The sequence below is a fragment of the Watersipora subatra genome, chromosome 4 (assembly GCF_963576615.1).
Source record: "Watersipora subatra chromosome 4, tzWatSuba1.1, whole genome shotgun sequence".
Lineage (NCBI taxonomy): Eukaryota > Metazoa > Bryozoa > Gymnolaemata > Cheilostomatida > Watersiporidae > Watersipora > Watersipora subatra.
Window position 1 is genome coordinate 36,177,784 of NC_088711.1, and position 143,118 is coordinate 36,320,901.

Sequence of the window (143,118 nt, forward strand, 5' to 3'; positions counted from 1 at the left end):
TAATTTAGTTTTGTATATATAGCATTTTAAATAGTTTTATCTCTATATATTTCTCAGAGTTGGTGTGTTCGTATGTGTGTCTCTCTGGCTATAGCTATTAAAATCTTGGAATAAAGAATCCTTACCAAAGAAGGTTTGATCGCAGACCCTCCCATTCGCCAGTCCAACGCCGTACCAATAAGGCCACAGAGATTTATTTGTTCGCTAGCCGATATAATGTATGTCGCTATATGAGAGCATATACCCAACGGCTTTGCGTATTATGCAGGGTGATTGCATAACGTCATGGAGGCGAATAGCTCTCATTAGTAAAGTTCCTCAAATTTTCCATTGGCAATGTGCCAGGCTAATAGTAAGTGGCAAGCAACTTTCATTACTTCTCATTGTTTATAAGCTGATTTTTAATACCCGGGCAATGTCGGAAAGCACAGCTAGTATAATATAAATCTCAGTGTTTGTCTGTCATTTGTCTGTCCAGTTACAGCTACAATTAAAGTTTTCAAGTACAAAAAATCTGCTTTGCATAGGATTTGAACATGTAACCTGCAGGTCTGCAGACAGGCAAGCCAACCCATCACACTATGGGTCCAACTGCCCATAGTGATTAATAATAGTGCACATATTCATTACATCGGTTAAAATACTCGTGCTTGAAGCGCTTGAGAAAATACGATTGGTTATTAACTAGCACACTTGATCATTATGTGTAACGCAACGGTTTTTTAGCTGGCTTCTATCACAGCTTTTACTACAGTAAAGGTTTAGACTAGCTTAAGTTACTAGCTTACCAGTTAAGTTGCTCAAATTCATTAAGTAATTATTTTATTGCTCATGCACCACTAGGCATTCACTGGTAGTTTGATATAATGCGTTCGTATTAATGCTGAATGTTGAATATTCAATTTTTATCATTTGTGTATTAAATGAAGCACAATGTATTTTCATTAGAGTATTTAGTCCATCATATGATAATTTTGGCATCTGATTCAAACCTTGGAACAGATTAGCTTGGTAGGTCAGTCTGGCTGTATAGTTGAATGTTTTAGATTTAGGACTTATCATCTCTTGTTTATTCTCAACTCGTATAAGGGAGACCTTCTAAAAATTCTAATTTTTTTCAAGTTCCAGTTTTTTACCAGTTGCATGTCACGTATGCTGTTTTTACTATTAGTAATATTCTTCTTATAGTGGCCTGTTTGCTCAATAATTTCAAAGTTTTTTTATATCGTATGTTGGCAGATGATTTTCACGCAGACCTTAAAGAGCTATTGTCTTCCATAATAGCTAAAAGGTTTTCAGATTGGAAAGTAACGCTTGCAAACTCTAACAGTAAGTGATTCTGTCGAATGGGTTTATCTCTATACACATCCTGTTCGTTATGGCACTGCTTTCTTGTCTACCTCTATCTCCCAGTTTCGTTCCCGATTACCTTTTCCACTTTACTGGGTCTTAATTCCCTTCTACTAATAATCCTTCGTAACTTTCAGTTTTTCTTATTCAGCCTCTCAATTTTCAGCAACATTAGTACTTAGGCAGCCTGGTCCGCCTTGAGATTCCAAAATGTGGCAGAGTGGTTGAGTGACTTGGATGGTATCGAGACAGACTGCTATGCTGCATGTGTGAGTTTGATTCCTGTGCCATACAATCTTTTTCCTAACCTTCAAGCATGGCGACGGACGTCACTCTTATTATAGTAAAGATGCTTTTCTCTTCTCACTTTCAAATCTCTGTTAAACCCTTCATTTTTCCTTCCTTGTCTCCTACCAAAAACTGTTTTACCGTCTCAATTAACTCTCATACCTTTTTCTATCTCGCTATAATTTCTTTTTCTCTCTAGTTTCTATTATTCTAATCGTATTGCACTTTTGAACATTTGCTTTTCTGTATCCTGATCCTCTTTTCTCTCTTAAACCTCTCTTTCTACTTGGAGAGTAACACTATTGTGTGAACTATGTCTGAACTAGCCGTCTGCTGGCCTGTTATCTTACCATCAGTTCAACGGTTGTAGGAACCCTTCCAATGCTGATCGATGTTCAGTGCAAGGTGAACAGCACTTCAGACAGCGCTACACTCGATGCTTTACTACCCAATAAGCCTAGCTGCGTTCTGCAGTTAAAGGTATGTTATACAAAATGTAATAATTGTCATATTAGTGCATATACTATCAATACGGCAGATCGTTGCAAGTGGTGCAGGTGCTCTAACATTGTTAGTGGGTGATGTACTATTTACTGTTTTAAACAATGTTAATATGCTAGTGCAGTCCAACCTCAGTTTTTAGCAACATTCTATGCTAGAATCATGTGAATTCTGTAACAAATTTTTCCATTAACATTATCTATAGCATAAGTAATTTTATCTGTTTCAAGATTACAAAACAACTTTTGTAAGCGTGTTTGTATTATTTCACACCATATAATGTATATACGAGAGCTTGTAAAACTTAACATAGAAGGGTAAACTGTGAAAGTATTGTCGTAGCAGCTTGCATCCCAACCTTGTTTTTTTATTAGTAAATTTAGTGAAGAAAAGCTTCCGTTGTATGCTAACAGCAAATAAAAACAAAATAATGCACTAGTATACCATGCCACACACCATATACAGTCAGTATTTTGTGAACCAAAATGGTTGAACGCTAAAGATAACCAGAGAGGTAGAAAGAGGATCAGTAGCGGAGACATTGTGCTCTGCTTATCTTGATCTCAAAGTCTAGGGTTGGACTGTAACTGCAAGATGTTGAGCTCGCACTTCTCTTATTGCAGCTAGTTTGTTGTATCGAGTTGAGTGTGAATAGACATGGATATTTGAATGCTAAATCTTTCTTGTATGGCAGATCGAGGGTGTCGGTAATACCAACAAAACGGAACTCGTCGACGTGGAGTTGAGCCGAGAGAAGGTGGATACTATGCTAGATGGATTGAGTAAAATCAGAGATCAATTGACTTCAGCTATGCAACGATAGAGCTATGGTGCTGCCTTCAGAGTGGCACTATGCAATATTCAACTATAATTAACCAAGGTCAGCTCACAATTTTTTTACATCAACACACAAAGCTGGTGAAGTAGCTTCCTTTGCTACAAAGAAACTTAAAGCAGCACAACCTACGAAGATGCTGTGGTTGAACAAACCTACATGCTGCGGTTGCTGCCGTAGCAGCCTACGGCAGCAACCGCAGCATGCTCATCTATAAAATTTACCTGATTCGCAATACGAGCATCACTACTTACATACCTCTTGCTCAACTTTCATGGTATTGAATTATAGCAATTTCTGCCCATCAATACTTGATTTGGACAGCATGTGAAGCCAACTCCAGTCTACACCCATGAAATCTTGAGGTGACTTGCTTATATATAACATTTCCATAAAGTGATTGCAAAGCCTGCCAATGGTACTTACGTATCTGCTGCGGGTCATATTTGGAATGTTTTATTTATTAGATATGAATTCGGAATATATTCTCTCAAATATATTGTTAATTACAAAAATATTGCTAAAGTAGAACTCCTTGTACAATCACTGGAGCTTGTAGCAATGATTTGCTGTGGGTAGAGTACAACTTGCCAAAGTAATATGATATTGGACTCACTAAAACTTGTGTAAAATACCCGAGCATCTGTTTGGGTGAATTTGTGACATCGTTATGAATCAAGGCAACTAGTGAAATACATTTCACTAGAAATGACTACAATTAACCGTATTCGAATACAGTTAATTGCTAAATTCTACAATAGAGAATACCGGTGAGAATAGCCCTTGATAGCATGTTCATAGGGTGTGACCAGGTATTTATAATGATCTGCCAAGTATATAAGTGAGGTCACGGGTTCACTTTTGAAATGTTTAAAAATAATATAAAAACATAAATATACAAACTACTGACTGTTGCCTAGAAGTTAAACAATGACCATAACAATCGATCCTTTCAGTACAGTCATCGCTCCTCACCACACTTCTATGAATAATCGATGTCTCCAATCAAGCTGTGTCTTGGATAATCGCCAACTGGTGCAGACGTTCTACATTTCTATCACCAGCTTTCCAACGACTTTTCTTGACGAAATCAAACCGAACGCTTCGTTTACCTGTTCAAAACATATTAGTTAGTAGAATAAGTTATTCTGATGTATTCAATTGATTGATAGATATGGGCAGAAGTTCAATAATATACAACAACACTGATATACGCTAAAATATGTATTAGTACTATCAGCTTTCTCACTACCACCCTGACACTGTGACATGTTGTGCATCAGTGTTTCATTTGTATTATAGTCAATTTGTTTTGTTGAATCAACGCATATGCCTGTTACTTCTGAGCTGAGAATCTCCCAGCTGCAAGTTTCACTCAAATATAAACTTAAATTATACAAGTTATCAACATTTCATACTGTTAACTGGAAATACAAAACGAGGTTCATCAACGATATGACAAAGATGAAGGGGTAAGTTTTGAGAGAAGCTAAAGAAACTGCTATACCATCTCCAGCAATACACTGAAGTCGTTACTCTAATAATGAATAGCAGACAGAGATGTATAAAAATCAGTGGTAATTTTGATACTTCAGGGTACTCAAAGATTTGAAGCGCGTCTCCTTCACAGTGATTTGGGCTAATTTGTATTTCACATGGCTTAAAAAAGTAGGGATTATTTAAATTTAATTTGGAAAACAAATAGAATTATTAACATGTAAGTTTTACATTATTAAGTGACTTGTTCACATGTAATAAATGAATACAATTTGGGAAAAAAATAGAATTATTTGCATGTAGGTTTTATATTATTAAGTCATTCAAGTGGCGTGTTCTCATATTTGTGGTAATGGATAATTTATCAGTTATATACCGAAAGTAAATGTTAGACCAGCTGTTTGGCCTTATTATGGTTCAGCGGCATATTGAATACCATGCTCTGTCAATCGTATCCTCAGATAGTAGATGAGGAAATTCAATTACAAACTCAACAATGCTAGGGAGACTAAGACAATGTTGTCACAAAGTTTCACTAATACTGCCATTTTTATATGATGGGAGTTTTTGTTATTTATAGCTACACTAGAAATTTCACTGTCATACAGCCCACGACCAAAGAGATATTGGAAAAAAAAAGGGTACTGACGATTGAGAAATGCAATATTAGCAGTCAAATGGCACTGCAGTGCAATAGGATAACTGCAATGATAGCTGTAATGTACTGGGTGTGGGTGTTATTATATACAACAAATAGCAATAATGAAAGGAAAAGATTATATGTTTATATCTCTCCCCCTACAATAGGAGAAATGCAATACTGGCCAATATTAGAAGTAAAATGCACTGATATTATTAGAAAAACCAATATTATTAATATAGTAATAATATAAAACCAATACACAATTTTGTTTACATTTAAAAACGTCATAGTTTTTATAATCTCATAAGTATAATCTCATAATCTTAAAATCTCATAAGAATCGTTAGAAAAAAATATCATTGCCATTTCCTTTACTTACACTGCGTTGTACATCAGTTAGAATGCCGAAGTACTCAAGAGTCTAAAATGTCAGGTACTTTGAAATCGGCAAAAATAAAACGATTTCAGTACTCTTACGTTAATTACAGAAACCTTCGACAATGCTATAGACTGGTGAAATATGCACGTTATTTTTTCGTGAAATGCGCACGACTTTATCGTTCTATTCTCTGTCGCTCGGCGTTTCAATTTCCAGTCTTAACTTTTATTAAACCAAGCTTTTCAAGCGTTTTGTGGCGATTTTCGTCCAAATTAATCTGTCTATTTGTGTATATTCCGATCAGATGGGTTAGTTTTAGGAATTTGCGGTAACCTTTCAAAGGCTTGGTAACATATTTAAATAGGTTTATATGCGTTTTGTATCATTTTTATACTTAAACGACTTTACTGAAAAATACTTAAATTTGTTGATAGAATTTCGTTGCAAGGGTTTGGTGACGTCCGTTAACGGATAATTTTTCGGGAGTTGTGTGCACATGTGCATTTATCATAAATCTCCCAATCAATCGCTTCGCTCTTGTTTGGTCGTGGGATAATTTAATAATAATAGTTGAAATCGTCTTTAAAATATACATGTAGCTTCATCTTGTAAAATAGCCCACGAATTATTGTAACACCATTTTACAATTGATTAATGAAGAGGAAACTGGTGTTGACCTAACTTATATTGTTGAACATCTGTTTCACTTTCATAGATGTTCTTGTAAACAATTTCTCTAATATTTCTAAATTATTAATTGGGATCTTAATAGTGATCTAATTATCTTAAGCTAAAACCTAAAACTTATTTTGCTATTTCTCCTTTCATTAACTCTCCCTTCACTTTCATTAAATCTCCCTACTCTTTGATTAAACACCACTCCACTGTCATTTCCCTCCCTTTTATTCACATTTTAAGCCTACTGAGTTAGTTTGTGTGAGCATTACCCTTGTCAAGGCTAATTTCAATAACTCAATGAGCAATGTGGAATTTTTCTTGCCTTTAGAAGCTGCTATATAGACCATTTGTTTGTGAAGGACATGACTGAAATCCGCGAAGGAACATGATCACACATGTGTAAAAAACATGTAAAAAAAATGAAGGCATGTTATTTTTAAATCTTATAACTAGAGCCATCAGCTCAAAAATGAGCTCGTATTGTGTATACAAGCCCTAGACGTGGCGGCTCTTAAAGCCTGGTTCCCATATACATGTACGTCGCAAAGCACCGGCGACAGCACAGCAGGCTATTAGCGTTGAAATGGGAACCTACGCACCGGGTATCGCCGGTAGTTGCCAGCCTCGACAGAAGAGTTTAGTGCTGTTCAAATTTTGCGGAGAGCCGCAGGCAAAACCTTCTCGAAATGCACTGTGCAGGTGAAAGTCAGCATTATCGAAACAGCGTGGCGAGCAAACATTTTTATGCCATTATTAGCGATGAAGCTTCATGTGAAGATAAGCCACCTAGCGTCGCAAGCGTTTTGCTGCACAATATTACCGCCTAAGTCTCGCAATCGATATGGGAACCAGGCTTTAGAGGTTGATTGCAACAAAATTCCCATTACAGTTATTTCGTATCAAAAGGTTTGAACACCATGTTTTAATCTGCTGTGTTGTAGGTGCAAAATATGTGGAAGTGTGATTACAAGCTCTTAAAAGCTCAAAAACGAACAGTTAATCACGAAAACGCCGTAGGTTGGAATCCCACTCCAAAACCGCTCAAATGGGACGCAGTTGAAAACGATGTGCTTCTGTTTTTTTTCATGCAACCTCAATCGTTGAAATATTTTCACAAATAGGCTATACTTTACGCATTCAATAAAACCATGTCTATTGTAATTACGCGTTTATTTCATCATCATTGTACTGCTATCACTTTGAGCACTGATATCTCAAAACCTAGCCTATAAATTAGTTAATTTTTTAACCTTAGCTCGAAGGAGTGCATATAATCCTCTGATAAACTTGAGGAGTCTGTTGGTCACCTGTGATAGTCGGAAAATGCTGCAGAAATTGTTCACGCCATTTGGCAGGAAGTATGGGTTACATGATCGGATTACGACTAGATGATTAGACCAAGCCGAAACAAAACTGTAAAGTAGTGAGCATCTATATTTGATAGGGACTTTCCGGTAGAACCCAAAGTGTTTGTCATAAACTAGTGTTTCGAGACGTTTTATATTGAGCCTTTGATTGGCCTTTCGATTCACGTGACAACATCACGTGTCAAAATAATAATCCCGTCGAGTTGAGTACGTCATCAAAATGGAGGGATTCCAACCTTCAGCGTTTTCGTGATGACTGTGATTAACTGTTAGTTTTTGAGCTTCTAAGAGCTTGTAATCACATTTCCACATATATTGCACCTACAACACAGCAAAGTAAGACATGGTGAATCTTTTGATACCAAATAACTGTAATGTGAATTTTGTTGCAAGTTAACCTTTGAATTTTGAAAGCTCCGTTCGCTTAAACTGCATCCCATTCTAGCACTATCATTGGTTTACAGTAGAAAACACTAGACAATGTCCGCCTGACCTTTTCAAGAGGAAATGACTGTTGAATATAGGGGTTAATCTTGCCATCCAAATACATCTTAGTCACCGTTTCCACTGACTCTCTGAAGGCATCGGGCACTGTCTGCATGGTATTGCCCCACCAAAGACCAACAGCACTGGCTGATTTCAGAAGAAGAATATTAGCTGGAATTTTTGGGATTCCAGCCGTGTAGCCAATAGTAATAAATCTTCCCTCAATTGCTAGACTACAACAATGTAAAGCAGTGAGAAGTTTATTGTATGGTGACATTCATTCGCAGCTTCTAGTACTGATACTTGTGTACTGTATATGATGACTGAACACCCTTACTCAAAAGGTAGTCAAAGATAACCAAATACTCCTACTTATGGGTAGTCAAAGATAACTAAATACTCCTTTTTAAAGCTAGTCAAAGATAACCAAATACTCCTACTTATGGGTAGTCAAAGATAACCAAATACTCCTACTAAGGCTAGTCAAAGATAACCAAATACTCTTACTTAAGGGTAGTCAAAGATAACCAAATACTCTTACTTAAGGGTAGTCAAAGATAACCAAATACTCCTACTTATGGGTAGTCAAAGATAACTAAATACTCCTTTTTAAAGGTAGTCAAAGATAACCAAATACCTTCTGAAGGTCAGTCAGAGACAAGTAATTACCTTCACACAGCAGGAAATACTGTATTATATCATCTTACTTAAACAACCACAGTGAGTAGCGGTTAAAAACTTGCTGAGGGAACTTTGTAAAAAATTTATAATTGGGACGTTGACCAATCATCATCTCTGTGTGTGAGAGCCACGAATCACTTAGGAATGTACTTAGGATGACTTACTACCTTTAATCTATAAGCAACTACCAACTTTAAGAACTGGCATTGTTGTGGACTGGGCAAAAAATTGGAAAATAAAAACCAACTACAAGAAGTAAAAAGACCTCAGCTCATTGTCTGTCCTTGAACTTACATCCTTGTAGCTAAAAGCAGCGCACTCAACTGCCAACACAACAGTTCAACAAATAGTCTTCAACAGATTTGCAGTCTGTCCCTATTGTTAAGGCTTCCCATTGTATCATTGGTTAAGGACATAGACCAACCTTTTGACAAGGTCTACAGCACCGTCTCCACCAACGGCATCAAAGACTATATTGACACCAGAGGGAGCCAACTCTTTTAATTCCTTTCGAATATTCTGTCTGGTGTAGTCTATGGTATTATGAGCACCATACTGCTTGACCATCTTAGACTTTTCATCTCTGCATACTGCTATCACCTGACCAATTGGAATAGCGAGCAATGATAGATTATATTGATGAATAATGGTGTTTACTGAGGGACCACAACTAAGAAATATCGATGTTACAGACGCCTTAAGTCAGTCATCTTATCAATTTCAACTCAAGACATTTCTGTGTTAATTCACTTAAAATTAAGCAAATTAACTTTTAATCTTAAATATACAAAAAACCTGAGCATCAAAGCCTTACCCTTAAACCTAAAGCTTCAACTTTACCAGGTTGAAGCCTTAGAGATGCCAAATCTCGAGTCAATCAAGTCAGATGTCAATCTCAAGCCTTAGGTGCAAGTCTCAAAGTACTTCACTAAACTTAACTCTAACCAAAACTATGGCCATAGAGGTAATCCCATTGAAAGTGTGTATAACTTCTGAATGTGTTTTGAAGGAGAAACTCTCATGATGGAGTAAAATAAAAGAAGCCTAAAATGTATTATTATATCATTTGCTGTCTTCACAAACCCTACTTCATTATTCATTACTCATGTATTATATGGTCACATTTGAAAAAAGCTCAAGATCCTAAAAGACAATATGGTAAACTCTCGCTACTTCGTGGTTCAGCTGTCGTGTCTCCACACTTCGCGAGTAACAATTATTCCTTAATACATTAAAAATTTAAGAAAATTAAAAAATACTCTGGCCCAGTAAGATCTCTCCGCGAGCGTCATTGCATCATCGTGATAGGAGTAGTTGCAGTTTGCTATTTTTCTATCAAGTTTTGCGAAGTGTAAAAATGCAAAGTGCTGACACCCTTCATTATGCCTCTTGAATGCGCTCGACCCTCAAAATTGTAACAAGAATACAAAAAAAAAAGAAAATCCCTAAAATACAATAAAAATGACTTAATTAGATACGAGTTTTTATTTCGTGGACTTTGATTTTTCACTTTGACGCTAGTATTAACCGCGCACAGTGAGGGATTGCTGCAGTTTACACTTACATTTACACTTATAGACTTACATATTTTATAATAGTAATATTTAGACTGCCAACTACATCATTTTGTTGTAATTTTGTGTAGTGATTACAAGAATTAATGTTACAAATAACTTGCCATTACAGAAAATTGGATCAAAAATGCACAATTTAAAACAAGAGGTCTTCTAAAATGATCTATTGAACAATATTTTTCAGATCTTTAAAATTAGCCTTGAATTCAGGGTCATGAATTAGTCAATTATAGACTGAGAGCAAAATAGTAAGGTGATGACGTGACGTAAAAAATTGTACTTGAAAAAGACTTTAAGAGATGGTAAAACAGCAACGATGTATGAAACGATGTGGAACAGCTTCAGTCATAATCAGTTTAGAGACATACAGCATAAGCTCATTTTGATTGGACAACTTATTATTAGCGACTCTAATATTCACTTTATTTCTTTACACTAAGTTAATTCAATTTTGACTCTGCAAATAACAGGAGTTAGCTAGAACCACAGCTACTTCCATAGTTATGCTTTTACAAATTTCAGCTGCTCCCATTGAGCTATGTGCGCTTGGGAGAATTAGGTTTGAATGACATGTGGCCACCCTTAACCAGGTCTCTGATTGGATGACCCTAAAAGACATCCCAAGCGCAACTTTTCTCTGTAACCTATGAAGACCGATGACTATTTCAGTTCATAATTAGTGAAATCAAAATTGAAGGCAGACGTACAAAAATTCAAGGATTAGCTTTACAATGTACACTTGGTAATATTCTAGCAGCAAAATAGGCAGCCTTCTGACATACCTGACAGTTGAATATCCTGGCTGCTAACTCGACTGCAGCTAAACCGACTCCTCCTGACGCGCCAGTTACAAGGACCGTCTCTCTGAGCACAGTAACAAGTCATAGAAACAATCAGACGGCAATAAACCACTACGAGCAGATTAAACTATGATCTAAAATAAAGAGGTTTCTAGAAGAAGAGACTTGAAGCAAAATGGCCGCCATCGTCTTTGATTGAACAAACAAAACATATATTCTGGGTGTGAACAAGATGACCGAAGTGTCAAATTTCTTTATCACAACGTCTCACATTGGTTAGCATATAACATACACATGGCTATGGTTACTGCAGCTTGTAAGCATTCAGATGTAATCCTCCAAATTAGACTTTAACAAAATTTAAAAGCTTTCTAAGCCAAAATTAATATGATGGTTTAAGTAATTGTGCCAATTTCAGCTCATGAAGAATGCATGAGTAATTGGGCCAGCAGGCTGTCTAGCAACATCAAAAAAAGACCCGAGTCTTTACATAAACGAAACCAAAATAGTATCTTACAGTGTGTGGAAGTAAATTAGAATGGACAAAACTGCTTAGGTTAAATATTACGAGTTACCATTAGCAACCGATGCTGTTACTGTTACCATTATCAAAAATGCTGTTGATTAGCAACCGATCAACACACTTTTGATTGTAAGAAAATCCTCTAGTTAGGCTCGGCTAATCTGTTAAAACTATAACTGTTATAGATATGTTGCAAAAACATGTAGATTCTGACAATAAAATCATTAATGGGCAAGACAGTACAACCACCGGAACTGAGCTCTCAATCTTCAGAATGTTCCGCCATATCGCCATGGAAATGACATATATGTACTTGAGAAAAATCACAGAAAAATTCTTCAAGCGACTGCCCTTACTTGCTTAAAGGTTGACTTGCAACAAAATTCACATTACAGTTATTTGGTATCAAAAGATTCACCATGTCTTACTCTTTCGTATTGTAGGTGCCAAATATGTGGAAAAGTGATTACAAGCTCTTAAAAGCTAAAAAACGAAAAGCTGCCATAGATTGGAATCTCTTTATATCTCTGACGTATTCATTACAGTTTGGTTATCGTCTTGTCACGTGATGTTCTCACGTGAATTGAAAAGCCAGTAAAAAGCTCAATATGAAACGTTTCGTAGCACTAGTTTATGACAAACACTTCAGGTTTTACCGAAGACCCCGTATCAAATATAGATGCTCGCTACTTTACAGTTTTGTTTCGGTTTGGTCTAATCATCAAGTCGTAATCTGATAATGTGACCCAATACTTCGAAAATAATTTTTGCAGCACTTTTCGATTATCACAGGTGACCAACAGGCTCGTCATGATTATCAGACAATGATATGTACTCTTTCAAGCTAAGGTTAAAAAGTTAAACGATTTTTTAGGGTAAGTTATAAGATATCAGTGCTAAAAGTTACAGCATTACGGTGACGATAAAACAGACTTGTAAGAACAATAGACATGGTTTTATTGAATGTGTGAAGTATATTTGTGAAAATATTTCGACGAATGAGGTTGCATGAAAGTGTAAACAGAAACCATCCTGTAACAACTACGTCCCATTTGAGCCGTTTTGGAAAGCGAATCCAAACTACAGCGGTCTCGTGTGGCTGCGTTTAAATGTTCGTTTTTTTGCTTTTAAGAGCTTGTAATCACATTCCCATATATTTTGCACCTACAACACAACAGAGTAAGACATGGTGAATCTTTTAATACCAAATAACTGTAATGTGAATTTTGTTGCAAGTCAACTTTTAAGTAAAGAAGGCAACTCCACATAACCAAATGTTGTTTAACGGAACAAGATTATATTAGTGTCTTTCCAGAAGCAATCTTGTCTGTAAACCAAGTCCTGCACACATCAATGTAAAAACAGATTCAAGAGTTCAGATGCAATACTTGCCATAAATGTACAAAACAATAATGGACAAAACATTAAAGTTTAAAAAGTTGATGTTAATCTCATGACATTTTATGCTACTATAAATGTATTAGGAAGCAACAGATGCTGTCTGTTATGTAACTCTGTCACTTATACTCTATACAGAGGTATCAGCTACAGTTAAATTACAGTATCATTGAAAGTTGTTAGCTACAACCAATGACCCAGAGAAGAGCAAAAAAGCGGTAAAAAATGACTCACCCTTCCTTTATTAATCCTTTTCTTGTTAAAGCCATCCAAGCTGTGCCATAATTGACAATCAAACTGGCCAACTTACAATAATCTACGTCACGCTTGGCCTTCAACTCTACCTTGGTTAATGCTCCCTAAAATCATAGCTTTCCTTTAGAGTAAATGTCATCTGTTATGTGTACTTCATAAAGAGAGTATGTTTCCATCTATAATCACTCACTATGTCTAACATGAAGCCAGGCACCGTTACTACCTCCTGCAAACCTCCCGTCTCCAATAGACCAATCACTACATCGCCTGGAGAGAGACTTGCTACGTCCTTTCCTACCTCCAGCACTTCACCTGCTACCTCAGTACCTACACATGTGTAAAACTTCACAAATGTTGATTATCAAATTATTTGATATTTAAAAAGTGATAGCAGTACATGTCTAAACATTATCTTTGAGAATAATGTGCGTGAAGCCATCTTCTGTGAGGGCGCCACAAGTGAAGACATCATGTGGGTAAACATCAAGTGTGAGGACACCATGTGTAAGGACAGTATGTAAGAAAAAAGCATGTTTAAGGACATCATATGTGAGAACACCATGTGAGTGGACATCACACTGAGGACATCATGTGGGTGAATATCACATGTGAGGAAACCATGGATCAGGACAGTATGTAAGATGACAGCATGTATGAAGACACCATGCGAGTGGACATCACACTGAGAACACCATGTGGGTGAATATCACATGTGAATACACCATGGGTGAGGACAGCATGTAAGAGGACATCAAGTGTGAAGACACTATGGATAAGGCTATCGGTGTTATATTTTGAACCTTTTCAGTCAAGTTGCCAATATTCCAGGAAAAAGCTATAATTTTTCATGAAACATAACTTATTTTTTATAAAACATAAAAAATCCTTTGAATTAAACTCGTCATATTTTTAAAAACTTTCCATTATTAGGGTGAAGCTAGATGCTTTAGAAGACTGCCTATGAGTACCTGGAACAAATGGAGGCTCGAGTTTAACCTGATACTCTCCTCTAGTAGTAAGATAAGTAGCAAAATTGAGACCACATGCCCTGTTCCTGATCCGTACCTTAACAGAAATGTAATACATAACAATGTTAAGATCAAACAACATATAATAAGAATAGCAACAGTTAAACGCTGTTTCCTGTGTGAATGAATGGGCTTGGTAGTCGCTATCCAGACTGACTTTACCTGAGGCTTTGAACATCTAAATCTAGGCATAAAAGATTACTTTAAATCAACTCGTGCCCAAGTCGTGTTCCGACAAGAACAGTAGGTTATATTTGATCATAAAAACAAAGTAAAAGTGTAAACAAACAACTTAATTATTTAGAGCAAATACAATCAGAATGAAAATTTCAAGCACATCTACATGAGTAGACCTAACAGACACCTGTTGAGGACTGTCAGCTACTAGTAGATTTAACAGGAGTTTGTTGAGGACTGTAAACTTGTAAACCTGACAGGTACCTATTTATGACTGTCAGCAACTAGTGGATCTAACAGGTGCCTGTTAAGGACTGTCTGCAACTATCAGATCTAACAAGTACCTGTTGAGGAATGTTGGCAAAGATATTCTATGGATGACGAGCGTAACAAACTCATGATAGTGTTGAGGGTATAAAGAAAACTCATGTCAAAATCATAATGCTGAGACTATGAACAGAATTTTGCTGTTGTGATTCATTCGTATAATAAAAGATAATCGTCAAAAACGCCATTATTGACAATTTTGGAAAATCAATAAAGGGTTAGAAATTAGAGGTTGGAATAGAAATAACATGGTATCAAATATGAAGAGTAGAGGTAACTTAAAAATGCATACAAAATTTGTTATTTCTCTGAAACCATATTAGACAAAGTCGAGCTGTATAAAATTGCAGTTTTTTTACATTTTCTCAGCACTCTAAGAGAAAAATTAAAACAAGCATCTGGCCTGTTTTATACTTTAGTTTTTTATCAGAATGTATACAGCAAAGTTTGCTAAAGTGAAGGTAACGCTTCTTCACCGCAAACTTCACAATTCGAAAAAAAGTTTGAATTCAGGCAAGTAACAGGTAAAAAATAACTTCTTTAATATAAGTGTTTTAAACCACTTGTGAACTTACCTGTAATACAAATGACCTGATCTATGATATATAATTGTTGTCTTTACATACCATACAATATAGTTATTGAAAAAGCAAATGCACCTAAATCCATATCAAAACTAATCAAAAGTAGCAATAATATTACAAAGAAACAGACAGATGTAATTTTATTTTGAATGCATACATAATACTACACACATTAAAACAAATTTTATGCAATACAATACTGGTTGCACAGTATACCTCATGATCTTCAAGTGGTCTGGACGTTTTGCTAAGCAGCACTAAGGGCTGTTTCAACTGCTGACACTCTGCTGCCTTGTAGGCAGACACACCTTTACTTGCAGAACAAAAATGTTTCCTGCAAAAATTGAAAATGCTCAAGCATTACTTCGTAATTTTTATTACTATTGCAATCACTAGTCAACTCAATTTTAACACAATATAGAAAAAACGACGAATGAATGATGAATTTTACACGCAAAGTACAGTCTGCGTCGGGGTAAGGCTTATATTGGAGCATCGCAAATATTTCTCCTATTTCAATCATAGATTAGCAAACAAAGGAAAATGTGTATTGATACTAAAATATCACTCTCTGCAAACCATTACATAGTTAAAATTGATCTGACCAGTTCATCAGAGACGTTTACCTCAACACGCCTAATCTAGCGTTGCAAGCCATTTTGCCAAGCGAATGCAGCTTGATCCTCCTCTAATTCAGAGAAAGGCTACAGCTTCAATCGCTAAAAAGAATTGTTCCTTGACATCAGCCGCAATTTCAACTCGTACAGACTTAATGTAACGTGATTTTATTATACCACCCCCTCTCTGTATTCTTTCGATCAATTCTACGCACAGTACAGTTTAAACCTGAGTGGAAGAGTGGAAGTGGATGCATCGGTCGACTTCCATTATAGGTCCATTATACCATTATTATGGGTAGCCAATACGGGGCCAATACGAATTGTTGTAATTTTGGCCTCTGAAATATCAAACTCCTTAGAAGCAAATGCTCTAACAGATGTAACCAACGAAAAGCCTAGAATGTGCCCTATTCAGTCATATACCTTTCCCTAGAAAATTACTCACCAGAATGTATACATGAGTGCACAATTCCCCTCATATTATGTTATACAATAAACAGGTTACAAGGTATAATGTACATGGTACATGATACCATTTTATCATGTATGCAACTAATGTGTTATTGTATATGTAAATATGTACATAAAAAAAAGTTCTTTATTCCAAATGTGTAGCCAGAAGGGATCTCAAAATAACAAACCTGCATGTATAGTAGTAAATGGAAGTTTAATCAAATAACATAATATATTTTGTGATTGACTAGAAGTAGAATACTTTTTTGATGATTATTAAATATAATTGCAGTCAGAGATAAGATTGCAAAATATAATTGATTTCATAGGCTATCTCTCTGTAACATTTAGTATTAATGTTCAACTAAAGTCGCTATAACAAGTTTAGCATTTAGAAATTTTATATAAACCTTCAAGCAGAAAAGTATTGATTAAATGCAATATGAAAGAATTATGAATATTTAGAGAAAAGAGTTAAAAGTAAAACATAAACTTAAAACGTACATGTAATATAAACACCTGAAAACCAAATGAATGTCGTGCAGATATTTTTCAATTTGAATATTGCTTATATAATTAATTTTATTGTGACATTTTATAGAACACTAGTGCAACAAATAAACCTAGTATGTACATGCGTGTAAACTACATAAATACACATTTTGGATCACCGCTGTTTCAATTAATTTATAGTCTTTTGATGACATCTCGCATGGCCATTGAGCTCCTCTGCTTTGGTAAATTGGTGATAGTGATAGGTTACTATTACTACTTCTATTTGAGCAACCTGGAGCAGAGGAGCTACTAGGCACTGCAATATTAGACATAAAATAACCAACAATACTGTGACAGCATTTCATTTACCAATCAATATGATTTATAAAGTTATATCAAATAATTAAATTATCAATATTGATACCAGTAGTATTTCAATTAGAAATTTTAAAATTAATATTTTGCATGTTGCATACTTTTATAAACTATAAAGATGTATTATTTTTATATGATTTATTGTTATTATAAAATATTTAATTTTAATATCATAGTCTTACATATACTTAAGTTTAATATTTATTAATTTAATAATATAATACACATTTTACAATAAAATATAGTTTAATATAAATATAGTAAATCAAAATGTAATTAAATAAATAATTATAACTATTACACTGTGACTAACGCTAACTAATAAAATAAGACATGATAAAATATTATAATAGTTATATATTTATCACTCATGTATTGTATGTAGTTCGCAGTAGTATAATTGTTAATTGTATCTAATATTATATAAAAATATAGATCAACTATGATAACGGTATAAAATTATGTGTAATTTAAAATTGGTCATAAATCAATAAATATATTTATAGTATATAATTATATAATACATAAATTTATATAAATAATGTTTATATTTATTTTATAATATTATTTTTAATATACATCGCCTGATACTCACTCAGTCATTAGTAACTGTTCCTCTATCTATTGAACTACATTGAACTATTACTATTAAACTATTGTACGTTTGGAGTTTCAATTAAGGTATTAAGCATAAGATTTACTTGCTATATTGACTATTGTTATGGCAATAGAATCCACATGTATTGAATTTTTGCCTCAATGTACCTCAAATTATGACTAGCCTGTGAGTAGCATAGTGAAGAAAACTCCCAAGAGTGGGGTGGGGACAACCCCTACCTCTAGTCAATGCGCTGTAACCCAACAGGAGAGAGATGAAACCAACTCATTTATGCTCTGCTGACCCCAACAGAATGCGCTGAACCCAACACTGTTGACAGTACAACCTGCTGAAACCAACAGGCGGTAGCAGAACCCGACTCACTTATGCTCTGCTGAAACCAACGCTACAACCTGCTGAACCTAACAGGAAAGAACACAACTCTTGTAAGAACAATAACTTTTTAGTCATCCTTTTATTTGTAGTAATTTTGTTTGAGCTGTTAGTCGGTTAGTGACGATTATAAATGATATTTCTACAACAATAACGATTTTATTATAGTAATATTAATCATGCTCGATTTCAAAAGCCAAATACAAGCTGAACTGCCAAAAATTGTATGGCAGTATTTATATTACATAAGCAGTTGGCCTAGAGATTGACGGTTATCGTTCAAACCGACCAATCATATCGTCTTGTTGACTGCCGACTTTCTAAGAATTTTCGCATTCGGAACAATAAAAAATTGTTGCTAGACAATGAGCCATTGCGGTGTAACAATCTAAACACAAACAAAAAGACCATAAAATGCTACATATACTGACCCAGAAGTCCCTTCTCTATATATATCAGCTAAGTCACCTTTTCCTTCAATCAGTCTATTATGCTTTTCTGCATCGAGTGTCCGAAGCACCTCGATGAGCCTGACATTCTTGGGACTGATAGCATCTAAATAGGGCAATCCTTTGGAATTACTCCTCTCACGGTCTTTTTACGGCCACCACTCTTTTCATAGAGTTTGCTCTTTAGAATATTTCACTTGATCTCTAAGTTTACTACAATAGTGTATTGAAAGAAAACAATTTCAGTGCCATGGTGAACTCAATAAAATACGCCGTTTTTTGCCACCATTGCTAGGAGCTCAATGCAAATAGCCTTGCACCAAGTTGCATCCACTCTCACTCTTCCACTCAGGTCTAAACTAATCAACTTGTTGCTAGACGACTCTTTCATCTCGGTCAACTCAACCCAGCTCGTCGAGAAAACTCAATTCAAAAGCGTGAAAGGAAGAGAAGACAACTATCTCAAAGTTGAAACACTAAATGTGCATAATAACATTATTTTTAGCTAAAGCATACAAAGAGTAGGGGAAGGTGGGGTAAGTAGTGCTAATTTTTGGATTTTTCTAGACTGAGCTCACAATATTATCTTTTTTCTATTGAGTTTTTTTTAGAAGGTTAAGAATGTTGCTTTCTTCTTTATAGCTACCTATGCCTTCTTGCTTTGACCAGCAAATCCTTATTTTGTAAGACCTGTTTACCTGTTTACCCCCGTGGCCGCGGTAAGTAGTGCCTTGGCTGATTTGGGGTAAGTAGTGCCAGCAGATTTTTTTAATAGAAAACAAAGTTCTATGTTACAAGTTGATTTAATTCAATAGACAATGAAATAAAATATGCAACAAGCTTTTTACAGTGTAAAATTTTACACTTTACTATAATAATATGTGACAATAAAATGTAATGCCTATTTGATTACTATATTAACACAATAGAGAAGTTCTCCAAATCTACACTAAAAATAGCTTTACTGGCTACTTGTTTAGTTCCTGACACTGCTATAGCATTACGAAGCAGCAGAACAACATCGGCAAATGTACCAACATCCATGTCATCCTTCTCAGGAAATATAAACGACGCTGTCGATCCTTTAACTTTTCGCAGGAACTTGACCTCAAAACTCTCTTTCATGAGCGCTGATACTGGACCAGCATACAATTTTGTTGAGTCTTTTTTGGTGACGTACTTAATCTGAACATAAGATACAACTTTCATTTGTTGGGATTCTTCTAACGTCTCTGGTTCAAAAAGCACTTCATCAGCACTTTCTGAGTCCGACTCCAAGACTGCCACACATATATCTTCATCAGATGATAATTCTGGAATAGAAGCTTTTTTAGGCTTGCGTGCTTTTTTCCCCATTGGTGTCTTGTCTTTCTTCTTAGTCATTCTTTCTGCTTGTTCATTTTCTAAGCGTAACTTTTCAGGAGTGTCTGTGAGAAATGCTGACTTTATTTTGCGTCTATTTGATCTTGGCTTTTGAGTGGCTTTAGGCAGAGGCTGGGCTGACTTCTGTGGTTGGTAGGGACAAACTAGAATTTGGAGATGACAACTGGCTTGACACTAGTTGTTGATGATTGATTTCTGCATTATCAGCATCTATTTCTTGATTACTAACACCTGCAGTAGTGGCAAATAGTTGGCCTCCTTCAGGTTGACCAGTTAAGGTTGAAGGTTGTGGTGGGCATGGCTGAATGTTTATAGAAGGATTGGTGACAATTCATAGTGGCTGCTCTGAAGATAGTGTCTGAATATCACAAGTCCTTGTCTCATCAGGCATTGGCTGGTCAGGGACATTTGCAGGAGCAAAGTCATGATCCTCAAAGATTTGAGAGTTGAGAGGGAAGATACCAGTAGATCTGAAGCCAGAAGTTATGTTTAATGGTGTCCTGTTCCTCATAAAAGCTTGCGTAGACAACTTTCCAACTTCATAAAATCACTATGTTTCCATGACTCGCATAATCCGTAAGATTCACATAATTCGAACGATCCGCAAGTTGAGTTACTTAGCAATCGAGTGTTTCAATGAACACCTGGCTATGCGGATTTAACACCAGTTCTTGACCCCATAGGTCAAGTATTAGCCTAATTAATGACTCTTTAAGTAGCTAAGCAGTCTTGTCACGCTTAGCTTAGCAGCGATCGTTCGGAACGTTGGCGCATTTAGACTGCTGAAATCGAAATAAAAACGACTGAAGCGCGAAAATGTTTTTCATGTAATAGCTAACGATAATCAAATGCGCATTAATCACAAGTACCGTTTCCATGATTCGCAAGCACGATGGATTCGATAAAGTTTTGCGGATCGCAAAACTCGCTTAGCTTGCGAATTTATGCGAATAGCTTGCGGATTTATGCCGTTTCCATGACGCGGATAACTTGCGGATTGGCTCTAATTTGCGAATTATGCGGGTCATGGAAACGCAGTGCATGACGCGGATAACTTGCGGATTGGCTCTAATTTGCGAATTATGCGGGTCATGGAAACGCAGTGATTGACACACGCTTGCCAGGATTGACCCGCATCCAATCATCTATGGCCCGGTTATAATAGGATTTCATTGGACCAAAAACTGACCTATCAAGAGGCTGTAGCCTGTGAGAAGTGTGTCAAGGAATTGTCAAGGAAATGTGTGATGAATGATTATGAAGGATGAGAGCACAGCGTGATCGTTAGAGCAGCGAGTGTTTCAGATAAAAATTAGCAAAAACTCGTCTGAAAATAGACCAGAGTTCATGTAACCTGACAGAGCTGATAATCATTTTGAGCTAGGAGCAGTACCATGCATGAAACATTGTTTCATATGTACCCATGTAAATACATAAAACGGTGGCAAGTGATTCCCACTTTCACTCACAGAGCAACATAGGCAGTGAGCTCACCACATTCCTGTGAGGTCGTTGTCCCTACTTGACATTTCCCAGTGGCAGAGATAACTTTACCAGGGTTTTGTACAGTTGTTATTCCGGTTTCTTCAATGTTGTATTTGTCTTTTGGTTCAAAACTGTGTCTAAAAACGTGCAAGATGTCAACCTTCAATGAAAATGTACTGCAGAAACATGGAAACTTTCAAACAGGAACTAAAATAATTAAAAATCAAACGCAGAACTAAAATAATTAAAAATAAGGTGCCTAACTGTTTCAGCTAACTAAACAAAATGTTATTTCCTTTGACTCATAATTTGTGATATCTAATACAGAGGTTAACATACCTAAGGGTTGTCAGAGAGCTTGGTGAAGAATCCATCCACAGGTCCTCTATTAAAAGCTGTTTTCCTTGCCAGTGAGGTGGCTTCTGGTTGTCGAAGAAAAAGGTGGTGTCGTTTCATATATGCATATAGCCATTCAATACCTGAAATATAACAAATTTAGTCAAATTCGAGGTGAAAAGGTAAGTCACATAGATTCATAAGCCTAATTATACTGTCGATAATTGTTAGACAGAGTTACGTTCCAATTAGTATATAGTAGTTTGATGTATCAAATTCACGGCCAATGCATGCTTACCTGCCATTCCATCAGTGGTCCAGTTTGATGCAACTATGTTGTTGGCCTTTGCATAGTCTTGTACCAGTGGTCGAGCTGGCTCTCTGTTTAGACCATAAAAAAAACATTTGTCTATGTCCTTGATATGATCTTCCAGTCCGCTCTCTTCTGTATCAGTAAATATTCAATGTACTTCTGCACATTTGGCATACCCTTTATTTTGGTTGGTGATGTACCTAACCAGTGTCATTCTATTCACTTGATGAGTTACGGCTGCATTTCTTATACTAGACCTGCCATCTTTCACTAGCTGAGCGGCACTATTTAGTTGATTTTCATTAATATCAGCTTGGCTGATCTTTCTTTTGTAGATTCGTGGCATTATAACTATGAATGAGGAAGAATTTCTCACAGCATCTGTAAAAAACAATATGCTATACTATGTGCTAGTACTATTTGTTATGTTTAGCTATAAAATATTGTAAAATATAGTATATTCTAACAAGTTAACTCCTTATTACCAAAATAAGTAAATTTGAGTAAAAATAATAATTTCAGTCAAAGAAGTTGCACTACACTTAACTACACTTCAGCAAATCAATCCTAAGAATAACCTATATTCATAATGTACACACCCACATGTATATTCATAATGTACACACCTACATGTATATTCATAATGCTAAAAACATTAAACACAGCAGTAGCTATTAGCAAGTTGGCTTACTGTTTGCCTAAGTACCCAATACAAAACTACATTTTGGGCAAAAAATCATAAAAAGTACAAATAGTTGACTTACTATTTGCAGCAGGAAGTTCAGAAAAGGCCGACAATGCCCATCTTGTTGAAATCTGTCTAATGAAAGAGAAAAAAACTCTAAAATGCAGTTTAATTTTCTTAAATTTGCATTGGCACTATTTAGGCCTATCCCATGACACTACTTACTCTCTCCCCCCTCCTTCTCCTTCTTACCGGTAGATGATCAGTGTTTTCTAGTTCACATTTTAACTGCAATGTTTGGCGTATAACTTTACACAACCATAAAACTCACTTTCTATAAAAGGTAATTTTTGCATTACTACAGTAAGTTAATCACAAAAAGCTGTGCTTGGCTGATCTATCTCTAGTTGAAAAATAAACGACTACGTTGAACCTTTGCTCTGCTTTTCATTTTAATCTATACTATACCATCATAGCTAACATACAATCTATACTATACCATCATAGCTAACATACAATCTATATTATACCATCATAGCTAACATACAATCTATACTATACCATCATAGCTAACATACAAGAGAAAATTTATTTAAAAAGTGAAGTATAGTATTTAACAAGCAATGACTTTTTGATATTACACTAAATATTAAAGCACTATAGCTTCCCATACACAATATGAATACAATTCACAGTATGTATTAATAGTTCCAGATACTGTTAAGCAAGATACTCGACTAATAACACATCATGTGAGAATTAGATTCTAATTTTCTGACCAACACAAATAAATATTGGTATGTATAAATGTTGTTTTTAAAAGATGATTAAACTTGGTCATGATTTTTGGTCATGAACTTGGCGAGTCTTAATTATTCATAATGTTGCGTATTTTTAAACTGATAACAACGTATGAAATGACAGAAAACAATGCACAGGAATGAAGCAGTAAAATAGAAAAATTTTTTTTATTTAGATTAAGACTATCTTTAAAAAAGAAAATTAAGCTATAGAAGCAACACCTGTCATGTCATGTCATCTGTTATTCATCAATGAAAGCAGTTAAGTACTTTTAGATTTCATAGTTTGTTGATTTCCAGCTGATCTTTGTACAAAAGTCATTTCTGTGTAAAACCTTGAAAAAACTCGTTTTACAAGTTTGCTGGCTTAGAGTAAAATCATCATTAATCTTATTTAAAGTATATTACAACATAATATAATCAGTAATAACAGTTTCAGAAACACATCTACAGCTTAAAAGTAATTATAAAACACTCTCATTGGCTAATACTCTCAGTATTTGCCAATCATCAGGGTCAAACTTTCTCATCATTTGTGGTCAAGATCATATTTTTATGATTGAGTTCAATGAATCTCCATAATTTTACTAACTACTACACTATTTGGAAAAGCTAACACAAGTTTTATTGACTTCAATTTATGCAAAACGAACTGTACCCAGTTTTAATCACAACTATTTTTGCTAGTTGAAAGCTCTAAATTTGCATGAACGCGTAAAAACACTCATTGTGTCGTTACATCACGAAACAAATACCTAGTGAGAATATAATCTATTTAAATAGCATTCAAAGAGCTTGCAGAACAATCACAAAGGGTTGAGTGTTTTATTGTTATAGCAGATGAGTATTTAGCTCTCATTTAAAATGAAATAGATCATTTTCTTGACAGAAGAAAAGAATTTCAAGGAAACAACACAGCTTTCAACAAAGATTCTAACTTAAAATTTGTGGATAATACGAAATCTTTATTAGGGAGTTGTGCACCACCTGCATTTAGTGTCACTTCTATTATTACTGTAAATAAACAGTGGTTAGCAAATATTTAACATAACATATTAAACCATTATACTTTTCATTCATTCATGAACCCAGTGATAGCAAACTCATACGTATCATAAGTAAAGATTATGTTACAATTATTAAATAATGTCGTAAATTAAATAAGCTTGCTTAACGTCTGATGTTTCACTTTGCCTAACTTCATTAACTATTGCATAATGTGATGAGAAGGAGTAATAGTAATACTGATCTACATATATAAACCTCAGTGTCTGTCTGTTGTCCGTGTGTCCAGCTATAGCGATTACAATCTAAAAACAAAGACTAGGTTTGCACTGGAATTCAACTTGCAAACATCCAATCTGCAGACAGGCGTGCTACATATGCAAAACATTAAACTGTCCTTGCCATGCTATTGTATGTTTCTGCGCATACTTATTACAGCTGTCAATATTTAATCCCGATTGGTTAAAGTAGCAAGCTTCACACTTCAGCTAGTATGCTTGAAGTTCTTGATGGCGTGAGAGACCATGACATAATCTTTTTTCCTAATGCTGGCTTTAGTCATAATAACAGCTCTTATTATAGTAAATATTTAGACTAGTTTAAGTTACTAGCTTAAGTTACTCAAATTCATTGGGTAACAAAATTTGGCTAATGGCCACTACATCACCTGTCACTATTTTATAAACTGCTTCAAATTTTGAACGAATGTGTAGTGTAAAAAGCACAAAATGTTTTTCAACAATGTTTTAACAATGCCTTGAGCTTTCAAAAATATTTATGCATTACCTTTCAAATACATATAAAACATTGGCCAGACACGCACAGAAATAAACAAAACACTTTTATTTAAAAAATTTGAATGAGAAACTTAGTATATGTTGATTAAAAACAAATTTTCTGTGCAAAAACTTAATTATTACCCATGCAACATCGAGAATTCACCTAGTATCACATATAGTTGCTGATACCTTCTGTCATACGCGCACTTTTGCCTAACATGAAGGTTGTTTTGCTTTTATTAACAGCCACCTAAGTAAAAGAAGCAAATTTAGAATGTGCCGTCTGCACATCATTGTTTCACAGACCCCAAAAGCGCATCTGCCATTTTATTTTTACAAACAAACTATGTTTGCGGCTTTTAAAAAGACTGAAGACAGTCACATCTTTTATCAACTTGGAAAACTTCACTATGATAAGAGTCATTAATCTGTATATAAGTCTATCCGTCTGAAAAACTAGTTGGATGTTGGAAAAAAGATTGCATCGTATGGAATTCAAACACAAACATTCTGTCACATAAAATAGCTAGTTACAATAGCTAAAATAGTTTGTTGAAGTTGTCTTTCTTGTGACGACGATAACTCTCGCGCGAGTTCAAGCCGAATAATTTAGCCGAGCCGCTTTTGGCGACCCTTCTCACGGAGCATGTCGAAGTTGATGCAAACAAACGATACAGCTGTATATGTTTTACTTTTATTCATTATGAAGTACCTTCTGCGCATTATAGTTTTGAGTTTTCTCGTTTCGTTTCAGGAAGTCGTGGGAAAGAATGTTTTGGTTATTCTAGGTGTGTTTATTGCATAATCGCGTATCAATTTATTTCTGCTGTTTTTATTACCATTTTGGGTATTATATTCTCATTACAATGAAAGAGATTAATTTTGAAGCGAGTTAGCTTTTATTGCAGAGCTTACTAAGATAATTATTCTAGCCGTAATTAATTTTGATAATCATCAAATAAGGAATGACATGCAAACTATAACATCTGTAATGCACGCTTGTGTAGCAGCTTTTGACTCAGACAACTGCCTCTAGGGCTATTTCTCGTTTGGGGCTCATGTTTACGTTTCATTGTCTCTTGCACTAAGCCTATATTATACACCTCTCCAGTCAGGCGGCTTCAACAGCTGGGGTCTCCACGTTGATGGGTTTGAAACTAGGTTAGTCTCATTCATTCAAGCATTATTTTGGACTCAATCGGACACATCCAACACACACACAGCCAGCCGTTTGGTTTGTATCAGCTATGCATAGTGACAGTCATTTCTATCTAGTATCGAGCCATTCCTGCTACAACAGTCTTCGGGAACTCCTCCTCATTTTTGTCTAAAACAGCTAACATTGAGTCAGAGGCCCAAAAACAGCTTTTGCTTCTGAAGATAGCCACCATCACCCACTTGCTCTCCGTATGAGTGCAAGCGTGTCGTAGCCCTCTGTTTTCTCAGGACTGCTGCAAAGCTGAACTCTCTGGCTGACTGCAACTCATGGCTGCTGTAAGACAGAAGCAATGTTCTTCATGTTCTCGTAATTTTTTTCTCTTAGCCTCCAAGCTATTCTAAAAACTACTACTAGCAGCATTTCCGCCTACTTTGGTGGCACTTTTTCCCATCTTAGTGGCACTTCTACTTGTTTTAGTAGCACTTCTGCATGCCTTGGTTTTGGTCTCTTCTCTCTCCATCTTGTCAGTCCATCCTGATGTTGCCCCTCTCGTCTAATCACTTCATTGGCCTTAGGCACTATGATTAGATTGACGCACCAAAATGAAGCACAGATTGAAAAGCACAGATTGAAAAGCACAGATTGACAAGCACAGACTGACAAGCACAGATTGACAAGCACAGATTGAAGTAGACTCTTGATTGGCTTAATCCAAAGTAAATAATCTTGTGGAGCGTTATTGGGCTTTTTCTCCATTTATCTGGGGATTCGTTTGGCGCACACAAACATAGAGACACATCAGGTTCAAGAGGTCTTTAGAATGCCAGGTATTGTACTAAGTCCTCTAAAAGGCTATGAAAAGCTTTTATATAAATTAAAAGATTTTGCACAAATGTTGTTCACAAGCACCGACAAGCCCAGATCCACCATCAAGTTTCTACTTGTCTTTTTAATCAAATATGCTAAGCAATTAGTTTTGTGATCGCTTGATTAGATAGATGATCCACACCCCTAACAAATATTTGGTTTCATGTGATCCAACAAGTGCACTCTTCATTTCTTGTATAGGTTTTTCCAATGATAGAAATGTTGGATAAGTCAACATAATGCCTTGAGCTCCGTTGTCTAGACAACAGCCAACCTTCCGTCCATTCACCAAGAGGTTTTTATGGAAAGAACGATTTAGTCAACAGCTACATATGACGATGTCTTTTATCCGAAGTTTAGGTTTTTTCTGAACTATACTTTCATTGCTCTCATAGGAAGAACTTTTTCGCTTACTCTCCACAAGCCCTCTGCGTGTCTTCATTTCACTTCTTTGGTCTCTGGAGTTTTTTAATTCTCTTACGGGGCACACATTCTCAAGTGTTTTACTCACTGAAGTTATGGCGCAATATTTTATGGCATTTTCTCATTGAAGTGTTTTTTTTCAACACATGTTATAAGTAAGCCTTCTCTCATGTCATTGCTGCTAAAATAGTATGGCGAATCAAAACAGAGCTCAATACTCTGTCTAATCCGCTGCCTTCCAAAGTAGCTTTTTCGAGGAGAATACTCACATCCGATGTACTCTCTCCTTCTGTTGCACTTGCTGCCACACCTGCTACCTTCCCAATTGATAGAACTGTCACTGCATTCGTAGTTATGCTTCGGGCTATGTGCTATCTTTATCCTCATGCCATCTCCGGCTCTCTATAGATAGTTATGATAGTTACTCGCACTATTATTTTGTAGATGTATCTTCCATTGTTTCTTACTATGCCTTCTACCTCTTGACATTGAGAGTGATTCACCCATAATTTGACTCTCTGCTTGCCTAGCCACAGACCTCGCTTGTGGCATCTCTTTAAGCTCTTCTCACATTAAGTTGTCATAGTCAATCAGCTCTCTTTTTGCAGTAGTTTTGCATATTCCACCAATATCTAGCATCACTTCAAATCTTTGCCGCACACCATCATTGTTTACAAATGCTTAGCTTTGTTCAGTCACTCCACCCTGTTTAGGTTGTCATAGTCATCTTCATCAGCCAGCTGAGAACTTGACACTAATTTTTGCATCTCTATGTAAACCTTTTCAATTCTCTCAAGTCTCTCTAATAACCCTTACCGTTTCATATAACCCTTACCTTGTTTCATTCACAAGGTCAACCCTCACTGGGGTGAGATAGTTCCTCTCATTTAGACCAATTTTTTCTAGGCAACACAGCTCTATCTCATAATGTAACCTGCGCCTCACAAGCGATGGCCTTCTATCTATTTATTTTCAATATGTCTCCTTGGTCTGTTGATAACTTTGAAAGCCCTCTATGCCAACACCTAGCATAAAACCCCAATATGCCATCTTGTTTTACTTTTTAGCAAACGGAAGAAATGTTGTTTGGGCTGGGCTCATCACCGAATCCCCTAGTCTATTCAGTGATTTAAAGGTTGACTTGCAACAAAATTCACATTACAGTTATTTGGTATCAAAAGATTCACCATGTCTTACTCTGTTGTGTTGTAAGTGCCAAATATGTGGAAATGTGATTACAAGCCCTTAAAAGCTCAAAAACGAAAAGCCCCCGTCGATTGGAATCTCTTCACTTCGATGGCGTAACCACGAAATTTGGTTATCGTCTTGTCACGTATATTCTCACGCGAATTGAAAGGCCAATAAAAAGCTCAATATAAAACTTATCATAGCACTAGTTTATGACAAACACTTCGGGTTTTACCAAAGACCCCGTATCAAATATAAATGCTGGCTACTTTACAGTTTTGTTTCGGCCTGGTGTAATTGGCAAGTCGTAATCTGATCATGTGACCCAATACTTTGCAAATAATTTCTGCAGCACTTTTCAATTATCAAAAATGACCAACAGGCTCGTCATGATTATCAGACAATGATATGTACTCCTTCAAACTAAGGCTGAAAAATTAAACAAATTTTTACGGTAAGTTATAAGATATCAGTGCTAAAAGTGACAGCATTACAATGACGATAAAACAGACGCGTGAGAACAATAGACATAGTTTTATTGAATGCGTAATGTATATTTGTGAAAATATTTCGACGAATGAGGTTGCAAGAAAGTGTAAACAGAAACCATCTCTCACAACTACATCACATTTGGGCCGTTTTGGAAAGGGAATCCAAACTACGGCGGTCTCGTGTGGCTGCGATTTTTGAATCGTTTTTGAGCTTTTAAGAGCTTGAAATCTCCTTTCCACATATTTGCACCTACAACACAACAGAGTAAAACATGGTGAATTTTTTCATATCAAATAACGGTAATGTGAATTTTGTTGCAAGTCAGCCTTCAAGTTTAATTGATAGATCAGTATAAAATACTTTTTTGTCTACAACTCTGCTTCCATAAAAGGTTTGATCATATCAAAACCATGAGGCTGCACAAGCGCCTCAATTCATTATGCACTATCTAGTTGGTTGAGTCTGATGGGTAAAAACTAGAGTTGCCCCAATTTTAATATCGGTATCGGTGCCGATATGGGTGTTAAGTGGTATCGGCCGATATCTTCTTAAAAAATCGGAAACTTCAGAAACTTTTTACAGATCAACTATTTAGCAGAAAATCGTATTTTAGCAAGCTACACTAATAAAAAATCATCAGCTGCAAGCTCCTTACTTTTACCTAATGAATTCCAGGCCTGTCACACAATCTATTTCATGTCTATAGCCTGATAAACATCTACACAGCTGATGAATCTTTTGGCTTTAGTCAGGACATAATCACAAAGTGCGGTGTTTCCCAATTACAGCCATATGATTTATTGCAGCCAATCACAAACAAGAGAACAATGATGGGAAACAAGAATGCGGTGTAATGTTTCTATTTACTAGCATTCTGAAAGTAATTTGAGCAGTCGATGCATAAAGTTATCTATCTCTCTCTTGATATTGATATTGATGATATGATTTATTGTTTGTATTGCATAAATTAACCCCAGTAGCTTATCAGTATTTAGCCTGTCCTCCATCATATGTGGCAAGTGAGTCCTTCATCAGTACGACTGGCTACATCGATAGTGATAGAAGATAACGACGTCTCACTGAGAGAATTGAATCACTAACGGTAATTAAAAGAAACATTTATTTGCTCTAAATTTGTACAGGCGGAGCAGTTCGTTCAGCAGTAGAAGAGAGAATTCGTTATCACTGAGAAAGCTGTACCACTAACAGTAATTACCATTATTAATAACAGATTACAAGAAACATAGACTGTTTTGTTACTAGATGCTCGGTATCTCAGTATGTGAAAATATATATGTGTATATCTCTTTTTCATAAACATAAACAAATAAATACATCAATATTTATATTTTCATTGCATTATATTTATTTTGCATAATAAAGTTAACAATTATCTATGCAACACAAAAGATCTGAATCCGTATCTGAATCAGATTATTTTTCAATAAGAATCGGTATATCGGATCGGTATCTGAATCGGCTGGTAAAATTAGAATCGGGGCATCTCTAGTAAGAACCACATTTGGCTCCTTTTTCTCAGCCTCATTCGCTACATTTCTAGACATCTAGACTTCTACTATTATGTCATTTTTCCCAACGACAATAGCTTCCCTTGTAACATCAAAAAACACTTTAGTATCAGCCTCATTCACTTTTCATGCCAAAGCTGTTGGGCCTCTTTAAGTCTTCCTCTTCATCTAGTGATCGCGTTCTCATAGGATCAAGGTAGCAAGCTGGATCTCCTTCGCCTCCACGTCTGCGGCAACACGGCAACAAAATATTATCATTATCAATCATCATTATCGCTCGAGCCCAGATTGGAAATCTGATGAACATCAAGCTGTTTTTTGGATCCCTCATCACATTAACAATAAACTGGGTAGCACTATTATCAGCTAATATTTCAAGCTGTTTTACACCAATCAACAATTACAACTATACAACTAGATAATTTATTACCAAAACAGTTTTAACCTTACGTTCTTAAATTAACTTCATAGCATTTTAGCAAGCGGCAATCTCAATCATTAAATTGTTCATAAATTAACACTGTTACCTGCGATCTGGTGTCTAGATAAAATGCAGCATTTTTCACCTTTAAATAGGGTGTTTTCAGCAAAGCTCACTTCAGGTTTCACCTACTCTACAACAATGTTATTACAAACAATTTTACCTGATGTTTGTAACTATGCATAAAATTTTTGTATTTGTTTCTGCTATGCTATGTTTCTACCTGCTGCTGTTCACTTAATTTTTTATTAGTGTGTAAACTAGCTTTTATCACGACTAATGATTGTTATAGCCACTGTTATTGTGCATTTTATAGTTTTTTTATAATATTTTCAAAACTCTTGTTGAAAAGGGCTAGCATCTTACACTCGGGGTCTTTAGGCAATTTGTCTACATCTAGCATTGTACTACGTGCAAGATTTTCATTTTTTTTAGTTGTGAACTTTGCTTGTAGCACCCTTGAGAAATATTCCTTACTAAGATCAGCCTTGGCCATCAATTCTTTTTTCAATTTAGAGTTTTTTTGGAGCTGTGTCCCTTTCTAGAAATCCTTTGATGACTAGCCTTAAAAACTAGGCCTTTAAGCCTAGAAAATCTAGCCTTAAATTTGCTTATCGTTGCGAGCTATTACGCACCCAGTTTCAAAAAGCTTTTCAAAGACCTTTCTAAACATTTTATAAAAGATTTTGGAGATGCAATATTGTTTCATCCCTGTTAGAAATACACTGGTTTCTCAAATTTGCTACGCTTTAAACAAAAGGGACTCATCCTGGACCATGCTGACCTGTATCCTTAAAAAAGCTAACTTTCATGATCACTGTATTCTTAGACGACGTGCTTCATCAAGCATATATGTGAGACCAATGTAGTCTCAATGATTCATGTCCCCTACACTTGATTCACCCTAGAGATATCACAATCCCACAAAAACTGTTTGAAAATTGCTTAAAGTCACAATAAATTACGGTATATTGTCTATCGCTCTTTCAACCTCTTTATTTTTGATGACTTCTAAAGCTTATGTTATAGATGAGTGTTATAGCTACATGTTAAATCTGCGTGGGGAGTTCTGTGGGTTTAGTTTTTAAACTATCTTTGCCTTAACAGGAGATGATGTTGGATTTGAAAGTGGTGTTTATGGTAATAACATCTGTAAGACTCCTCACATCGATGCGTTGGCTAAAAGAAGTTTGATATTTGACAACGCATTTACTTCAGTTAGTAGTTGTTCCCCTAGCAGGTATGTAAGATCTTTCTGTTAGGTGTTGTCTTGCTGATCCGCGCTTTCAGTCTGTTGGACAACAAGCTTGTGTTCGGCAGTTGACAATACCGGCTGTATATTCTAGCTATTAAAGATAGACTTGCACAAATTTTTAGTAGATTTTGTTAGAAAGTATCGGTATTTTTCTCTCATTTGTAATTGTTTTTGATGTTTGTGGTAATCTGACTGCCAGGATGTAGCAAGATTAGCATCAAGAAAACTTGATTGAGGTTAAAACGGTCAGATTAAGCGAAAGTGGGATTATGAGAGTTATATTTGCAAAGACCGCAGACTGTTTTACTTGTGTAAGTTACTGGGTTCTTAAAGTTGAACTCTAACAAGATTTGATTTGATTAGAAAGTATCAGTATTTTGCCATCATTTGTGATGGTTTTTAATGTTTGAGTTGATTTGACTGTCAGGATGTTTATAGATTAAAATCGGTAAAACTGGGTCACGATTAAAATAGTCAAATCAATCGAAAATGTGAGGATGACATCTATAATAATTGCAAAGAGACTGACAGAATAGAGACGTGTAATGCTGCAACTTGAACACAATAGCGGATATCATCGATAGCGACGATGGCAACTAGTGACATCATTTTATATATATTTTTCTCCTGAGCATTTTAATCGCGATCAAGTTTTGTTGATTTTAATATTAAAACATCCTGGCAGTCAGATCACCTCAAACATAAAAAACAATCACAAATTATAAAAAAATACTGATACTTTCTGACAAAATCTTTTTGCAAGTTTATCTTTAAACCCAGGTTTTTCTTTGTGGACTTATTCAATAAAGAAAAACAGTGCAATTTATATTTAATCAACCTTGCAACAAATATTGCCTTTATTTACTATTATTAACTTTGCCAATATTGCCTAGTATTGCCCTCATCTGTATCTAGACCTGGCTAGTTGAAGAATCGGCTCTCAATTTTGGTAACATTCCAATAAAGATAGTTGTTCTCTAACCTGTTGGTGTCAATTTTATAATGTATGAGAATTGTTCACAATACTTACACACATAAAATTGTAGGTCAGCGCTCTTGACTGGTCTACCACAGCACCAGAATGGCATGTATGGTTTACAAAATGGCTATCATCACTTCCAATCCTTTGACACTGTGCAAAGTCTGTCAAAGATTCTGGCTCAAAACAAGATCTTTACAGGTAAGATGGCAACCTCTCACGGTAGAAGCAGCGAGAAGGCTGTTACTTCAGTTTCTTAGGCTTTCCATTTGAGCAGCATACCTAATACTTCATGAAGATAGCTTATGGATGTATGAGCTAAGAAGTTAAAGGAGGTACAACGTTAGGCTTGTATTAACTTTATATGGCACTAGCACCCTTCTGTTGCCTTGGATTTATTTTATTTTTAATCAGATAGCATGTCGGGGGGGGGGGGGGGGGGTGTTTAAGAGGCTGATTTACAAGAAGCAAAGCTAAGCTAATGATGTGTTCAAGTATTGCTAATTCTGCATTTATACGACTGTCTTTGCAAAGTGTCACATAAGGTACCCAGTAAAAAACTTACAACGGCAATTTTTAATACCTTCCGTTAAGGTAAAAATGGAAGATTTTAAATAAGTCTGATACAAACAAAAGTTCAGGCGATCCCAAACATGGTTAATTGTCGCACTATTCCAACATTCTAACAATGACTCTCATCACACTATAATGTTACTTGCGAGTATTACCCGTAACCTGCATGTTGAGCAATAGAATACTAGCTGGTTGGTGCACCATGACAGAGAAATATGAGAACCATGAGAACAAAAGTGTTTTCGTATGATCTATATATATTCCTCAAAGTTGGTCTGTTTGTGTTTGTCTAGCTATAGCTATTAAAATCCAGCTAGTACATGTATATAATAAGTGGGGAAGCATCACAAAGCTATTGGCTTTCTACAGCTATAAAAGCTTTTAGCTATGTAACATACAAGTACATGTACATCACTCAGCTGACTGATATTTGATTATTTGATGCTAGGTTTAGTCAAATAAAACACATGGCTAGCTGCACAACAATCTTAGAAATTAATCGCTAACATACGGGAGGTAATAACTCTGTATATCGGCTATATGAAGACTCTTTGCATATGTCAACCCTATAATTATTATTACTATTCTTTATTAACTTGTACCACTTTGTTAATAATGTAACTGTTAATTTTCTGTGTTCGCTATAGAGTTTACCATTCTCTAGGAATAATTGGGAAGAAGCATGTCGCTCCACTCTCTGTTTATCCATTTGACTACTCCATGACCGAGATGGACCATCACGATGTCAACCAGGTCGGCAGAAATATCACTCTGATTAAAGAGCTGGTGCAAGAGTTCCTCACCAAAGCTAATGGCAGGTAGTTGTACCATTGCTTGTCTACGAACTTCTTTGCTTCTAATTCTACCTATTCCATACAGCGCAGTCAAAATTCCTGTAGTATCAAAGCCTCATTCCCCTATGTTAAGATTTTTAGTGCAATGAGTTTCTATTGGAGTTATGTTCCCATTGTTGCAATGGATAATATTGGAGTAAACGGAGTAACATAAAAGGCCATGACAATGTTTCTCCTCATCTTAAAACACTTATATAGTAAAATTTGAAAGTGTCAAAGCTTTTTAACTCTTATTGACATGTGACGAAACTATGACTCATAGTGTTTGATATAATATATCAATAATTCAAAACCTTTTGTAAAAAGGTAGTTATCGTAAAACCTCTGATTAAACGCCACCTCTATTTGAACGCCACTTCGACAATCATTGATCTTTACGAACCGATAGTATCAATTGATCAATAGAAAAGTGTCCACAAAATCGTATTAATAATGAATTTTTTGCATCGATAACAATTAATTCTCTCATTGTCCAACTCCAAAGCTTTTTTTTATCGCTAGAACTTTGAAAGCAACACCATAGAAATAATTAATAACTGTTTCAGGCTAATAATAGTTCCTTGTGTATTGCGGTCTTGATACTTCAAGCAAATGTATATAAAAATGGTGTACATTTACGATGGTAGGTGAACGACTAGTTTTAGAGCCAAGGTTTAGCGAGCAAAACTTTTACGCGATGCATTTGTGCTAAATGCAACATGTAAAATCGTGTCAAAGTATTGCTCTGCCAAAACAGTGTTTAGACGCTAATATCGATTAGTTTGGCAGTGCAGAAGAAGAGTTGAGGTCAAAAGACATTGTGGGGGTATTGGACAACCAGAAGATGTTCGTTCCATCGAAAGCAACAATCTGAACGTAGCTATCCAAGCAAACATTGCAAATATTTTTGTCTTAAAAACATTAAAGTTTGGCTTGCAATAAAATTCAAATTACAGTTATTTGGTATCAAAAGATTCACCATGTCTTACTCTACTGTGTTGTAGGTGCAAAATATGTAGAAATGTGATTACAAGCTCTTAAAAGCTCAAAAACGAAAAGTTAATTGCAGCCATCACGGCCATCACATCAATAGCCTTTCCAAAACAGTTCAATTTGGACGTAGTTGAACACGGTGGCTTCTGTGTACACTTTCATGCAACCTCATTCATCGAATTATTTTCACAAATGTACTTCACCCATTCAATAAAACCATGTCTATTGTCACATCTATTTAATCATCATTGTAATGCTGTCACTTTGAGCACTGATATCTCAAAAGCTAGCCTAAAAATTCGTTTAATTTTTTAACCTTAGTTCGAAGGAATGCATATCACCCTTTGATAAACATGAGTAGCCTGTTGGTCACCTGTGATAGTCGAAAAATGCTCCAGAAATTGTTCACGCTATTTGACAGGAAGTATGGATCACATGATCAGATTACGACTAGATGATTAGACCAAGCTGAAACAAAATTGTAAACTAGCTTCTATATTTGATACAGGCTTTCCGGTAGAACCTGAAGTGTTTGTCATGAACTAGTGCTAAGAGAGGTTTTATATTGAGCCTTTAATTTCTCGTGATAACATCACGTGTCAAAACAATGATCGCAATGTTTGAGTACGTCATCAAAATAAAGAGATTCCAAACTACGGCGTTTTCGTGATGGCTGCGATTAACTGTTCGTTTTTTAGCTTTTAAGAGCTTGTAATCACTTTTTCACATATTTTGCACCTACAACACAGCAGATTAAGACATGGTGAACCTTTTGATACCAAATAACTGTAATGTGAATTTTGTTGCAAGTAAACCTTTAATTTTTGTTTCTGCATGTAACATAAGTATGGTTCGTTTATGTCACTTGTTCATGAATATATATATTTGTAGCATTTGATCCGATTATCATTATATAACTTATAAATTTGCAGATTTATAGCATATTATTCAATAGCATCTTTGCAGTTATCTTAACTCGGCTTACCATGGATTGACGCTCGTAACTCATCTTCTATTGGACATGAAAATTCAGTTCTGGCTGCAAACTGTAGCAAACATATCAATCAATGCAATGAGCTTTCATTCAGCATTGTTAAATATAAATATAAAATAACAATATATTTTCAAATTTAGAATGAAATAAAAATTGAAAGCTCCAACAAACTGCAAAGCAGGACACGGGCTATAATATCATCGCAGGTTAATTGCAAGCAATAGATATCAGCGATAGGTATGGTAGATATATTTCTCGGTTTTTCAATGCATATTTATTTAGAGATCTTTGACAAGTTGAAGATAAGTTAGCAGATTTATTGCATCCAATAGGTTTAATATCGCTCTACTAGAAAAAAAGGGCAAAATATAGGCGACATTAGTTCCGCTTGTATAAGGCTAAATTTATTTTCCCGAAATTCTGTCGAGCCATTTGAAAAATACAATGCCAGCCTCTATTTGAACGCCACCTCCAATTGATTGCCACTGGAGAAGTAGGGTTGAAAAATAGAGCGCCATGGCATTCAATTAAAGGTTTTGCGGTATATTTTGTAAATGAAAAGTCTATGGTTAACCATCCATTGCGACTATGACACCATAGAGGTCTCAAGTGACTCCAATAGTGTTTTTACACTGTTTTCATTGAGCTATGACACCATAGAGGTCTCAAGTGACTCCAATAGTGTTTTTATACTATTAATTTGAGCTATGACACCATAGAGGTCTCAAGTGACTCCAATAGTGTTTTTATACTATTAATTTGAGCTATGACACCATAGAGGTCTCAAGTGACTCCAATAGTGTTTTTATACTATTAATTTGAGCTATGACATCATAGAGGTCTCAAGTGACTCCAATAGTGTTTTTACACTGTTTTCATTGAGCTATGACACCATAAAGGTCTCAAGTGACTCCAATAGTGTTTTTATACTATTAATTTGAGCTATGACACCATAGAGGTCTCAAGTGACTCCAATAGTGTTTTTATACTATTAATTTGAGCTATGACACCATAGAGGTCTCAAGTGACTCCAATAGTGTTTTTATACTATTAATTTGAGCTATGACACCATAGAGGTCTCAAGTGACTCCAATAGTGTTTTTATACTATTAATTTGAGCTATGACATCATAGAGGTCTCAAGTGACTCCAATAGTGTTTTTACACTGTTTTCATTGAGCTATGACACCATAAAGGTCTCAAGTGACTCCAATAGTGTTTTTATACTATTAATTTGAGCTATGACACCATAGAGGTCTCAAGTGACTCCAATAGTGTTTTTATACTATTAATTTGAGCTATGACACCATAGAGGTCTCAAGTGACTCCAATAGTGTTTTTATACTATTAATTTGAGTTATGACACCATAGAGGTCTCAAGTTACTCCAATAGTGTTTTTACACTGTTAATTTGAGCTATGTCACCATAGAGGTCTTAAGTTACTCTAATAGTGTTTTTACAATGTTAATTTGAGCTATGACACCATAGAGGTCTCAAGTTACTCCAATAGTGTTTTTACACTGTTAATTTGAGTTATGTCACCATAGAGGTCTTAAGTTACTCCAATAGTGTTTTTACAATGTTAATTTGAGCTATGACACCATAGAGGTCTCAAGTTACTCCAATAGTGTTTTTACACTGTTAATTTGAGTTATGTCACCATAGAGGTCTTAAGTTACTCCAATAGTGTTTTTACAATGTTAATTTGAGCTATGACACCATAGAGGTCTCAAGTTACTCCAATAGTGTTTTTACACTGTTAATTTGAGTTATGTCACCATAGAGGTCTTAAGTTACTCCAATAGTGTTTTTACACTGTTTTCATTGAGCTATGAGTTGATGAGTTGTAACTATTTTTATTGCGCTCCTATTTTATTTAATCCTGATTTACTAACAAATCTTATATGGTTTGTTTTTAGAGATTTTTTCCTTTACGTTGCCTTCCACGATGCTCATCGCTGTGGACATACCCACCCTGAATTAGGAGTGTTCTGTGAGAACTTTGGTGATGCATCAGTTCCTGGTATGGAAGTTATTCCTGACTGGAAACCAATTTATTACGATCCTGGTGAGGTATGCCATTTCTTCTGCACCTTATACTATCTGGTCAGTCAATTGTGTTTCTGTTTTTTTATTTTATACTGGTGACTATTGCTAGAATTCTGAATCGTTCTAATTCTATATATGCACATGCAAACAGATGCATGCGCCGTTACTGTCACATGCATCTGTCTGCATGCGCAGATGAAAAGAGTCACTTAGCTGATAGAAGTGCATGCTGCCATGTTATTGACAGCTATTGCGGGCTTTGTTGCTATCACTGATCAGAGGGTGAAATATGGATTACAAAGTGGGTAAGAATCATTGTAAGGATCTCTCCGATAGCTGGTGGTGGAATTCAATGTTTTCATATATTTCGTTTAATCTGGAGTAATCTCATCTTGAACATGATGTATACAAAGTTCATCATGGATGCTAATATGTATTCGATTATCAAAAATTTCAAAATTCCTTGTTGGCAGGCTTAATATACATGTAGTTCTATGAAGTCTTTGTTACATACCTATTGTTTTGTTTGCAGATAAACACTGGGCTTTATAAGTACCGTATTTTTCGGACTATTAGCCGCTTCCCTATATAATTAGCTGCTCCCCTATATAAGCCGCATCTGCTCTATTTTTAAAAAACCGATAATAAAACAATACATAGGCCGCACCTTTTTTATAGGCCTCAGAACTCATAACAGGGCTTTTAAACACGGCAGCATCTTTGCTGGTTAAAACGGAACAGAAGCAATAAAAAATAACCAGTATATTTACTTGACTTCATTTCTCCTGCTTCACATTAATCATCTTTGCTGAAACCCATGAAGTCGTATTCTTCAGCGTCGAAGTTGAACAATTTCATTAGCGCTTCGTCACATTTGTCTCCCTCTGCCTCCCTTTCGGTGTCACTATCTTCCTTCGGTGAAGTTGGCTCTGAAGGTGCAGCGCTCTTACAAAGCAGTCCTGCCTTTCTAAACTTGTTGGTCATGGTGGATTCTTTCACAGCACCCCTCCAGCCGTTAGAATCTCCACGCTGTTGGCTTGTGTGTTTCCTTCCTGGATAGCAAGATCGATGGCCTTCAGCTTAAAACTTGCTTCATACGAACTTCTTCGTTTGGGTTCCATAATGATGGGGCAAGAATTTGAAAATAATTAATAGTTGGTAATTTGTCATCCGTGTTCTATTTGCTAGCTGAATATAAAAGCAACGTCTGCTTCTTTGCTTAACATTTCTTTAGTTTTGATTCTAGTTCCAGTTTTTGCGCCCCTAGCGGTGAAAGAAAAAACCATAGAATAGCCGCAGCCTCCGAATAAGCCGCATAGCTCAAACCATCTGCAAAAGTCTAATAGTCCGGGAAATACAGTAAACATGATATTAGATGTCAAACGACAGTATGAGATGAATGTCTCAGGTCATCTCAAGCCTTTCTACATCCGATGTTGAGCTCCTCCAATAGTTTTTATTATTCTCTGAGCTTTTTGATGTTTGAAATAGATTACTATTAGGCTTATTGCATATCTACATTGTGTCCTTCAGAAAATAAAATAGGAAATAGATTTTACACGCTCCAATAGTTTTATGGGACTGAACCATGATTTTACTATTTTAGGTGGTGGTTCCATACTTTGTACCTGACACACCAGCGGCAAGGCAGGACATAGCTGCACAATATAAAACCATGAGCCGTCTTGACCAAGGTGGGCAACTCATTAGTTATCCATATGCAACTACTGTTTTCATTGGCTCTTTTAATACAATGGTGGACAACTCATTAGTTATCCATATGCAACTACTGTTTTCATTGGCTCTTTTAATACAATGGTGGACAACTCATTAGTTATCCATATGCAACTACTGTTTTCATTGGCTCTTTTAATACAATGGTCATGTGTAGATTTGTCATAGTTTTTCATGTTTGTAACATCGGGTCTCTTTAAGTTATTTTTTATATTCTCATTGTAGAGTCACTCTCGGTAGATCATTATGTACAGTATCTATAGTATGATAGGCGCTCCTCAAACGTGAATGATCCGTTCCAGGAACGTTAACGCTATAGAGATTTTACGTTATACCAAAAGTATGATCCATTCCAGGAATGTTAACACTATAGAGATTTTACGTTATACCAACTATTCTACGAATAGTAAAATATATGTAAATTGCCAAATCCATTCCAAGATCTTTCCAAACTCACCCATTTGGCCATACAAGAAGGAAAAACCTGACTTAATTTTTTTAATTTGTTGACTGTAACGTAACTGCAGTATGATTGGCTTGCATCGACAACTTTTTTGCTTTTTCTGATCAATCTCACTGGATATTTATAGACCATGGTTGTGGTAACTTTACAATGATTTGATGGGGACTGCACATCTTTGACGTTCATTTACAACGATTTGCTTCGTTTTACTGAACAGCAAAGTTTATTCAGCAACGTAAATCTAATAAATATATTGTGCATCTACGATAAAGCAAAACAACCAAATATTTTTTCTCTAAAAAACGGTACTAATTGTTCGTTGTTATTCCTATCTAGGGGTTCAAGGTTAGAATAAAAGATTTCTCTCGACGATACTCCAACTCGTGACATTCATTGTGATGGACCGGCGCCATAATACCTGCACCAATCGATCGCCTTTTCGCCATTAAGTATTTATGAACAACTGCTCAGCCACCTATTCTCTATTTCGTCGACACAACTGACGAGCTATTATGACGACCTGGAATGATATAGAAGTTGTATGTATAATAAATATTATGCTATATGCACGTCATTTTTTCTCTCGCAAATGTAGCACGATAGATTACCATTCAAATCGAATTTGAGCACTCACCCCGACTTGACATTTTACGTTATATGGAATCTTTTACGTAGCGCAAAGCAAAAACATCACATAAATCTTTTAAGTTATCAGAATTGAAATTGAATTTACGTTATAAGAGGTATACGTTATAGGAGCGTCTACTGTTATTGTATTTACAGGTGTTGGACTTATAATGAAGGAGTTGTCTTCCTCTGGCTTCCTCAATGACACCCTTGTTTTGTTCAGTTCTGACAATGGTATACCTTTTCCTAGTGGAAGAACTAATCTTTATGAATCTGGCATCAGAGAGCCATTTCTCATTTCACATCCGGCGGATCAATCGCAGTGGGGAAAGGTTCGTGGGATTTTTACTGATAAAATTGTCAATTTGTCATCATGCTAGTAACATTTTGTTTGCTTTTCAATATTTTGTTACAGCGATCGGCAGCAATGGTGAGCCTAACAGATGTAGTACCTACCATCTTGGATTGGTTTAAGATATCTTACCCTCGATATTCTATATTCCACCATGGCCCTGATGTAAAGCTGACAGGCAGCTCACTTTTGCCTCTAACAAATGGGCTAAAGGCTATGTATAACATAACATTTGCAAGTCAGAGCCTTCATGAGGTCACCATGTATTACCCTATGAGGGTAGTGCGCACCCCTGCCTATAAGCTGATTCAGAACATCAACTATGGCATGCCTTTTCCAATAGACCAAGATTTCTATTTGTCTCCAACATTTCAGGATATTCTAAACAGGACAGTGGAGGGAGTCAGTCTCCCTTGGTACAAGACACTAAATGGCTACTATTATCGATCAGAATGGGAACTGTTTGATGTCAAGGTTGACCCTCATGAGTTACATAACTTGTATACTGATCCATCATATAAAGAAGTGGGTCTAGAGCTAAAAGCTAAACTCAAGGCTTGGCAAACATTGACTTCAGACCCTTGGAGATGTGCTCCCACTGGAGTCCTACAGGATGCTGGCCAGTACAAGACCTGCCCTACTTGCATGCCCCTTTTTAATGGCATCCCTACTCGCAAAGAAGGGCAATAGCCCACTATTAGCAATAGGTTTTTGTGTGACCGGAAGTTCATATATCGACAAATTAGCTACCCTCATCACAATGTTTAATATATATATGTATCTTTAATATATATCCATATCAAAGACTTATTGAATTTCTTACTTCCTAACAGATGAAGGGAAAAGGGCATGCAACGCATGCGAGACTAAAAGTTCTATGCTCTATAGTGTCAGTGTATGATTAAGTACACGCAGTTGGGGTTTTTATTATAGAAATTTCTTTTTAAAAACAGCAGCAAGATGCCCGCAATTGCAAATGTTTCCACACTGTAGTCTTTGTTAATAACAAAAGTTCATACACTGTAGTTCCTGTTAATAACAAATGTTCATACACTGTAGTTCCTGTTAATAACAAATATTCATACACTGTAGTCCCTGTTAATAACAAATATTCATACACTGTAGTCCCTGTTAATAACAAATATTCATACACTGTAGTCATTGTTAATAACAAATGTGCTGTGGATCAAATTGTATTACATCGAGATACTTGAGCTTTTTAACATAAGAACGCTAGCAAAAGATGAGAACCAGCTGCAAACAGAAAAAATATGATGCATTGACACTGCAAGACTGAGTTTTGTGGACGGAAGTTTATTAATTCAGGATGCATTAAAAAAATCACATATATTGTAAGAGCTGCAGCGTTAAAACCAAGGAGATCATTTCTAAACTAAAAGAAATTGTCATTCTATGTAAAAGTTATAGAATGATTAAAGGTCATTGATGCTGAGGGAAGATGGACTTGTGGAGGGAGTAGAGAATGCATCAGCAAGATCATCGGAGCTCTCAATCTGCACTGCGCCAGCCAGCAATTGCTCTGCAACGAGAAGAGAAGATCTTCAAGTCTATTCATAAGGACCGCAAATTATAAAAAGATCCAAGAAATATTTAGGGCGCCAGCTATCTTACACCCAACTAGCAGTTGCCTCAGTTGACAGCAGCATCATGCTGCTGCCATAAATCTTTTTCTTGTCAAACATACTTGCTTCTATTGCATTGCATATCTTACCACACCCACCGTCAAACATTGCTGTCACATTCTATCGAGCTATATTTGAAAAATAAGTGCTTCAGGATGTAGTTAAACTAATATGAGGATATATTACATTATAGTCAGTGTTAAATACTAGGTTAATGCAACGTGATAGACTTGTACACAGAGTCACAGACTGACACTGACATACTGTATATAAAGATAGTGTGCAGTTGGTATGTTCTCAGTTACTAGCATAGATGAAGATGGTGTGTAGTTGGTATGTTCTCAGTTACTAGCATAGATGAAGATGGTATGTAGCTGGTATGTTATCAGTTACTAGAATATATAAAGATGGTGTGTAGCTGGTATGTCATCAGTTACTAGCATATATAAAGATGGCGTGTAGTTGGTATGTTCTCAGTTACTAGCATAGATAAAGATGGTGTGTAGTTGGTATGTTCTCAGTTACTAGCATATATAAAGATGGTGTCTAGTTGGTATGTTCTCAGTTACTAGCATATATAAAGATGGTGTGTAGTTGGTATGTCATCGGTTTGTATCAATAGCATAAAAACTTCAATTTTAATCATTATTCCCTGCTAGAATATTTAAATTTAGGCTTATATAAACCGCATCACTTTTAACAATGATTGGAACACCACAGCAACCTGTGTTGACCTTTATTTTATTATGAGGTCGGCTGAACAAGATGTCATTCAATGACACACACACCCACACCATACACACACTACTGGATGTAGCCTAAGATCTATATGACCAGCTATGAGAATTGTCAGTGGATCAAATACTGTGAAGATAAAACAGCCATTTGATAGGGGCAGAGAGAGTTCCCTGCGGTAGTTAGTGGTGGACTAAAACTAAGCTCTCAATAACGATATGATTGTCAACATGAAGAGTACACAACTCACGCTGTACTAAGTGAGCCATTACTTCTACAAGTCTGGTTCTACAAGGAGCTGGTGTAAGTAGCAACAAAGCTTGTAGAGCAAGAGTAGCGCGAGGATGTATGACAGCCAGACAAGTATGAGAAAGAATGGAGGTTTATCCGTTTGGTAGTAGAGCAAACAAGGCTGAACACAGCTTGGTTGTTTTATAGGCACCACTACAGGCAAATGTTGGTATGCGATGTATAACAATAAATGACAGGTGAGAATTTATGAGAACTGGCAATGTAAGTCGCGTGCATGAAAACATTTTTTTATCTTATTGCCCAATAACAAGCAGACTCAAGTAGCTTTTCATTTACGTAATTTACGTAATTCCTGTGTTACGTAAGCGTTCAGTCAGATCATTGATAACTATATTATAGCAAAATAATCACCTCAAAATATATTATTATTCATTAAGTGAGAATATTTAATAAAAAAATAATATAAACATTTCTACTGTAACTTTATTTGACCCGAGTGCTTGCTAAGGAGGCTATACTTCCAAGGTGAGCTCACAGTTGAGGAGATGCTATAACAGAATGTAGAATACGCGAACAGAGACACATGAAACTACAAAGAAACTCAGCTAAGTTTCCTACCTGTATCTTCGGGCTGGCTGTCCCGAGATTTTCTCCTAGCGAGGTAGCCAGACCCGAGCATCGAGTCATTGCTTGAAACACTCAAAGTGCTGAGAGAGTGAGAGAGCAACTCCCTCCATTGTTGTGGATCTTGCAAGGTCAACTTTTCTTCTTTACCCTTGCTTCGATTCCAATCTTGTGTATCAGAATGATACTGCAAGTGGCTCCATAGTCCCGCACTAGGGTTTGAAACATGTGCTACAGAAACCAAGAATTTCAACTAGTAGCTTGGAGAAACGCTTCCATTGAGAAAGAAAATTAAATAAATGCTGATTAGAACTTGCATATAGCATATATAGTACCAGACACCTAAAAGCATCAACGATGTACATCACAACTGAGTATGTATAATTTGAATATATTTATCATTGAATGTGAACATTTTAATTAATTTTACAATCACAAGGATTCCAGTCATGCTATATGGATCTATCACAACAGTATCTATGCATACTGTTTCTGGATGCCCCTGACACCACCCAGCAAGCAGGTTCTGGCTACACCGCGCAACAACAATTTGGCAGCTGTGGTGTACGAGGAAATGTGCAAGATCATGTCAACATCCACTAATTTCTACATCCAGCAAGTGCATGAGAATCTTTACTATAATAAGAGCCGTGTCCGACATCACGGTAAGAGTGTTAGGAAACAAGATTGCTCAGCACAGGAATCAAACCAAGATAATCAGATTCCCAACTAAGCACACCACTGCACCACCTTTACACATCTAAGAATAACTGTGTACATATTTATTACACTTAATGATCTCTCACGGTGTATGGGACTACCGTCAGCGTAGTCGTATTTATAAGAATGTGAGATCTATGTATATGTATGAGAATATATATATATTGATCTACATATATTCCTGTATATATGTATATGCATATATACAGGAATAAGAGAACAACAGTTATACCAGCAGTCACTCCGCTTCGAAAAGAGTGTGATGAAACTTTTTAAGATGAATAACCAAGATAAAATAATCTATTATCAATTGTGAACTTATATGCAAGCTTACAACTGATGCTTTGCATTATAACTTATTGAACATAGTAACCATTGCCAATGAAAACTCAAACTTTGTTTTAACCAGTGAACTGAGATACTGCTACTGATGCCTCGAGAAACTCTGTCATTTCTACCAGATGTTCTATTCTTGAATACCTGATATTCAAAACATATCTTACCTGGAGTTTCAATTTTCGGGGCCAATATTTCATTCCTGTAAGACAAACCACTGGTTGAAAAATCATTTACGAACAACCTGGTTGTAAGAAAAAGGTTGCCATGGGTTACACAGGGTTGAGAGCAGCACTCGGTTTAAAAATAGACCAATTCATGAATTGAAAGCATCATTTTAAGAAAAGCTGTTGCCATAAACCAATTCACTACGGGAAACAAATTTTCATCCGTAAAAGGAAGATAGCAGGTAAGCAACTGCAGACACTACGCAAAAACAATTTTGATAAAGAGTTACTCGGAACGAACAGAACTTCTGTTATCATGCTTAATAGAAAAACAATATTGTCCTAGTTTATTATAAAACATTTGATTGGTTAAATAAAACAGCAGTCTTTTCAAAACATCTTTTCATTGGCTAGATGAAACAGCAGCCTTTTCAAAACATTTTTTCAGTGGCTAGATAAGACAGCAATCCCATCAAAACATTTTTCTTTGAAGGTATCATCCAGCTAAACTAATGTCATGTGTTCCTGAACCAAAAACAACTGTAAAAGAAACTCCTTCTTGCAAGCAATTATTACAGACACAAAACACTGTAATACAAAAAACCTTTTTAATTATGGGATAATAACATCGCAAGTGCAAGAGCACCGCCACTAATGTTTAATTGATTTTTGAAAAAGTTATTCCTACCTAGTTATGGTAATATCTGCCTGCTTCTCACATATTGCACCCGAAAGCTTTCTGTAGTCACTCGAATATCTGCTAGAGAGTGCTGTCATGTCCTACAAATATGTCCAGAAACATCCCCCAATTACAAAGGTCAAGATGAGAAAGCACTGATACAGTTGATACAGTTCAACGCAAGACCGCAGGTACATATAATACTCTATTGCTTCAGTGATAAATCGCACGTTAATGCACAACACAGCAACATCGCACAGAAGAAGAAATACACATAAAAAGGTTAACCTGATAGATCTACCTACTCAGTTATGCGTTTAAAATTGAACAAAGGTGTCACAATTGCCTAAAGGTCCGGCCACACGTAACAAATTATTCGTTCAATCTGACCTAATCCACGAATTTCACAGAATTCACAGATTTATTCTGCCGAATATCATAGATTCGTCTGAGCTGTGCATGCACACCGAATTCGTTACCAAAACGCGTTTAATTGGCTAACCAATTTTTTTAGCGAGCACGATTCTAGTAGCTTTGACAAGTGACATAGTCCAAGACACGTACGACAACACACAATAAAAGTATGACCGCGATATGACTTGATACATACGATGCAACTGCCTATATGCGCTAGAGATAGCGACTGTTTTTGCGACGGAGCTTTTGTTGCATAAAAAGAAATTATTATTATTATTGAAAAAGAAATAATTCATAGCTTTTAAAACATCTAAAAGAAAATTCTGGATACACGATGAGAAGTTCCTGTCATGGTGAACCAACGAGAGAGAACCAACAATAGCGCATATAGGCCGTTGCATCGTATGTATCAAGTCATATCGCGGTCATACTTTTATTGTGGGTCGTCGTACGTGTCTTGGACTATACCACTTGTCAAAGCTACTAGAACCCTGCTCGCTAAAAACAATTGGTTAGCCAATTAAAAGCGTTTCGTTGACGAATTCGGTGTGCATGCACAGCTCAGACGAATCTATGATATTCGGCAGAATAAATCTGTGAATTCTGTGAAATTCGTGGATTCGGTCAGATTGAACGAATAATTCGTTACGTGTGGCCGGACCTTAAGAGTTTCTCAGCAGCTTTGTTATGCAAGTATCTAAGATGACACTCAGGTATGTTAGAATGTCAGATGCTCTGATAGTAAGTCGAGAACCGGGCAATCATAGACAGAAGATGCATTTGGCAATGCACTTTCCTGTCAATGCACTTTCCTCACTATTACATCTAAGGGGTGACTTCTTCATATGATTCCACATCTTTACATGCCAGGACCACTTACAAACGTGTTCCCAAAACAAAATTAGGCGTTACATTCTCCAATAGTAAGTATGGCCAAACTTCTCAAAACATAATTTTCTGTTTACAAATAATGTTAAAAAATTTCTAACACTATGAATTCTCTATTTCCGCAACATCAACACTTGCTGAATGGGCCCTCCCAGACACGTAAGGGGTGTGGTTTTATACACAAGTTAACCTGTAACGATGACACCGCAAAAGCACAATAGAACTATTGTTGACGTCATGTCAGTCATATCCATTTGTTGACCTCCTGATATTCTTGATTTTATAGCAAATACCTTGGCAATAAAATATAAGCCTGCAAACATTTGATAAAGGTAAACACTTCGCTAACTTGATTGATTATGCAAGCATAATTTTGCTCATTCTGACACCAATTTAAATTGTCCTATTCTCTCACCCTCCGGTGATCGTCTCATGATCCCGCGGCTTTCATTCAAATACATTGCGACACAGTAATCACGTGTCAGAATGAACACAGCAATCACGTGTACAATTCACTTGCGAACAGATCACCTTTCACAGTCGTTAGGTTCGTATAAAGGCCATTATGAAGTCTCCATAGAGCGGTTGACAATCATAACACGACCAACATAGACTATCCATTTACTATTTTAGTTTCTTTTAGACTAATAGAAATGCCATACATGTACAGCAGGAAGTAGAACCAAGCATTCTGCTCAAATTCTAACCTACAGAAACCTGCACCTCTAATCTTCACGAGCGGGTGCCCCACACATCTCTAATTTTCAAGTTTCTAAAGCAGGGCTTGCAAATATGTCATCGACATCTTCCTACGACAAACTTGTTTAGTTTGGTAAATAATAATGCTGGGATAAAAATCTTTAGGAACATTGATCCCGCTATTATATTATAATATTTATTATAATACCCCAACAATTATAACACCCCTATAATGATGTATTGACAGAAAATGTGAGCGAAAGCTACATAACAGATGAGTGTTCTAACTAAGACTAACATATTTAGGCGTGTCATCTATCAGAAGAGTGACAGACTGTATTAAAACCACGCATATTAATTCTCGTCACGATGATAGATAGATGCATGAATCGTTCGCTAGCAAATGGCGAAGGACGTGAATAGGCCTTATGTATATAATACTGATTGTTAGAGACCTTGTCACACCTCCTATGTGATAGTATAATTGCTCGAGTTGGGTGAATTTGGTGGGTCACCATAGCCCTGACGCCATCTGAGTAAGCCGATCGCACCACCTGAGGAAAAGGCAGAGCTAGCCTTGCATCTTCAGGTGATAGGCCATTAATTGGATGCACAGTTTTATGGTCATCATTAGGGATTATAAAATTAGTCTCGCTACGCTATCACAATAGTTAGGAAGATGAGACGCGCCTACCAGCAATGCTTAATTTTTGTTATAGAAATATTTTTGTTAGTAAGTCATTTGGCTAAAGATTTAATAACTAGTGGTGTACAATGTCTCTAATTAATATCTTGGTTACCAATTTAAAGTCTAGACTTGTACATACAAGCGTGTCCCCTGATCCTAGACTGTGTCCCCTGATCCTAGACCGTAAGAACAACTTCCCATCAACCGTGAAAACACTTAGAATACAATAGAATACAACTTCCTTTGAACTGAGTATCATTTTGAAACAGTAGCTTGTAGAACTCAAGGAAAGAAACAAAACTAACTGGAGTAAATAACTTTCATTTCACACACTTTCAAATAAGTGACGTTTTAGAGCATATGTGTCAAACTCACAGCCCACGGGCCACATCCGACCCACCTTGTAATCAGATCTGGCCCGCAAGATCATTTTACATTATTGTTATTCGTTGGAGCGCTGATGACATAATACTGCACAGAGCTACAGATCTCATAATGCAATGTTTTAGCTGCCTTGCTACATACTTCTTGGGTCAATTTAACCTGAAGTTTGTTTTAGAATAATATTTCTGTCAGTTTTTATCCATATTTATGTTCCAAAAACATTTAGTTTTAGTGTGTTCAATAAATGTTTATCCTGTTCGGGCCGCGACCTAGATTGTGTTTTGAATTTTGACCCCTTGTACAATTGAACTTGACATACCTGTTTTAGAGGTAACTGAAGAAACCTAATGATTGCAGTAAACCGAATCTAATAGAGTCTGTATACTCGTTATGAATAAAAAACAAAGTTTTAGTGTAAAGCTCGTGTTTCTGAGGATAAGAAGCTTTCTAGCTTTGTCCATTTTTGAATTTCGGTCAGTATGTCATTAAAAACTAGCGTTCTGTCAGCAGCCATGTTTTATTTCTTTGAAAGTTACAAATGCTCCCAGTATTTCAGCGATGTCTTAAAAGCTAACTACCCTAGGACACTTATGTATTCGCGGCATCTAACTTTCGCGGTTTCGCGGTGTCATCCTCTCCGAAAATTTAATGAGCGAAACTAAACTATCATAATGAACTAGCGAAAACGTGAAGTTAAATAGCTTTGTTCATTGATATCCACAATAAAATCGGCATATTAGAAATGCAGGCAATTTTCGTCTCGGTGGTTGGGATCAATGGGAATTTTCTGGTAAACTCATTATAGCTAATACACCGACTGAGCAGCATGGCAAAGCAAATTAAGATTATATCAGTTTAGTCACTGAATTTGTAACTGATGAGGATGAAAGTCTGGTAGGTGAAGTCATATAATTGAAGAATAATTATTGTAGTGATGAATTTTATTACCAACCAAAAACAATATCAACCCTCATCAGGTCCAACCACATTATCTCTTTAATTGCCAACCATGTACAAATTCGCTACCGGCATAGTGCCAGCCATTTTACCGAAATTGCCGATATTGCTTCATGATATATATACAGTATTTTTTCAAGTTCTACTTTAATTATCTGTATAATCACGAAAATCTAAATTGGCTATTATGTCATCAACAACTAATTACCTGTTTTATGACTCGCGCGGGGTAGTTAATGAACTCACAGAAAAATGTTCGTTTTTAGATTAGAAATTCTCAAACAAAAGTTTAAAATTGCTTCGTTGTTTTAGGCTGATTTTATAGAGAAATCTTCGAACAACGCAGTCAATTTCATAAAACTCTTAAAGACCGTGGGTTATGTGGTTATGTCAACAAATAATAAAACCAGGTTACCAGGCAATTGCTGAGAAAGTCCAAAAATGCGTTTATGGCAGTGGCCCCTAGAAAACGCATAAATGCGTTTATGGCAGCGTAAGGGTTATATAGTTTTGGTTGTGAAGTTGGTTGTTACCTATGTATTTTCTTCTTCTTGGGATTCGAGTGTGAAAGTCACGGCGGGAGGGACCTAGACGTCATTGATAGTCTAAGAAACAAATGGCAGCAAGTGATCAAATTGAATTGTCGATCTCACCCACACATTTCAACCTGTGGTTTACAAATACGAACTAGTCCCAAATTGAATTTTTTTCTCATTAGCGAACTGGACCTGAGGAATGTAATCTGTTTTTCCTACTGCATTTATTTTCACATCACTATATTTTCACACTCATCAGAGCAGCGAAATTAAGTTGCAGCGAAATTTTACTGTGTGCTACTCACGAAACTAAATACTAGCGAAATATAAGTGTCCTAGGGTAGCCAATCGGCTTGAAACTTTAAAATTATACTGAAAACCTATTATGCGCTTAGCGACCAAAATTTATATCAGCCAAGTTCACTCGGTCACAGCTTACGGATTTACCCAGGCTTCAAAATGTTAAAGTTGGGCTGGCTAAGAAGATAGCAGCCCATGCGACAAAGGCACAAGGTGCACTAATTGGTGCGCTATTCATGTTTTGACCTTGCGACACTATACTGTGTGAGCTGCTGTTTTAGGAGCTTTGCCTTGCGAGTAAATGTTTAAAACAACCAGAAACTTAGTTACTTCTATGGAAAAAAATCTCAACTACTTGCAGGTATGAGATAGTTAAAGGTCTGTATTGACATAACGCAACAGTTAAACAGCTCTAAAGCATGCTTTTCTAGTCTTATGTTCTCAAGATTAGACAGCAGAAATGCTCGCAAAAGTACAATTCATCCATTCACTATCAACTAATAGCTGCTTGGATATGCTTGACTCTCAGATTACATCACACCAAAACTAGACAAGTGTTTACCCATAGCAAACATTACATTCATAATTGCTTACGTTCTGAAGGCCGGTGTGTTTTCTCGTCAATTCCATCAACTCTTCATCTAAGCCAGAAATGTTCTTTTCAAGCCTGGCTACAAGCAGCAAATAGATGAGCTGCTGATGTTATAAAACATACACAAAACACTACATGTACAGGCAGCACACGGGCAAGCTATATACGATTTATAGACAAACAGTTACGGATCACATCTCACATGGGAGAATGCAGACATTATATAACAAGAAACACCACCACGGACTGGCTGAAAAGGTACATTTGACTTCGCCACACAACCCACCAAATGAGGTGTTACACCAGTTTGATTCCATATACCCGCTGCAAGAATATGCAACAGGAATCCCCAAACATGACCAGGTGAAGATAGCTTCTGCCAGAATTGATTAAAATTTAGGGGCGGTGCCACCTCTCACATTTAGAATTTTCGTTCTGCTCTTACCTGCTGCAGTAACCTCCAGCAGGTTCCTGCAAGGTAATAGGCCATGCCCAGTAACCTGCAGCAGGTAAGTGGGATTGACATGACAACTGTAGTAACTCATACCCATGCAGGCTAGCTGGACAAGCTAGTAACTTACTCATGCGAGATTTATAATAATCTATGTCTTTTTTTGTACATTCCGTCTCATCTCTGCAAAACTGGGTAGTGTCTTTGACTTGCACACGCAGGTGCTCTATTTGTTGTGTGATTGGCACCGACTGGCTCTCAGGTTTGTAATGGTTCACCTAAGGGTGGAATAAGGTAAAAATAATGAAAATACATGCGAGGACAGTCCAATGTCAGTCTTCAAATGTTTCAACTCTCGAGCAAATCGGAGTTTGCTTCGAATGCCGAACTACAACTTGGAACTCGAATGCTACCAGAAATTACAAGCAAAAAATGTGACAGAGAGACTCAGTTGCCAACTAATGCTCTCTTGCCTTATCTTCAGTATTCCACCGCAGTATGTAATGTATTTGATTGTTATCTTTTATTAGAATAAAACACAAGATATTTCCACACTTGCTTATTTTACAGAAGAATGAGGTCAGTGTAAGACATGACAAACAATACATTTCCCAGCATGCCCATCTCCATTAATGAAAAATGAGAAATTCTATGTAATTTATGGCTCTCTAAATATACGGTTAATGGTGTAAAACTCATTTCGGAATTCAAACAATTTCGCTGGAACAGGTTGTGTTTAAAAACCAAGATTGGATTGTATTAGCTGCCACATGGATGATCAAATAACCAATATTACCTGAAATACAGTTAAAAAGGAAGACTGATCAGTCAGACCTAAATGACCAAACACAGCAATAATTATTATGAGCACGAATTGATGATATACAATTGAAAACATGCTATTAATCTGAAATGATTGTGATGCCTATGTTGGGAGAATTACATTCATGCATGGATGAACATTCTTACTGCCATGACCAGCTGTTAGTAGGACAGTGAACTAATAAAAGTGAACCAATAGAATCAATAGAATTATGCATCTTTACTATAATCTTTACAATAAAAACCCTGTTCCTCAGTGTGAAAACATGGTTGGAAGTTAGAAAAAACAAGTGCACCACAAAGGATTTGAACCTGTGACTTTAAACTTTAACACATGCTACCACCTGTGCTACTCATTTGACCTTCCAGGATTTCAGAATAATTGAGTATATATTCATTCCCGGTGCTTTATTGGCTAACATGATGACACTCATGGCATAGACAGCTAGTGTACTAGTGCATTTGAAGGGAGATTAAATATTGAGTAAGAACGTATTTGCCCTACTAAATACAAAAAATGTTGAATTTATTAAAGAATGCCAAGATGATCTGCTGGGCACCTTTATTCTTCACAGAATTACAGTCAAACATGGATAACTCGAACTTCACGGGACCGAGCCAAAGTGTTCGAATTATCAGAGCGTTCAAGTTATCAGAGCACTGTCACAAGTCCATGTATTTACTTATTTATTAGTAGATACATGTACATATACAAACTATAATATAAATCAAAAGCACAAATAGCTTGTTTCAAATTAAATGCTTCTAATGTAAAGTTTAAAACATTTTTATCAAAAAGTATAGAGATTTTTCTATCACTTGAGATTGGTTTGTTGTTTGAGGTGATGTTATTGCCAGGACGCTTTTTAGATTGACATTGGCAAAACTTGGTCGTTGTTGAAATGCTCAAAAGAAAAGACATCTTTTTCTTTCGAGCGTTTTACCCACGATCAATTTTGCCGATTTTTCTTAAAGTTTATGCAAAGATTATCTCACTTTACCTCGCTTCCGAAGGGCGATCGCTAAGCGGATGTTTGGTATAAATCAAATTTCACCAAACCATTAGAAAAGTCGTTGACAAAAATATTTTGCCGATGGTGGTAATAACGACGCTTATGAATTACGAAAAGTTGAGGTTTACCTTTATGGCTTGGAATAAAGTGATTTTCTAAAGCGATAACAACCGTTTCGGTAGCCATTGGGAAAAAAACAGTTCGAGTTAACAGTGTTGAGTTCGAGTTATCTAGATAGCAATTTATCATTACATGGGAACAGACCAAAGAAACCGTTCGAATTAACCATGTGTTCGAGCTATCCGTGGGCGAGTTATCCATGTTTGACTGTATTTGTACTGACAAGCCAACACAGTGATGGAAGGCATGGCTGTAGTACCATTGTATGGTGGAGCTGACAGCATAAGTGAGAGGGAAGACACCTGTAGACTGCTACTTTCTTGACCATTCCCAGCGCATCCCAGCAAATCTTAAAGGTTTACTTGCAAAAAAATTCACATTACGGTTATTTGATATGAAAAGATTCACCATGTCTTACTTTGTTGTGTTGTAGGTGCAAAATATGTGGAAATGTGATTACAAGCTCTTAAAAGCTCAAAAACGAACAGTTAATCGCAGCCACACGAGACCGCCGTAGTTTGGATTCTCTTTCCAAAACGGCTCAAATGTGACGCAGCTGTGGTAGATGGTTTCTGTTTACACATTCATGCAACCTTATTCGTCGAAATATTTTCACAAATATACTTCACGCATTCAATAAAACCATGTCTATTGTTCTTACGTGTCTGTTTTATCGTCATTGTAATGCTGTCACTTTTAGCACTGATATCTTATAACTTACCGTAAAAATTCATCCAATTTTTTAGCCTTAGCTTGAAGGAGTACATATCATTGTCTGATAATCATGACGAGCCTGTTGGTCACCTGTGATAATCGAAAAGTGCTGCAGAAATTATTTGCGAAGTATTGGGTCACATGATCAGATTACGACTTGCCGATTAGACCAAACCGAACTTGTAAAGTAGCGAGCATCTATATTTGATACGGGGTATTCGGTAAAACCCGAAGTGTTTGTCATAAACTATAGTGCTACGATAAGTTTTATATTTAGCTTTTTATTGGCTTTTCAATTCACGTGAGAACATCATGTGACAAGACAATAACCAAACTGTAATGACTACGTCATCGAAATAAAGAGATTTCAATCTACGGCGGCTTATCATTTTTGAGCTTTTAAGAGCTTGTAATCACATTTCCACATATTTGGCACCTACACCACAACAGAGTAAGACATGGTGAATCTTTTGATACCAAATAACGGTAATGTGAATTTTGTTGCAAGTCCACCTTTAACCCTTTCGCGGGCGAATTTTCAAAACTAAATCAGACTCCTATGGGTGAATTAATTTTCCAAAAAATCAATTTTTTTTTAAAAGGTTCATACACTTTTCTGTGTGTTATTATGTGCATATATCTATGTTTAAAGGTGCATATGTATACATGTATATGTCCATAGGCATATATATGTATTATAAACAAATAAAAATGTATAACATCAAATATATGCTTTTCATAATAATTGTCTATTTACGAATGATATTTTCGAAAGCATTCTCCTTTACAAAGGCCCACATCACAGTCTTTGCACCATGTACTTATTCGTGTAACAAAGAGCTTCCACAAAAATGTATTTCCTGGATTGACAGGCTCAAAAAACTTTTCAAAATACTCCACTGGTTGAGCATCTACTGGAATAAATACTGGGCCTGTCACTGCTATAAACTGCTGAATTGTAGGAGATTTATCTCTGTTTATGTTGGTTATATTCTTCCAGGCACTGGCATCACTCCTACTCACATCCTCATCATTACTGCTACCAGCCTTTTCATCACTGTCACTTCCAGATGTAAAGTCATTCCAATCACAATCCAAACCTGGTTCACTGTCATCTCTTGCTACTAAATCTAAAAAGCCACTGTCATCTCTGAATCTCTTAGTAATTTCGGTACTAGTACTTGCTTTATTAGAATAATCTCGGGAGGTTCTTTTAGAAGTCGCCATGACGATAAACTAAAGTCAAACTCTCGAAAAATTCGGTAAAAAAAAGCTAAAACCGAAGCAAGAAAAATAAGTTGATAAATTATTTAGAACAATTTTCTAATTTTTTTCCAAAGTTTATTTATTCATCACTGCTAAAAACGATCATTTTTTTTCCAACCTTGAAGTCAATTTTGGAGGCTAACCGAAACTACTATATCGTAGCTTGCTATTGGTAAAAAAGTAAACAAAAAACGGCATTTAGTTAACCAGAAACTGCAATAACAAAATACGCTACCGAAACGACAAAAACGTCGCACTGCCCATTATCAGCCGTATCGCTAAGCGACAAAAACGTCGCTCTGCCCGCGAAAGGGTTAAGGAAAAACTGTTTCCAGCAGCACCCCTTGCCCTTCTCCAAAGGCCATTAAAAGTAGTTATTTTCCTGTGTGATTGGTACACCGCATTGTTGTTACTCATAAAACTATTTCAACATGCAATTCAACTTGAAGAAAAATTGAAATGCACTTAGATTTTAAATAAACTGTTAGAGCAACACAGACAAAAGCATTCGCAACACAAAATTCTAAATTTACAACTTCAAAAGTAGGGCCTAATTGGAAAATATAAATACTAAAGCTAGCCTTTCATCTCAAGAGGCTCAGTTAGTGTCTTGTCAGAACAGCTTACACTCCAATAGCCTAACGTTATTGGACTACCAGATCACCATTGAGTCATATTTAATGATTAACAACTTCGTATATATGACCCCTCTTAATGCTTAATGGAACCTTCTAGAGTCTAGACTAAGGGTTTATTCATTATATATATGGTCTGAGGATCATAGCGTCTATAATAGTATACCAGCACATCACCAGATTAGTATTATAAAGTTTTACAGAAATATCTGAAACAATCACTCACGCATTCTCCATGTTGCTACTAATTATATATAGAATACGGAGGGCAACAAAACACAGTTTAACATGAAGAAATCTCTAGTGTGGTAGTCTATAGAGGTAACACCGGTAGAGAAGGTTGTCTGATCTACTACATAGAATAACAGTAAAGTCTTGAGATCACAAAGCACCTTATTAGAACTAAATGAGATTGTATATAATACTTGGAGTTTTCAGAGGAATCTTGGAGCAATTTAACTTTCTCTTAATACTTATGGAGCTCGAAGCCACTGCCTAACACCACACGACAACTTTCAGGGCCCCCAGCAGCAAGTATAACTCAATTGCAAAGTTTTTGAAAGTTTACATGTGTTTCTCAGCACCATTTTTCTTCCACAGACCAGATCTTACACAGACTAGAACAGATCTATGGGATAGGATAGCCTCGAGGTTAGCAGTGCTAGATGCTCCATACCTGTTACCGCTGAGAGAGGATTTTTAGATAGAGAACTATTCGACTACTAGCTGCTTTCACGAATTGACAACAGCTTGAAACTGATAACATATTGCGCACGAAATACCATAAATCTTCAAGCAAAGACATATGCGTACTTTTATAGACTCAGTTACTTCACTCATTCACAAACCTGCTGCTTGAGGGTGTTCAGCTCATGACTAGTTTCAAGTTTCCACTGGTGGAGCTTCTTCTCTGTATCCAAGTCTACTCCCTTCTCTCGTACCCTTTCCTCCAGCTCATCTATTCTATCTTCAATATAAAGGACAGACGACTTTAGTAAACTTATCTGAATAGAATATAAGATAGCTCGACAGACAGATCCTTGCTACAGAATTTTTTGCCAAATCTCCTTAATAATAAAAAGCACTTTATTACAGCGATTGTGCAAGAAAATCTGACTGTAGCAAACATGACAAGTGACATTGGATGACAGGTGTTTGAGACTATGCAGATAGAGGAAATACGATCGAGTGCAAAAAATATCCATCCTTAAACTTGAGTCTTGTTGAAGCCCACTAGACATCTGAAGCAGGCAGTTCAAAGGTCGATCAAATTATATTGCCCTTTACTTATTCAAAGAGTTATGTTCACATTTAGGTTTTCCTTATAACTGTCTAGTCCTAGAACTAACATAAATTTTACCTATAATTACATCATATTGTATGAATAATTTTTGTTTGCAACTGAAAGTTGCATTTACATTGTGTAGTTGATGGGTTAACAGACAGTTGCAAGGGCAGCATTCGTCATACTCAGCCAAGAGATTTAATGATAGAAAGACTATTTTTAAAGTAATATTTTGGGCAACGAAAAAAGTATTATTTTGTCAAACACTCTCATTTATGGATAGTATTTTATTTTTAAGCTCTTTGCATAATCTATGAAGTTTATTAAAAATATCAGGGAAAGCAATTTAATAAAATATATTGTAAAACACTAAAAATATTTAAACGCATTTTATGTTTCTATGTTAGTGAATACAGTAGGAGTCAGTCTACAGAAAATCTGTCTGAAAGATGCTAATGCTGTTCACATCAGTCCAGTGGTGAGGAAAATTTGACCAAGTCAGACATTCCTGTTGGCAATGTACAGCAGACATAAGTCTATCAGAGTAATGCTTATTTTCAAGTCCTGTGTGTTCGAACGCTTGAGATGAACAATCTTTAAAGGTATGTACAGCTCAGCTAATACAATTCCAGTCAGGCCTAGGAGATCTACAGATTATACATGTCAAGGTAGGCTGCTCGGTACCAATTCAAAGCACACATGGAATAAATAATATGTTTTCAGCCTGTTCATGTTTTCCAGTGTATCTTCAAGTGCTGCCAAATAATTACACTGAGGTAGTACTGTGTAGTGAACAGAGGCAGTACTGTGTAGTTAACAGAGGTAGTACTGCGTAGTGAACTGAGGCAGTACTGTGTAGTTAACTGATGTAGTCCTGTGTAGTTAACTGATGTAGTCCTGTGTAGTGAACTGAGGTAATACTGTGTAGTTAACTGATGTAGTCCTGTGTAGTGAACTGAGGTAATACTGTGTAGTTAACTGAGGTAGTACTGTGTAGATAATTGAGGTAGTACTGTGTAGTTAACTGAGGTAATACTGTGTAGTTAATTGAGGTAATACTGTGTAGTTAACTGAGGTAGTACTGTGTAGTTAACTGAGGCAGTACTGTGTAGTTAACAGAGGTAGTACTGTGTAGTTAACTAAGGCAGTACTGTGTAGTTAACTGAGGCAGTACTGTGTAGTTAACTGAGGTAGTACTGTGTAGTTAACTAAGACAGTACTGTGTAGTTAACTGAGGTAGTACTGTGTAGTGAACTGAGGTAGTACTGTGCAGTGAACTGAGGTAGTACTGTGTAGTGAACTGAGGTAGTACTGTGTAGTGAACATACTCAAAGGTGATCGAACGAAAGCTTAGGGAAGACAAATCTTAAAACGGGCAGTAATTGTAATTATATTCTCATGAAAATTAGTGGCTATTGTAGCTCTTGTAGCTATTAGCATACAAGCGACAACGGCATGAAATATAAACCTAAGTGACATTTAAGCTCTGATAATGTTCTAACAAAATAGCATTCTTCTTTTTGTAGGAATAGATTTTGAAGCCTTCCGCTCCACACATTTACAAGTTATCAATAGTTCACTTGGTAGAATGAACTGCCTACCTGTTAGTCGCTCAACGGTGGTTTTTTGTTGTTCTTTTTCCTCCTGAAGCGAGACTATAGTGCCGAGGAGGGTCTCTATTGTCTGCAACAGCATGACGAGTGTACAGATGACAGATAATCTACCGTCAAACTTCAATTTGGGCACCACCTCTATTTAAATGCCACCCCTAATAGAACACCACTATATGAGAAAGGTTCCAAAATACAGCGCCACCCTTTAATTGAACATCACCTCTATTAGACCGCCACTTTGACATTCTTTTATCTTTATGAACCCATACTAAGAAGTTATCAGTAGAAAAGTGTCCACAAAATGGTTCTAATAATGACTTGGTTGCATCAATAACAACTCTTTCATTGTTGCCATGGTTTTAGTGACAGTGCGCGTGAAAAATTCGACTGTGACAATCATCAGAACTACGATCTGATTTGAAATCACTAAGGTCTAAATCACATTTAATGTTTTTAGATTTGTCCACATTGTGGTTTACAACCTGATTTGAAAGCTTTAAAACGTTTTGATGAAAGATGAGAATACTCTTCAGGAACAACATAGGATGTAATAACTGCCATTATCACGGTGTATTGATATGCACTTTTTAACTCCAAAGCTTTTCGGTTTTCCTTAATTCTTTGAAAGCTACACCATCAAAATAAATAATAACTGTATCTGTTTAATATGCTTTACTAGTAGCTTCTTGTTAAACTAAGTCTGACACTTCAATGTATATCATAAGCGGTTTAGCGAAAATAGTGACGCTGGTGGCATCAATGTTGCTCTGCCTGGAGGAGAGTGCAGCATATAGGCGACGCTAGCATCACTTCACCCGCAAAGGGTCAAATTTGTCTTTCCAAAATTCTGACTAGCTAGTCAAAATATAAAATGACACAGTATATTTGAATGCCACCTTCAATAAAATGCCACTATAAGGGAAGCGTTAAAAATACAAGACCATGGCGATCAAATAGAGGTTTTACGGTATATGCAATTACAATAGGAAAATCTTTACCGGATCAACGCCAATTTACAGCAGACAATAGATTTTACCTAGAAAGATATGAGCATAGAAACAATTGATGGAACAAGAGAAAGAGGTAGCGTGACTGATTTGAGAGTTGCCTGCCCTATATTTTAATATATTAATAAACATAAAAGTCAAAAGATGCACCAAAATCAATCTTTTTCCCAAGCTAACCTTTTGTTGTTTGCTGAATTTTTCTTCCAAAACTGTAGCCCATATTGGTGGTGAATTAGCAAGGTTCTCTGACATCTTATTGCTAGAAGCAGCAGAAATTTGTGGAGGATTAGAAACTAAAGGCAGCGGTGCTCTTCCTGTGTATGACACTGCAAGTCAAAAGCATATTAAACTAGCGCAGTTTGCCTCTCAACTTGTACCTTGATAAGGAAAGGTTACAACTATGAGATATTATGTGTACTTTGATCTATATGATGACATCTGTCACTCAATTAGTTTCAATGAAATGCAGAAGCTAAAAGTGGTAAATTTTGTCAAAAATAACAGAAGTCGATCGGTGAAGATACGAGAAATGATGGACAGACATTTCTTTTTATAAGAGCACCATTACCACACCACACATAGTGTTCATTCAAATGCGTTTCCTTTGTATACTCACTCGCAATAAATTTTTCATTTCTTCTTTGAATATAATTTTATTTTAGTGTTTTCATATTAAAAAAATTTGTTGGTTTTCATATCTCGACGGGTTAGCATTTGAGACTTGCCAAAAAATAATATGATATAGCGGATGCGTGAGAATGTATGTTTTGTGCTTGCTCATTGAACACCTAGTTAGAACAACAAACAAAGCTAACTAATAAGTCTACATACACTGCGAGCTAATGGGTGCGTCAAAAAGGAAATCTGGATTGGACAAACACAACTGAGAGGCGTTGATTACAATATAGTAGAGTGACAAAATAACAGCTGATATAGTGGCCCCTTTCAAGGGAATGAACCATAGCAGAACCTGGGCTAGAGTTAACTCACGCTACCAAACATGAAAGGATACATTAAAGTTACAACATATTTATAATCCTAGCAAATGATTTTCTCAAGGATCTTCGTATGATGTTAACCCTATCACTATCTTTCATTACAATCGGAATAAGGAAACTTCGCTTGCAATTATAAAAGATTTCATCATCTTTATTCAAAGCAACCATGGTTTTAGCATGTGAACTTAGCATTCATTAAAACACTGTCAATTGGGACATAAAAAAACTGTGTTTATTTTGCATGTTTTTCAGAGATTAGAAAACATTCGCTTCCAAGTGCATGTTGTATCACCAAAGAGCAGTAATAGCAAACCATAGAGACATGACCAATTATTTGATCTAAGGCTAGTCCATTGTAATCAATAACATACAATCCAGTAGAACTGCTTTCAAATATAGGAAAGAGAGGTGTAGCACTTGTTGAGCCATTGATTTATTTGGGTTTTAGTTAAATTTTTATTGTGTTGAGTTTAAATTTTAGTCTAGTTATTTATCTGGTCTATCTAGTATATCTGAGACACGCGTACAAAAGAACTGAATGTCCGCAGCAACCAAGTATTTCTTCAGCATGACCACAAACCTCACAAACCTCCTGTGCAATGGGTGAATACTTGAGCCCAAGCTTGCAATGCAAACAAAAAAACCAAAGAAAGAAAATTATGTCAAAAATTTAACTCGCAATACAGCTCTAAATAAGTTAAAGGTTGACTTCCAACAAATTTCACATTACAGTTATTTGGTATCATAAGATTCATCATGTCTTACTCTGTTGTGTTGTAAATGCAAAATATATGGGAATGTGATTACAAGCTCCAAAAAGCAAAAAAAACGAACAGTTAATTGCAGCCACACGAGACTGCGGTAGTTTGGATTCGCTTTTCAAAACGGCTCAAATGGGACGTAGTTGTTACAAGATGGTTTCTGTTTACACTTTCATGCAACCTCATTCGTCGAAATATTTTCACAAATATACTTCACGCATTCAATAAAATCATGTCTATTGTTCTTACGCGTCTGTTTTATCGTCATTGTAATAATGTCACTCTTAGCACTGATATCTTATAACTTACCGTAAAAATTTGTTAAACTTCTTAACCTTAGCTCGAAGGAGTACATATCACTGTTTGATAATCATGACGAGCCTGTTGGTCACCTGTGATAATCGAAAAGCGCTGCAGAAATTATTTGCGAAGTATTGGGGGTCACATTATTAGATTACGACTTGACGATTAGATAATGCCGAAACAAAACTGTTAAGTAGCGAGCATCTATATTTGATACGGGGTCTTCGGTAAAACCCGAAGCGTTTGTCATAAACTAGTACTACGATAAGTTTTATATTGAGTTTTTTATTGGCCTTTCAATTCACGTGAGAACATCACGTGACAAGACGATAACCAAACTGTAATGACTACGTCAGATAAATAAACAGATTTCGATCTACGGCGGCTTTTCGTTTTTGGGCTTTTAAGAGTTTGTAATCACATTTCCACATATTTGGCATCTACAACACAATAGAGTAAGACATGGTGAATCTTTTCATATCAAATAACTGTAATGTGAATTTTGTTGCAAGTCAACCTATAAATAACTTATTTAGAGAGTAAAACGAGAGGGGTGTGATCTATTTCCGATACAGCCGATACATTGCCGATCGTCAATTGATTCTATCACTTCTTTTAGCATGAAAGACTATTGCGTGTTGAGTACCAAAACCTGAATATTTGTTTTTCACATCATGCTACAATAAGGTGAACATAATTGCCAGACTTTTGTAAAGTAGTGCAGGGTCCCCGATAATTTGGCTTTCAACCTTGACCTCTCCACAGCTGTGAACTTTATGATACAGATCAAACTATAAACCAAAGATTTAAAATGCAAGATACAAATCTCTAACAACAAGCTATGTATCTTTCTCAAAGTTTGTGGGTATGTGTATAGTTCCAGCTATGGCTATTAAACTATTGGAATAAAGAATCCATATCGCAGAAGATTTCATCTTGGATCTTCCTTCCGATTCCTCAGTCCGACGCCTTATTAAATCAGTCATACGAGCTTGAAGTATTCATTAGGCGATATATGTTGCTATATGGGAGCAAATACGCTACCCACGATCTTGTTACGACGTAACAAGATCGTGCAACGACATGGATAGCGGTAGCTCTTATTAGTAAGCTTACTCAAATTATCTATTGGCAATGTGCCAGGCTAATAGCAAGTGGCAGGCATCCCTCATTGTTTATAAGGTGATTTTTAATACCCGGGCAACGTCCGGTAGCACAGCTAGTCTAGTCACACAAGCCACACATATCAAAATGACCTAAAACAAATGGATTGCACGATTGGTCTAACGATTAATTGGTTTAATACCGACTGGCACAAATCCAATTGGTCTAATAAACCAGTTCATCCAAAGACATTTAGTCTAAAACCTTCACTTTCAATATATTTTTCCTCTTTTAATCACCTTTCCTCCTTCGGATAGCAGTTTCACACACATGAAACTCCATTTTGTCACAAACTTTTCATAACAGTAATTAGATCATAGATATATTTGGATGAGTTGGTTTTAGACCAATCGCATCACTGGACTAATCGTACCGTTAGATAAGTTTTAGATAATTTAGTTTTGGATCAATGAAATTGGATCAATCGTTGTTACATAAATTGTACAGGACCGAAACTTTTGTCCCATCAACAACATCAGCACCATATGAGATTCACAATAATATGATTTAACTTACATAAATATTGAGCCGGACTCGAAGAAAAGCGATTTCAATAAGCCAATACCTTCAGAGGCTAGATAAATGTTTCAAGCTTATGGTTGTGAGAGTCAAGAAGACTATATTGTTCTTGTGTTATACTGTTGTGATGTAATAATAGGGTCGTGTGCCTTTCGTAACTCTAAGCACAATGGCAAGATGTGATATTGAAATTAGCATGACTTTTTTGAAAAAACTAGTTACATATAGACATATAACCAGCTTCATACAAGACTCTGAGCTGCAATAAGATATATTTGCGCGTGGAGCCTTTTTACCAGCCAGGCTATGAACCTAACCTATGATTGTATCTACAACTTCCTTTAAGTTTCTACAATAAACCATAATATAGACAACTAGATGAATAACAGGTGTTGCACAGATCATAAACAAGACTGCTTATAAACAGTGGCAAGTAATGTAGCGGATTTCTTTTTTGATTTATTTTCATCAACAATAGTAATTAAACAAAAGAAAAAAAGCTAGAAGAGTGGTGAAGCCCATAATACGCATTAGCATAGGTAGTCGTGGCGTCGGGCTCGTCGTCATCATGTAATCAAGATCAATTTTTATGAATGAATCGGCTAGGTTGAATAATTAGCCAAATAGACTAATTTGTGGAACTTATTTGCCTAAAATTTTATTGCTCTAACTGGACACACGAAAGACAGCAACAGACAAACACTAAGATTTTATATATATAAATTCACAAATTATGTATTAATATTTTATCTGCATTGGCTATATAAATGAAGGTAGACTGGTGCTTGTGGTTATTACAATGGCTTATCACCAGTAGGTCGATGGTTCAAATCACGCAGGGACCATTTGTAGTGTTAGGAAGGGCATCCCACAACGATTGCCACTGTGCTTCGACCAAATATCATGCCAGTATGATATTACCAAGTACGGCTGGCAGGAGCAACTCCACGTAGAATGGAAAAAGTTAGTAGAAGCAAAAAACAAAGTATTGTACATATATTATTATATTATTGTTCTTATGTATTATGATCCTTTACATCGGTTCGATTGAGCAGTGTGAGAGGTCGACAATATTGACCTGGATGCAAAGCTCACCACTTTTGTGATTTGTGCATTTTAGTGTCAGATATCGACTTTCTTAATCTGTGAGACAACTTAGTTGTATTATGGCAAGAAGCCAACTTTCATTGGCAATGGGAGTTATCACCTTTGCCAGCTCTGAGCCGTACTGATGATGTACTGTACTGTAGCATGGGTAGATTTGTACATAGATAATAAAGTATTTTTAGGCCCAAATGGAGCGGAAATATTTTATCTGTAGCCTTCCATATCTTAAACTTGCAGTTATTAATAACAACAATAACAGCAAACTAACAAACCTGTTGGCGGTAATGTTGAAAAATCTTGTTCTGATTTGTCCTTAGCATCTTGGAGCCTCCGCTGAAAACCCAAAACATCCAAAATAAATTAAATTATAAAACTTCAGAGCCCTAGTAATTAAAGTTTGTGCAAGCATCCAATTTTGAAGATGAGGTCCAAAGCACTCAGCGAGCATCAAATAACTACAGACATATGGTGAAACAGAACAGAAAATGCTCAAGCTTTATACGTGATTAGTAGGCACAGCTTGTCACCCCAGCTATGATCCAAGAGGATTAGCATAGCTCAAGGACTAACTGGTCGTCTGGCTTTAAAATCATCTAGGATCAGGAAGTACGTGTTACATTCTGCAGAAGTGGGTTGAGCCAATGGAGCTGTTGCTGCATTTTTAAAATCTGAGCTTTGGTCGTAAGTATACACTACTTGATAAATTTCAACTAGGAGTTTTATAGAGTTCAAACAATGTACTTCCAGATGTATGTGATACTAGAATAAGATGTCAGCTCTACTATGAGCCATAGAAGAGTCAAAATTGAAAAGCTAGCTAAAATGCTGTTAGAAAATGATAAATTTTGATTTTGTGAAAGGTGACAAATTAAGTACATGTACTAAAATCATTGCAGTAGACAGAGTTGCAACGGCCAACATTTAATGTAAACAACTTAACCTTATGTTTTTTGGTCGCATATATGTCCTGGGCATAGTTAGTCATATAAAAAATTGGGTATCAAACTTTCTCACATGTATACCCTAGGAAACTTATGTATTCGCCTCATCTAACTTTCGCGTTTTCGCGGAGTCATCCTTTCTCAAATTTCATGAGCGAACTAAACTATCATAATGAACGAGCGAAAGCGTGGAATTAAATAGCTTTGTTCATTGATAGTCCAAGAAACCAATGGCAGTAAGCGTCAAATTGCGTTATCGATCTCAGCCAAATAATTCTACTTGCAGTTTACAATTACAAACTAGTCCCAAATTGAAATTTTTTTTACCGGTGAACCGAACCTGAGAAATCTTATGTTTGCTTCACTGCATTTATTTTTACATCACTTTTTTCAGACTCATCAGTGCTGAGAAATTAAGTTGCATCGAAAATTTACTCTGTATGCTCCTCACAAAACTAAATACTAGCGAAATATAAGTGTCCTAGGGTATCGTATTACAATAAAGCGGAAAAACTCGAATGGAAGTAGGTATCTTAACTCAAAAATTATTTGAAAAATATATTATTCTGTTTTTCACTATCCAACAAGCCTGCCAAAATAGGAATGTGCTTAGCTAAAAAATATCCGTAATTATAGTTTAAAATACTGGCACAAATCTGTAACCAGAATTTATGATATCGATGAGAAAGTGAATATGCCTAACTAACATGTACCTGTAACTGGAGTCTAGTGATGTCGGTGGAATCGCAATAAAAAGAAGGCTAGATTGTAAAAAACTTTCACGCGAGAATGCCGTGTAAATATACTGAGTACAATCAGAGGAAAGACTTATAAATATTTACTTTTATCGATCTTATCGGTGTAATTCATACAGAAAGTATACAGAAATGCTGTGTTAAGATGTGAGGGCACGACGCGTTCTTTGTTTCATAACCAAATATAACGTTCTCTCAACACAAGATTTGCTGCTTACCCGCACTCTATCTAGGTTAGCCTCAGTTTCATAAACAATAGTTGAGAACTTCCTTTCCCAGTCCATTCTACCTAAAATGTAAGGTTAGTTTCTATTGGCCCATAAACTGATGTTTTGTAGGGGTGTTGCACGGTCATAAATCAAATACTTACAAGTTGCAGTGAGTATGAGGACACTAATAATATATCTATATTATTTATGTATAAGGCAACAGATTTGTAAGGTGGTGATATTAGATTTGGTATTGGCTACACATGAAGCTTTTGGATAGACATTTTGAACTTGCTGTATATTGTACAGCATTAAAATAGGTTCCAGCCTTTGTTACACATCTGACAGCGCTATAAAGATATAAAAATTCATATTCAGATCTTCAGCAAAGCAGTTGGTGGGCGGAGCATAACATACTTTTTGATGACATTTTGCTGATGAGTTGTTTGCTGACATGTTGACAGAGTTATACTTTGTTTGCTGACATGTTGGCAGAGTTATTCTTTGTTTGCTGGCATGATGACAGATATACTTTGTTTGCTAGCATGATGACAGAGTTATACTTTGTTTGCTGGCATGATGACGGGGGTTATATTTTGCTTGCTGACATAACGGGGGTTATATTTTGTTTGCTGACATGATGAGAGTTACATTTTGTTTGCTGACATGCTGCCAGAGTTTTTCTTTATTCGGTGACATGATGAGAGTTACACTTTATTTGCTGACACAGCAACAGTTATATTTTGTTTCAATAAGTTATTTTGCATTTTACGGAGCTAGTTCAGCAGTTTGTAATTGTAGAAAACAATTTTTGCACTCACTAAAAGGTAGCAAGAAATAGCAAAAGATATATGGAAAGTTGTGGTGAATCATATTTATCTAGCGTAAAATTGAGAGGTTACATCTAAGCATTTTAATCACTCACTCATCAAACCTATGAATTGTCAAGACAACATTTCTAGTCACATGTTTCAAAGGTAAAACAACAAAAAAACATATTTTTACTAATTAACCGCCAAAGCTACACATCAAAGGCGGAAGCTGAAATGATCTTTACCACAATGGCTATGTGAAAATTAAATCCTCTTCTCATCTATTACCTAACAAATTCAATTCTTACATATAATTCAGGTTTTTTCTTTTACTTTTTGACATAATTTTGAATAATGGTTTTGTTTTAATGCTACTTACTGCTAATGGTAGTTACTTAGATAAATATGAACATTTATAAATATAAATAAATATAAATATTTCTACCAGTCAATGCTGTTTAAAGCCCATCGGACCATGAGACAAAAAATAGCAAAGCAAAATTACGTGTGCTGGAAGAAAAATCTGTTTTTGCATAATGCTATACAACAAAGTGAATTGGCAAGTTGTTGGTGTCTGGTATAAAATGCAGTGGATTTTCTAGGGAAGGCGGAATGTAATGAATGGTCAGGCAGATTGGAGATGCTGTCTCGAGTATTTTAGACCACAAATATCTAAGACTGCTGTTAGCTCATCAGCAATAAGGGCATTTAGACGCTGATAGTTGCTGTTTATACCAGATAGCATAACCCTAAAACAATTTTTGAAAGCGTTCTAATTTTCATTCATCAGCCTACGATAGAAGGGGATAACAACTTCGAGCAGCTTAGGACAGAATGGATAATATACGATTCTGGTAAAAGAGTGATGTGCCTTTTGATTTTTTCTGAGCTGAACTAGACCATGAGTTGGAGTACTTAGCATTGTTTTTTGGGCTATCCTTCGTTTTTTTCGTGACGTCATTTTATCGTTGTTGGCCATCTTTATAGACAATTTTATCGTTAAAAACACGAAGCTTTTGCAATGAACTTTTGAAAACAATGCTTTTGTTTGCAATTTTTTTATTATAGTATCAAAACAACACCAAAAAGTACGATTAAATAAAAGAAAAAAGATCGTTTTCTACAAATATGGCGGCTTTTTCGTGAACGAGCGCATGTGCAAACGACTTGTTGACGTCAAAAAACGATGGATTGAATATAATAATCCTACATTTTTTCTTAGCTCCAACATACAAAGGTTTTCACCTCAGTCAAATATTGCAGCGATGTAAAACTGGTGGTGGTTTGACTGCATTAGCACAAATTCCAGTAAACGCATAAGAAAGATTTTTCAAGACATTAAATGAACAGCGATGCTTAGTTCACACAAAAGTATGTAGCGAAAAATCAGATTTAAGACCATAAAACAAGAACTCATGGCAGTGCCAGTTATGACAATGATTAAAGAAAATGAAACCAAGTTTTTGTACCAGTAGTTAGCTATTGTGTATACAAATCAACTAAATTGGGACTTTACCTTGAACAGCCTAAATCTATAACAATGTGTGAAAAAGAAAACTTGTCACAACAGTCTCTGGCAAATTATTGTACAATGCTGTAATTACAGTGGCCTATATAGTATATAGGTATTTGGGTTTACACTGCTTCCGTTTTATCCAGAATATGACATAATAGAAAGCGACTTGTTTCATCATGTGACCTGTTATCTCAATAGTTTTTATATTCAAAATATTCATTGTCTATGCCTAATTTTTTATTTTAATTACTGCCTTGGAGCTTTTACCTATAGGCCCTCTCTAACTCCATGAACAACAGCTCACTAATTCTCTTGCCACATTAAATTCTCATTTTAACTTAAGGATAAAAGACTTTGGCATTGGATGGGTGTGCAAAATACTAATTAAACAGGTTCGATAATCAAAAAGTCGATGAGCTATGCTTTTGCCTACTATCACAACAAACAAATTTGTTGTTAAAACCTACCATGGCTATTCCAATTTTCCTTAGTTTGTGTGATATCAGCCTACAAAACTGCATAATTGCCAGTAATTAATAGAATTGCCTTTCCCAACCAATTTTACTACTGTGCCTTCGCCTTTACAAAGGAGCCCTTTTCTTTATTACTGAGATCTCCACAAGGGCAATATTTACATGCACAATTATGAAAATATTACCATGAGATGAAAGGCAGTCAGAGGAGTAGCAGTCTATTGCAACATTAACAGTACGAAACTGGAAGCCAGGTCTTCTCTTAGCAGAGAGTAATAAGACTTACTTACGCCAAATATTTTAGAGGTAGCATAACGGATATTCCAACGAGCTGTTCAAATGTTGGGGTTTAGCAATGTGCAAACATCGTACTTGTTAGTTCTTCAGTTTACCATTTTCAGAAGGAAATTGCTAGATTGACGAGTTTCTTATAACCACATATCATAAAACAAGGAATGTGGTTAAACTGAAACTAACTTTAATCATATGAAATACGTTCGTATCTATGCCACTCCAAACATCCCAATCTTTAGTGTGAAAGGTTATATTACCGTATTTAATCATATTCAAGTTTTGCAAGCATTTCAACAATACTCTTAAATAATAGTATTGCTGTCCGTCATGCGTGTAAGCATGAAGAGAAGAAAATGTAACACTAAAAGAAAAATTAGCCGACAAAAAAACGTTACGCAGTTGTTTTCGTTTAATGCAGCATAAGCGGGTAAACCATAATATGGTGCTATATTATAGCACCAAAATAGTTTAATATAATAAGTTACCAAGTGACATTCTTTTCTATGTTTTTTGTTTAAGCATAACAGTAATGGAGCCAATGTTTGGTAACAAACACTCCGAAATGTTCGGTTTACCGCGATTCGACAGTCACGACACTAGCCATGTTTAAAATACAAACCTTTTTTTGTTTTCCTAAACAATTCTTTTTAGCATTTTTCAAGATTATGCAGGATTCAAATAAAACAGCTTTTCACACTTACACCAATTGTTTATATATAGTAATAGCTGTCGATGAACAATCTGTAGAATGAACTTGTATTGTATTTTGCTACTACGATGATGTTATAGTTGATTTATTGTTGCTAGTTTGTACATACAATGGCGGGGTTTACATGAATATGTTTACTAAACAGTAAACATGCGTGACAGCTTTCAAAAAACGTTTGAAGATGTATCCTATATCGGGTATACGTAACGAAACTGAGCCTTTCTCCTATTTACCTACGTTACATTAGCTTACGGTTTGACTGATACCGGGTACTGTATATTAAAATAACCGGGGAAAACTTCTTGTAGCCTCAGTTTCATAGCTTGTGAAACTTTCCCCAATGATAATTCATGAACTTGTCGTACACGTAATTATTGCGGCTTAAGTAACCATAGACCACGATCACTTCTCACAAAATATGTGTCACGCCATGCTCAACACTTGGTCTAGGTTTTTGGCGCGTAGAGCTATAGGACACCATTCAGAAAGCGTAAAACGTGTGTTGTCAATGGCGTGATTCTCACAACCAATCACAAGTCTTATTTTTTCTAACTGCTATGCGTGGCCATAAATTCCAATGAGTATTCTATCTACCGCCTTACTATCATTGCATACTCACTTGAGCTAGGAAAAGCCGGTTGTTTTAGTAGTAGTATTGAAGGTTTATTAAATTGCATAGTCAAGAAGAAATTTAGTAAGTTAATAGCAAACCGTGTAATGCATTTGAGATTGATGACCAAGTGCTAGTTTGGTATCCTAGGTCGTTTCTTATCTATATTTAAACCATTTTATCTCCACCATAGTTATCTATAGTTAAATAATCTTGACAGGAAGTAGTTGGTAGCTTCATTTAACCGCTTCAGTTGAGACATTTCTGATCATTTGCTAAAAATTATAAGAAAATTTTTTAAAATTAATTAGCCAATGGTTTTAAATGACGATGTATTTGTTTAAAAGAATCATTGCAAGTTTGTTGTTATGCCTACACAAAAAAGTTATAGAAGACAACAACGAGCAATTCGTATTGTTTTTTCAAGCATAGCTGTTACATTCTATATACACCTTACAACTAGAAAACGTTGCGACAATTTGTTTTATTTTTATTGTAGGTTTATCTGGTCGATGTGGAGTCTGTTTTACCAATATCTTATTCCTAATCAAACTTGGGTGCTGAAGCTTCACTGAAATCCTTTTAGGGAGTGGACAATTTTACAAAAAAAATTTAACAAAACAAATTGTGGGTTTGCACAAGTCTTAGTTAACCCATCTTATCTGCTAGCAACAGCAATGTTGGCACCGAGTTGGTTTTGCTTCGGGATATTATACGTGTGTTTAATGGTAACGGGAGGAGCCACAACAGTCAACAATGTCACTGCTCCAGGTAAGACATCATTTTAGAATTTTGAAGTGATTTTCAGCTTCAAATTTATTTAACAGCGTTTGATTGCTACAGAGGTATATATTTGTAGCCTGGTGCGCAGGTGAACAGAACTTTTATTGCCACAAATCTGATGAGTGCAGGCCTGCTTATGTACGATGTGATAAAACGAAACAATGTGAGGAAGGGGAAGATGAAGACGATTGTCCAAGTAGGTTTCATCTTGAGGTTAAGGTCATTATTTCTGTCGCAGTATGGATTTTTATTGGTGTCTTTTCCATCAGCCCATTTCTGAATTTCTACAAATTAATGGAGCAGAACAGCACTCTCTGTTTGCTGCCTGATTGATTTGTTCTCTGAATCCGCCTATTTAGTTTACTGTTAAAATTAAACTGATTTATAGTTCCAAGCTTTTGTTAACAAGCTGATGCTGTGAATATTTACATATGACAATTTGATGAGAGCGGTTTCCTCATGCCTTCATTTGGAATATTCCAAGACTGTTCAAAGTTCAGTAGATAATTTACGCTAAGACCCGTTTCGACAGTGTACACATGTTATCCTTCAATACTAAAGATAATTCTCCACTGAATGGGTGACCAGCATTATGCTCAATGTTGTCAGAGTTGCACGTATAGCTATAGAACACAAAATTGTGTATTGCTGTGATATGTTGAGTTATCCTAGGCAACACCTGACACTTGATGCTCATTTTGATTTCTAATGGAGAAAGCTGTTGTAATAGTTTTCTTCGGTTGCTCATAGTATTCACTATTGTAACTAGGTCGGATTGAGGGTATGGCCATGTCTAGCCAATCAGTGTTCAGTATTCACTCGCACCATATCATAACGATCAATAGCCTAATGTACAGAACAACGGTATTGGCTTGGGGAGTTGGCCTGCAGCCAATATTCTATTCATACGCTGTTATTTGAACAACTGCCTACCTTCTTACATGGTGAATGGTTTTAATGGCTGATAGGGTTTACGCATTATGTAATTGTTTTCACAACCAGTAGTTCGATGTTATGCAATGTTAATTGTTTGTAATTGTTGGCACAGCCCCAAATCAACCAGTCTTGCTTAAACATTTTGTCTAAGTTCTGGTTATACTCAATTTTTTCTTCTTTTTTTCCAGCATGTACCAAGGAGTCTGCAGCATCCCTGGGGAAGTTTTACTGCCAACAGAGTGGCGAATGCATATCCATAGATTGGAAGTGTGATGGAATGCCTGATTGTGATGATGGTGAAGATGAGGCTGATGCATTATGTCCAGAAGGTAAAAATGTGAATAATATTTATGCTGAATTTTTTACCATACTCCCGTGTGATGATAATCTCACTGTTTTGTGTTTCGTGTTCTAGGAGATAGCGACTGCTCAGTAAACCAGTTTGATTGTGGTGGTGGCCATTGCATTGATGCAGACTGGAGATGTGATTCACAGCCTGATTGCCAAGGTGGCGAGGACGAGAAGAACTGTGAGTTTATCAAGAAATTTTGTACTATTACTGTTGTAGAAAATATTTGGTATTATCTACTTTCTACGATTACAAAATGAAATTACTCGTGTTTTAGGTGAGACAACGTGCTCTGCTGATCAGCTGTCCTGTACTCCATCTGGTGCCGAGGGACATTCGGCCTCACTAGAATGCATCTCGAAAGATTGGTTGTGCGATCAGGAGAAAGACTGTCTTAATGGAGAGGATGAGGTCAATTGTCCTGTCATAGTTTGTCCTGATGAACGTTTCAACTGCTCAGCTGAGCACAAATGTATGCCCAATGAATGGATGTGCGATAATGAGCTAGATTGTGAATCTGGGGAGGATGAGGCCAATTGCCCTGATGAAGAGGAAAAAACACTGGTCCCATCACAGATTTGTACTGATCTAGAGTTCAAGGTATGTTTCCATCCAATTTTCACTGTACAATCTCAAACCTGATGATTCTTTGAATAATTCACTAACTTTTGTCTTGTGTCTCCGTAATATAACTTCTGTATTCCAGTGTACCTCTGGCGCTGTTGCGTGCATCATTGGTGTGTGGAAGTGCGACAAACAGAATGACTGTGACGATGGTTCGGATGAGCTTGATTGTCCATCTGACCCGAAATGTTCACGCGCCGAGTTTATGTGCGATAATGGAGACTGCATCCCAAGCTTCCTAGTATGCTCTGGCAATGAGGAGTGTGAGGGTGGCGAGGATGAGACACAACCAAGCTGTGCAACAACTCTGCCAGTGACATGCGATCCTGAAAAAGAGTTTATCTGTGACAATAGCACTCGTGAGCCATCTTGCATTGACATGAGCAAGGTTTGTGATGGGAAAGATGACTGCGAGAATCATAGGGATGAATCCCAACAACAGTGTGGAGGTATGTTGCATATTGTCTGTATCTTGCACATAGTCTGTATCTTGCATCTCAATGAGGCTTACTATTTCTCTGGCTATTTACAGCTCACGTAATACCTGATCCCTGTCAATTCAAGGAGACCTGTCCCGGTGAGCATGTCCTCTGCAAAACCATCAGGACCAATTTAACAAGTAACTTGAACCGCACTGTTGGTTACGTCTGCTCATGCGCTCCTGGCTATGTCCGTGATGGCAATAACAACTGCGTTGGTGGGTATCATCCTCTATCCTTACTCGCACCCTTATGTTAATGAGATATATCATGGTGTGTGGCGGCGTCACGGTGTGTGGCGGCGTCACGGTGTGTGGCGGCGTCACGGTTTGTGATGTGTTTTTGTCTTCTGATTTTATATGCACGATTTCAGATGATGATGAATGCTCAAAGGTAGAGAGTCCAGTCTGTGATCAGCTGTGTACAAATGAGTTGGGATCCTACAAGTGTGCCTGCACGGAAGGTTATTCTTTGGCAACAGACAACCGCTCCTGTCTCGTGGACTCTACCAGTAAGTGCTATGCCTTGCATCTTGTGCGAGCTTTACTTCTGTTAAGGCTTGCCTTTTGGATACCCATGCTGATACAAAAAATATTGCACGCTTGCAATAGCCCTATCAGATCATTTTGCTTACCCACACTGTCAATTAACAACAGTTTGTTTAGTCGTCACTTACCTAAGGACTGCCGTCACTTACCTAAGGACTGCCGTCACTTACCTAAGCACTGCCGTCACTTACCTAAGCACTGCCGTCACTTACCTAAGCACTGCCGTCACTTACCTAAGCACTGCCGTCACTTACCTAAGCACTGCCGTCACTTACCTAAGCACTGCCGTCACTTACCTAAGCACTGCCGTCACTTACCTAAGCACTGCCGTCACTTACCTAAGCACTGCCGTCACTTACCTAAGCACTGCCGTCACTTACCTAAGCACTGCCGGTGGATTGTCTATTATCCCTGGCTTCCTCAACTGTCTATCCTGTCCGTAAATTGCAATAAACATTGAAAACACATTGTCTAGATATGGTCAACTTCTTGTTGCAGGTGTTCACCCCAAGTTGCTCTTCACAAACCGGCATCAAATTCGCTCGATACGCATTCATGGTCAGGGCGAGTACATGCCTCTCGTTGACAGCTCAGCCGCTGTCGCTCTCGATTTTGACTACTCTCGACAGGAAGTTTTCTACTCGGACCTCGGGAAGAAGAAACTGTTCAAGTTCAAATTGCCTCCTGCTGACTCGGACGCAGATCTGACTGAGGTTTGTCCTTTGCTTGTAAATAGGCTTCCTTCTCATCTAAACAGTTGTGTATATGTACCTTGGGCCATTGCCCTTGGCCACTACTTGCCGTCAATAGCGCTAGAAATTGTGCCATCCATCATAACTGCTGGTAGCTTGTTGACCCCTTTAGGCAGACGGGCTTGATTGATTTGACAGAGGTATTGCAGCCACAACTTATTTGTATTGTTATCTATCGGTTGGTTGAGGAGGATTTATGCTAGAGAGCTGGAAGCCAGTTTAAAAAGCAAGTGTTCGTAAAGTAAGCCTAAGCCGGGTTGGTCATTTCAAGCTTTTGGAAATTTCTATAATTTAATTTTTTCAGGAGGATTTGAACATTCCCGGAGTAGACACTCCTGACGGTCTCGCATATGATTGGATCTACAGGCATCTGTACTGGGCAGACACTGCGTCTAATACCATAAACATGGCATGCATGGATGAGAAGGCTGAAGAAGGCAATTCTAAGGTTCTCTACAAGAACAAAAATCCAAACTGCAACAAGTTGTCAAAAGAAGAGCAAGGAATGGAAGTTTGTATTGATGAACCAAGGGCGCTTGCTGTTCATCCTAGGAAGGTGAGGCAGCATGATTCACCAGTTTTCTTGATAAGGTTAAGGCATTGTTGATTCATTCATCATAAATTTTGATTCATGCTGACAGCTATTCATGTACATGCAGTGATGATATTATGGGTCATCCCTATAAACTAAGCAGGGCTGGTTGTATTTTCATGTTTGATTGTCCAAACACTGCTCATTGTTGCACCTAAACCCTCAGTGGTTGGAGTGCAGTGCAAACAATGCCGGTTCCGTCTATAAAGCGTTGATAAGGTCTGTTTGTACAGACATTCAAATGGATAATGGATAGCATGTAAAAATTTGGCTTGCAAGCTTTGAATGGGTGTAAGGCGATACGATAAATGCTAGTGGGTGTGTTAGGCCACTGACTATTGTTATACAAGCTGAGGAAGGTATGGTATGACTTTAACCATCATGTCTTTTGCAGGGATGGATATTCTGGTCAGATTGGGGCATCCACCCCCACATAGTGCTTGCAGCACTGGATGGTAGCCGCATGCAGAAGATTGCCTACAATATTAACAGTGAAAAGCAGTATCTCAACTGGCCCAATGGCCTTGCCCTTGACATTTCTAGCGACAACGAGCGTCTTTATTGGATTGATGCGCAGCTCCACACCATCTTCTCCTGTTCTATTGATCGATGCATTACTGATATCAATGTCCTTGTCTATGACACGGAGAATATTAAGCATCCCTATTCCATCACAGCTTTTGAGGTAAGGCAAGCTGACTAGACTGTCTATCTACCCACAAACAGAAAGGTGTATAAACGAGCTCTCATTTTGCCTGCCGGTGGGCTCAAACATGCCCATATCTCCACTCGCGTGGCTTCCCTCTTATCTTGCCAACGCCTGTCTAAGCCTCCCCCGGTAAAGCGTCTGCTGCTGTAATCCTGTATGACTATTGGCTGATTAATCATAGGGCCTTCGGTATGGTCCGATGTTGTCATTATGTCAGCTATGGCACTTGGCCAAGTTGAGTCCATGGCTCACTCATCAAGAGTTAGTGATTTGACTGCAGTTTGGTTTTTTATGGACTGTTTAATCTACACATTGCGAAATATGTTTGATCAAAGATTTGTGTCAGATGTTGTAAGTAATAATGCATGTTTTAGGGACATGCTTATAAAAGCTTGATGAGACACCTTGTTGATGCTGCATTATAGTCATCATTTATGATATACCAGAGATGTAGCAGCCACCTAATGCTGTTCTAATAGCTAATATTGATACAAGACTGTCTCCAGATCTACCATTAACTTGACCTGATAACTTGTGCCAATTCTTTATAAGAGACACTTTAGTCTGCATTATCAGCTTCTGTGTTTCAATGTTGGAAGATGGGAGAGACAATGAGGAGTAGGGAGGGTGTCTTTGAATAGGTTGAAGCTGTAAGTTGTGCGACCAACTGGGGAGTAGATTTATTGCATAACAGCAATCATGCTGTCACAGTAAACAGTCCACATCCTAAGAACAACTTCTACTGGCCAACGATACTCGCAGTGCCTACAAAACAGGCATATATCATAACAGGCAGTGTTTTTTGCTGGCTGCTCTGAACTTGCTGTCTCCACCCTGCCTGCTTGCCAATTGTTAACCCTAGTTTTGCTGAAACGTGGATTGGATGGTTCAATACCGCCCCCAGATGCAAGCTGAGCGGTATCTAATTGCCCCTTAGTTGTTCATTATCATTAAGATTCTCATTTCTGATGGTTTTGCTGCAGAACAAATTGTACTGGACTGACTGGGCACACAGGCATATAGTATCAGCCAACAAGTACACGGGAGGCAACATAACACGCGTTCTTGGTGACCTCGAGCAGCCAATGGACCTCAAGGTTTTCCACCCATTGTCGCAACAAAAGAGCACAAATCACTGTGAGCAACCCATTGGAGAAGAGCCTCTATGTCAGCACATTTGTGCTCCCAAGCCATGGAGTCGTCCCCTTGGCAGCAATGATGACTTTTTGTGAGTTGATATCAAAGAGATACATTACTATATAGTTTAACGTGTTACTTTGCAATACTATAGTTGCAAATCTGAGTCTCCCTCTCATTCCTTTTTTGTTTTGTAGGCCAGTAGAAGGTGAAGTAAAATATTCGTGTCTTTGCGCGGATGGCTACGTGCTGGGTGCAAATGGCCGAAACTGCAGCAAGGTGATGGTGCCAGTCAAACCGGGTGCCCATGTAGCTCCTATCGGGACTGTGGGAAATATCGGGACTGCGGGAAATAACGGGACTACGGGAATATCCAAAAGTGGAAAAGTGGCCGTCATTGCAAGCTGCTCTGTGTTTGTGATTGGCCTCGTGGCGGCTTTGGTGAGTGCAGTACTTATACATGTTGTTACATCCTCTTAGTTTAACATTCTTGATCTGTTTCTGTTGCGGTTCAACTGGTCGCTGTATTCTCAGTTTGCTTTAGCTATCGTATGATTAATGACTTGAGACAAGCCGTTACAAAGACAAGACATTACACTCTGTCTTGGTTGTCGACAGGCCATTCTGGTAGTTCCCATAGGTTGTCGCATTGTTAATGCCCCGTTCATAGCGTGTTATACAATGTATATGCATATTCCGGTTCTTATTTTGCAGATCTCTGTTTTGTTTGTGCGACGCATGAGGCAAAATAAAGCCAAAGATATGAACTTTGACAATCCTGTATACAAACGTACAACCGAAGACAAGCTAGAACTACCGCGTCACGAATATCAGCCTTCTCAATCTGATCCTACAGTGAGTAACTAAATGCAATACTCTTTGGCTGGCCACTCCATCCCTCCTTCCTTCACTTTTCATGAACCGGTGCTGTTGGAACAAAGTTGATTGGGCCATTAATATTCGACCATTATCAATTTAGTCCGATTTCTGCATTGACTCACTACTGTGACAATAAAGTTACTTTCATGCAAAGCCACCTGCAAATAATATATTACTGTCACTTGATGCCTCAGAAAAATTCAAATAAAAACTCAGCATTTCTATGGCCTCTTCAAAGCATACCGGTTCCTGGAAATGCTCAGTTTACTTCATTTTTCCCATTTCTATTCTTTCCATCTCCGCACTGCAGTCTGTTGAGCAGTGAGCCTACCTCCTGCGGATGCCTTTGGGTTCCCTATGCGTAGAGGCTGCCTGATTGTGGGTACGTGTGAGGCATTTTAATTCCAAAATTATTAGATAATTTGGTACTTCTGTCTTGATTGCGTTGCACAAGGGTACACGGTAACCACATCGGATAGGGTCTGTTGACGGTGGGTAAGCAGTGCATGTGTGGTGATGTGAGGTTAGAAGTCATAGATCAAGATCTCTGTAAATATTTTTTAAGCTGCGGAAACGTATGTATGTTGCAAAAATTGTTCTTCTTGGATGCACTTCCAATTCATCGATAGAATAATTACCACAAACCAGTCTATAAATCGCAAAAATCTGCATATAGAGGATAACTCCAAGTTACTCGATATGCTTAGAACTAAAATGCTTTAGCGCGTATCCCATTCTATGAAAATATTTGTCAATCTTTTTGATGCATATCCCAAATCTAAAGGCATCGTAACTGCCTGCGGAGGAGCCTCATCACATAAAGGCTCTCGCAAATCCCGCTTTTCTGACTTGGCCAGCTTTTGACTGATAATTTAGAAATTTAGGCATCGTATCCTTGAGAACATAAGGCCGTCATGACACCATGCATTGATTATAGCTGCCTGAGTCCACTTCCACCGAGTCCTGTGTAGATGTACACGTGACAGCAGGTAATAAACACTCTGTGACTGTCTATTTGCGCCTGTTTGCATTAAAAACGCACTCCAAGCTGTTAGTCAGTAGAACCAAGTTGCTCGCCCAATTGTATGCCAACCTCAGCTCAGCATGTCTCTGCTCTCTATACTGCATGTACCTGTAGAGTACAACTTGTAGGCAAGCATGAACTGCAGCATCGAGTGCTCAAGGTTTGCTTTCCTGAATCCGTGTATGAAAGTCAATCAATCCAATCCAGACCTATTTGTAGTGATAGATTTATGCCACTCGTATTCACTTTGGGTCACTGCAATTATACATTGAAATCTCTCTGCGATGCTTGTAAAACAAAAGATGAAAGCAAGTAGTTTTTGAATTTGACCATTCCTTACGTGGTTGGTTGATTCCGCAAATTGCGTCTTCCAATCTCACTCATTGAATAGGTAGGGAGGGCTTTTGTTGATCGTGTGTTTGTTGGTACGTGTGGGCTGATGTCGCCTGATGCAGCGCAGCAACCGTCTAGTTCAGATGCAAACCTTTAAATATGCTATTCTCAGTTGACAAAGCAAATGTTAATGAAACCAGTGGCTAAACAATCAAGGGTAATAATTTTTTGCATGTCTGTTTTTAGGTGACAGTGCCACTGACATCATCTGAAGGTACTTCAAGTTCTCAAGACGACTTCGATGTGTGACGTATTCATCACACCTACAATCCAGCTAAAGCTGTCTGCTCAACATAATGTCTCTGCGTAAGTCAGCAGCGAGTATGGACTTGCTTAGAACAAAGGGACTGAGACATGAATGTTACTGCGAGTGCGTTGAGATTGACACGATGAAAGGTGGAGCTAAATGTTGCGAAATCTCTTCCTTTCGTCATAACCGGTGCTAAATGCTGTTGAAGTTACAGCAACTATATAGGCTTCTGCTAGCCTGTCTTCGGTCGTGTGAGCTGCATACGATAGACCGCTGACAAAGTGTCAACACCACAAATCTACGGAATCGCGCTTACATCTGCAACCTACATATTCATTACCAAGTCTTTCTTCTCGGCCGTCACCATTTTCTATATTGGCTGACAGTTGTCTTTGTTGCATGCCAAATGACATTTTGTAAGCCCAAAATGAAGCAGGCTCCTTTGGCCTTTGTCATCTACTTCCCCCTTATCATTGTGAATTGCTCAAATCCGCCATCTGTATTCATTCCATCAAAGTTGTCTACTCCATTGTCTCGGAATCTGTTCATTTAGTCTCCGTTGTTCCGGTCTATTTCGTAATTCACTTTTTTGAAAAACGTCTGTCCTATTATTTATTTTTATGAGTAGTCAGGATTTTTTTTGTCAAGTCCATTGGTTATGCGAATGTAGTAGCCAGTGTAAGTTACTGCTATGCATTAGCTGCTTCATACCTGCCTTTGGTTTTTGGCAATCTTGTTAATATGCTTCCGTTAGCAATATTTTATAATGGTATCTTGAAAAAAAATCCCTGTTTTATTCATGTTATAATCATCTAATAGATGTGTAAATAGTTGCTATTACTTGTATATAAATACATCATTGCGATAATAGATGACTGGTCTTAGTTATATAGTTACACTATCTCGCTTGTTCTTTGAGAATGGATTCATTGACAAGGAAGCCGCCGGCCGGTATTTGAATGCATCAATGATAGCCGTAACTACTCATGATTAGCCACGCAGACGTGAGCCGACGAGTATGGCCTGATATTATTGAGGTCACGCCGCGTGAGCTCATCGAACCATTTAAAAGCTAGTTGCAATAGCATACCAAGCATTTCCCCTAAAGATGAGGGTGAGAGGGATTACAGTTGCCACAGATATATTTGAAAAAATAACCAGATGATGGCACGCTAGGCTGCATTCAATGGCTTTTGAATTACAAAAGTTGTTTCAAATAACGAGATAGTTGAAAGTAATGAAAGGCAGTTGATTGTATAACATGATTGCATGGGCAGCCACGTGAGAGCTGTGATAATCTAGTCCCTTCGACTGTTGAAACCAACCAGCCCACAAGTCACTACTCTATGCAATAACCTTTCCACAAGGCCTCAACTCTGTTCAAGGGAGTGGTAGAGTTATACAGATTCAGTGACTATGTAACACTGGTTGAACCGCTCGCCAGTAAGTTTTTGTAACAAGCTCTCTAATCTCATTACGGGTGACCCAACAGAAGTCACCGTATTCGGAGCCAGAGGTTAGCTCAGTTAAGTCGCCGGTAAGCAGCAGGACTTTGTGAAGAAATATCTAAAAAAAGAGAGCATGGCAAGAGTCAAGCTGGGCTCAACTACCTGATAAAGCCGAGTAAATGATCAAGGCAAAACTGCAATGATACCATCTGATTTGTGAATACTGTTACTAAGCTTATGTTGACTGTTGACTTTTGGGGGAACAGGAAGGAGGGGGAGGGGACACACTAAACCATCAGCCCATATTGTCAAGGGCAATGCTAACAGAAGCGCCTATTTATGGATATTGCCAGCATTCAGCAGATATATTAATGCTTGATCTACAACTGTGCCGGAACGGAAGTAGAGGGTTTGAATGTCAGCTACAAGCAGCAACCTTTACCAAAGAAATAGACAAGTACAGTGATTCTACATTTACTTGCTCTCTATAATCCAGCTCTAAACAAATCATTCGTAGAAGTACATAGAAATAAACTTATCACAGTTTACTATTACAATAAGATGTTTGCTGAAGATTTTAGAGTCAAAGCTACTGATGTATATTTGATGAAATAACTTGTAAATGTTTTGCCAATCACGAACATCCAATTACTAAATTTCACCAAGTATCTACCCCTAGCACGGCGACAGTAATGTTCAATTAGAGTTGGCAAAATTTATGTGATAATCCTAATTCATCTTGCAAAACCACTACATGTGGCTCACAAACAAGGATTGGAGGAGACATCTCACTAAAGATATAGCAACTTTTACACGCTATGGGATGTGGTACATGCCAATACTAACAGCCTAGCTAGCTACATCAGATCTTTCTCCTTCTCTCACTGCATGTTAATCAGCCACCTACTGACTGCATCGCTATCGGTTGTCACATCTGAAATATTCTTGCTTACGTTTACATCCGGGTGAGAAGTCATATAAAAATTCTCCTTGGTTTGCAAATGCAGAACATCACGATGAATGCTCTATATATGTGAAATTACCAGAAGTGGTACAAGCTGATGCCTTGCAATAACTAACCAAATGGTGATTTAATAAACTTACTGGTTGTTGTTGGGGCTGTTTAGGAGATACATTGAACGAGGGTCACAAATATGGACCAAGTTTGAGTGGATCCCACTCATTAGTACAGTAATACTTCAACTTACGAGTGCTCCAACGTACGAGAAACTTGAGATACGAGCCAGCTTTTAAGCAAGTTTTAGCACTAACATACGAGCCATATTTGAGATACGAGCACGTGAGTCAGTTGCCAAGTATGCCGGAGGTGTTTTATGACAACAGCATCAATCTGTATTTTTCAACTGCACAGGTTATACTTTTGTACTGTGTTTTTGTGCACGCTTTTCAGTGCAGAATTATGTGAATTAAAAGTACTGTGCGTAGACCGAAAGTTAGCCAGTAAAATGAAAAATAATGCAAAGAAAAAACAAATGATAACAATTGATGTTAAACAGAAAATTATTGAAAAATATGCGAAATGTGTATGCGTGATTGAGCTAGCTCAGCAATATGACAGAAACACATCCACAATTATCAAACAGAAGGATTATATTCAGGGCATTTAGCTCGCAAAAGTACTAACCGTAATTTCTAAACGGCATGGCGATCTTCACCACCGCTGATGGAGAGACCGCTCAGGTATTGGATATAAGATAAACAATTGGCCGGTGACAGCGTAACTGAAACGACGCTATTTGAAAAGGCCGTTGCTATCTATCAAAACTATAAAAATAGACATTCGGACAAGTTGGCTAGTGATCGTGCATCAAACCTTTGTGACGACACCTGTGTTCGTCCTAATCGCGACATGTTGAAAGGGCGACAAAGGCAAACGTCCTTAGATAGGTTCATCTTAAAACGGCCGGCTAGTCGTGAAAGCGAAACAAAGGAAAAATTAGCTAACTAGCGAGAAACTTCAGACTATGAACGCGGAAGAAATTTTAATTACGTTAAGTTAAAAATGATAGTTTGCTTTTAGATTTGCTTCTAAGTTTGTCTTTTAAGACTTTGATAAAATCCAAATTTATCAAATTCAACTGTTGTAATGAAGGATAACTTATAGTATATCTCTCTCTGGCAAATGCTAGCGTTAGCTGCTATTGTATGTATTTAATTTTACATTTTAATTTAACACATTTCCTTGCATTATTTTTTATTTGTTGCTTTTTGAAAGCAAGTGGTAAGTTAGGACAATAACCAACATGTTCTTTCTGTTACAATATCTTGTTTTGAGTGTTTTATTTGCATTTTACAGAGTATGGAAACCAATAAATATATATTTAATTGTTCTATATATAAATAAATTGCACCAACATGCGAGTAAATTGACATACGAGCTCAGTGTCGGAACGCATTAAGCTCGTAAGTTGAAGTATGACTGTACACACAAATTTTAAATCTATACAATATTTTCAATTCAGGTGGCCAATTGGAATGAGGAGAGTAAAATATCATAATATGTGATGCACTGACAGACATTTATGGCTCCTTTAATGGCAAGAAAAACGCTTTTACTGTTATAGCTGAGTTTTGTGTGAGGGTGGCACCAGAATTGTGAGAGGACAACTCTATATATTATATATGAACTGTTGCCCCCCCTTCCTCTAATGATTGTTCTTGTTGCATGCTAACCAAATTACATCTTTTGTACACTACTTCTAGGTAGGAAATACTATAGGCCTATTTTAGATCAAAGCCTAGTTCGTACTGAATGCTATTCAAACACATTATTGGTTATCTTGAGCAATGTCGCAAGAGAATTGTGCCTGTCATACATAGCAAATAAAAAATGTTTGGCTTGATCAAACCTGTTGATTTTACTGGACCAATGTTGAATCTTGGCCACATTGTTATGGAAGCGATACATTGTATTCGCTAAATTAAAATTAATGTTAAACATTCCCAACATTTTAAAATACACCTGAAAACGACACCAATTTTTTAGTAATATAATTTTCATAGATTTCAGAATCTATCAATTATCAAATAGTTATACAAACAGTTTAATGCAGATTACACTAGTCGTGCATCTACTAGCTAATGTAATTTAGGTAATGTAAATGCAAGTTTTTGATGCAAAAGCTATAGTAATCCTGAAAAAGAGTGACCGTGATAAACTTTGCCGTTACGCAATCGGCACGGTGCTTGGTGTTATAGAAAGAGTTTATTCAGGTCAGGTAAAAGAGTTCAAATACTAGATCGACCTAACATGTTCGATTGATCTAACATGTTAGGTCGACCTCACCATATTAATTTGTCTGAATATATAGGCCTATATATTAATATTACCTTATTTTTCCATAATTTCATTTCAAATATAAATATTTTTCAAATTATGCCATACAACAATAATAAGAGAAAAAAGAAAAAAGGGCAACAGGTAGCCAGCAGAACCGAATAAATAGTTTGATAACAAATAGTGTTTAAAATACCGTTCTCTTTATATGCATCCCTTATATGCAAAACACTACCATTATCACTCTACCTGAGGCTAAAACAAAATGTTAGATTTTCCAAGAATAAAATAATTAATCTCAAATTTTAAAAACTTACAGTTGGCAGGGGATGAGCTATATACACCACATATTCTCGCTCAAAGTACATTAGTAAAGTTTCCAATGGGTTAGACAACATCGATACCATTAGGAGAAGAGCTACAGCCAATTTCAATCGGATAGATGAATGATTCATTTTGCAAATGCATGACAGATAAGCAAAATCATTGGTGGTAAAGATTACCTTTGCACTTACTGGCCCTTCATGACTGACAGAGCTCTTGGGATATTTAACTCTATGGAAGGTAGAAGGAGCATTTCCTAGGTAACGTACACTAATCTCCGAAGATAGATCCTGCAGAATCTGGTCGCATGTCTGCAACATAAACTTGTCATTCGCTAGCTTGTTTATTAAGATAACTACATGATGACAAATGGAAGAGGTAAAAAAAATATTTTTAGAGAGTTTAGATCTATGTGGCCTGATGTAGAGCAGGCTGCCAAACCACAAGACAAATATTACGTAAGTATCAACACGCTGGAGAGCAAAGGAAGGAACTGATTGTACCGAATGCTCTACTACATGTCCTGGATAACACACAATGGCTATGAGTACACTCTACTCCGTTTCGGTTACCACTGCCTGTTACACAGTTTCAGTTACCACTGCCTGTTATGCAGTTTCAGTTACCACTGCCTGTTACGCAGTTTCAGTTACCACTGCCTGTTATGAAGTTTCAGTTACCACTGCCTGTTATGAAGTTTCAGTTACCACTGCCTGTTACACAGTTTCAATTACCACTACCTGTTACACAGTTACAGTTACCACTGCCTGTTATGAAGTTTCAGTTACCACTGCCTGTTATGAAGTTTCAGTTACCACTGCCTGTTATGCAGTTTCAGTTACCACTGCCTGTTATGAAGTTTCAGTTACCACTGCCTGTTACGCAGTTTCAGTTACCACTGCCTGTTACGCAGTTTCAGTTACCACTGCCTGTTATGTAATTTCAGTTACCACTGCCTGTTATGAAGTTTCAGTTACCACTGCCTGTTATGAAGTTTCAGTTACCACTGCCTGTTATGAAGTTTCAGTTACCACTGCCTGTTATGCAGTTTCAGTTACCACTGCCTGTTACGCAGTTTCAGTTACCACTGCCTGTTATGAAGTTTCAGTTACCACTGCCTGTTACACAGTTTCAGTTACCACTGCCTGTTGTGCAGTTTCAGTTACTACTGCCTGTTAGGCAGTTTCAGTTACCACTGCCTGTTATGCAGATGGATTATACTACCAGGAATGTCATAACCAGTTCCAACTAGTGTCACTCATCATGGTTGGCATGAGTTCATTGCCAATAAGCTCCACTAGTGGAATAGAACGTTGACCTCAAATTTTTACAAGGACATCTCAACTAGGTTATCACATTCATCGCACATATCAACAGAAATTTCATGAAGCAAACCGTCTCAGGTGGATCAAAGCGTGATCGATATTAACCATTCTAATCAGAGAGGCGCATCAGAGCAAAGGTATGGCAAATGTTGCGGGTCCGAGACAACTAGACGGCATGAGAGATATTGTCTCTAGATGAACAGTTATGGCTGAAACACAGACAACCTCTTAAAAGCCTACTCACCACTCATTCTCTTAAAATCTGACTAATTATGGCCAAAGAGCAAACTTTTGCCTCCAACAGTAAGAAAAAACTTTTTTGAAATTCAGATAATAAAACCCATTAAATGATCGCATAGTCATTATGTAGGAGTGACTGTATGGCTATCACCATGGCAAATGGCTAACTCTCCCAGTACCAATGTATCTCACAGGACACAACCAGAACAACAAGTAACACAGGCCACTTGCAAAACAACCACATAAGCATTTTTCTTCGTAATCAAAACATTATATTGGGATGTCATGCCTGTGCAAGGTGCAAATATGATGAAAAAAATGAGAACAATGTCCAATTTTAAGCCTACAAGAGATAAACACAACAGTTGCCGTGACCATGTATTTGACATTCACAACATATTTTATTTGTATCAAATAGGAGAATAATTAATCACTCTTCTCCTGTCCCAGAAAACTGCTAGCAGGTAATATAGGTATGCGGAACAATCTTAACTTATCCGGCTAGTCCTCGCTTAACGACGACTCAACGTTATGATGGCTTGTTACAAATCGTGGGAATCGTCAAAAAATATGCTTAAAAATGTTAAATGAAAATAGAAAACATACTACATTTTTAAAACCATTGAAGTAATCATGAATGTATAGATTAGTTACACATGTACCCTGGCTATGACATCGTTTTTATGAACATACGGTATCGGCTGTTTGGCTAATATTTGCCATAGTTGAAACATTATAGAAACGTACCTATGGTACATATAAATGCTAAATGAAAAGAGAAATGCCAAGAAAATAAACATAAAGAAGTAAAAATACCTACTGCAATCTACTATGCGATAGCCTAACATTTGTTAACACGCTCAAGAACACGCAAAAGCTAAATAAAAAAAGAAAAAGTTTAAATACTTGTTAAATGTTTACACTTATTAAAAATCAATAGAAAGTAGAAAAAGACAAAAGGTGAAATAGTACAGTACAGTGTAAGTAGCCTATAGGAATGCAACGGAAGCTAGAAGGGTGGTTTGATCAATGACTGAATTGTTTCAGACAAGTTCTCCAGAACATAGCCCCGACATTAAGTAAGGACTACCTGTATATACTCGTTGTTAATTTTTATCTTTTCTTAATTGTTACCAGCTTCTTCCTATTTACTCCCAAAACTGCCATGTGTTAAGAAATTGGAAGCCTACTTCGGGTATACAGTCAAATACTTGTTCAAATTCTACATGATGGAAGATTTGTAGGTTGAGTTAATCTTAGTGGAGGTTTACTTGCAGGGCACTTTACGATTTTTGGCACAAGATATCAGCTCAGTCAACAAGTAACTCAGTTGGTTAGTTTCCTAGCTAAAAGATGAGTTTGCCAAAAATTTTTAACAAAGACCAGGAAGCCGGCCACAAAATTTTTGAAAACATTTTGACAGCGACTGCTGTCTGATTTGTTGATTGCGGTTTGCTTTTATCGATATTAAAGTGAATGAACAGATGAAGGAAAAATGAAAGAAAAAAATATCTGTTTAAACGAGGTCAATGGATCGGCCAGCATGACAAGCTGTTGTAGCTAGACTTTAATATCCTGTGTGAAGGGGCAAGAGATTCAACAATTCAGAGAGCGGGAAGGACAGACTTGAAGACCACATAATGTTGAGTGAACAATAAATTACTAGAATGGTTTTATAAGGAGCAGCTGCAGGTAGATGAATATGCTTCTTAAAGGAAACTGAATATTTGAGGGCAGATGAATTATTTTGTAAATTATGCACAGTGTTTCTTCTCACAAGGCTCGATATGAATAATATATAATTTTACTTACCATAAAACTGTTACGAATAATGTGATTTTGACTACCTGAATACTCGAGGTTAACTTGTTGCATTTATCAAGCACACCTCAGTCATTCTACCGATCAGAGGTCTCTCTAAACGTGTCGGCGGCAAACTTACAGGAATACCTTCCTTTCAGCTGATGAATTAAAAAAGGTAGACAACAACAAAGTCTACATTAACAAAGTAGTCTTAAATTTTTAATGAGCAGAAAAGTGTTTATATACACTCTTAAAAATTATCATATTGATAATCAAAAGTTAGAGAAATCATAAACATAAAAAATGTCTAAGTAAATTATTCGAAAGAAATGTTTTTCAACGAATTGAGAATTAAAGAGATGGCAGGAAGCTCAAAATCTGTAATTTATACGACAGTAGGTTCAACTGCAGTATGACTAGGAATTTTTACTGTGACCCGCAATTCATATAAGAATAGACAAGAAAAAATTGGACAGTTTTTACACTTGCCACTGACCTGGGCTACTGAAATTATACGCTACTAGTACTGTGGCAGTCTGATGCAACAACGGCAAAAGGGTCAATTGGTGTAGATGGTAGAGTGTCAGTCTAACAAGCTAAAAGTTATGAGTTCGAATGCCATTAAAAGTAATCTTTTTTCTAACCTCTGAGCCTGGCTCTGAATAGACGGACACTAGTAAAAACTTCATGCCAATAATTGCTTCCAATAATCAAAGTTTTCCATCTTACAAACTGCTTTGACCTTAAACCTGCCGATGCAGAAAAGAAATTGGCTCCCATAATGGGATGAAGAGTAAAACACATTATTACGGTTTAGCGAGTAGAGGTCTGCAATACATTCTGCCTTGCTGCTTGACCCACTTGAGGAGAGAGTGTATCCACACTCGTGACAAATTGGTTCTCTTTTTGCAAAGGTGATGGATACTCATAACCCAATCAGTTTTCTTCAGGAACGACAACAATCAGCAAAACCGCGACTTAACAACCTGACCTAATTCCCAAAACAAAGAATAATCAAGGTGCTTTAGAGAGTTCCGAAGCGTTACACAAGTTTAAACTGTACAACTTTGCCAGAGATTCAAGAAACATTCGAGTAGAAGATTAATTGCTGGCCAACATATCAACAGTCCGACCGCAGCAGACGATCAAACCAGTTGAAAAGCCAAAAGGGAAAATTACCATATCTATGGAGGTGAGAGAGCGAAATGGATTGATGAGAAAGAAGCCCTAGAGCTGCTGGGGCTAACTGCCTGAGGGTGTTCCATGAATATATTACATACCAACATTCCAGCACCTGACAGTGACAAGCCTTGATAACATAAAAACAAAAAAACACTGAGTCTGTTTTTTCAATGTCAGGCAGTTGAATGCTTGAGAGTATAACAGTGCCATAACAGTGCCATCTGGCATTCTCCTCCCAAGAATACCAGGATGCAGAGTTTCAAATCTAAAGGCTAGCAATGATGTGCAAATGATATATGGAAAGCGCTTGCATTCTAAATAAGGTGAAATGAACAAAGTTGAATGAAGGATTGGAGAAAGATTTAACAAGTTTGTACGATCTGACAGAGAGTGTAACTGGCCTAACGTTATGAGTATGGCAGGGGAGGCCAGAAAAGCCCTTTATTATTATTATAGCCATTAAGACCTCAAATCTTCGCACGCAAGAAAGAGGTAGTTGTCAAACCAACAGGAATCGGTGCTGAATCCTCGCATGACTATAATTTATTATGTTCTTATGTGACTTACAAGGCTTGATGCACTCAAAGCACTGATGTATACAAGCACGTGTTAGGAAGTGGCTTTTTCAGGGCCTTCTAATTTGATTCCTAATCATGGGTTATAAAGCTGGGCTTACATAGAAAACAAAAGCTAAATACCTGTCGGGTAGATTCACCATCTACAGATATGCATTGAGGGAAGACCCAGTGCCAACTCCCGGGTGAGAAAGACTGTTGGACGAGGAGATATACACATTGGTCTAGATATCTCTGACTTGTCTGCTTGTTGCCTGTTCTATCAGCTTCTACAGTAAGGAAACAATATCAATTTAACACCAGTCATCAGTTGGTTGCAGCAAATGGTCTTGTACAAAATGATCTCGCAGGTAATGGTCTCATAGGTAATGGTCTCATAGGTAATGGTCTCGTAGGTAATGGCCTCGTAGGTAATGGTCTCGTAGGTAATGGTCTCGTAGGTAATGGTCTCGTAGGTAATAGTCTCGTAGGTAATGGCCTCGTAGGTAATGGTCTCGTAGGTAATGGTCTCGTAGGTAATGGTCTCGTAGGTAATGGTCTCGTAGGTAATGGTCTCGTAGGTAATGGTCTCGTAGGTAATGGTCTCGTAGGTAATGGTCTCACATGTAATGGTCGCATATGCAATGGTCTCGCAGGCAATGATCTTATCAGATGATTACCACAGTAAATACATTCATCTAATATAATAACTACATAAAGATTTTCAAAGATGCATCTGTTTGGGTTACCATGCTCCATTTCCGTGATTTGCTACATATTTACGTAACCATATCTGTATCAGATGAAATGTTTTAAAACAGCATGATGTGTGGCACTTGCTCAATCATCACAAGCGAGCACCTTCACCAGCTCAACCACTTCATCTCACATTCAGAGAGTAAAACAAACAAAAAAGAGATTTGGACCAAGTCTAGTGTATAGTGCTACCAAAAAATGCTTGCACGATTGAGAATGCCATAATTGGAAAGCTAATGCTATGTGGCAAAACACTAATGTGGTATTTACTGAAAAGTGATGTTCAATGATACTGCAAATTAGAAATGGAAAATAGAAGTTGAGCCAATTATGCATCTACTCGTTGCACCTACGCGTCCCAAACTACTGTTTGCGACAACCCTACAATGCAAGGCTCAATATATAATACATACTATGAAGAGCCCACTATACAGAGTTACACTCAACATTTGGTTATGCTTATAGCCTATAGGATAGTGATTGAAAAATCATAGCCCCAAAAACCACAATATGGGAATTGCATTCTCATATATACAAATGTGACAACTCTTTAATTACGAAGCCACTAACTACCAAAATATTACACGCAAGGGAGTTTGTTCATCTTTTAGCGTACAGTATTTAAATACAGTACTCTAAAAGTACCACTAAAAATTAACCACACAGTAACGGTCGTTATATGTTAAATAAAAATAAATTTTCTTTGCAATGACTTTTATTACCTGGGCACCCACCTAATACATGTATAAATTGAGTTAAGGGCTTCTACTCCTTACAAGCCCCGTTTAGACAACGATATAAGATTATCAAACCGCGATACAAGTCTCTAAATTTATAAAATAAATCATAATCTATCTAATGTTAAAAATAAACATACAAAAACAAGTGACATATACAATCAATGTTCATATTAATTGCAAAATCTAAAGTAAAACTGTTTGAATAAATTTATTTAGCAACATGAGCTTTTGTGCTGCCGACATAAGTGCTGCCGACATAAGTCGCAGTCTCATTGTTGCTTTCCTTCCTTCCTTTACTTAACCTTCCTTTGCTTTTATAAGTTCATCTTCACCATCTTCTGACCTAAAATCTTAGCCACTGATGAACCAATCCATATAAGCATCAAAATTAATTTTTTCAGCAGACGTAGTATTTATTTTGGCCATCGAATAGTTTTACAGAAACAAGTCAAACTGTTATAAATGGGAAGTACTTGCACAAAGATTAGTTTATAATAGTAGTACAGATTATATCGTGTTAACTCAAGCTAAAATTCAGTTGCTAATTGTGAACTAATTGTGAATAATGAAAATTTGTGAACTATTTAATGGATTTTGAAAAGGTCTATATAATCCCAAATGTTTGGCGATTCATCTGGGGACACGAAAGGACAACCCATATTTTTCCCAACATTGAAGCTGAAGTTGTTGATATCAAAGGTTCATTAGAGAGGTAAGGTTAAAGGTCATGCAAATAAAGCATCTTCATTGTTTATGACATGTACAGTCATACCTCGACATACTGTACGAGCTTAATGCAATCCGGGACTGAGCTCCGATGTCTATTCTCTCGTATCTCTAAGCAATTTTTCTTATATAAAGTAAATAAACTAAAACAGGATACGATGAAAAACATGTTTTTAATTGTAATAATTCACCGCCTACACGCACAAAGTAACAAATACCTATCTAGTGGTTATGATCTAGAATAAAATGCAATATTATTATGTACGGTAATACGCGTTAGCCACTCCCGTCTGTTTAGAATTCTTACCTTCCAGACAGACGGTAGTGGCTAACGAGGTGTGAGACAGACTTGACAGCAACACATTTCGTACACTACACTTTTGTAGGCTAACGTAAACTTTATATTTAACCTAAATGAATTTAGCTTACTAATCATACGAAAAAAATAAGTTTTAATCCTAAACTTAATTCTAATTTTGTCTTTATTTTAATTTTTTATCTTCCGATTTGTCTCTTTTTGTCTCGTTTTTTGACTAACTTTCACATTCACCTTTATCTAGCCTTGTAAAAACTTTTAAACCGATCTGACGAAATAGACCAAAGGATACTGTTCTCATAACCAGCCTTCTACATACTCGACCACCTAGCTGCTGCCTCAACAACCATCTCATCTGCTAGTATCTTCAATTTCTCTCATAGCTCAAGGCAAAAGTTTGCTCGGAACTTGACTCGTATCTCAAATTTCTCATAAGTTGGGGCACTCGTATGTCAAGGTATGAATACTATTACAATGTGTAATCATATTGTGGTCGCTTACACCAATCCAAAATCCAAATAAGACCAACACATAATCATGATTGGAACAGAAATTTCTCCAAGCGAATAGCTTTCGAAAAATCTAGCTTGTTATAAAATTTCTTGTTGTTTATCTGGTATCTTGAACATTGAAGGGTTATTAAACTTCGATAGAAAATATGACGCATGAAATCACTTCATTTTATAAATTGTTCCAATCCATTGGACTTTTATTCATGAGAGTCTTTGACTCATGTTTAAATAGGTATAGAAGATGGGTGACTCACTATGCTTATACTTGTGAATGCATTGGAATCTCGTTCTATTTCTATACGGTTAATCGGTTCTGACGTCTGTATCGTATGTTGGAAAAAACATTATTATAATACATAATACAGCACACGCTCAGGATACGATTTTGATCCATTCCAGGGCTGGCATCGTATGGTTAAAAAATCGTATGGGTACAGAAACCATTGTAGTTATATTATGCATACATCCCCTGGTAAAAATCGTCAAAAATTTATATATAAGTGCTAACATAATAAAAATTCGTAACAAAATAGTATGTTAACTCATTCGCAGCCATCGCGAGTTACTCGTGGATTTTGATCGTAGCTAGGCTATCAACACGAGTTATCTCACCTTGGAAATTTACCAATTCCATGTACATTTATGTTTAAGTTATAAAAGAAGATTTTTGATTAGTTATGAAGAAAATTTTCTGGCCAACCAGAAAAGCTACAAATATGCCTCAATTATATATCTGGCAATAGTTATAACCAAAATACTAAACCCATATCATTTTTCTGAGAAATGACGGGTATTTAATGTAGATCGCATAAAAGTTAGTCAGTTGCGAAGGAGTTAACCTTAGTAACTATAGTTACCTACAGTAACTGTATTGTAGTTAGTGTATTTAGTTGTTCTGATCTGCAATATAATGTCACATTATAATGTGACATACCATAGGAATTTCTCACCTTCAAGCCAGACGTACGAATAAAATAACTTTTGAATTCACCTCAAACAAGTTTAGCTTACTCAACACACAAACTTGAAGCTAAGTTTTAGTATGTATTTTCAACTATTTAAAACTATCATTAAAACTTTATCACTTAAAGGTGTGTGTCTTCACCTTCACTATAACTTTTAGCGAAATTTCAAAGCTTTTTCAAAGCTAATTCGGCAATAAAGCCCGAATGATGCAGTTTTAGTAATGAAGTGGTATTTTCTTAGTAAATTAAAATAGGTTGTCTGACCACTGACCTGTTTGAAGGGGCCACAACTCCAACTTTGTCATTAGCTTTGAAAGGAAAATACAGTCATACTTCGACTTACGAGCTTAATGCGTTCCGAGACTGAGCTCGTATGTCAATTTACTCGCATGTTGGTGCAATTTATTTATATATAGAACAATTAAATATATATTGATTGGTCTATTGACATACTCTAAAAAAAAGCAAATAAAACACTCAAAACAAGATATTGCAACAGAAAGAACATGTTGGTTATTGTCCTAACGTACTACATGCTTTCAAAAAGCAACAAATAAAAAATAATGCAAGGAAATGTGATTAATTAAAATGTAAAATTAAATACATACAATAGCAGTTAACGCTCGCATTGGCCAGGGAGGGAGATATAAGTTATCCTTCGTTACAACAGTTGACTTTGATAAATTTGGATTTTATCAAAGTGTTAAAAGACAAACTTAGAAGCAAACCTAAAAGCAAACTTTCATTTGTAACTAAGCGTAATTAAAAAAATTTCGGCGTTCATAGTTTGAAGTTTCTCGCTGGTTAGCTAATTTTTCCTTTTTTTTCGCTTTCACGACTAGCCGGCCGTTTTAAGATAAACCTATCTAAGGACGTTTGCCTTTGTCGCCCTTTCAACGTGTTGCGATTAGGATGAACACAGGTGTCGTCACAAAGGGTTAATGCACGATCACTAGCCAACTTGTCCGAATGTCTATTGAACAGTTTGGATAGATAGCGCAGGCCTTTTCACAAAGCATCGTTTCAGTTACGCTGTCACCGGCCAATTGTTTGTCCAATGCCATCAGCGGTCGTGAAGATCGCTGCACCGTTTAGAAACTATGGTTAGTCCTTTTGCGAACTAAATGCCTTGAATATAATCCTTCTGTTTAATAATTATGAATGTATTTCTGTCATATTGCCGAGCTAGCTCAATTAGGCATACACATTTCGCATATTTTTCCATATTTTTCCGTTTAATATCAATTGTTATCATTTGCTTTTTCTTTGTATTATCTTTCATTTTACAGGCAAACTTTCAGTCTACGCACAGTACGTTTAATTCACATAATTCTGCACAGAAAATCGTGCACAAAAAACACGGTACAAAAGTATAACCTGAGCAGTTGAAAAATACAGAGTGATGCTGTTCTCATAAAACACCTCCGGCATACTTGGCAACTGACTCAAGTGCTCGTATCTCAAATATGGCTCGTATGTTAGTGCTAAAACTTGCTTGAAAGCTAGCTCGTATCTCAAGTTTCCCGTACGTTGGAGCACTCGTAAGTTGAAGTATTACTGTATTGCCATTTTACACACGAGAATTGCTGAACTGAGAGAAATCGGTCATTGTGTCTCTTTCAAGCATTGTGGAAATACTTTTGGCAAATAGAATTCTTGTGTCTCTATTATTTTGCCATATGTAATAAGCACACCGACTGCAAAATTTGAACTCGGGCGAAAATTTTGTTGAACTCGTATGGTGAAATAAGATTCATATGGTGATGTGAAAAAAAACCATTATGTTGCAATTTGTAAGGTGAAAAGATTGTATATCAGGGTAATCGTATCCTGAAGATGCACTGTATTTCATTTAATTCTTCCTATAACATTATATCAAACCACGATAAAATATAACTATGTACGACACTGATAGAGAGCGTGATTTATATATATATAAATCTCAAAGCTTACGTCTGTTATTCGTCTGTTTAGCACTAGCAATGAAGTTATAAGGAGGAAAGACCACTTTTGCACTGGATTTGAACTTGCGACATTCAAACCGCTGTTAACGTATGAATAGGATTATATTGGCAAAATGTTCGCTTGATAATTATTGTATTTGGAAAGAAGCTAAGGGTTATGCTTGCTGATAGTATCTCAGCTGTTCGGTTCAAATAGCTGAGATATTATAGCGCTTTGTGTATGGATTATGCCACATTTTATTGTTAAAAGAGTGTTGATAAAGCAGTTTTGCTTCATATCTGCTATACTTACTCTGCTATACTACTGCTAATGTAAGTTATTTCATATGCCAAGTTCTAAGAATTTATTAATGTAAAGTGAAGTTTATGTGTTGACAATTCTGTATGGACTTTATGCAAAACTTAAATTTAATATGGCACTTGTGGAATACTACTATTTTTTGAGTCTGTAAAGTTGTTCTTGTTTATGTTCTGTAAGTTTTCTTGTTGAGAATAATTTTCTTCTAATCAAATGATGTATGCATACATTCGTAGAGCCCTGATTCCGGCATGTGTGCGATCAATAATGTAGAGCATAATAATTGTAAGTGTGTACTATACTATGTGGTTATATTTGAAATAATATGCAACATTGCTTTTGTGTGTGGAACTTGATGCTAATCTGTTTACTTCCGTAATATTGTATTTTTGATAATTTTTCCCTGTTAGTGTTATACAGATATACCTTTGTACAAAGTCTAATACTAACATCATTCAATATTACAGGGCACGATATTTTGGAATAATACAACTAGTTGCCAAAGACCTACACTATTACCCTTGACCTTGATGCATACGTGAAGTCTACTAATAAGGAGGCGAGACCACTAGGCTAGGCCGTTCTTAACATTATGAACTCTATCTATCCTTATCGAAATTGCATACGCTAAACATGTACTTTTTATTATTAATTAATATTACTTTTTGCGTATGTTTTTCTTTATAAATTTTCTTAAAAGCTTTTTTACCATTACTCATTACCTATTTTTTATTTGGAATTTTCAAGTGCTGTTTTAATTTCAAATGTGCCGTTACACTGCTTTTTTTCCTGTTTTTCTAAGGTTCGATCGCCAAATCTGTAAAAGCTCAATACTTTTCACGTGATCAATTGTATTATCTCAAGTAGAAATTGTCTCTACGTTCCCTTTCCATTCGGTCAGATAAAGACAGCCCGATATCTCATTTTTACGGTTGTGCCAGTATTGAGCGGTACTAGTATCGTCCATCAAAACTTTGAACAACGAGCTTCTGCTGCAACAGTAACCTTTTTTATACACACACTTTTATATAGTCATTGCTACTATTCATTTAACATATTTATGACTTGTATTTTGTTTTCTTAGTTCATATTAATTGTATCAGTACCAAATCATTTTTCATTGTAATCATTGTAGCAAAACAGACTATCTAGCCATTACTTGCTAATTATTTCACATTTAAAAACCTTTACAGTTGTTTTATTTTTTTCTTTTAATTTATTCGAGCTGCCCAAAACACGTTTCTTATGATCTGAAGTTTGAAAGCCAGAATGGTAAATGTTGCATACGTTGAATAAAAATAAATTTTTTGTGCAGACTATTTTATTACACGGGCAATGCCGGGCATTCAATTACTCTCTAATATAGGAGCTGTGTTAGTCTGTCTGAAGTAGGAGCTGTGTTAGTCTGTCTGAATTAGGAGCTGTGTTAGTCTGTCTGAAGTAGGAGCTGTGTTAGTCTGTCTGAAGTAGGAGCTGTGTTAGTCTGTCTGAAGTAGGAGCTGTGTGTAGTCTGTCTGAAGTAGGAGCTGTGTGTAGTCTGTCTGAAGTAAGAGCTGTGTTAGTCTGTCTGAAGTAGGAGCTGTGTTAGTCTGTCTGAAGTAGGAGCTGTGTTAGTCTGTCTGAAGTAGGAGCTGTGTGTAGTCTGTCTGAAGTAGGAGCTGTGTTAGTCTGTCTGAAGTAGGAGCTGTGTTAGTCTGTCTGAAGTAGGAGCTGTGTTAGTCTGTCTGAAGCCACACTAAAAGCGTTAGGAAAAAGATTTCCTCACACAGGAATCAAACCTGCAGCCTATGACTGAAAGGCAAACGTACTTTCACACAACTATTCACTGGATAATTCTCCATATACTGACTACTCATGACGGTCTCTCATCGTGCATGAGACTGGCAAGCGTACGCTTAACCAATAAAATGAGGTTACTCTTGGCACTTTAACTTGACAGACAAGCGATTTGAGAGGTAGCCTTGGTGAGTCAGAAGAGGACAACGCGTAGCTAAATGTGCTGATAGAATTATGAACCTAGTCTAACAAGGATTTAATGATTTTTAAACTAATATACCTTATCTTAAGTTTTGGTCTCTAGATTGGATATTTCTATATTATGGGCAGCTTCTCCACTTTCTTTAGGTTCAGACGTTTTTTCTGGCATCCCATCAATTTTCTCCTCGTGATAATTACAAGATAGCTTCAAAGATTTATCAAAGAGTTCTTCAGCACAGGTTCACTAAAGCTTTTTTATTTCCTATTTTAGTTTAAAGAAAAATATCGCTTTTTTTCTCAAATTATACATTAAATTATTTATTTGATGTCAAATATTCCTATGCTGAAGTGATCGTAAGTCAAGATTTGACTGTCAAATATTCCTATGCTGAAGTGATCGTAAGTCAAGATTTGACTGTCAAATATTCCTATGCTGAAGTGATCGTAAGTCAAGATTTGACTGTCAATGCCATTTACCACACTGGTTGTTTTCGTGCAACTAAAAACTGTTGAACATCACACCGCTTTTGGCTTATGAAAGAATAAGTAAACCTTTATAAATGTTTATAAGTTGCATTTCAGAGGGCTGTAACTGTCCAGCTATGTGTTTATACCATATCTCTTGCATTCAGCTACCAGCATTGAAACACACACCTGTGAGTCGAGAAGCCTGAGAAAACATTGACAACTCTTCCGTCCATTGATCTTCCAGATCAACAGCTGTGAGGGTAGACAACTCCGTCTCATCAACATCCTCCTTAAGTCTTCGTGTTGCGAGCTCTCTAGAGACAAAAAAGAGATCCGTCTGGGCAAACCAGAATTACCAGGCGAAGAGAAGCCATTTACTCGAGATGAAAAAGTGACGGCAAAAATGTATTCTGATCAGTTCTTCCAATTCTTGCGACAGACAAGATTGTGATAGATCTTCAGTATAAACATTTATAAGAGCTTCATGTGAGAAATGCTTAGAACTGAGACAAATTCAAGAAGCCAACTAAATAACAACATATCTTCAAGGACACCAAAAGATCTGCTCCAAAAAAGAAAGACTAAAAAAGCTTCACTGAAACAATAATATTGTAAAAATTCAAATACAGACACACAAGCAATGGCAAGTCATGTATCATTGCTTTCCAGTATGTGTGTTTAATTTTCTTTTAGTACAGTAATACCTTGAGATGCTTAATGTGTTCCTAGACCAAGCTCGGACATCAATGCAGTCATATCTTATATCAATTTTTCCTATAAATGATTAAATACAACACCTTCTAAAAACACCTAAACAGGCTATTACAATGGAAAACACGCTTTTAATTGTTCTAATTCACCACCTACTCTCACAAAGTAACAAATACATATCTAGTGAATATGATCTGCGATACACTAACATTATGTACAGTACTGTTTGCTATTCGTACCTTCAAGACAGACAGTAGTAGCTAGTGGCGGTGTGCGACAGACTCAATGGTAACATGTTCAGCATGGTACACTTGAATGATGATACATGACATCACATAAACTAAGTTTAACTTAAATGAATTTACATTACTAAACACACACTTGAAAATCAGTTTTAATCTTACAGTAAACTTAATTCAAACTTAGTCTTCATTTTCATTTTTTGCTATCTTCTTCCAGCAGGCTCTTTTTGTCACTTTCAGCCAGCCTTTTTAAATCCTTTTTGATTCGATAAGAAAGACCGAGCGATGCTGTTCTCATAAGTGGTTCCTCGTATGCTCAACCACCTAGCAGCCCGTAAGGAACCATCTTGTATGCTTGCATTTCTAGTTTGTCTCATATCTCAAGGCAAAAGTTTGTTTGGAACTTTTCTCATATTTAAAATTTATCGTATGTCAAGGCTTTCGTCGTATCTCAAGGTATTGTTTGCAACCCTTTTGGCCAAACACATTCAATTGATATCATTGTGGTTACCAGACCTCGTCTTAATTAAACATATAACAATGTATAAAAATAATAACAGTGAACAAATAACAATAAAACTAAACAACAATAAATGGCTGAATATAAATATTAAACTAGAGATAACAAGTATGTTATACCGGTGTTCTAATGTCAAGGATAGTTAGTAGAATCATTTGTGCTGAAAAGGAGTAAGCATAAGAATAAGACACTCAACAGTGACACTTTAAGTTTAGAAGGGTACATGATTTATGGCTGGAGCATACCATCAAATATTATTCCTTATACAACCTTTTAAAAGTGGGTTCTTGTGTAGTGTTTCAGTTCGTGAAGCATATTACTAAGTGCTGAATCATGTCATATCTATATTTACGGTATTCAGAGAGAAGGCTACATTTAAAACATTCCTTGATCTCTTGTCATCTGACCCAGAGTTAGATATGCATAAAAATACATCAAGGGAAGACAACAAGTCTTCTTTGATAACTGTTGAATCGTTGGATATTTCATTATGTACCTACTTCCATATTTATATACTTATTTATACTATTTTATATACGTCTCAAACTCTTCTGTATTAGGAGTGGTTGATAGCGTAGCGCATTCATGGCAAGCTTTCGATGAACCCAGAAGGCAAAAGAATGTGACTTAGTGAATGTTTAAATGGCATGAAGCCATTTAAACCTACTAATCTACTAATAAGGTTATGGAAAGGAATAAAGCAAACTATTTAAAATAACACATATTAAATGAAATCATTGCATGTCCTCAAGTCAATTTTAATACAAATACCGCGTCGAGTCAACTTATCTAGCGATACAAAACGCTAGTAGCAAAGCGTTTTGCATGTCACATAATTACCTCTCCTCAACATCATCAGCAGCATCCCAGTGCTGGTGCTATTTTTTGCATATATATCTGCCAACTGTGTAAGGACTGTCATAGATCTAGCTCCATAATTTGTGTTGAGCACTCTTTATTAGTTTTACTTATATAATTATCTTTTAAATAATCCTTTACTTTGGCAGTATATATATAATATTAGACATTTCTCGAAGTTTGTGTGCATGTCTGTGCATGTCTGTGCATGTCTGTGCATGTCTGTGCATGTCTGTGCATGTCTGTGCATGTCTGTGCATGTCTGTGCATGTCTGTGCATGTCTGTGCATGTCTGTGCATGTCTGTGCATGTCTGTGCATGTCTGTGCATGTCTGTGCATGTCTGTGCATGTCTGTGCATGTCTGTGCATGTCTGTGCATGTCTGTGCATGTCTGTGCATGTCTGTGCATGTCTGTGCATGTCTGTGCATGTCTGTGCATGTCTGTGCATGTCTGTGCATGTCTGTGCATGTCTGTGCATGTCTGTGCATGTCTGTGCATGTCTGTGCATGTCTGTGCATGTCTGTGCATGTCTAGCTATAGCTATTAAAATCTTGGAATTTAAAGTTCCGCATTATGATGGATTTGAACTCACAGAGATTGCAACCACAAGTTCTAAATCCATGCGCTCTACCACTGATCTATACAAGGCGTATTGATCAAAGGCACTATCATATACGGTATAGCGTATGCACACACTAAATGTCGTATTATTTGAGAATTGCGCCCACGAGTTACGATGCTCCTGTTATAATACATTTTTCACCTAACTCTCGGAAACACGATGCTTTTTCGTTATTTTTTTGTTGGGCGAATTTTTGCTGCCACACGATATCGACAATAATTTCTCTCAAAATTAAGATTTGACGATTTGAGTACTGATTCTATACGTCATTAAAAGATCAACGTTGCTCGCCATGGTGAGTTCAGTCGTATCGGTTATGATAAAAACAGATTCGCAAATAGATAAATGATAAAATGTTAGTTAAGTTAAAAGTTTACGAAAATACATACTAAAACTTCCTTCAAGTAGCCTGTGTGTTTGGTAAATACATACTAAAACTTCCTTCAAGTAGCCTGTGTGTTTGATAAATACATACTAAAACTTCCTTCAAGTAGCCTGTGTGTTTGATAAATACATACTAAAACTTCCTTCAAGTAGCCTGTGTGTTTGGTAAATTCATACTAAAACTTCCTTCAAGTAGCCTGTGTGTTTGGTAAATACATACTAAAACTTCCTTCAAGTAGCCTGTGTGTTTGGTAAATACATACTAAAACTTCCTTCAAGTAGCCTGTGTGTTTGGTAAATACATACTAAAACTTCCTTCAAGTAGCCTGTGTGTTTGGTAAATACATACTAAAACTTCCTTCAAGTAGCCTGTGTGTTTGGTAAATACATACTAAAACTTCCTTCAAGTAGCCTGTGTGTTTGGTAAATACATACTAAAACTTCCTTCAAGTAGCCTGTGTGTTTGGTAAATACATACTAAAACTTCCTTCAAGTAGCCTGTGTGTTTGGTAAATACATACTAAAACTTCCTTCAAGTAGCCTGCGTGTTTGGTAAATACATACTAAAACTTCCTGCAAGTAGCCTGTGTGCTTGGTAAATACATACTAAAACTTCCTTCAAGTAGCCTATGTGTTTGGTAAATTCATACTAAAACTTCCTTCAAGTAGCCTGTGTGTTTGGTAAATACATACTAAAACTTCCTTCAAGTAGCCTATGTGTTTGATAAATACATACTAAAACTTCCTTCAAGTAGCCTGTGTGTTTGGTAAATACATACTAAAACTTCCTTCAAGTAGCCTGTGTGTTTGATAAATACATACTAAAACTTCCTTCAAGTAGCCTATGTGTTTGGTAAATACATACTAAAACTTCCTTCAAGTAGCCTGTGTGTTTGGTAAATACATACTAAAACTTCCTTCAAATAGCCTGTGTGTTTGGTAAATACATACTAAAACTTCCTTCAAGTAGCCTGTGTGTTTGATAAATACATACTAAAACTTCCTTCAAGTAGCCTATGTGTTTGGTAAATACATACTAAAACTTCCTTCAAGTAGCCTGTGTGTTTGGTAAATACATACTAAAACTTCCTTCAAGTAGCCTGTGTGTTTGGTAAATACATACTAAAACTTCCTTCAAGTAGCCTGTGTGTTTGGTAAATACATACTAAAACTTCCTTCAAGTAGCCTGTGTGTTTGGTAAATACATACTAAAACTTCCTTCAAGTAGCCTATGTGTTTGGTAAATACATACTAAAACTTCCTTCAAGTAGCCTATGTGTTTGGTAAATACATACTAAAACTTCCTTCAAGTAGCCTGTGTGTTTGGTAAATACATACTAAAACTTCCTTCAAGTAGCCTATGTGTTTGGTAAATACATACTAAAACTTCCTTCAAGTAGCCTATGTGTTTGATAAATACATACTAAAACTTCCTTCAAGTAGCCTGTGTGTTTGGTAAATACATACTAAAACTTCCTTCAAGTAGCCTGTGTGTTTGGTAAATACATACTAAAACTTCCTTCAAGTAGCCTGTGTGTTTGGTAAATACATACTAAAACTTCCTTCAAGTAGCCTGTGTGTTTGGTAAATACATACTAAAACTTCCTTCAAGTAGCCTGTGGGTTTGATAAATACATACTAAAACTTCCTTCAAGTAGCCTGTGTGTTTGGTAAATACATACTAAAACTTCCTTCAAGTAGCCTGTGTGTTTGGTAAATACATACTAAAACTTCCTTCAAGTAGCCTGTGTGTTTGGTAAATACATACTAAAACTTCCTTCAAGTAGCCTATGTGTTTGGTAAATACATACTAAAACTTCCTTCAAGTAGCCTGTGTGTTTGGTAAATACATACTAAAACTTCCTTCAAGTAACCTGTGTGTTTGGTAAATACATACTAAAACTTAGTAAGTCAACCTTCAAGTATGTGTTTGGTAAACTAAATTCATTTAAGTTAGATTTAAGTTAGATACACGTCTGTCTCGAAGGTAAGAACTCTCCATGTAGTACATAGTAATGTTATATTATCTTGCAGATCATAACCACAAATTGTACTAGTCATTGTAGGTACCTATAGTTACTAAGGGTTACATATATATTATTTTGTTACAATTTTTAATGGTGATGATTTTTACCAGAGAGTGATTGTACCAGATCTTACTATGGGTTTCTATACCCCTCTATGTACGTCTATAGCCTACGATATTTTTTCATGCCAATTTTCGCATGCCACGACCAAAATCATATAATGCCAAACTAAAATCATATAATTGTATACCAAATATTTTTTCATTTTAATTGTAGCAAAACAGACTTACTTTACTTTTAGCCATTACTTGCTAATGATTTCACGTTTATATTTACACACCTTTACATTTATATTTTTCCTCCTAATTTACATGTATTTCAACGAAACACTTTCGTGTTATGAAGTTTGAAGGTTACAGTTATTTGACAAAGTTTGAAAACCTTTACAGTTGTTTTTATTTCCTCTCTTAACTTATTCCAACTACACAAATACAAGTTCACTTCTACACAACTACACTTTTCTCATGATATATAGTTTGAAAGTTAGAATGGCAAATTTTGTTATATGTTAAATAAAAATAAATTTTCTGTCCAATGACTTTTTTATTACCCGGGTGCCGCCGGGTAGTACAGCTAATATATATATATTTTTAGATGTATATAGTTATAATGCAGACAACAATGCATAATGGTAAGTCATGGCTTACCGTCATTGGAAGCCTAACCTTATTAACTAGCTTAGTGGAGTTTTCCATTGGCAATTTGCCAGACTACTAGCTAGTTTTAAAACCTTTACAGTTCTTTTTATTTTTCTCTTAATTTATTTCAACTACAAGACACACTTCTCTCATGATATATAGTTTGAAAGTCAGAATGGCAAATTTTGTTATATGTTAAATAAAAATAAATTTTCTGTCCAATGACTTTTTTATTACCCGGGTACCGCCGGGTAGTACAGCTAATATATATTTTTAGATGTATATAGTTATAATATATATAGTTTAACTATATATAGTTTAAATATAGCTTACATATCTGCTTTGTGACGAAGTTCATGCATGCAATAGTGGCTCTTTTCTAACTCTATTGTGTTTAACAGTGCTTGATATCTCTTCTCAAGATCGGTCTGCTCTGCAGTAATAATCGGCCTTCGTTCTATTATGAGACCACTGTACAGGTCAAAGGGAGCTGGGTCCACTTTTGAAGCGCTTACAATTGCTGTAAAATGCAACGTACGCTGTTAAATACCGTTGTATAGAAGTATTAGCAAAAGCAGATAGCGTAATACAGAAATGCCTAAACATCGGAGATGTACGCAATATCACAATGAACATAACACCTAATGCATCAGAGGACCAGCATCAAGACAGTCATCATTTACTCATCTACAAATAGCTTAGAAACCTCCCGTAAAAGTAACCCACGAAGAAAGAGACATCAATTGACATGCCAGAAAACCATTATAAGATATCAGACCTCTACCAGACACGACCAAGACAATTGTAGTTAATCATCATTTCCAATTATTATACTTTTATGATGCACTTAAGACAAGTCCACTCATTGCTAACCCTTTGCAACATAAAGAACAGAACCTGAGCATCAACCTAAACACCTTCTCACAGGCTAACAGAGACATCTATAAAAGAGAACAGCTCCAACGACTCAGCATCGGTCTCTTCTCCCAAGACCTGCTGAGGCTCCCTCTTTTCCACTGCCTGCTGAGGCGCTTTCGTGTGCCTGTGGTGGAGACTCCCTCTCTTTTTCCTCTGCTTGTGAAGCCTCTCCTCTCCCTGCCTACGGAGCCTCCTTCTTCATCATCAGCTGATCCTCTTTATTTCACTATCTTAACTGCCAAGCCTCTATATATCTAAGGACTGCTATGACTCTCATTTGGCTGCCAAAACTCGCAGCCATGCGGGACCGAGCAAGCAAACATGGACGACCATTCGAGTAAGAGTGTAACTTTTATTGGCTATTTTAACCTTTTGTCATTAGTATCATTGTTCAGTTCTGTTAGCTGTGTATTTTACCTGTTTAATTTACAGAACAAAGAATTAATTTCACTGGTAAATATCAGCATTGCTTACAATAGGCCAACACCTTCTCTAGTACATGAACTAGTAATAATCAAATATGATAAATAAATATAAATAAATATGGTAAATAAATCTAAATCAAATAAGCAAAAGTGCACTAACTAAACATAGTCAAAATAGAATAAAATGACAAAGCAAATTCAACACTAATTTTGTGTGTGGATTCGAATTAGTTATGCATAGGCCTAATATAATTTCTCCATATCCAACCAATGATATACAGCCCCCACAGGGGGGCTGTATATCATTGATCCAACCCTGACAATATAACATACTTCTTTCTCTTCATACCTGCCAACTCTCACGCATTGGGCGTGAGACTCACGCAATCACCCAAAAAAAAAATGAAAATGCGTGAGATTTTTGCCCCGATTTCCACAATTTTATATATACTATCATTGATACATCAATTGCCCCAAAACCAAAGCTCACGCATTGCCCCACTCTTGGGTTGGCAAGCCTGTTTCTCTTACAAAATAAGATATCAAACTACAACTCTCCACCAAAATATTGTTGATGATACTATCAATAAAAACTAGACTGAATCACATTGGTAACGATTATTAATGCTTAGAAAAGTATGATTTTAAGCACTTCATGCAAAATAAAAGATTAGTCAAAATGAGAATACTGTATAACCATCCGATTTATGAATAAGCAAACAACAAAAGAATATCAAAGGATACCAATAAAAGAAACTACAACCGTCATGAACATGACAAAAACTTATTCATGACTACTAAACACCTCATGCCAGATGTATCAAACGAACATCTTTGTAAACATTTTGGTGGCAAGTCTGAAGCTACCAAAATATACATGTATGAGTTGCGCATAACTTTAAAATTACAAAATTGCTAATTAAAATTATTTACCGTGTGATCTTTTCAATGCAACAGAAATATTGCATTTGTGAGTTTGCGACAATATGCTAGTTCCTAACCTTGCAAAAACATTTTTTATGGGGGCAGCCATGTTGTCAAACGACAGAGCCAATCACAGGTGTCCTTTAGCGGGGATATTGCCGAAGCCGAGACCGGGCCGTAGTCTACACACACAAAAAACACCAAGCTGTTGTTTTTTTGTGTGTGTAGACTACGGCTCGGTCTCGGCAACATCCCCGCTAAAGGACACCTGTGGAGCTACTACTATAAAAGCGATTAATGCACTCGTAGATAGAAATGCAATTCGAGCAGACAACTTCTTAGCGCATATATTCGGCTTGTCTATCTACGACAATCGAATAATCATAATTACATGTATAAGTCTAGCAAGTCTATTACGGATTTTGGGCAGGTATCAACAAGGTAATAGAGTGGACGTTTCTAAAGAATAGTTAGAATTCAGTCCCTTTGAATGCAAACGCTCTAAATGTATATATGATATCATGCTCAATTAGAAAATCATATTCCTGTTTATCATAATTATACCATATTCGGATTTGAAAAAACTCTAGGATGGCATCAATGATATACAGCTCCCTAGTGGGACTGTATATCATTGATGGCATTAATTCTGAAACACAACACACAATCATTAGCTTGAAAAACTATGTAGCATCCTGATAACTGTGAATTAGAAGCGTGCGCTTCATCGTAAGGCAATAAAGAGGAAAATATATGTTTTCTACTTAGTAAACAAGGATACTAAAGCTAATTAAGACAAACCTAACAATGCTGTCATAAGTAATCAAAGTAGTCCCAACAATAAATGACGCTATTCCTGAAAAAAGGCTAATTTAGTCTTAGCTTAGTCTTTAGCTTTTATAGTGTGACAGCTTGTACATATTTTTGACTGCACCAGAGGGGAAGATGACATCCTCAAAGTAACAAGATAAAAGGTTTCCACATTTCTTTCTATCTTGGTTGTGACATGAAGCCCCCTGAAGGGTGTGTAGATACAAAACAGATGTTAAAGTTTACATTCAAGTGTGCTTTCTTTAGGAATGATGTCATTTCCTATGGCAGCTGCACTAGGCACTTGTAGCTTAGTCATTGCCATATATACTGACAGCCGGTTAGTTTCCTGTTCAGTCGTCATCATTACATGCCTCTTTCTGATGAGCCAAAAAGGAAAGACTGATCGACAGCCCCTTCTTCAGCACCACACAGCAGCCGCCATGAGACACAATGAATAATTACTAAGTTACCATAGAGTGATAGTGTAGTGACACCTGGGTGTGCTAGTGCTACTCTGACAGTGATAGTGTAGTGATACCTGGGTGTGCTAGTGCTACTCTGACAGTGATAGTGTAGTGACACCTGGGTGTGCTAGTGCTACTCTGACAGTGATAGTGTAGTGACACCTGGGTGTGCTAGTGCTGAAGCACTACTCTGGGGCCAACAAGCAGATCATGTTTCCCTAGAACATGTATTCGATCATGTTTTGCTATAGTAGAGCGGTGGTTGTGGAATGTCTTATTTCATATGGTACATGAAGTTGAGAAGGCTCTATAGGGAATGGCTAATATTTTTTAGTATTGATCATCCCTCAATTAACATCAAATCCTGCTTTACTAGTAAGTTTCAAGCTGAAACACTATACTGTGCCAACAAGTTAATCATGTCTCCATAGGGTGCTTTAGTAGAGTGATGGTTGTTCAACGCCTTATGTAAAGGCATGTCTGTATATGAAGCAACAGGGAAGCAAGACCTATGCTCATGCACAAGTGTGACCCCATTGGTCGCTAAGGCTGTTTCCATGGGACAAAGATGGCGCATATCATGGGTATTTCGCTTCAAAAAAGCAACATTGAAACACAGGAGACCGAGAGAGACATGACTTTCTCTATGATGTCATTGCAGCACCATATAGGAGTGTGTCGTTACACTCTTGCTATATAGAAACTAAGTATATGTGAAACATTTACCCAGAGTGCATGTGCCTACTTGAACTTTTTATTAATACAATGGAGCTTCTACATACAAATATGCAAGATGTTCCTTCAGCTTCACGTCTTATTTAGCTGTTCATATCTTTAGTCAAATATTTGTATAATAACGCAATCAGACTTTGTCATACAATATTAATCCATTTCTATATTTGCTTTGTATGTTGAAACTGTGATATGCTAAAGCAATTACTCTTATAAGAATACTTATTTCGTTTAATTCATTTTGCAGGTTGCAAACTTAACAACTGCTTTAGCTAGGGTCATGCATGACTAAAACAAATAGATCATATAATACTATGTAAAAACTGAATTAATAAACTGAAGTTAGAATTAGTATGCGCAAAGTTAAATAAAGTAATCTTCACAAAAAACACGCCTTGACGACAGGTGAATCGAGGCCTAGCCTTGGCAATGGAGGGGACTGATGGTGTGTAGTAGGTGGAGGTCAGGATAACTTCAACTATGGGAAATTTAGGCAAACATAATTCCTCCATATTGCCATTTTCTATGTTTGATGCTTTTAAAATTATATTTTTGATCGACTTGTCAAGCTTTGTCTACTGTTTCTATATGGCTTCACAGAGTGTTTTACGAGCTTTTCTAAAAGTTTTTACGCTTTGTTTTCTTTTTTTCTTTCAACGCAATGAAAAATATTGTATTCCTTTATCCACCACCCCTACCAGTCGCAGTTGTATTTGTAGAAACTGATTTTAAAACTAAAAAGTGAGGTATGAAGCAATGTTTTTTAAAATTCTTGCAATAGAGAACCAAACTATGGGAAACGAAACTGCATCTATATGTATTGATTTACATAATTGCAGTATTTTGACAAACTTTAAACATTGTAAGTTAAAAATCATTTTGTACATAATGACGAATACTTATTCAAATTTTACCTGGTATGTCATAAAATATACATGTTCAGTGATCGCAGGTCAAGGTTTTAGTGTACCCGCAATTGTTAGTTCATTCCAAACCCCAAATCTTACGACAGTCTCATGAGAATTCTTCTTAATTAAATGCTGCGAAAAATACGCATTGCAATTAAACAAAAACATGAAAAGATAAAAAACAGGTAAAAGATAAAAAAAATTGAACAAGAAGTAATCAATACAAAAAGATTTTAATATTACGTAACCTTAGAGATAGGCGCATCGGAGTGTACTCTTGACAATCTAGGTACATGGTCCCGGAGGTAGAGGTAGTGATAGGGATATATAGTATAGCAATACATGGTTGAATGTTGTCTATAGATATTTTTGTCTTGATAGTTGATCTGAGTTTAGGGCGCTTTCAGCTTTCCCTATACGGCTTCCTCTATTGTAAAAGTCAAATATTGCTATGACGACTGGGGTATATCTGATGAGCAATAATTTATATCTACACATGTTGTACCCATACACCTGGGGTTATTTTCTACGCTTTCTAGAAAACCTTTATGTACAATACAGTCAAACTAGAATATTCTCTATTCTCTAACAACCTCCAGAGTTTTATTTATTATATTTACTGGTTTGGTGGTTTGTTTTCACCGTTCACGGAAAAGACAAATATGTAACATTGAATCGTTAAGTTTTAACTTGGCATGTATATTTTTTGTGTTATTCCCATAATTCATGTTTTTTTTCATTTTCACTTTGTCTTTGTATTTTTACTTGCAAAACATCGAACATCATGGGTGGAAAATTACTTCAGAGTGTGGAATTAACCAATTGTTCAATTTTCTATCGAATTTTGGAAACTTTTTGGAAACTGTAGCACTGTAGCACTGTAGCACACCTGAGTGTGCTACAGTGCTACTCTGACAGTGATAGTGTAGTGACACCTGGGTGTGCTGCAGTGCTACTCTGACAGTAATAGTGTGGCGACACATGGGTGTGCTGCAGTGCTACTCTGACAGTGATAGTGTAGTGACACCTGGGTGTGCTAGTGCTGAAGTGCTACTCTGGGCTGATAAGCAGACCATTTTTCATAGGAAATGTATTTGATCATATTTTGCTATAGTAGAGTGATGGTTGTGGGATGTCTTATTTCATATGGTACATGAAGTTGGGGAAAGCTCTATAGGGCATGGATGATATCTTTAGTTATTGATGATCTCTCAATTAGCATCAGATCATGCTTTATTGGTAAGTTTCCATCAAGCTATATAGTGTAGCGAAACATCGGTGCTGTCAGTGCTGAAACACTATACTGTGCCAACAAGTTAATCAAGTATTTGTAGGGTGCTATAGTAGAGTGATGGTTGTTCAACGCCTTATGTAAAGGCATGTCTGTATATGAAGCATTAGGAAAGCAAAACCTATGCTCATGCACAAGTGTGACCGTATTGGTCGCATTTATTTGTGTTTCTCTTATAAACAGCAACACTGAATAACTTTCTAACTAACGGTAGAAAGTCTCATTCTTCTATTTTTGTTTATATGTGCCCATCAGTTGCTCCACTCCATTTATAATCAGTGTTTAAAAGTGTACATGACATATGCATTAACAATTTCACACTAGGAAACCACGAGGAAACGCAAGAGAACCCGTTCCAATACAGACAGCGGTATAGATCCTGAGTCAAACCTGGATTCATCACTACCTAATCATCTTTTCAGCCAACCACCTAGTAAAAAATTGAAAGAGAATGCATTGTCAAATGGTAGGTTTACTCAGTCGTACATTGTGCCAAGTCTTGCATTCTATTCACGATTCGGAACTGATTTTCTGCATCTTTAGTTTTACATCATATACAATATCTTGCATCTAAATGCAGCTTGGGAAGGCTCTGTAGGGAATGGCTGATATCTTTAATTATTGATCATCTTTCAATTAGCATCAGATCATGCTTTACTGGTAAGTTTCCATAAAGTTATAGCGTAGCGAAACATCAGTGCTGCCAGTGCTGAAACACTATACTGCGCGAACTATACTTGCATACCACGCAGGGTAATTGCATAAGTAAGTGATTGTCATTAGTTAGCTTACTAAAATTTTTCATTGGCACTCTGCCAGGCTAATAGCAAATGGCAGGCAACTCTCATTACTTCTCATTGTTTATAAGCTGATTTTTAATACTTGGGCAACGCCAGATAGCACAGCTAGTCACTGTATAAAAACTTAGCATTTGTGTGCATTTCCATTTTATAAATAAGTACATGTTGTCAGGGACTCAGGGTAATGATATACAAACTTAACTCAAACCATCCGACTGAAGTGTCTACGTGCATTTTATGTAGCTTTTAACATGTTCATGCTTTTTCACTGAGTGACACCAGAAGGATGAGAGACTCTGCAATAAAATGTCTTGAGGCTAACGCGAGCATGAGCAGAGGTTACGAGGTTAAAGAGCAATTCCAAAGTTGCGCCTCCATTGCTTGACCAGCTGCAAAAAACACCATGTTTGCTTGCATCATTTTTTTGTTGGCACAACAAGCTTGCAAGTCCTTCACCAATAAAATGAGCGGAAACAACTGTTAATCATGTGGTGTAGATTATAGTGGAATTTTGAGCACTAATTAGATAAGACAACCAACTGTTAGATAAGTTTGCATCCATAGATGAGCTACAGAGAACAGGCAACAAATTCAGTGAATGACGAATTATTGAATAACAACATATAACAAATAACATGGTAATAAATTTTGAATAAAGAATACATCCAAATTCGTTATTCAAATACTGCAGTCCTACCAAATGATTTTTTGTGGACGCCTTAAAGGGCGGGCCTAATGAGCCCCTCCCTATTCGTTTTTATCGCCGCTTCTCCTATGACTGACAAGGGCAATCTCGCTTCCTCTTGTTTTTAATAAAACAAAAAAAGCTTCAAACAATAAAAAGCACACAATACATAAACTTTCCAAAAACATATAAAAACAATACGTTTTGAAAAGCCATTCTATTAATAACCGGAAAGCAACAAAAAACGCGTCAAATAATTCCTCAGAAAAAATCTCTTATCTATGTATATATGTAAATCTCAAAGTTAGTCTGTGTATACTTGTGTCATTCAGTATGTCCAGCTATGGCTATTAAAATCTTAGAATGAAGAATCTGCAACGCAGAAGAATTGATCTCGGAACTCCCATTCGCCAAACAAATGCCTTACTAATTTAGCTGCGTGATATACATATGTCGCAATGTGGGTGAAAATATGCTACCGCTCTCCGTTATGGTGCAACGTCATTCAATGTATTAGTAAGAGATGTAGATAACGAGCTTACCTAAATTATCCATTGGCAATGTGCCAGGCTAATGGCAAGTAGCATTGTTTATAAGCTGAGTTTATAAGTTTTGCATTGCTATCACTGTTTATAGGCTGATTTTTAATACCTGTGCAACACCGGACATTCTGCTAGTTAATTTATAATTTGTTATCATTGTTTGTTAAAAAACACAATATACCATATACAAACACAAGACAGTATATGCAAACACAAAACAGTACATACAAACACATAACAGTACATACAAACACAATGCAGTATATATATACAAGCACAATACAGTATATACAAACGCAATACAATATATACAAACACAATACCATATATACAAACACAATACAGTATATACAAACACAATACAGTATATACAAACACAATACAGTATATACAAACACAATACAGTATATACAAACACAATACAGTATATACAAACACAATACAGTATATACAAACACAATACATTATATACAAACACAATGCATTATATACAAACACAATACAGTATATACAAACATAATACAGTATATACAAACACAATACAGTATATACATACACAATACAGTATATACAAACACAATACAGTATATACAAACACAATACAGTATATACAAACACAATACATTATATACAAACACAATACACTATATACAAACACAATACACTATATACAAAACATAATAATTTTCCTCTAATTAGACTTGCTGCTAAGTCATGACTATTGATGAAAAATATTCTCAACTCAGACTTTTTATGGCAACAAATACATTTTCTCCATTTTAATGTTGGATTTTTGAGTCGTGACCAACACCTCGCACCCCCATTTGGAAGCCCTGAACTAATGGCAGTAATAACTTATGGATTGATTATAGTCTGGTACACCTGTGCAAAGCTACCTGGGCCTTTTTGAGTGGTGTGTACAGATGCTGGACTGATGTAACACAGAAACAATTGCAGTTGTATGCCCTTCCTAACATCAAAATTCCTTGTGTGTCTCGAGCTACTGACCATAGTCGACACCTTAATAGTGTACAGTAATTATGGGCTTTCACACATACCTATATCAATTTTGGCCTGTCACAGATATATCCATTTTTCCCGGTCACAGATATATCCATTGTGACCTATCACGGATATTTCCACTGTGATCTGTCACAAGTATACCCATTATGGCCTGTCACCTATATAACCACTATGACCTCTCACTGATATATCCACTCTTACTTGTCACTGATATATCCACTATTGCCTGTCACAGAGATATCCACTATGACCTCTCACTGATATATCCACTATGGCCTGTCACTGATATATCCACTATTACCTGTCACTGATGTATCCACTATTACCTGTCACTGATATATCCACTATGACCTGTCACTGATATATCCACTATTACTTCTCCCTGATATATCCACTATTACTTCTCACTGATATATCCACTATGACCTGTCACTGATATATCCACTATTGCCTGTCACTGATATATCCACTATTACCTGTCACTGATATATCCGCTATGGCCTGTCACAAATATATCCATTATGGCCTGTCACTGATATATTCACTATTACCTGTCACTGATATATCCACTATAGCCTGTCACAGACTATTCCCATACATCAATGAAATGTTTAAAGGTTGACTTGCAACAAAATTCACATTACAGTTAATTGGTATCAAAAGATTCACCATGTCTTACTCTGTTGTGTTGTAAGTGCCAATTATGTGGAAATGTGATTACAAGCCCTTAAAAGCTCAAAAACGAAAAGCGGCCATAGATTAGAATCTCTTTATTTCGATGATGTAACCACGTAAATTGGTCATCGTCTTGTCACGTATGTTCTCACGTGAATTGAAAGGCCAATAAAAAGCTCAATACAAAACTTATCGTAGTACTAGTTTATGACAAACACTTCGGGTTTTACCGAATACCCCGTATCGAATATAGATGCTCGCTACTTTACAGTTTTATTTCGGCATTATTCAATCATCAAGTCGTTCTCTGATCATGTGACCCACTACTTCGCAAATAATTTTTGCAGCACTTTTCGATTATCACAGGTGACCAACAGGCTCGTCATGATTATCAGACAATGATATGTACTCTTTTGAGCTAAGGTTAAAAAGTTTAACGATTTTTTATGGTAAGTTATAAGATATCACTGCTAAAAGTGACAGCATTACAATGACGATAAAACAGACGCGTAAGAACAATAGACATAGTTTTATTGAATGCGTGAAGTATATTTGTGAAATTATTTCGACGAATAAGGTTGCAAGAAAGTGTAAACAGAAACCATCTCTCACAACTACATCACATTTGAGCCGTTTTGGAAAGGGAATCCAAACTATGGCGGTCTCGTGTGGCTGCGATTTTCTGTTCGTTTTTGATCTTTTAAGAGCTTGTAATCACCTTTCCACATATTTTGCACCTACAACACAGCAGAGAAAGACATGGTGAATTTTTTCATATCAAATAACGGTAGGTATAATGTGAATTTTGTTGCAAGTCAACCTTTAAGAAAAAGTCAAGTTTAAGAAAAGCTCATCTAACCAAAGTACAGAAAAAACAATAGAAGCTGCGTATTCTAATAGCAATACAAAATTGATTCATTTTGCTTGTTTTGTCAAAGTACGGCAGCTTTCTGATGTGTCACTATAGCCTTTAACAGCATTGGTGTTTGTTCACTATAGATATAGTAAACCCTACATACTATGTTTACTACATACGTATTACACTTACATTTAATACTACATACTATGGTTTACTATATCTATGTTGTTCACTGACTTGGCAAAAGTGATCATATAACTTTAGCTGATTTTAGTAAAGCTGTAAAGAATAAGATTTGTCTGAAGTGTCAAAAGCCATGAGAGCTAGATGTGAATGCATAGAGTTGTGCTAGGATTTATAACAACTACCTTAAGTTGTTGTGTTATTGTCTGCTCTCTTCTAAATTATCACCAAATCATATTAACAGAGTCTCTAACATTCAGATGTATAGTAGGAATATCACATGAATTCTACATACAGATATACAAACGTAGTGATGCTGTTCTTAAGGAGTAATTATAAAGGACGGCGCCTATCAGCCCACGCGTATAAGTGCTTTGCAGTCAGCTTGCAGCAATCGCTGCCGTCTATAACTAGCATCTAATAAGCGTACTCTATCCAGGCAAGGAAGATCTTTTAATGAGCTAACATGCATTACTTGCTGGTTTATCGCATCTTCTCGCTAGCCCGCCTGGCCTGTCCATCATTCTGCGTGTTTACCGAGGCAAGGTCATGTCTTCAGCAGATGGTTTGGCCAGCAATGACCGCGCAAAGGCGAAAAGGACACCAGTTGACGAGGGACTAATCAAAAAGACCAACGTAGGAGATTCTAAAAGACGAGCTCAGAAAGCGGTAACAGCGACTCTGGCGGTGATGTCTTTGGATAGCTTACTGCATGACAACCACTGGTCAGCGGGAGACTCCAACTGACACAGCTCACCAGGGATTACGTCTGCAACTACCGTATCATTTACTCACTACTGGTCACTTCTTAGCTGTTACCAGAAAGTCTGACGAGAACAAAAAGGCAAGTATATGTTCTCCTTGTTTACGCGGAAAACATATAAGCCTATTATTTAGTGCTAAGGCATAATTGATCAGAACCTGGTTAGCATGAGTGGCAGATGTTTGTAAAAAAACTAAACACTTGATGGAGCGGGATCAGCTGCTAACATATTAGAAGAGCTCGATGGTTATAGAGCTGATATAAAGGCTGTAGGTTAAAACATTATCGAGCTTCTTTACCAACGGTCTGACTGACGCCTCAACACTTTAGCAAGCCACTGAGACAGTCTTGAAAGCTGATATAAAAGCTGAGTGCAGTGTCATCATGTCAGCTCGTCAAAAGAAGGATGCAGTGAAGGAAGAGCAGATTCAACCAGCTGTGAATAGACCACAGCTGTTACCTTTTGACATTACACCTAAAAGAGCTCTTCCATTTGTTGATCAAGATCTACCTGACAAGGTGACAAGCAAAGAGTCTGCTGACAAAGCTGCTACCAAGCAATGATGAATCGCATGGACCTGAAACTACTGTATTCCCATACAACGAGCTCTGTCAACTGTTGGATATTATATTTGTCAACAATAGTTTCATGCACAACATAATTCTTTAATAATATTGCATAAATATTGTTAGTAAAATAGGAAATGTCAAACAATTGCAGCTGTTAGAAAATAAATATTTTATTTTGGGAATGCACTGAAAAATAATTTATTCCAAATACTGGATAATATATGTGGTGAGTGTGTAAATCGTTATAATATTTCGATTGCATTGAATTGCATTGCCTAAATAGCTACAAGACGGGTCTGGAAATAAACTGCAAGGAAAGGAAACAAACAAGCCTCTAAACGGCTAAGCCTGCACGATGGTAAGGTCATCGGCGCATGAAAGACTACGTGATAAAACATCTCATACAATTTATGGTAGGTCATGACTTACTGATGTAATGCATAAGCCCATTTTCATAGCTCCTAACCTGTTAGGGGTGGCAGGCAGATGAATTCAATTGTCTTATGGTGAAGAATAGCGGGTTGCTAGAACTATAGGATTAAATTAAAACTATTACACTACATTGCTAGATGGAGGTGCTGTAGAAGACATCGGTTGAGCATTGTCGACCAGACGTGATGAACTCTTTGTTTGGAGATTGTCGCTCCTAGCAGCCTGCAGAGTTTCCTCTCTAGAAGCCCTGCGTACAAAGATCTGATATCAGTGACATTTAGCCAAAATCAACAGCAAACTTGTATCGGTCAATATATGTATTTGTATAAGTTGGAACGGCCATGTTGTTAAGGGCCTCGGCTTCTGACATAAACTGAGATGAATTCTAGAAGCAAAAATCAAGCAGTGTCCCTCCCCAACTCAATAGAAGTTTAACGATATCATACATTGTAACCAGATATACAATCAAACCTCAACATACGAGCGGTCTAATGCATGAGTTTTTTTCATTTATAAGCCATATATCAAGCCAAGTTTATGTTTGTCACTCGAGCCAAAATTTAGGAGAGAGCTGTTGTTTCACAGAAGCTTCCAATCCTTCATTTTTTCTTGACGTCATTTTATCGTTGTCAGCCATCTTTATAGACAATTTTACGAAGCTTTTGCAATGAATTTTTGAAAACGATGCTTTTGTTTGCAATTTTACTTATCATAGTATCAAAACAACACCAAAAAGTACTATTAAATTAAATAATAACGATCATTTTCTACAAATATGGCGGCTTTTTCGTGTACAAGCGCATGTGCAAACGACTTGATGATGTAAAAAAAAACGATGCATACGTATATGGCATGCACAGCGAACAATACTTGGTGTTTATTCTGCATCCGAGCACACTCTTTTTCGTAAGCGAAGCTAGTGAAAGTGAAACTGCTGAAAATAAAACTAACAAAAGTGAAACTAAAAAAGGTAAAAATGTGAACAACCACTTGAGGATTGAGTATGGTGCCTGCTTTTGCTATCGCTCTGATTGTTATGATGCCTGTCTCACTGTGAGCAAAGTGTATTTTTAAGAGAATTGCACAAACAATGTTTCTCTGATCATAACTAGACCTGACTGAGTCCATCGGCAAGAGAACCTTGATGACTAGAGACATGCCATTTGCAAAGAGCAATTCAAGATTAGCTGCCAATTCTGTCACCGCTGGCAGGTTTTTTTTTAACCTCAAACTGCGATTCAAAGGTCAAGCATTTTAGACCCCACGGCCATAGCTCTCAGAAAGTAAAAATAAGTGATGATCAAATGAACTATTTTAGGATTAAGATGCAAGTTACAATATTTTTTCTGCGAAAACCTAAATTCCTTTGTTCATTCACACAATAAAGAATTCACTGCCATTATTGATTTTTTTGCCAAACAAAACAGACCTTTACGTTTTAAATTATGATAACGTTCTTTTTAGGTATCTCCACTTCCTTTGGCCAGATATGTATGTCGCTAAAGTCAAATATAAGGTCAAAATACTTATTCATATCTTTCTGTTATCTAATATGATTTTTCTTTGATTTTATTATGCATTAGTAAAATACATACCAGTATTTAGTAATTAAGAACATGCTCATTCTTAAAGGTTGACTTGCAACAAAATTCACATTACAGTTATTTGGTATCAAAAGATTCACCATGTCTTACTCCGTTGTGTTGTAGGTGCAAAATATGTGGAAATGTGATAACAAGCTCTTAAAAGCTAAAAAAACTAAAAGCCGCCGTAGATTGGAATCAGTTTATTTCTCTGACGTAGTCACTACATTTGGTTATCGTCTTGTCACGTGATGTTCTCATGTGAATTGAAAGGCTCAATATAAAACTTCTCGTAGCGCTAGTTTATGACAAACACTTCGGGTTTTACCGAAGACCCGTATCAAATATAGCTACTCGCTACTTTACAGTTTTGTTTCGGCTTAGTCTAATCGTCTAGTCGTAATCTGATCATGTGACCCATACTTCGTGATTAATTTCTGCAGCATTTTTCGATTATCACAGGTGACCAACAGGCTCGTCATGTTTATCAGACAATGATATGTACTCCTTCGAGCTAAGTTTAAAAAATTAAACGAATTTTTACAGTAGGTTATAGGATATCAGTGCTAAAAGTGACAGCATTACAATGACGATAAAATTGATGTGTAAGAACAGACATGGTTTAATTGAATGCGTGAAGTATATTCGTGAAAATATTTCGATGAATGAGGTTGCATGAAAGTGTAAACAAAAGCCATCTCCTACAACTATGTCACATTTGAGCCGTTTTGGAAAGAGAATCCAAACTACGGCGGTCTCGTATGGCTGCGTTAACTGTTCGTTTTTGAGCTTTTAAGAGCTTGTAATCACATTTCCACATATTTTGCACCTACAACACAACAGAGTAAGACATGGTGAGTCTTTTGATACCAAATAACTGTAATGTGAATTTTGTTGCAAGTCAACCTTTAACATTTATAGTGATAACAGAATATTTTTAGGTCTGAAAAGCATAGTTGAATGATTTAAACTCATATCTTGAGGTTTGACTGTATCTTAAACTGCCTCTAAAATGATTAATAACTACAAGTAGATGATAAGTGAAAAATAATTGCTAACAGATTTAAATTACAAGATAAGAAGTTCAGCAGAATATAAACTGGCAGCTGGTAGAGCTGATTACAAATTAAAAGTTGCTCTCAAACTAATGATAGTTCCAGACATAACAAGTGTTAAAACTATACCGCTACACCATAGAACAAAACTACGAAACAATAAAATATCATGCCTAAATTTAGAAAGCGCTGAAAAACATACTTTGGTCCGAGAGCTATAAATGCGAAGGAGAGGCCACACAGGAAGACAAAAAGGCAGCCGGCAACTGTTGATGGCTCTGGACAAATGGCAACAGGTGCTATTGGCAACCTGTAACAACAGCAACCAACTTCATAGTTCAAAGGCTGCGCAGTATACAAGTGTAAATGATCGACATAGAGACACTATAGGCATGCAGATGAGCGGATGCCCAGGCATCACTGGTGCATAATGCAACTTTAATTTTGCTGCCATCAGCCCGATTACCACATAAATTACAGAGAATTTCTTTAGAATGAATTATTACCTAACATAGTCTACATTGTAGACTATTTATTGTACACTGAATTTATTCTAAAGAACAAACATTGTAGACTCTACAATGTTTGTTCTTTAGAATAAATTATTATCCAACAAAATCTATTTTGTTTGTTCATTAAAAGAAGTTATGGTCCATTTTGGTACTAAAAAAAATCATAACTAACAGTAAGAGGCTACATTCTAATCAAATAATGATAACCACATTTCTGCTCAGGTCTGGTTCCTTAGTCCAAGAATAATAGCCCCACATACAACGGGTACCAGTCGTATAGCCTTCTGGTCATCCCTACAGTATCGTGTACATGGCAAGCTAATTGGGAGTTGTTAAACCTTGTTTTACAGACCAACATGGGGAAACAATGCCAATATAATAATTATGAGAGGGTTGGTTTGAAGCTTAAAGAATTTGGCATTTGATAGCAATTAAAGAGACCGACTTAGAAGCAAAGGGTAGCTATGATACAAGTAAAATTAAATACATATTAGTTTGATAAAATTAATTTAAAAAAAATTATTCTGCATTTTTTCGTACTTTAAAAAATGCGACATTGTTTCATTCGAACTACTCATGCAGTCAGTATGTGATTTGTTTGTTAATAAACTCTCATTTCTTGCCAGTGATGCTTCTCAGCTGCCTCACATACTTATTATAGCCCTATATGTAGCCTTAAAACTTAATGAGGCTGGTTTAACACAATACAGAGTACGCAACCACCCGGGTCTCTGCTATAAAAATATTCTACTGCTACTCACTACTAATTCTGCTTGACCTTTTGCCTTTTCATTAACATTCACATGTCAAGAATGGGTTACTCGTACATATAAGGATGACAAAATAATTTCTTTTTCAGTGCAACTAGCTGACTACGCATGGATTGAAAAGTAACTGTAAAGTATTTTAGCGCACAATCATACGAGTCTCTGCTATGAAAATGTTCTACTGCTACTCACTACTGTTTCTGCTTGACTTTTTGCCTTTTCATTAACATGCAAAGAGTAGGTTTCTCATACGACGATGACGAGGTAATTACTTCATTAGATCTGGTAATTAAGACTAATTGTGACTCGGAAGCGAATCTAGTTTAACAAATTTTGTTTTAAGGAATACATCTCATTGCGTCTCATTTGAGTCTTATGCAAAGCCACAATCGTATGAGCAACAGAAAAATTTTGCCAATTCCGAAAATTAGGTTTCAAAAGTTTTACTAGGAAAATTTTAAAAGAAACAAACAGCCAAACTCGAAGAAGAAGCAGGCAGTAGATAAACACTTAAGCCATACACACGTATTGTTACATCACTAGAGCAGTTCACAGTCCGCTGCAGATATCTCACATAAAGTTAATAACTGATACAAGCTGGTAAATAACAAACGTACAAACAGTAGAGAATGGCTTTTTGATAAGCAGGCCTTCCATCAGAGAACTTGGCAATAGCGTCTATGAAGTCGAGGTATGCGCAGCAGCATGGTGCCTCCAACAAGAAGATGAGAACTCCGAGGATACTGAAACACCACCAACTAATGATAGAGACCTCGTCTGTCTACACGGTATGACTGATTCATAACAGGCTGGTGGCAAATACAACATACTTATTTAGGTTCAGCAATTTCTGGTTAAATAATATGAGAAAATAATAGAAGAGCTTTGAAATTGAACCCAAGCCCTTAAGTGTAACTGTAACACAGGCTAAGTGTAACTGTAACACAGGCTAAGTGTAACTGTAACACAGGCTAAGCTAGTTCATCACGTTATTAAAAAACAAGTCAAATGTTGATGAATGACAGTCCTAGTCAAAGCCCTACGTCTATTACATAATTATTCTATATGCATGCATTTATATGTTGTAAAGGAATGTATCTACCTATCATAGACAGTCTATATATCTCAGGATGCATCAGCCATAGCCTTTTGAGCAAATTAAAACAAGTTCAACACAAGTAAAACATAGCAGTGTTTGGAATGGTTACTTTTGAAATTGTCATCTCATGAAAATATAGCACTAAACTTCTATACATATGATTAAGCAAAGACATTGGTGATTTTTAAAAGAGGACATATAAGCATATATAGACAGGTGACATGAAATAGTTTTTTTATTATAAATTTTATAACAATATTGCTTACAGCGCATTACAACTCCTTGTTCAACTTCTTAAAAAAAAATTGACTTCCTGCAATAAGTTTTAGTTTATATATAAATCTCAGTATTTGTCTGTCTGTCTGTCGTTCGTTTGTCCAGTTATAACGATAAAGTTACAGCAACGAAAAATCTTCTTCGTACTGGATTTGAACTCGCAATATTCAAATCGTAAGTCTACTAACAAGCGCACATAATTACAAGGCTAAGCTCTTCTTATCATTCCCATCGCTCTTACCATATACCTACTTTATATCCTTTTCGCGATTGCAGACGCTAAATGCGCACTTTTTATTATTAATTTACCTTTTGTATTTGTGATTTTTTTTAAAGCTAATTTTTTTTTACCATTACCTATTTTCTCAATTTGAAATTTTAAAATGTGCTGTTTCAATTTCAAATGTGCCGTTACACTACTATTTTCAGTTTTTCCTAAGGTTTGATCACTAAATCTGTAAAGGCTAAATACTTTTCACATGGTCAATTGTATTATCTCCAGTAGGAATTGCCTCTACATTCTCTCTCCATTCGGTCAGACAAAGTATCAGACAAAGACAGTCCGCTAGCCCATTTTTACGTTTATACCAGTATCGAGTGGTACCAGTATCGTCCAAAAAAACTTTGAATACAACGAGCTTCTGCTGCAACATTAACCTTTTTTATAAACACATTTCTACGTAGTCATTGCTATTATTAATTCAACATATCCATACTTTATATTTTGTTTTCTCAGTTCGTATTAATTGTATCAGTATTAAATCATTTTATTGTAATTGTAGCAAAACAGACTATCTAGCCATTACTTGCTAGTTATTTCACATTTAAACACCCTTACAGTTGTTTTATTTTTTCTCAACTTATTCGAAACCACTAGGCTAAGCCATTCATAACATTCATTCATTCATAAACTCTATCTATCCTTATTGCAATTGCACAGGCTAAACATGTACTTTTTATTATTAGTTTGAAGTTTGAATTATTATTATGAAGTTCAAGTTAGAATGGAGTTGTTGTTATAATGTAAAAAGACTTTCTGTGCAAGACCTTTATATTACCCGAGCAACACCAGGCATTTAACTAGTATATATGTAAGAAAATTGTTTTCTCGCCCCTGTTAATCCAAGTGGTAGGTAATGTCTGCTCAAACTCCAGTCTCCTGTCAGAGACCTAGGAGTTTGAGCACTTGCCTCAAGATCTTAGCCATTCCTAATAGCGCACTTTTCTGCAACTCACCTATACATACAGTATATGTATATATATAGTATATATTATGTGTAGGATTTGTTTTGTTTCGGCTAGTGTTAATTCTACTATATTATAACTATTATCAATATCATAAGTATTATTAATCTAATATAATTAGATATTATAGTAAAATCACACCAACTGATGGTAATAACAAGCCAACTGGCCAGTTCATACTTACGCTTGTAAGATTCCAGCAGCAAGACAGACTGACTTTAGGGTGATGCATGCAAAGAGTCCCAGAATGACGCATACTGAAATACAATGAGCTATAAATGATTCAATGAAGTACTACGAAAGCGATATCAATGAGCAGACGAACCATAACAATATGAACAGTCTGCATCTTTGACCAACTAATAATCACAGCATTTCCACGCTCTGAATGGGTTCGAAGATGCCCGCTGCAGACGAATTCACACCCTACCCTTTCAACGGCTCGGAGTTGCACTATATAGATCGTTTTAAGATTCATGATGCATACCTAAAAAAAATTATGAAAGCAGACTCGCTTTCAGGTGCCAGTCACATTGGTCTCAATTACTAGATCTAAAAAAGTAATTATTAAATAATTAAATCAGCCAGATTACTACAGAGCATCTTCTTTAGAAAGAATTATTACCCATCATAGTAACATCAATTGGTAATGACAAACTTTTCGTCATCCTCATAGGAGCAGCCCATTCTTGGCATGTAAATGTTTATGTAAAGGCAAAAAGTCAAGCAGAAACAGTAGTAGTATAACAGTTTCGCAGCAAAGACCCGCGCAGTTGTGCGCTGAAACTTTTTACCTCTACGGGAAAAGCTTAGCCGAGGATTATCAATTCGGATTATCAGCAGTGAGCGTTTCTTTGATGTCAAAGCACTCCCACAGCGAATGCCTTCACACTAACTAAGTGAAGCAAAATGGCGTCAAATGTGTTCGGATTTTATCGCTTCTATGATTTGGATTGGAAGCAACGCTGAACCCATTCTAGGGATGGAAACGCCGTAGATATTTTTACAGCTTATATACTAGTTGACACATACTCATATATCAAACAAGAATATACATCTCACAACTCATTGCAATTATATAGAAGAAACACTATGTATGCCTTACATAAGCTAGAATGCGTAAAATATTTTATAACTTATATTTACAAATAGAAAATATTAAATATGATTTATAATTTACATAAACAACATATTAAATTGCAAAATACTTGTATTTCCGCATGTTTCTTTCATGTATAATGTTTCTTTCAACTAGTAAGCGTACTAGTATTCCTAGTACGCTGGCAATCCGATGCGCCGTGAGAGATCATTAAGTGTAATAAATATGGACACAATTATTCTTAGATGTGGAAAGGTGGTTGAGTGTAGTAGTGGTAGTGTAGTAGTGGTAGTGTGCTTGGCTTGGAATCTGATTATCTTGGTTTGATTCCTGTGCTGAGCAATCTTGTTTCCTAACGCTCTTACCATGATGTCGGACACGGCTCTTATTATAGTAAAGATTGATGACGATGACAGCAAACCAACATCTACTACGAGTTGAAGTTTTAACTGCTAAAATATGAAACTGTGCTAAAATATGAAACTGCAAGCATAGAAACCCAGCCCGCTAAACAGTGTAATAAGGGACTTACACAAGCCTGCAATAACACAAGCTCCTTTTTGCAGCCACCTAAACCACCATGGTTTAGCATCCCCGGCAGGAGCAGCATTGCTTTCTTGCATCATAGCTGGTGCCAAATTCGGCTAAACCTACAACACAAACAGCTTGCTTGTTTATTCATGTTTACCAATCAATAGCAAAATTATAAGTGTGAAGAGAAAGTACAAGTAGTTAAGTTCTATTTCCATGACAACCCAGTCAACATACTAGTTCCAGTATTCAAACAATTTATTATATTGTATATAGAGCTATTAGTCATCGTTACATAGCAAAAACTTTCATGAATAAGATGAACTACACACTGCAATATTCAATTAAACAATTAAGGAAAGTTTGCTATTACGTTAGGTTGACACTCTACAATTTCTATGATTATTTGGCAAAACAGCTCCTAAGCGGAAAGGCAACCTTTTTTTGTCCTATTGATAAGTTTATGGTTGTAATAGAGACAACTCTCTATTGTCTGTATAGGTAGATCCCTCGGATGGATGACCAGAATTTACACTCATAGGTAAATTAAGTTATAGGGATTGAGAGCAGACCCTGTATGCTATCAGAAAATGTAAAAAGTATGCATCATAAAGGAACTGTTCAATTAATATTCTGATTGTCTACGTATTATATTATCGAGTATTACATACGCTATCTAGCCCACATATGCCCGTGGTATCACATCTTTCATTTATTCAATATAGTGTAGTTGATAAATTGTTGTCAAATGTATATTAATAAAATAGTGCCCTAGTTGGTTTTGTGACAAGCGCATCCTGATTGTTATTTAGATTTACTATTAATTTATTTGTTTGATTTAAACTGGTTGAAATATACATTTTTGTACACAGGTTGTTATCTTTAGTCTGCATTGACTGAGGATTTCACCTTTTTATAAAAAGGTACATGAATTTTAAACCTATTCGACAAGCTTTGTTTGCAAGCGCTATAAATACTACCGACTATTTCCAGTTTTTTATATTTCTCTAAAGCATGTGCACATTATTCACCCCTTACAAAACTTTCGTAACATCAAAGTCCATCAGAATACTTTTTACGATTAATCTTAAACTAGCCTCAAAATTTATAAACTGATGCGAAAATGCTAATTGTTTTTAACTGTTCGTACATTAAACTAAACTATTTAACTAAGAATAATAAGAGAACACTTATCAAACCCGATTACCCTACTTGAATCGGCCTCTTGTAACATTCCTTGCTTCTATTTTTCATAAGTCTTAAAAAGTTTTCTAGTAGTCAGATTTTATGAGGCAACATCGCACACTGCATATGATGGCTGAGCAGGTATCCACCTAGCACTTTACGTTGTCCATCTTTAGCATAAAAATTGCATAAGACCATTGGACCAATGCAAAATATGTCTCCTATGTCATCAGCAAGCACGCTTTTAGTATGGAATTCATCTCTTTTACAAGTGTAAATTACATCCAAACTAAATTTATTTTCAATGAGAAGTCAGAAGAATAAATGTACACTATTCAAAATATGGTACCGTTTTTTATTCCAACTTGAAGTAAAAATAACGATATAGCAGCTGAATTTTTGAGTTGTGAAAACACAGGCAATGCAAACAAGTTGGCTGGTTTATAAGTTGTCTCTTGAGACAAAAAACATATGACAGCATTCTTGTCTAGCAAACCATTACATGCAAAGGTAAACTAGGTAATTGTCTCTCTCTTCTGCTGTGTTGCTTGAGTAGCAAAATATAACTCAAAGAGAAGAGTCCTAGTTCAATATGTTATTTTTGACGATGTTTTAAGCATTCAGATATATAATGTTTAGAAGAGTTACGATGTATAGGCATGATATGATATTCATAGAAAAAGCATGTTCATTTTGGCAAGAGTGATAATTAGAGATTTAATTTATGATCTATCGTAGACTCTAGTCATTCTTTTGGGAACTACTGCTTTAAATTCTAGTCTAAATATAATCACTTGACTTGCAAGTATAAGGCATCAAAAAAATTAAAAGTTTTTACAAACTCAAAAGTTGATCATCATCGTTATAAAAATCAGAACAGGGTTGATTACTTGTACAATTTTGAGAACCCTACATGTAGAGAAATATATTCTACTACTATCAATAAAATTGTCCTCCAAATACATACTCTTGTACAGCCGTACGTTGCCTATTGATGAATAGAGATCTCAACGTGTTACCAGTAGCACGAAACACAGGTATTTTTTCACTGTAAAAGTAGAATAGGCATGAGTACTGAGGTGTGTTCGCCTTTGTTATATTTAATGTATTACACATAATAGTATTTAAATTTTATTAACGTCTACCTCAACTTCATAGTAAAATATAAATCGTCACTGATAAGCACAACAATAATTTATTTACAAAAATACAATATTTGATCATACTTCGCAAACCTTATAACTAGTAGCGAAATCGGCAAATAAATTGACGAAGTGTGACTCATTATCATGCTGCGGCTATGCTTGGCCTTCGTTCTTTGGCACACAACTAACGCAATAACTGTCGTAATACAATAAATGCTTAACAAGATTTAACGCTAATGCGTGAACTAATAAGTCCTTGACCTGCCAACTCATCTTTTGTCAAAGCAGGAGTTGTCTTTTCATACCACAATGTAGCGCCAAGAAGTTAGCTACTTTAGAAGTTGTGCTCACTTCTCTACAAATCAGTCATTAATTACTGTATGTTGTAAAATCAAGTTGTGCAACTAGATCTAACAGAACTTCTAGTACTATTCATAATAGTAGATATCATCTAAAAAAATTAATCAAGAAGTGAAGCTAACACAACCAGTACCGTCTTCATCGAGACTGTAATGGTAGTGTAGCACCCTTTCATTTCATTCAAATCTTCACGTTGGGTAATACGTAATTTTAATGTGATATTTCACACCTAAAATGATGCGCCAGACACCTAACAACAAACTATTTATTCATGGCTGGTTTTGTTATAACAAACCTGTTAATGTCATTCTCCATTATTTTGTGAAAAAAAAAACTGGGGCTAGACCGCATGTTTTTCCAAAAAAACATGTAGTGAGTGAGGCTAAGTTAATTATAGCAATCCAAGGAGAGTCATATTTAAATAACAAAAAAGAAGGCAAATAAGCATTCCAAATGATTTCTTAGCTACAAACTAACAGCGATGCATAAAGGTCATTTTAGCTGTACTCATTTTAGCTGTACTCATTTTAGCTGTATCCATTTTAGCTGTATCATAACTTCAGTAAGTTTAATTTCAGTTTGAGCACCTCCTCATCAACATTACGAATAACTAACTGTTGCTCATAGAGAGGTCATTAAACACACACCTGTTGGGATGTTTAATACACACAAAAAGCTTCTACCAATAAACTGTATTTTGATCTAAAAAGAACTGTCTAAATGTAGAAACAGTTGAAACTTTCTGCTAATAAAAGGTGCATTTGCCTGCTTGCCTGGTACTAAGTAGTTCGCTAGCTCTTTGGCGAGTTCCACTCCAGCAATACCACCATTAAAAGAAGCTGATCGCCTTACTAATATATTATCAAGGTGCTAGAATGGCCAATTAGTAACTTTTATGTCTAAAGATAGGCAGCCAGCGTAATCAGCTGATAATGATAAAGAAAGGTCTGACATTAAACAAGTTCACAAGAAGCGAGCACTCGCTTATAACTGTCCGTAGCCAATTTCATAGAAACAAGCGCACATTTCTGCCAGTGGCTAATGTTTCCAACATCTTCAACTCATTGTAAAAAAGCGTCTTTAATCCAACCTTTCAGATACTTCAACAATGCAAACAAAAAGTTCATTCAATATTTTACCTCGATGAATGCCACTAATATTTCAAGAGCTTGCTTTAAGAAAACATAACAATTCAAATAACAAAATGGCAACAGTAAACTATACGACTACCACTATGTTCTCTAATACTTTAACACAAAGCTTAGATTATTATCTCTCATATCAAATTCAATAGAGTCAGCGGTTACATATATAACGCTGCTGTTTTTTTAAAACTGACAATGGAAGTTTGTAAGCTTAGTTGTTGAAATCTATTATGCTTCATTTAATAAAACAACCAAGTTTATATGCATTCATCAGCTGACATCTAGCTGCCTCTGCCACCTCAACGTTTGCCTAATTGCGATGCCATGCACCCGTGCAGAACTACAATATAATAACAGCATGCAATCACATAGCGAGAACCTAAAAAATGTATAATGGTGGTATAAACCTTATGGTGAAGTGAGGAACATATCAAATGAGCTCTATTATGTTCTCTTATCTAACTTCTAATAAAAAATAAACTAGATGGTCAAGTTTGAAGAATGGCTAAAGAAACATTCAGTTTTTAAATCTCTAATCATAAGCTTGAGATTGGCAAAAGGTTTCTCAGTAGCTCCTGATGAAGCTAGAAATACATGCAAGCAGTCACCAAACATCAACTTTTCAACCTTCCCCCTCCTACCTCACCTTGTCCTTCCTTTTTCCTCCGACTTCACCTCCAATCCCCCTCAGCTCCCTTCCCCCACCCCTTTTCCCCTACCCTGCTCTTCATTACGCCCCTGTCCCAGCTGATTTGGTCATTTCATAATTCAAAGGATGGAAATCATTTATGACAAGCATAGCAATAGATTGTATAATCGTGTCCATCACCATAGCTTTAGCTCTCACCCCACTTCAGCAGGACATGCGGGGCTAGAATACCGTTGATTCTAAATTTTCAACTGGTATTTACTAACAACCAGATGTTAAGGTTATTTAGTAGCTAAAATCAACAAACTTAATCATTTGAAGCTGAGCATGAGCCAAACTCGCTGACCCAGAGTTTACATTAGTCTCACAAGCACAACCCTATGACTCATTCTAATCCTATGATTATGTGATTATTTTGATTTATCAAATGAATGTTTCTGTTGTTACATCACAGCAATCTTTAGTAGAGGGTATACTATTCGGGTAACCCTCTTTTAATAGCTGAAGTTTTCATAACTTGAATAAGGCTGAAACCTGTTGTTCTTGCTCAACACTTCTACTTGACAAAAGACAATGGATGACACTAATCTGGCTTCTGTTAGTTGACACAAAAGTCGCAGCCACGGCACTTGAAGGCACAAAAAATACTTGTTTTGTATAGCAATAAGTAGGTCTTCAAGTGTTGTTTGTCCACCTGTATGCACGAGAACATCATTCTAGTATCGATGAAGATTGGATCGACAGACAACTGTTATTAAATAATTAGTATTTGAATAGGCTGAGATGTAAAAGAGAAATAAAGAGAACACATGTTATCACTATTAACATGTTAGCAGAGAATAATGTGTTCTTATATAGATATGTTCAAGTAGAAGGTTGGAAGTCTTTGTGAGTCACACATAGCTGTCTGCTTGATGGTCTACAGGTAATAACGCCGCAAGAACAAAACCAGCTAGCCATTCAAATACTAACAAAGATGAGTGGTTATGTCTGCTGCTACATCATATCTATAGAACTACTCACTATAACATACCTATAGAACTACTCACTACAACATACCTATAGGACTACTTACTACAACATACCTATAGAACTATTTACTATAACATACCTATAGAACTACTCACTACAACATACCTATAGAGCTACTCACTACATCATATCTATAGTACTACTTACTACAACATACCCATAGGACTTCTTTCTACAACATACCTATAGAACTACTCACTACAACATACCTATAGGACTACTTACTACAACATACCTATAGAACTACTCACTACAACATACCTATAGGACTACTTACTACAACATACCTATAGGACTACTCACTACAACATACCTATAGAACTACTCACTACAACATACCTATAGAACTACTCACTACAACATACCTATAAGACTCCTTACTACAACATACCTATAGAACTACTTTCTACAACATACCTATAGAACTACTTACTACAACATACCGATAGGACTAATTACTACAACATACCTATAGAACTACTCACTACAACATACCTATAAGACTCCTTACTACAACATACCTATAGAACTACTCACTACAACATACCTATAAGACTCCTTACTACAACATACCTATAGAACTACTTACTACAACACACCGATAGGACTAATTACTACAACATACCTATAGAACTACTCACTACAACATACCTATAAGACTCCTTACTACAACATACTTATAGAACTACTTACTACAACATACCTATAGAACTACTTACTACAACATACCTATAGGACTAATTACTACAACATACCCATAGAACTACTTACTACAACATACCTATAGAACTATTTACTACAACATACCTATAGAACTACTCACTACAACATACCGATAGGACTAATTACTACAACATACCTATAGAACTACTTACTACAACATACCTATAAGACTACATATAAACCTTTTTGTTGAAAGTTACAAACTTTCTGTTAGCAACTCAAGCAAAATGTACATGCATTATATGCTACAGAAGCCCTCACACTATCAGAAAAGCTTTCAAAGAATAAACTATTATATACAATCTATCAATTATTATTATTATTTTTGACAAACTGGCACCGAGTATCTACCAGACCACAGTAAATCTTTTATCATTTCTACATTTCTGAATTTGCTTAACAACAGAATATGGAAACTTGCTAATCCAGAATCTTTACAGGCAAAACATGGCCAATATTTGGTCAACACAAGTACTTCTGCTAAGCATATGATATGGCTGATCTGTTGGAAACAAACTTTTTCTAAGCAAAATCACATGATTAAATGACTGGAGAAGGCACTAAGACCTCAACAATCTCTGAACACCGTCAAGAATATTGTGTACTACTGATCACATGTTCCACTCGCCACATTTCCTCCAACTTTGAACATACTGTCTTATTCCAATCTTGCTCATTTCTGCATTTGTGTTACAGGTTTCAAAATCTTGTTCAAAGATACCCAAAATATTTGTAGTTATCCTTCCACACATAAAACAAGTAGTGTTTCCTATTCTATGACACCATCGTACTACATCTATCATTGCATGTTTAAGTTTATAAAGCTTTTGTTACTACAACTTTTAATTCACTACCCCGACTCCTCTGCGCTTCTATTAGATTACCAACTTTTGTTCATCTCAATGATTCCTGATTTATTTCCTGTCAATTTTGTTTTAGCATGTAATGAAAAACATAATTTTGTTGATGACCACTAATAGCAATAAGCAATACATACATGTATGTACATACATGCATGTACATACATGCATGTATGTACATGCATGTATGTACATACATGCATGTACATACACCCAACAACTAGTGCCAAACACGTGATGCTAGATTTATAAAGGTTAAAAAAAATGGAATTGTTTTGGAATAAATCGAAATGTCAAAGAGTCGTTTCAGCAGCAAACAAATAAAACGACTATATTTCATTTACGCAGGCAAAAGGTTTACAATGTCAAACGTGTTTTACTGATCATCGGAAAGATAAATATTGGCACGGCTTTTAACAATAGCTATAATACAACAAACGCATGTATTAAATATCGTGTTTGTATTTGCAAGGCCTATCGGTAGGCCATGCTAACTCTACAAGCTGTGACTGAAGGCTTGTAGCGGTATAATTGGCTGTTTTGAGCCATTGTACTGCTGCCTCTGATATTTGTATAAGCTCTATGGTTATTATTAATCAAGGGAAACTAAACCTGTAGAAATAGCATAATAGGTTGAGGCTATGTCTGAATGGCTGAGCGCAATCCGACATACGATTAAGATTGCCTGTTAACACACAGTTATTATATTGTTATTTGCCGTTCAACTGCCGAGCAATACAGTAGCTCAGCTAGTGGGTGTTCGTGTGCATATTTGCTCTTCTGGTTGCCGTGTTCTCTTGTTCGCTAATTGTATTTTTCTCACCGAGTCACTTCATTTATATTTTTCTTTTTCGTTTTACATTTTATTACTAAAACGCTATTTTTCATTTTAACATTTGTAATGGCCGGAATCACGCACAAAGACACAACATACACCAAATTGTTTGTTGGTGGATTGCCATACCACACAACAGATGAGACATTGAAAGCGCACTTTGACCAGTATGGGGAGATCGAAGAAGCTGTCGTCATAACAGACAGGGTTACAAATAAGAGCAAAGGCTATGGTTTTGTAAGTATTGCATGCTATAATGTCAGCCTATTTGAAATCCATTTTCTCATCATTTGGTACGTTTTGGCAAATTCACCTGCACCTACTACTTTCTGTCACAAGTGACACCAACTGTTACTCCGCGTTGTTTCATTAATGTGTCTGGTTGTTTTCTATTCTTTTCATAAATTGTACCCTCTTACCAATGCATGTTCTCTTGCATCACAATGATAAAACAGTTTGAAATTCAAAAACAAGAAGTTTCTTCTAAATTGGACAATTTTATTGTTAGTAAAACAACTATTAAAAGACATTATCATAGATGGTAGGCCTACAGCTTCTTACTTACCAAACGTATTGGTGATGTTTATAAGTTCTGCAGTGATTTTACGTTTCTATGACATCTTTAGGTAACAATGGTTGATCATGAAAGTGCCAAAAAAGCTATCCAAGACCCAAACCCTGTGATAGATGGAAGAAAAGCCAATGTTAACTTGGCATACCTCGGTGCTAAGCCAAGAGGCATGCAAGGTAAATACTTCATTGTACAACCTCAATGAGTCTTACTTATATATTTGTATATGTACAGTTTTGGACAGATCTTTTCCTTCATAAATTAACTATACTTATATGGTTAGCATTGTGGGTTCGTCTGAGACCTGGCACACAAAGCCCGGCACCTGTAAGCAATTTGCAGTATAAATTAATTTTGACATTGTAATATTATGTTATAAACTATTTATTGATACTACCAATTGTAAGAAAGGAGAGATTTAAGTGCATTTGTAACAATCTCATAATTATTGGGCTTTAACCGACTGACAGGCACCACACAGTGTCATTAGTGATGCAGTCGTTCATAGGAGGCAACATGCTCCAACTGTTTACTCTGTTGAAAGGCAGTAATGAGAGTTGGGTTATCTCACCAGGCCAACTACCTAACTACGTGCAATAAGATATTAGGGTTTAGCTAGCGTATGTATGAAATGTACATATTGCTTCTCTGTTAGATATTAGCTTAGGCCAGGTAAATCAGGCTCAAGCCTAGTGCTGTATAAACACCTATTGTTGACTTTTAAATATCCATAGACGAGCTGCTACCTAACGAATAGACTGAACTGGTGATTAGGCGCTGCCAAGGCTAATCCACTGGCAGCTAATAAATCTAATGAAACTGTAACGGTATAAGCTGATCATGTCACACTTATGCCAAAACTCATGCCAGACAGCAATAGTATTGTTACTGTCTTAGTGCTGTCAGTTATATAACAAGAAAATTTAATTTTTTGTTTTCAAAAATATTTCTGGCATATTTTTGTCAGTTTGACTCATATTGCTGCTAGAGTATTGTAGAACTATTGATTTTGTAGAATTTTATAGATTTGTAGAATTTTGTAGATTTGCAGAATTTTGTAGATTTGTAGAATTTTGTAGATTTCTAGAGTTTTGTAATTTCTAAAATTTTGTAGATCTCGTATTGTAAAACTTTTGATTGCTCCAATGGGTTACCTTAGGTCAAAAGGTCATCTGTCTTTTGTTTACTATCAATGTTATTATTGCTTAAATTTTGATAGCGCATGTATATAATTCGTGTGTTACTTTTATAGCTCTGAACCCTGCAGCCTTCTTGAAACCTGGCCTGATCTCTCCGCAACTAGCAGCGGGGTAAGCGTACATTTATAATCAATCTAGACATACAAAGTATTGCCCGCTTTGTCTTACAGATGTAGCTGTATATAATTGCAAGCGTGCTTGGCTTGCATTTCAACACATGAAAGGTGCCCAATCCTTTGTAAGCTCTTTAAAATCAACAAGCTTTGTTTGTTTAGCAACTGTTCTTATTACGAAAGTTTTTCACTGCTAATCATTCTTTATATAGATGCTTGTCTAGAGACAAAAACAATTTATTCATATCTATTATAGCATAATCGTATCAAAAGATTGTTGTATTTTATACCTAGATTAGCGACCTAGACTGGTTCATAATGCTTACGGGACCGGCGTCGCTACACCCTTCTCACCGGGTAGGCATGATGGTGAGAGTTGTCTCCACATCATCTACACTATAGCATAAGTAGATGTTTTGCAGTTTTGTTGGTTTGCTTATTTGGTGTGATAAGTTGCTTCTTTGATTGGTGTCGGTTGTTTTCAACACTTTGTCTTCATCTTTGTCTACTATGATGGAAAAATCATGTAGTAGCCTGGGTTCTACACACTCCTAGTATTGTTGGAGCTCAGGCTAGAGCTGATAGCGTGTGCTGTATGAGCCAAGAATTGACCCTCAGCCACTCAATGTCTGTAGAGCAGAGTCTTCCACGCAGTTCTGGACACGTGTGCAGTACAGTTTTACCCTCAGTTGATTGCCGTGCTCTGAGTCAAACCTTTCTTGATAATCATAAAGTCAGGGGTGATGACTTGACTGCTCTTTCTATCCGCTGTCAGCGGTGGCAGCCACCAGTGCCTAACAACCTGCATGAGTCATACACGCTCACGCTACTTCTGTCTAACTGGTGTCATCACACACATGCACTACCGTACCGGCAGGGTTTCCTCCAATATATAACCGGGTTTGGTGTAATCACATTGATTGACAATCTCGTGTTCTGCATGGAGACTGGGGTGGAGTTTGGGTGGCAAGGAGAAAGACTTGCTGCATATGGTTTTCTTGTTGTGGTTTACATATCTCTTGAGCACAGACACGTGTGAGGTGGCAGTGAAGGCTGGTTATACCACAATATACAATTTATATTTCCTCAAGTCTAATCTGTTACGGGACGGTGTCTAGTTCAGCCATACTATGCTCTCTATTCTTAGCCTAAAGCATAAGTTGTCTAATTTAAAAAGTTGTTCACGGAGTGACATTGCACGGTTTCCTAAAGAATGGCTTGCTAACTATACTGGGAATTTTTTACAATTGTGAGCGCAGAGAGAGCTGAAGTATGGCTGAGTAGATAGTTCCTGAGAAGTTTGCCATCTTAATAATGTAAGAACTTGTAGAGACAAGCTGTAAGCGGCAGTCTCAATACGTATAAAGTTATATACTAATTATATGACTACGTATTAGTTGATGTGACCAAAAATAGCAAAAAGTGGAAAGCAAATTCTTTACTAAATATTATCTCATTCAATGTATGGATTTCTATTGTATTCATCTTCGATGAAAAACTTTACTACACAAGGTAATACAATTTTTATTATTTTTGTCAGCTTTCAGAGCCAAACATTCGAAATTTACCAACCGGGATCCAGTATTAAATTTTATCCGCCGAAATAAATGTTTCGTCTCTGCGCTTTGTGGTTCTCTGAAAGCAATTAGTTCTTCAATGCGTGAATTCCTAAGACTCCTATCAAACAATTGTGTAAGAGTGTAAATGGCAGAGGTTGGGCAAGACTTCAACCGCAGGTAGCTGAAAGGGAGTTTATTGTACATGCATGACTCTGATTGTTAACAGATGCGAAAGCCTTCAGAACGGTGATTAGTGAATGCCACGAGCAGGTATTGAACTAGCTGAGATCTATAACAACCGAGTCGGCATCCTAATTAGGGCTAGTGGCAGCAATTAGCTAATTCCTTACCAAATTCGTGTGTTTATTAAACATAGTAAGATTTGCAGTAATGGAAAGCCTGCCGATTTCTATTGCCTCCTTCTGGTTTTAATCCTTTATACACATTCAGTTCCAGACTACAATCTATAATATCGTCTTTCTGCCTAGGTTACCTCAATTCTATGGAATGCCAGGACTATTTCCTGCTGCTACAGCGGGTCTTGGTCAAATGCAGGGACTGCCTCTTATGGCTCAGCCACCAACATCAACACAGATTAGTCCATCGGCAGCGGCGGCGGCAGCAGCTGCCGCTCAATATTCCGCTCTTGCTGACTATGGCTATTCCGCTGGTTATCCGGCAGGTGATTGTTCTCTCTTGTAATACCTAACAAAAAGTATCAGATACATGTAATCCTATGCTCTTTTTGACACATACAGCAGGTATTTGCTGTGACAGTAGATAATTTTTAAATGATTTACAATTTCCTATCCATATGCTACTAAGATCTCATGTGTAAAGAGTAAAATTTAGACGTGGATGCTGAAATAATCACAGCAATCGTTTGCAATGGATTGACCAATAGCAGACAAAGTATTGTTTTTCCGCAATTTTAGATTTTGATATTCATTTACTGTCTTCCTAGACACAGATACGGTCATTTATTTTTAAAGGAGATAGATATATCAAACATTAATTTGCTAGTACAATTAACTAGTTTCCAAAATCAACCAACTACCGCCTATTGTAATCGCTCACATAATTTGGAGAATGACATGCCAGGTTGAAAAGCAGTTTTCTTAAAGATTTGACTGCTAAGTCATATTTCTGAATTGGTGTAATGCATATGCACCAGATAGCTAGCTATGTTTCTATTTAGACAATAGTGGTTCTCACAAGTTGGTCCCACCCATCGCTTAGGTTTTAGATCTTGAAACCTTTAGAAACTTAGAACTCTAGATTTTCATTTAACCAGTTATTATATTTTATTCATTATTATTATTTCAAAAGTTCTGTCTGCATAGAATGTAGATTAACACAAACAAATTGTATTTATGGGGACCTTTATCGGAGTCATATTTGTTGCATGCTCTGGATGATACTAAGTTCCTTATCACTCTAGGCTTAGCCGGGTTGGAGTTCCAAGCTACCTCTCCAACCGTCACCAATGCCAACTACCCCGGTCTTTCACCCCAGCTGGCCATGTCCTTTCCCGCTCAGAACGCCGCAGCCACCCTCGCTGGATTGCAGTTTCAGCAGCTTCAGAGTAGCGACGCTAGACTCCAATAGTTCTCACCCAACCTTTTTGGAATCGGCGTGTCTACCTCGACAGCCGCGTGACTCACCAAAGAACAAGAACGTTTATTAGCGAGCTTTAACAGAAGTCAAGTTTTGTTAACTAAATCTATCAGACAAAGTTTTACACGTTAATCTCTTCTCTTTTGTAACTTTAGCGAATTACAGACAATTGTGAGGCCGAACTAGATAGTTTTGATGCATAGAACTTATCTAGTTCTTCCTGTTGATGTCTATCAGGAGCTTTGACTTGTTTATAGGATAGTTGTTACTCCTTTATGCTGACAAATGTGATTATAAACTGTTGGTCATTTTAAAGAGCTCAAGCAAGGCCTGTATATAACATACTTAAGTTATGTCACTGTTCATTCAGGTGCATGCCATGTGATATAACATTTAGATAACAAATTATTTTGAAAAAAAATTGTTATATTTTGTTGATTCATTTAATTGATTATAATCACTATTTATCCATTGCTTACTGCCATCATGTTGTTTTAGCAGCGTTCAGCTACAATACTAATGCTAAGAAGATAAATAGAGTTCTGTTGAAAATGTTTGAAAAGATGGCATAGGACAATTGTGAAAAGTTTTATAAATTGACGGTAACCATCTCACGTATTTGATGCACTCAGCTGTTAGACTCCGTACTAACAGTTGAAGCCATCTCATGTTATATTATTAGTGTCATATTTATTATACCATATTTATTGATATATTGTTCTTTAGCAATTTCACTTCTTTATAGTGAAATGTTATCTGTGTATTTCAACATTTCAATGAATCATTCGACCATTTAAATCTCTAGCCAATACCAGATGGCAATTGTTACAGTATTTTATAACAATAAACATGTGCAAATATCTAAATACTATTATTCTGTTTAACGACGTTTGCTTATGCATGCGATTTATATGTCTGCAACTTAGCGAGGATTGCGATTGATAGATCTGTAGCTAAAAATTTTCACTATTGATAGGTCTGTAAACCGAAAATCTCACTATTGATAGGTCTGTAAACCAAAAATCTCACTATTGATAGGTCTACAGCCTAGTAAAGATGATTATTTATAGGTCTGCAGCTTAGCAAAGCTTGCTATTCGTTAGCCTATTGTTTAGTTAAGCTTGCTATTGGTTGGTTTGCTGCTCAGTTATTGCTCAGTTGATCTTGCTACTGGTAAGTTCCTTGCTCAGTTGAACTTGACTTTAATAGGTCTGCAGCTCAGATAAGTTTGCTATTGACAGGTCTGCAGTGCGGTAAAGCTTGTTAATGATATGTCTGCAACTCAGTAAAG

At 36.5% G+C, this 143,118-nt stretch overlaps 7 protein-coding genes across 11 annotated transcripts; 3 read left to right on the top strand and 4 right to left on the bottom strand.

The window, feature by feature from the left end:
- Positions 1-3,448: 3,448 nt before the first annotated feature.
- On the bottom strand, positions 3,449-16,079 carry LOC137394548 (quinone oxidoreductase-like protein 2 homolog). Its single transcript, XM_068081272.1, has 9 exons — positions 15,998-16,079; positions 15,588-15,705; positions 14,224-14,320; positions 13,446-13,582; positions 13,235-13,359; positions 11,062-11,143; positions 9,130-9,305; positions 8,032-8,257; positions 3,449-4,086 (listed from the first exon to the last, which is right to left on the bottom strand). Exons 1-9 carry the CDS (start codon positions 16,027-16,029, stop codon positions 4,021-4,023), a joined length of 1,059 nt encoding a protein of 352 aa, XP_067937373.1. The 5' UTR covers positions 16,030-16,079; the 3' UTR covers positions 3,449-4,020.
- Positions 16,080-26,186: 10,107 nt separating this feature from the next.
- LOC137394202 (N-sulphoglucosamine sulphohydrolase-like) lies at positions 26,187-43,320 on the top strand. The gene is made up of 8 exons (XM_068080923.1): positions 26,187-26,328; positions 32,787-32,919; positions 33,981-34,114; positions 35,151-35,304; positions 39,226-39,379; positions 40,962-41,049; positions 42,336-42,511; positions 42,595-43,320. The coding sequence occupies exons 1-8, from the start codon at positions 26,187-26,189 to the stop codon at positions 43,219-43,221; spliced, it is 1,608 nt and encodes a 535-aa protein (XP_067937024.1). The 3' UTR covers positions 43,222-43,320.
- A 388-nt stretch (positions 43,321-43,708) lies between these two features.
- LOC137393824 (myosin heavy chain, clone 203-like) lies at positions 43,709-72,512 on the bottom strand. 3 transcript variants are annotated; one of them, XM_068080532.1, is made up of 12 exons: positions 72,412-72,512; positions 68,841-68,911; positions 67,199-67,259; positions 62,252-62,400; positions 61,056-61,137; positions 59,018-59,136; positions 53,730-53,877; positions 53,151-53,227; positions 47,697-47,788; positions 47,009-47,043; positions 45,780-46,016; positions 43,709-44,071 (listed from the first exon to the last, which is right to left on the bottom strand). In XM_068080532.1, the coding sequence occupies exons 1-12, from the start codon at positions 72,419-72,421 to the stop codon at positions 43,965-43,967; spliced, it is 1,188 nt and encodes a 395-aa protein (XP_067936633.1). In that variant the 5' UTR covers positions 72,422-72,512; the 3' UTR covers positions 43,709-43,964. The 3 variants fall into 3 exon arrangements, with proteins under 3 accessions (XP_067936633.1, XP_067936634.1, XP_067936635.1); XM_068080533.1 differs by lacking the exon at positions 67,199-67,259 and having other exon boundaries at positions 72,412-72,430; XM_068080534.1 differs by lacking the exon at positions 43,709-44,071 and having other exon boundaries at positions 45,786-45,997.
- Positions 72,513-73,644: 1,132 nt separating this feature from the next.
- LOC137395258 (low-density lipoprotein receptor-like) lies at positions 73,645-83,570 on the top strand. Of its 3 annotated transcripts, none has more exons than XM_068082117.1 (16): positions 73,645-74,016; positions 74,105-74,224; positions 75,153-75,293; positions 75,383-75,493; positions 75,591-75,913; positions 76,020-76,386; positions 76,470-76,634; positions 76,790-76,927; positions 77,463-77,677; positions 78,021-78,272; positions 78,703-78,993; positions 80,001-80,245; positions 80,352-80,595; positions 80,869-81,009; positions 81,971-82,022; positions 82,637-83,570. In XM_068082117.1, the coding sequence occupies exons 1-16, from the start codon at positions 73,923-73,925 to the stop codon at positions 82,660-82,662; spliced, it is 2,925 nt and encodes a 974-aa protein (XP_067938218.1). In that variant the 5' UTR covers positions 73,645-73,922; the 3' UTR covers positions 82,663-83,570. The 3 variants fall into 3 exon arrangements, with proteins under 3 accessions (XP_067938218.1, XP_067938219.1, XP_067938221.1); XM_068082118.1 differs by having other exon boundaries at positions 73,646-74,016; positions 75,380-75,493; XM_068082120.1 differs by lacking the exon at positions 81,971-82,022 and having other exon boundaries at positions 73,656-74,016; positions 75,380-75,493.
- Positions 83,571-83,830: 260 nt separating this feature from the next.
- On the bottom strand, positions 83,831-110,040 carry LOC137394689 (large ribosomal subunit protein mL46-like). The gene is made up of 6 exons (XM_068081452.1): positions 109,937-110,040; positions 107,994-108,180; positions 101,783-101,910; positions 93,019-93,164; positions 87,950-88,081; positions 83,831-84,266 (listed from the first exon to the last, which is right to left on the bottom strand). The coding sequence occupies exons 1-6, from the start codon at positions 110,034-110,036 to the stop codon at positions 84,108-84,110; spliced, it is 852 nt and encodes a 283-aa protein (XP_067937553.1). The 5' UTR covers positions 110,037-110,040; the 3' UTR covers positions 83,831-84,107.
- Positions 110,041-119,583: 9,543 nt separating this feature from the next.
- LOC137394649 (calcium channel flower-like) lies at positions 119,584-131,276 on the bottom strand. The gene is made up of 6 exons (XM_068081406.1): positions 131,255-131,276; positions 128,836-128,953; positions 127,389-127,461; positions 125,202-125,327; positions 123,508-123,615; positions 119,584-120,914 (listed from the first exon to the last, which is right to left on the bottom strand). The coding sequence occupies exons 2-6, from the start codon at positions 128,927-128,929 to the stop codon at positions 120,788-120,790; spliced, it is 528 nt and encodes a 175-aa protein (XP_067937507.1). The 5' UTR covers positions 128,930-128,953; positions 131,255-131,276; the 3' UTR covers positions 119,584-120,787.
- Positions 131,277-136,665: 5,389 nt separating this feature from the next.
- LOC137393328 (RNA-binding protein 24-A-like) lies at positions 136,666-142,305 on the top strand. Its single transcript, XM_068079830.1, has 5 exons — positions 136,666-137,005; positions 137,395-137,515; positions 138,592-138,649; positions 140,699-140,892; positions 141,652-142,305. Exons 1-5 carry the CDS (start codon positions 136,835-136,837, stop codon positions 141,816-141,818), a joined length of 711 nt encoding a protein of 236 aa, XP_067935931.1. The 5' UTR covers positions 136,666-136,834; the 3' UTR covers positions 141,819-142,305.
- Positions 142,306-143,118: the final 813 nt, after the last annotated feature.

Bases quoted from the DNA above. Each gene is read 5' to 3' on its own strand.
- LOC137394202 (XM_068080923.1), top strand. From the start codon at position 26,187: ATGTCGAAGTTGATGCAAACAAACGATACAGCTGTATATGTTTTACTT. The intron at 32,920-33,980 runs GTATGTAAGATC...ATAAAATTGTAG, and splicing joins AGTAGTTGTTCCCCTAGCAG to GTCAGCGCTCTTGACTGGTC. The intron at 35,305-39,225 runs GTAGTTGTACCA...GTTTGTTTTTAG, and splicing joins CTCACCAAAGCTAATGGCAG to AGATTTTTTCCTTTACGTTG.
- LOC137394649 (XM_068081406.1), bottom strand. From the start codon at position 128,929: ATGATGCAAGAAAGCAATGCTGCTCCTGCCGGGGATGCTAAACCATGG. The intron at 123,616-125,201 runs GTACGTTTGTTA...CTGTTGTTACAG, and splicing joins AAAGCCATTCTCTACTGTTT to GTTGCCAATAGCACCTGTTG. The intron at 120,915-123,507 runs GTATGTTTTTCA...CTTTGTACGCAG, and splicing joins TTTATAGCTCTCGGACCAAA to GGCTTCTAGAGAGGAAACTC.
- LOC137394689 (XM_068081452.1), bottom strand. From the start codon at position 110,036: ATGGCTGCCCCCATAAAAAATGTTTTTGCAAGGTTAGGAACTAGCATA. The intron at 101,911-107,993 runs GTAAGCTATATT...TTTTGTCTCTAG, and splicing joins CTTCGTCACAAAGCAGATAT to AGAGCTCGCAACACGAAGAC. The intron at 84,267-87,949 runs GTAATCTTTACC...CTCTTTTTTTAG, and splicing joins AAGGGCCAGTAAGTGCAAAG to ATATTTCTTCACAAAGTCCT.
- LOC137395258 (XM_068082118.1), top strand. From the start codon at position 73,923: ATGTTGGCACCGAGTTGGTTTTGCTTCGGGATATTATACGTGTGTTTA. The intron at 74,017-74,104 runs GTAAGACATCAT...ATATATTTGTAG, and splicing joins CAACAATGTCACTGCTCCAG to CCTGGTGCGCAGGTGAACAG. The intron at 76,387-76,469 runs GTATGTTGCATA...GGCTATTTACAG, and splicing joins ATCCCAACAACAGTGTGGAG to CTCACGTAATACCTGATCCC.
- LOC137394548 (XM_068081272.1), bottom strand. From the start codon at position 16,029: ATGGCTTGCAACGCTAGATTAGGCGTGTTGAG. The intron at 11,144-13,234 runs GTGAGTCATTTT...TACTGTGCTCAG, and splicing joins AAAGGATTAATAAAGGAAGG to AGAGACGGTCCTTGTAACTG. The intron at 8,258-9,129 runs GTTGGTCTATGT...ACATTGTTGTAG, and splicing joins GCTGTAGACCTTGTCAAAAG to TCTAGCAATTGAGGGAAGAT.
- LOC137393328 (XM_068079830.1), top strand. From the start codon at position 136,835: ATGGCCGGAATCACGCACAAAGACACAACATACACCAAATTGTTTGTT. The intron at 137,006-137,394 runs GTAAGTATTGCA...TGACATCTTTAG, and splicing joins AGAGCAAAGGCTATGGTTTT to GTAACAATGGTTGATCATGA. The intron at 137,516-138,591 runs GTAAATACTTCA...TTACTTTTATAG, and splicing joins TAAGCCAAGAGGCATGCAAG to CTCTGAACCCTGCAGCCTTC.
- LOC137393824 (XM_068080532.1), bottom strand. The intron at 47,789-53,150 runs GTAAGCAATTAT...ACATATTTGTAG, and splicing joins AACACACCGGCCTTCAGAAC to GACATGACAGCACTCTCTAG. The intron at 44,072-45,779 runs GTAGGAAACTTA...TTCTCGTTGCAG, and splicing joins CAGCCAGCCCGAAGATACAG to AGCAATTGCTGGCTGGCGCA.